The 110887-nt window shown below is 41.2% G+C and overlaps 13 protein-coding genes across 18 annotated transcripts in view; 6 read left to right on the top strand and 7 right to left on the bottom strand.

The window, feature by feature from the left end:
* Nucleotides 1-744, top strand: part of LOC102712408 (leucine-rich repeat extensin-like protein 3) — a 2376-nt gene extending 1632 nt beyond the window's left edge. Inside the window, exon 1 of the mRNA XM_040521575.1 lies at nt 1-744. This exon is cut by the window's left edge and continues 1632 nt beyond it. Coding sequence (XP_040377509.1) covers nt 1-224 — 224 coding nt within the window. The 3' untranslated portion in view covers nt 225-744.
* A 6448-nt stretch (nt 745-7192) lies between these two features.
* On the top strand, nt 7193-13963 carry LOC102712129 (probable serine incorporator). 4 transcript variants are annotated; one of them, XM_015832737.2, is made up of 12 exons: nt 7193-7605; nt 9955-10316; nt 10429-10588; nt 10676-10700; nt 11411-11500; nt 11620-11791; nt 11884-11957; nt 12067-12136; nt 12244-12315; nt 12433-12572; nt 12705-12778; nt 13444-13963. In XM_015832737.2, the coding sequence occupies exons 2-12, from the start codon at nt 9969-9971 to the stop codon at nt 13509-13511; spliced, it is 1293 nt and encodes a 430-aa protein (XP_015688223.1). In that variant the 5' UTR covers nt 7193-7605; nt 9955-9968; the 3' UTR covers nt 13512-13963. The 4 variants fall into 4 exon arrangements, with proteins under 4 accessions (XP_015688223.1, XP_015688224.1, XP_015688221.1 ...); XM_015832738.1 differs by lacking the exon at nt 7193-7605 and adding an exon at nt 8881-8895; XM_015832735.2 differs by lacking the exon at nt 7193-7605 and adding an exon at nt 9642-9847.
* A 6286-nt stretch (nt 13964-20249) lies between these two features.
* On the top strand, nt 20250-21980 carry LOC121053791 (UDP-glycosyltransferase 75C1-like). The gene has a single exon (XM_040521580.1). It carries the CDS (start codon nt 20324-20326, stop codon nt 21785-21787), a length of 1464 nt encoding a protein of 487 aa, XP_040377514.1. The 5' UTR covers nt 20250-20323; the 3' UTR covers nt 21788-21980.
* A 3488-nt stretch (nt 21981-25468) lies between these two features.
* On the bottom strand, nt 25469-33296 carry LOC102715614. 3 transcript variants are annotated; one of them, XM_015843698.2, is made up of 6 exons: nt 32946-33296; nt 32779-32842; nt 30366-32648; nt 27284-28936; nt 26465-26714; nt 25469-26372 (listed from the first exon to the last, which is right to left on the bottom strand). In XM_015843698.2, the coding sequence occupies exons 3-6, from the start codon at nt 32520-32522 to the stop codon at nt 25795-25797; spliced, it is 4638 nt and encodes a 1545-aa protein (XP_015699184.1). In that variant the 5' UTR covers nt 32523-32648; nt 32779-32842; nt 32946-33296; the 3' UTR covers nt 25469-25794. The 3 variants fall into 3 exon arrangements, with proteins under 3 accessions (XP_015699184.1, XP_006643832.1, XP_015699185.1); XM_006643769.3 differs by having other exon boundaries at nt 25469-26366; XM_015843699.2 differs by having other exon boundaries at nt 32779-32831.
* A 2393-nt stretch (nt 33297-35689) lies between these two features.
* LOC102715339 (protein SUBSTANDARD STARCH GRAIN 4, chloroplastic) lies at nt 35690-49205 on the bottom strand. Its single transcript, XM_006643768.3, has 23 exons — nt 47267-49205; nt 46736-46934; nt 46554-46613; nt 46198-46302; nt 45000-45140; nt 44841-44903; nt 43953-44180; nt 43774-43857; nt 43021-43178; nt 42401-42926; nt 41659-41829; nt 41487-41546; nt 41190-41312; nt 40127-40402; nt 39963-40028; nt 39694-39825; nt 38554-39375; nt 38043-38323; nt 37572-37804; nt 37153-37391; nt 36854-37045; nt 36335-36607; nt 35690-36231 (listed from the first exon to the last, which is right to left on the bottom strand). The coding sequence occupies exons 1-23, from the start codon at nt 49060-49062 to the stop codon at nt 36085-36087; spliced, it is 6375 nt and encodes a 2124-aa protein (XP_006643831.3). The 5' UTR covers nt 49063-49205; the 3' UTR covers nt 35690-36084.
* A 1553-nt stretch (nt 49206-50758) lies between these two features.
* On the bottom strand, nt 50759-53310 carry LOC102714774 (ABC transporter F family member 4). The gene is made up of 3 exons (XM_015840438.2): nt 52607-53310; nt 51476-51734; nt 50759-51349 (listed from the first exon to the last, which is right to left on the bottom strand). Exons 1-3 carry the CDS (start codon nt 53006-53008, stop codon nt 50991-50993), a joined length of 1020 nt encoding a protein of 339 aa, XP_015695924.2. The 5' UTR covers nt 53009-53310; the 3' UTR covers nt 50759-50990.
* Nucleotides 53311-54971: 1661 nt separating this feature from the next.
* On the bottom strand, nt 54972-58341 carry LOC102715056 (syntaxin-32). Its single transcript, XM_006643767.3, has 5 exons — nt 57964-58341; nt 56850-57100; nt 56569-56738; nt 56047-56244; nt 54972-55470 (listed from the first exon to the last, which is right to left on the bottom strand). Exons 1-5 carry the CDS (start codon nt 58214-58216, stop codon nt 55311-55313), a joined length of 1032 nt encoding a protein of 343 aa, XP_006643830.2. The 5' UTR covers nt 58217-58341; the 3' UTR covers nt 54972-55310.
* Nucleotides 58342-64203: 5862 nt separating this feature from the next.
* LOC102711849 (acyl transferase 7-like) lies at nt 64204-65808 on the top strand. Its single transcript, XM_040521591.1, has one exon. The coding sequence runs from the start codon at nt 64263-64265 to the stop codon at nt 65586-65588; it is 1326 nt and encodes a 441-aa protein (XP_040377525.1). The 5' UTR covers nt 64204-64262; the 3' UTR covers nt 65589-65808.
* Nucleotides 65809-70998: 5190 nt separating this feature from the next.
* LOC102714499 (putative disease resistance protein RGA3) lies at nt 70999-83579 on the bottom strand. Its single transcript, XM_040527711.1, has 3 exons — nt 83439-83579; nt 75195-75585; nt 70999-74590 (listed from the first exon to the last, which is right to left on the bottom strand). The coding sequence occupies exons 1-3, from the start codon at nt 83577-83579 to the stop codon at nt 71070-71072; spliced, it is 4053 nt and encodes a 1350-aa protein (XP_040383645.1). The 3' UTR covers nt 70999-71069.
* Nucleotides 83580-86575: 2996 nt separating this feature from the next.
* On the bottom strand, nt 86576-90073 carry LOC102714224 (E3 ubiquitin-protein ligase At1g12760-like). The gene is made up of 6 exons (XM_006643764.3): nt 89983-90073; nt 89732-89797; nt 88220-88951; nt 87734-87859; nt 87372-87648; nt 86576-87244 (listed from the first exon to the last, which is right to left on the bottom strand). The coding sequence occupies exons 3-6, from the start codon at nt 88801-88803 to the stop codon at nt 87020-87022; spliced, it is 1212 nt and encodes a 403-aa protein (XP_006643827.1). The 5' UTR covers nt 88804-88951; nt 89732-89797; nt 89983-90073; the 3' UTR covers nt 86576-87019.
* A 1084-nt stretch (nt 90074-91157) lies between these two features.
* On the bottom strand, nt 91158-92766 carry LOC121055342 (aspartic proteinase CDR1-like). The gene is made up of 2 exons (XM_040527696.1): nt 92738-92766; nt 91158-92649 (listed from the first exon to the last, which is right to left on the bottom strand). Exons 1-2 carry the CDS (start codon nt 92764-92766, stop codon nt 91257-91259), a joined length of 1422 nt encoding a protein of 473 aa, XP_040383630.1. The 3' UTR covers nt 91158-91256.
* Nucleotides 92767-100040: 7274 nt separating this feature from the next.
* Nucleotides 100041-102494, top strand: LOC102713944 (auxin-responsive protein IAA1). Its single transcript, XM_006643763.2, has 5 exons — nt 100041-100359; nt 100468-100676; nt 100761-100875; nt 102031-102092; nt 102201-102494. Exons 1-5 carry the CDS (start codon nt 100151-100153, stop codon nt 102218-102220), a joined length of 615 nt encoding a protein of 204 aa, XP_006643826.1. The 5' UTR covers nt 100041-100150; the 3' UTR covers nt 102221-102494.
* A 3469-nt stretch (nt 102495-105963) lies between these two features.
* LOC102713672 (serine/threonine protein phosphatase 2A 57 kDa regulatory subunit B' kappa isoform-like) lies at nt 105964-109376 on the top strand. The gene is made up of 2 exons (XM_006643762.3): nt 105964-107506; nt 108765-109376. The coding sequence occupies exons 1-2, from the start codon at nt 106418-106420 to the stop codon at nt 109149-109151; spliced, it is 1476 nt and encodes a 491-aa protein (XP_006643825.1). The 5' UTR covers nt 105964-106417; the 3' UTR covers nt 109152-109376.
* Nucleotides 109377-110887: the final 1511 nt, after the last annotated feature.

Genomic DNA, 110887 nt, shown 5'->3' with positions numbered 1-110887 from the left:
CACATCCACCATGTCCCCAGCTACCGCCGCCGCCGCCGCCACCGCCACCCTGTGGCTCAACGCCAGCATTGCCACCACCACCACCACCATATTACCCCGGCCCATGGCCACCAGTCCATGGAGTACCATATGGATCACCACCTCCTCCTCAACAACACCCTGGCTCATGGCCACCCGTCCATGGCGTACAATATGGATCACCACCACCTCCTCCGCTCCATTGATAGAATTCTCTAAAGGAAAAACGGTGAAAGGATACTTGTTCTGCTCCCGTCCTCGCCTCCGGCAATCGTCAGCAGCAGCGCAATTCGTCACAGGCATACATTCTCGTTATCATGCTTAACTACTCGTGTTCTTGGTTGACGATTGCAGGCGTGAAGAAAGTAGTAAGGTGCACAAAAATTTTGTTGATTATGATTTGTCGGTGTTCATTGATGCGAAAACAGTTTGTGCTGCTGTCGTGTTGAAAGGGATTGGAGGTGGTGTGGTGGGGGGATTTGGATGATTTGGGAACATATGATTGATGGCTAATTGGGTTGTGAATAATAATGAAAAGTTTGAGAGGGACAGGAGGATTTGGCTGAGGATTTTAGTTGCACGGATATATGTGGTTGTATAGAGGGAATCATGGGTTCAGTTCAGTTAAATTCAGTAAGACATAAGTTTAGAACAAAAGGATTCTATGTTATTTCTTCCTTCTGTATCAACAGTTTACTTCTGGCTATTCAATTCTTATATTATTTAGTATGGATTCTTGATATTGTTGTTCTTCTTTACTTGTTCTTGTCTGTTGAATTGTTAAGTAATGTTGTAACCATTTAGATTCAATTACCTTCTTTGTTTCCTGCTCTTTGCTGTTTTGTGGTGTGAATTGCTGCCAGTGGTTCTCCACTTTGTAGAGTATAAAGGTTAAAAGACAAGGAACATGGTTTTGCTTGTCATTTTATACTTTGACCTGCTTTCTACATTCCACAAACCTGAATAACTGGAGGGTCACATGCTTTGTCTCCGAAGTTCCAATGGCTTCTGATTGAATTCTGTCTCATACTGACTTTCTGTCTAGTTTAGCAGATTGTTAGTCATTTTTAAGAATGTGCTAGCCGCTCATCAGCTTTAGTACAAAGAATGATTGAGGATCAACCCTATATTGGCTCTATTTGGGGAGTTTCTAACAACTACAACTTTTTATAAATTCTCTAGAAATCACTCTCGAAAGTACTCAACTTCTAATAATATGTAGTTATAGAATACAAAAAAATGAGCTGGAAGGAAAACCAGTTTTTTTTTAAATTATGAGAAACTGACTTCTCATCGGTTGTTTCTAAGAATATGAAGCTTCTCGAATAGAACCAATCATACTGTATCATCCAATCAAATATAGTTAAGCCTTCTACTAGAATGGTAGCAGAATGGTGAAACTGCAAATGCAAAATTTCAAAACAAACTTTTGAAAACACACATAAGAGAATCTATCAAAGCCAAAAACATGTGAGGGTGGTGCAACTTTCTTTAGGGTTTCCAGCGTCCCTGTCTTGATAAGGCATAGTCGAGGTGCAGATATCCTGGCTTTCCTCCTGCCATGTGCTTATTGCTTGCTTCTGAAGAATCCAGCCGAGAAGAATATGATCTGTTCCAATAACATTTTCTGATCTTCCTGAGAGAATTGTTCTAGAAGGGTTCCTGCTGGCTATCATGATGTTTTAATACTGCAGGTCTGCAAGAGATGAACTCTACTTCACTGTGAGCCTATGAAGTTCACTAGAGACTAACAGTATTAACCAAGTACTCTGAACAATCTTTTGATTAGTTCATTTGATTGGTTAGTCACTTGGTTGGAATATCTGCCTGTATCAGAAGGAGCAGAGGTTGACAGCCTGAGATTCTCAGTCCAAATAACGTACTAGTATGTAAACTGTTTCAGCAAACCATGGTTTGCTGAAAAAAACCCTGTGATTATGACCTTTTTCTGCCTTCTGGAGTGGTGCTCTTCACGCATAGTAGTGGCTTTGGTTAAAGTTAAATTAGTTACTACCTCCGTACCAAGATAATCTCATTTTTTTTGTTTTTTCATATCCAACGTTAACCATTCGTCTTATTTGAAAGATTTGTAAAAAACTTAAAAAAATTAGTCATGTATAAAGTACTATTCATATTTTATCATCTACAACAATAAAAATATTAATAAAAAATAACACGAAAAAATAAAAAATATAATAAAAAATAAAGTTATTATAGAACGAAAGTAATCAAGGGAGCTGTGGTGATTAGTGGCACCACACACACTGGTTGGTCAGCCTTTGGTTCTTTTGAGGTGAAAAAAAGTGAGAAGATGAATCTGATCTCGCTTGCTTTGTGTCCGAGATGACCGTTATGTGCACCTTTTCACTGCTTTAGCAGCTAGTACTAGCACGCTTGTTCTTCTACTGTGATCCCCTAGTTCTCTCAATCTTTTTAAAATTATATAAATCAAATTATCTCAATTGAAAGACAAAGCTTAAAAATGAGATTTATTTTAAGGTACCCTCCAACGATCGTGTGTCGTCCGTTACTTTAAATCTAACGGATCTAATTTTCTTATACTATACCGGTAGAGATTTTATAAATATAAAATTAAAATTAAAATATATAACTTTGGGATAAATTTGTGTGCTATATATCATACCAAAATAGATGGATTAGTATAATATCTTATCAAAGTTTGAAATAAAATATTTAATATATTTATAAAAATACATATTTACATTTAAATTTTAGTATACTACTACACTTACTAGTAGAAGGTGCCGTAACAGGCCCTAAAAAGTTATATATAGGCTATGCGAAATTCATGAGTAAAAAAGTTATATATATACAACCCTAACTAATCTAAAATAAATGTTAAAAAGTAAGCCATGATAAAAAAAAACCTGGAATGAACCCCAAAATCAAAATTTAAAAATTTAAATTTTGGCGCCTCTCCCACATGTTCCCTCCAAATCTGAACACTGTCAAAAGGTTTATATATATATATTGTGGTGAAAAAAAAAAAGGAGAAGACAACTAGTGAGAGATGAACTTGGACGGTGGACATACACCATTGTACCAAAGGAGTTGGGTGGAGCCATTCAAGCTGGCCAAAGAACTGAAAAAAAGGATAAAAAGGGAACATACTGAACCAATCACTTTGGCAGTAACAGTGTGCCAATAGTGATCAATCCACTAGCCACCATTCTTGATTCTTCTTCCACTGTCCCCCCAATTTCCCCGACGAACATGCACGCCACTTGTTTGATTTTTTGATTGGGTTCTTGCATTTCGCCGGCGAGATTGTCGCCTAATCACACGCGGTTTGTTGTGTAGCTAATCAAGATTGCTAGTCTGAAAACACGTGAGATGAACTGAAGCATTAGCTCCGCCACCAGCTCCGGCTCCGGCGGCGACGACGCATCCCGCCGCCGGCGATGGCGCGGCCGGCCGGCGCCCGCGGTGAGTAGGCTTTGGTCGTTGGAGGAATCCGGCCCATTACGGCCTGATTAGGGCCCACTAGGATGATTATTACGAGGCCCATTGGGCCAGAAGCTTTTGCAGTTCGGCCCAATTGGGTAATCTTAGGGCAAATTGGTCTTCCGCCGGCGACGGCGACGGCGAAGGCGATGGCCACGGCCACCGCACCGATCCACGAGTTCGTCTCCTCTCTTAGCCAAATCCCAGCCTCGGCGCCGCCGGAGCCCGAGGCGAAGCGACCCCGCGAGTTCTTGCTCCTCCCGCCACGACCTTCCATCGGGGTGCCCCGCCGCCGCCGTATCTGCGCCGGCGAGGGCAGTGGCCAGATCGGCTTGATACCATCAGTCCATCCAACTACACTTTTTGAGGTAATTGAGACTCTGCGTTGCTATGTAAAACATCAACGCTAAGAACATCAATTGCATTTTATCGATATATCTTTAGTAAAAACAAATTGGTTCCCTACGATGGCTCCCACCGTTTCGCGGTTACAAGTACCAAAATTTAAATATAAAACTTAATTTTAGAGTTGATTTCATGGTTTGTTCATCGCAGTTTATTTTATAACATTTTTTTATCACGATGAACACGTAATAAACTTGTTTTGCTTTTTGGATGGGAGCCAATATTTAGTCCGAAACAACAAAAGTGCAAATGCAACTCCGCTACTTTCTATTGTGAAATAACTTCATCATGTTCATGAACTTTTAATCTGATGATCGTGGAAGTCATCATTTTGTCGAAAAAATCTCAGCCTGAATCTCGACTGGAGGACAAATTAAAGAGAGGAATTTGTTAAAGTTTTGTGGGTCTCTTTTTTGTCATATGGTCCAAATAAAATGACTCATGGTGTTTTGGACCTTAGGTGCGAATCTGAGCCAAATTCTTGTGTACTACTAGTCAACAATGTTGGAGTTGAACTTGGCCTCCCCTTCCTCAGTTTGTGGGAGATGACTCATGGTCTCAACTCTCATGGATGCTTCATATTCTTTTCAAGTTTCCTTTTTTCTTGTTGGCATATTTTAGACTATCAATCCTACTCTTACAAGTTACAAACAAGGTTAACTAGTTTAAGACTCCATGGCTCATGTGATCCATTTAGGTTCAAGATTTGCCCCTGCCAGTTGGTAAGAGCCACATTATAGCTAACTTCATGGTTCAACACTCAACACATGCAAACACATATGCAACAATAGTAGCCAGTAGTAGTAAAATGTGGAAAAGCACACGCCCATATATTGGTAGATTTAGGCGTGTGCAAGAGGGGCGTTCACAGGGGTGGATGATTGTTTGGCATTTTCAGAGAAAAAAAATGACATGTTTGTAAAAGAAAAAAAATAATTTGTAAAAAAACTTATATATATATATATATATATATATATATATATGTATGTATATATGTATTCTTAGCTATATAAACCAAATGTTGAAAAATAAACTATAATAAAAAACTCTAAATTTAAAGTTAAAATTTACAAGGGTATATGTGTGCACCAACTAACCGCACTCGCACATCCGATTTGTTAACCAAAGTGAGAGTCAAATCAGATAGCACCCTCTCTAACCCCCTCTTTTTCAAGGGGCAAACTAACTTGTTCTCGACTAAATCAATACATTACTGTGCAGCCGATCAAGGAGACATTCCTTTGACGTGCTAAGGAGCAGAGTCACAGGCACGCAGAGGGCAACAGAAAGCAGCAATGTGACCCAAAAGTGCAAGCAAGACAAGTTAGTTGCTGTGCCTGTTCGTGCGTGTGTGTGTGTGATGATTCTTGTTCCTTGCAAGTGATGGTTGTTGCTTGCTTGCTCATGGACCATTTTCACAGATGGCAGTGCACTAGCTAGCTGGTTTCTGTAGCTTCAGTGGTCTGGCTGGCCTCCTGATCTATCTCTTGCTCCTGATGCTTGTTCTGAATTTTCTGCTTGCTTTACTTAGGCCGTGTTTAGTTGAAGAAAATTTTTGAGTTTGGTTGTCACGTCAGATATACGGACACACTTTTGGAGTATTAAACATAGTCTAATAACAAAACAAATTATAGATTCTGATGAAACAATGCAGGACGAATTTATTAAGTTTAGTTAATCCATCATTAGCAAATGGTTACTGTAGCATCACATTATCAAATCATATCGCGAATAGGCTTAAAAGATCGTCTCGTAATTTACGCGTAATCTACGTGATTGGTTTTTTTCTACATTTAATACTTCATACATATATCAAAAATTCGATCAGAAAGCGCGGAAATTTGTGTTTTATGAACTAAACAAGGCCTTACTTGGCTGTAGCTTTCTGCAGGGGTCAGGTTGGGTCAACTTGGTTTGCAAGCCTCACCGGCTTTACCCGACAAGCATCAACGAGCAGACGGTTCGGCTCACGCCATTGGTGTCCGTCTTGTGCTGGCTAAGCTTCTACTCCAGGATAGCTAGCTAGCCAGCCATGGAAATGGCACTGGTTGGCTGCAAGAGGGGATAGCATGGTATATCGTTCTTTCATTCGTTCTGTGATGGCAATTTGTCGACAGGGATCCACTGCGAGACATGTAGGATGCTGACTGGTGATACTTCCATTTTCTCTGTATTTGTGAGTGAGAGAGAAAATTTGACTCGTATTTTTAAATTCCATTCACACAGAAAATACTTTGATACAAATAGGCCGCGTTCGTTGTCAGGCTAGTAACCTAGATTTTATCATTCGTGTGCATACTTTCCGAACTGATAAAATACTATGATACGAATACGCGTCTCTTCATGCTATGCCTAGTGCAGCTATAAAAATTTTGTGATCAAAATTTGATGAACCTCATCGGCAGATATTTTTAGGCCGAGAGAGGAGAACATCCCATCGTCACAAAATTAGTTCAGTATTCGTGTGGGGAACATGAGATTTTTGAATTTATTCCAATTTTTCTGTGAAATTTCTCAGTTCGGGAATTGAAGTGTGGTTCATCTCGTGCTGTGAAACAAAGCCACACAAACAGTAGGAAGACTGCTGAGATTTTGTAGGCATGCGTACATACGTGACATGGAAAAAATCTAATACGGTTGTGGCAGGTATAGAACTACAGGTTGGGGTTCAGTTGACCTGACACACAATACCAACCATTCTGATTTCTACCCAATCCAACACTGTCGTAAGTTGTTACGAATACCTGAAGGTTGGCAAATGCCAGGTTAGTTTTTTTTTCGTAGTATTCCAGAGGTTATCTCAATGCTTGAAAGGCATAACTTACCATCGTAATATCAATTTTTTTTCTTGAAAGGTAATAAAACTCTCGGGATATCTCGAACCTTTTAGCCTTATCTTTTCGCTTTTGCTTATGTTATAAGCCAAAATTCGATTTTTTCACCTTAAATGTGAAGTAGTTTTTCGGTATTCTTTATCGTAGTTTATTTTTAAGCTTGACTTCTACATCACTAAAATACATATATAAAATTTTTATTCATAAATTATTTTTTATCATTTGCAAATATGTTGTTCAGTTTTTTCCTTAAATAAACCAAACGCCCACCTCAGGACGGTCCAGATTAATCCAACAACAACCAAACACAATAAGAAACACGTACACTCCTCATTTCGCTAAATTCATATAATCCCATACTAGTACATGTGGTAACACAGATCTATCGAAGCATGGCCAAGAAGATATACCGATACACATAGAATTCCACATATTACATATATCTTCTTCTACCACCCAAGGACTGTAAAAAGATAATTTTCTTAAAAGAAAGATTTGATTTATGCATGGACAAGGGTCACTCACACGCCCTGCGACCACGAAGGTGCATGTGTGGAGAGGGACGGGCGGCGATGCCAAGTAGGCCACGGCCGCCAGGTAAATTCGCTTGCTTCGTTTCCGGCGCCAAAAAAAAAAAAAAACTCAAGAAAGAGAAGGCACCACCGCGCAGCCAGCCACCCCCGCCTCCACTCGCCTTCTTCCTCCCTGCACATATGCGGATGCTGCTGCCAGAATAAAACCCAACACCAATGGCGCCGCCTCCAGCCACAGCCACAGCCACCTCTGGATTCTCTTCTTAATTCGTCGTCGTCTTCTTCGTCTACCTCGCGATCCTCCTACTACATGTAGGATCGGTCGATCGATTGATCGATCAGCTGTCGAGGTAACTGAACTGAACGTCTTCTCTCTTCTGGCTGATTTCTTGTTGTTGTCGTCGTCGTCGTCTCCGTTGGTAGAGTTCGTTGTCTTGGCTTGTGGATGGAGTTCCGCTGGCTTTGGTTTGCAAGCTAGCTGTGAGACGTGTGTTTCTTGCGTGAGAGGATTTCTTGGCTGCTTTAGCTTCTCTTGCTGCCAGATTCTTCTTCTTGCAACACGGCTAGCTTCACATCGATCTGTGATTTAGTTATTCGGTTAATTCGCTGGAAACATGTAGCTGTATGAAGAACAATCAATCCTCTGTCGTCGCTTTCCCAGTTTAATTGTTTAGGTTTCCTGCAAATTAGGTTGAGCTGAAGGAGATAAATAAGTTCATTAAGCTCAAGCTGATGTATCTATCAAGTTTTCTTGATAAGATTTTGCTGTAGTGTAGAGTATGCGCAACATGCATCCGTTACGAAATGATTGTGGTACTTAGATCGTTGGCCAATTTACTTGCCTAGAGTTGATTGATGTGTTCTCAAGTTGACATGCTTATCCTCGCAAAAAAAAAAAAGTTGACATATTTATCGAGTTCTAGATAAGTTATTACTACTCTAGATCATAAGCCTTTGTGCACAAACTAAAAATATTGTTACAAAACGAAACGAACTGACAGCCACAAAACAATTCTAACCAGGATCATAAGTTCATGACGGATAGGAAAAAATAGCATGCATGCGTGCCACTACCAAATTAATAGCATCTGAAAAAAAAGTTTACTGATTCTTAGTTGACACGTCACACATATGTAGTACTATCAATCTATCATTTCTCAGGGAATTTTACCCAGCCAAATTCCTTTGCTTTCCTCCTCCAGTCCTCCTACACCATCACAATATGCTTTTGCTAGCTCTACTGCTTTACTGCTTTCTCTACAAACATCCAAAAGCATCATCAAAATTCAGATGCAGAGCCATGCTCAATGTGTCCTTCTCCTTCAGGGAGAGTCCAGTCCATGGAGCTCTCTCTTAAAGAGAAATTCTTTTTCTCTGTCTTTAATCCTAATCCTCCTTTAAAGCTAACCATGTCATCAACAATTCATTCATGTTATCCTCATGCTTTTAACCTTTTTTTTTATTTGTGTTCTTCCCTGTCCCTGTCAACTGAACACAGAGAAATTGCTCACCATAACTTTTGCAGTCCACAGGCCTTGGAAGAAAACCTTTGAGTGATGTTGATTCTTGTGCAGATTTACACACTATCCAAACTAATCATGAAAGCAAAAAGGAAGGTAGAACGGGAAGAGTAAGATTAAGTCCGTGTCATTTTCCTCCGCAAATTTTGGATTTTTCATTGACACGCTTCCCATGCTGAAAAAAAATTGTATATAATTTTTTTTGTTTGACAAAATTTTAACTTAGTACTAGTTAATTCAGTTGTTCTCTCAAATTGCTACCGTAAAAAATCAGATGATCGAAAACTCAAAATCTTGATAAGGCCTTGTTTAGTTCTCAAAACATCACATCGAATCTTTGGACACCTAAATAGAGCATTAAATATTTATGAAAATTAAAACTAATTACGCAGTTACGGGGAAAATCGTGAGACGAATCTTTTGAGACTAATTAGTGCATAATTAGCCATAAGTGGTACAGTAACCAACATATGCTAATGACGAATTAATTAGACTCAAAAGATTCGTCTCGCGATTTTCAGGCGAAATCTGAAATTTGTTTTATAATTAGACTACGTTTAATACTTCAAATATGTGATTGTAGATATCGATGTGATCTATCTCCCAAATTTTTTTTGGAACTAAACGGGGCCTAACTTTCAGACGAGAACTTAAGTGACACATAACTTTCCTGATTAAGAAACACCGGTTTCTTTTCTTGCAAACTTAGCACAACTAGCAACATAAGTTTAGTTAGTTAGTTAAATGCACATGCTGTCAATTTATAGTTAGTTAATGTTTGAGCCGTACGGATTTGCGTTTCTTGCCTGGTCAATGCGAGTCAAAGATGACGAAAGCTGCAGTGGGCTTTCCTACGAAGCAAGACACGAACAAACAAAACCAAACAAGCACTCTCTTTTGGGGAGAGAGCTGCATGCATGTCTTTGGTGCCAAGGAAGAACATCGCTTTCAGGCCACGCGGCGGCGACGCCCGTCCGGCCGGCGAGCTAGCTGAACGAACCGAGCAAGAACATGACGCGATCTCGTGGGGTCACGGATCGCGTGTGATCTCGATCGATGTTGCGAGACAGTTGTGTGTGTTCTTTTCTTGATTTGATTGCTTTCTTGGTTTGCCTGAATCAGTTGGTGGATCCTGCAGTGCATGTGTGATGGGTGATATGTGTGTGTGTGTGTGTGCAGGCGTGAGGTGGACGATGACGCTGGGAAGCGCGACACCGGAGACGGAGGAGAGGGCTGTGCGCGGCGGCGGCAATGGCGATGGCGATGGCGATGGCGGCGGCGGCGGTGAGACGGCGAGGTGCGTGGCGGTGGCGGTGGAGGAGGCGTGCTGCGGGTGCGCGCAGCTGGTGGTCGGGCCGCCGAACCCGATGATGGCGAGGTACGTGTACGCCTTCGTGTTCCTGGCGACGAACATGCTCGCCTGGACGCTCCGGGACTTCGGCCACCCGGTGCTCGCCGAGCTCCGGCGGCTCCGCGGCTGCCAGGGCGCCAGCTACTGCCTCGGCGCCGAGGGCGTCCTCCGCGTCAGCCTCGGCTGCTTCGTATCCTTTTCGCCATCGATCGCAAGAAGACTCGAGATTTCAGTTTCCATTGCTTCCATTGCTGCGATTCTTGGGTGGCTAGCTGTGTGACCTTGACGATGGCGACCACCAGCTCTTCTTCTTCGTGATGTTCGCGTCGACGGCGAGGACGAGGAAGACGCACGACCGCCGGAACTCGTGGCACTCCGAGTGGTGGCCGGCGAAGATCGTGCTGTGGATGGGCTTCACCGTCGTCCCCTTCTTCCTCCCCTCGGTGCTCATCCAGCTCTACGGTCAGTGCCCTCCATTGTCACCCCCATTCCTCCATGCGTCTCGCTTGCTCGCGGCTGCTCATGGTGTTCGTCTCAATTTCTTTTCAGGAAAGGTCGCGCATTTTGGAGCAGGGTACGCGTACGCTTATTAGCCATAGTCCCATGCATTTGCTCGGTATAACAAAAAAATATCTCGAGGTATCGGTATCTTACGGAGTTACGATACTAAATTGTTTCTGATCGTTGGATCTAACCATATACATACTATTCAGCTAGATACAATGGTGTAAAATAATTTAGTACCGTAAGGTACCGATACCGATATTTTTTGTTGGACCGGAGCAAATCTCTTATAAATAAGAGTTTTTTATTATTCTTAAAAAGTATCTTGAGGTACCAAAAATTTTAGTGCAAAATTCTGGTATCTTGAGTTACTAAATGTTTAAATTGAAAAATATGATACTTTGAAGTACCTTTTCAAAAATGTTCAAAAAAACTCTCACAAAAATTATAATTTTTAGTCCCCGTAGCAACTACTCTCTGTTTTTTTATTGAGCACCGTTGACTTTAATATTATGTTTGATCATTCGTATTATTCAATATATATAATTATTAATTATTTTGTTATTATTTGATTTATTACTATATGAACTTTAAGCGTGACTTATAATTTTCTATATTTATATAATTATTTTGAATAAGATTAATTATTAAATATAGATCCAAAAGTCAATAAAAGAAAAACGGAGGGAGTACACGACATTTTTAGGGCATTCTGTTGAATCAGGTGTTACTATCTGCGTAGTCTGATAGATGACATGAACATGATGCACAATTGGACAGGGCGTTTCTGGTGATCCAGCTCGTGAGCGTGACCCGGTTCATCGGCTGGCTCAACGACTGCTGCCGTTCAGAGGCGAACCTGAAGAGATGGTAGGGTTTGGTTCTTTTTCGCAGTTTCTGGCGGCTGATCAGACACACCTGATCAAGCCAGCCGTGTGTTCGTATGGTTGTTGAGTTCATCGATGGCATGGCGGATGGGATGGGTGCAGCCACATGCAGGTGCAGGTGGTCTCCATCGCCGCGTACGTCGGCTCCATCCTTGGCGTCGTCCTCATGTACGTCTGGTACGCGCCGCGGCCGTCCTGCAAGCTCAACATCCTCTTCATCACCGTCACCCTCTTCCTCGTCCAGCTCATGGCCGGCGTCTCGCTCATCTCCAAGGTCCATCCAGCCATCTCGATTCTCTCTGAATCTCTCTGAATCTGCATTGCTGAATGCTGATGTGTGTGTGTATGTTCTTGGTTGGAGTTCAGGTGAAGGCTGGGTACCTGGCGCCCGGGCTGATGGGGGTCTACATCGTGTTCCTCTGCTGGACAGCGATCAGGAGGTATACTGCATTTCAAAGATTCAGATACTTTCATAGTGCAAGTTTGCAAGTTTGTATCTTTGTTTGTTTCTGAATTTTGATCCTTTTTTTTGAACTGAATCATGAACAGTGAGCCTCACACGGAGATCTGCAACAAGAAAGCAGAGGTTGCAACGAGTGCAGACTGGGTTAACATCGCGGTAAGCATCCGAACGAATTCTTCAGAAATGGAAAAAAATTTCACAGACTGAACAATGCCATCGACATAATTGATAATGTAAATCTGAACAACGAAATGTGGATGCAGAGTTTCGTGATCGCGGTGATCGTCATCGTCACGGCGACCTTCGCCACAGGGATCGATTCCAAGTGCCTCCAGGTCAGTATGAACCGCAGCCAGCTCCAACTGATCACTGATCAGTGATCAGTCGACCAAAAATGTAGCATCACCATCCATGGAAAACGAAGCTGAATTTGGGTGAAAGCAAATCTGCAGTTCAAGAAGGCCGAGAGCGAGCAGCCCGAAGACGACGACGTCCCCTACGGCTTCGGCTTCTTCCACTTCGTGTTCGCCATGGGCGCCATGTACTTCGCCATGCTCTTCGTCGGCTGGAACGCTAATCAGACCATGGAGAAGTAATCATCGGAGATCAATTAGCATGATCTGTTGCAAATTAACCATGATACGATACTCTGCTGCAATTAACCATGACCTGATAGTTCGTCCATTGCAACTAATCACACGAATCAATTGATTGATTGCGCCAGGTGGACGATCGATGTTGGCTGGGCGAGCACCTGGGTCCGGGTCGTCAACGAGTGGCTAGCTGCCATCGTGTACAGTAAGTGAACAGAAATGCACTGCAATATCTAGCCACGCAATTACGCGAGAAATTTGGCTCGTAATATAGGATACGGGCTTTTTTATCATCCTTAAAAAATATCTCAAGATACCAAGAATTTTAGTACAAATTTTTGGTATCTCAAGATATCACACTTTTTACGCTATATGGTACCTTAAGGTATTTTTTCAATGATGATAAAAAAGTTCATATGATACAATTACACATATGAATTACTTCTTCCGTCTCAAAATATAAATGACTTAATAGCATTTAAAAAATGACTTGCTCTGTCTCCAAGTATGATATATGTATACATATATTATTTTTTCAACCAAATGCTCATTTCATCCCAAAGTAAACAAATCTAGCATTGGATGAGACACATTCTAGTGCTACAAATATGAATTAGAATATGTTCGGATTCATAGAATTATAGCATGTCCCATTCAGTAGCAGGTTTATTTATTTTGGGATAGAGGGAATACAAGCTTCCACCACTCGACTTCTTCAAACATTTTTCCTCCTCAACCGATCATAGCATTTTCATATTTAGTTTCACCAACTTTCTTAATTTCATCCCTAAAACTTTTTTCTATTATGGAACAAAGAGAGTAGTACTGGATGCTGTACATTTACTGACAAAGTGTTGGTTGCACTTGCAGTATGGATGGTGATTGCTCCGATTGTCTGGAAGGGGAGGCAGGTCGGCTCATCGCCAGAGTGCACATGACACAAGCAGAAGCAGCATTTGCAAGGATAAGAAATATACGGAGAAGCAGCTAGCGAGTGATCCAGTGATGGAAAAAACTTGGTCAGTTATACACGAAATTACCTGCATGAACAGGGAGATGTATATGTACAGCAGGAGGCGGCGAAGGAGAAGGAGAGAACAGTTTTGCTTTTGTCGCAGCTGCTGCAGCCAGTGCAGGTAGAGGCATACTATGTGCAATTGCATTCATGCCCACACGAGTGAGTGTAGCTAGAGCTTCGATTTCTCAGTTCCTATTCTGTTACTGGAAGGGCAATGCATTGAATCAACAGGCATAGTAGTGAAAACTTGCTGTTGAACATGCAAAAAAAAGAAGCACACTTTGAAGCATACAGTGACTTAATTCACTTTTGACACACTGCCAGGTGAGTCAGGTGACTAATTGCTGTCGCTTTGACACACCGCAAAAGATCCATTCAGCTATCTGAAAGTATGAATACACTTTACCAAACAAATCTCTCTCTCTCTATCGCATCGATGAAAAAGATTTACTCCTAGCTACTAGTGTTAGGTTAGAAAGTCATCACAAAGCTGGTGCCGGTGAGACAATTATGAGATCTCTTGCATGGATCTGAATCTGGCCAGGGATACGTTTCAGATATTAATACTCCTATCTACTACTTCCTCCTGTGTTGTAGCGGTGAGCTGGAACAATGTGGGCAGGACACACCACGAGGCATATGTTTGTTCTGCAATAGTTGTAGCGCCGTCTAAGATGGTGTTTGGATCCATAACTTTTTTAAGTCATCAAATATTTGACGTTAATTAAGAGTATTAAATATAGACGGATAATAAAACTAATTGTATAAATAAAGACTATTTCATTAGACAAATTTTTTAAGTCTAATTAAGCCACGATTAGCAAATATTTACTGTAGCATCACATTCGTTAATCATGGACTAATTAGGATCAATAGATTCGTCTTGCGAAATAATCTAGAGTATGAGATGAGTTTTATTAATAATCTATATTTAATATTTCTAATTAGTGTCTAAACATTCGAATTGACAGTGACTTAAAAAAGTCCTATAGTATTCCAACAGGGTCTAGCTGACAAGAACTACTATCTAGTTCGTCATTGCGAACGTCAGAGTTTGAGACATGCCTGACAAAAGAAGAACCGATCAAATTTGCAAATGAGGCGGTTACATATACGTCATATCGATCTAAAATTTACGGGTCAGAAAATAAACTAAGATAAAAACATCTTCAAAATTTAGAGTTAAAAATTTAAATTTTAACTTATAAATATTAGAAAAAAACAAAAGACAAGGGTGTCACTTTGACTTCTCTTGTCACTCATGGATGTATAAGTTGTAACAAGATCCAGCTAGCACAGCCGGTCACATCGATTATGTCGACCGACAGGGGAGTGCAACTGCAACTGGGATTACGATGAATATGATTAGTTTAGTTTCGATTGGGATCTACTTCTTTTATTACCCCAAAGATATCATTTTTGACATATCTTGTTTCTCATACAAAGAATTTAGTTTTTAAGTAATTATTGTATTGAGTTTAGTAAGTGAAAGAAAAATACCTGGAAATTTGAAAAATTAGTAACTAATTGATTCGCCAAAAGAACACAGTAATGATTATCTTACACCCCAATCTATTCGTTTCTGTTTATAATTATAAGCTAAAATTTAAATTTTCAATCTTAAATTTACACTTGATTTTAGGGATTTCTTTACGAAGTTTATTTTTCAGCCTTAGGATTTAGATCGTTGAGAATATGTATCTAAAAATTTTATTTATAAATTATTTTTTGTTTATAAATATATCATTTGACTTTTTCATAAAAAAACAAACAATCACCCTGCTAAATACTTTCTTAACTAGAGCAAAAAAATATGTTGAAATGATAAAATTACCCCTCTAGCCAACAATGTTTGATTGGCTTGGTTTGGTACAACCAGAACATCTCTCCCCGTCATCTCCAAAACCCTGTAGTGGTGGCCACGAGCAGGTTTTCAACTTATATTGATTTTTCTAAAAATATCAAATTACACATTATGCAACAATTAAATTTGTCATCACCGCAAGTGTATGGCTGCCATACATTATATTCTACTCACTCGATTTCATATCGTAAGTTGTTTAAATTTTTTAGTTACAATGTTTGACTATTTGTTTTATTTAAAAAATTATGAAAATATCATTTATTTTTCTTGTGACTTACTTTATTATCAAAAGAACTTTAAATATGACTTATTATTTTTTATATTTATACTAAATTTTTAAATAAAACAAATAATCAAATGTTACAACTATTATAAAAGCCAAACATCTCGTGGACTGCCTCCTTTTAGGTCAAAGCTAAAAGCTCATGGCCCAAGATGGATTCTCCGTCCGATTGGGTCAAAAATAATAAATAATTTCTGCATAGTCCTCCAGCAAACAACCATTGTTTGGAGCCATCCTTCACCCACGACATGTTTTATTTTATAATGTTTAGCAACAAATTACATGAGTTGCAGGTATTATATACTCCCTCTATATTTTTTTTATATGACACCGTTAACTTTTAGGTTCACGTTTGACCATTCGTCTTATTAAAAAAATTATATAATTATTAATTATTTTGTTATAATATGATTTATTATTGTAGAAACTTTAATTATGCATTATAATTTTGTATATTTGAATATAAATTTTAAATAAGACGAATGGTCAAACATGATTTAAAAAGTTAATGGTGTCATACATAAAAATAAAATATGAAGGACTAGTAAAATTTACCTAAAACAAAGTATCACATCATGTCAACTTGTGTATATTTAATTATCGTTTGTTGAGACAACTATACAAATGTAAGGGTTTGAAAGTGCGATCGTCAACAAATTATCGCTCCCCAACGGTTTCACTGGTTATCACGGTAACCGTGTGGTTAACAACAGTAACGGATAAATTCAAACAAAATTTGTTTTAAAAAAGTTGAATTCTAATTTTCCTTTTTTAATTTGACATTCGCTAGATTATATCTAAATGCGAGCTAGTTTGATTGTCGAAAGAGGTTTTCGGACACGAAGAAAAAAACGATTTTCACGGCTAGCCTAGAAACCGCGAGATAATCTTTTGAGACTAATTAATCTATCATTAGCACATGTATGTTACTGTAGCACTTATGACTAATAATGTATTAATTAGGCTTAAAAGATTTGTCTCAAGATTTCTTCCGTAACTCTGCAAATAACTTTTTTGTTTCATCTATGTTTAATATTCTATTTAAGTGTCCAAAGATTCGATGCGATGTTTTTAGGAGAAGATTTTTTGAACTAAACAAGGTATGGTTTTAGACAGTAATTTGAGTCTTCTGTTACAGCGATCAGCATTACTCTCTCATATTTTTTTATATGACACCATTGACTTTTGATTATACGTTTGACCGTTCGTCTTATTCAAAATTTATATCTAAATATGCAAAATTATAAAAGCATACCTAAAGTTCCTATAACAATAAATCATATTATAAAAAATAATTAATAATTATATAGTTTTGAATAAAACGAAAGGTCATACGTAGATCTAAAAGTCAACGACATCATATAAAAAATATATAGAGAGTATTAAACACATTATCTCAGGTCTATAGAAACTAGTGACGGTGTACCGACAGTGTATTTAAGGCCAGTCTCTGTGTTCTTGGTTTTATTTCACAGTTATCAAGAGTGCCACATCAGATTTTTGTCCCTAGTCTGAGAAATGAAACAATTTCTCTCAGTGCCCAGTTTCGTGTCACGTTTTTATATGCTTGATAGAACATTAAATTAGTGTATGGTGTTGTGATCAAATATGCCACAGTAAGTATGTAGCTACTTGTATTACTATACAAGTACTAGCATACAACAACAGGTATGAACAAATTAATGATTTTCATCACTAATCAAGTTTATCTGAAATTAAGCATTACAGAATGTGCCGTGCGCCGATAATTCACCATAACAGCCAAAAAAAAATGTTGTATGCTAGTACATACAAATGCACAGGCAACCAAAAATAATGCCAACCATGGGCCAGAAAAAATAATACCACCTCATTATTCACTAATCAGGTAGATAGTTTACCATGGATTTTGGGGTTGTTTCCTCGATGGGATGGGAAATCAGTGTTGATGCTGCCTTGAGAGCCTGGCCATGGACAACCGCCTTGCTGTGGCGGAGGCGGCGGCGGCGGCGACGGCACCGGCGTCCGCGAACTATTTGCTCAGGATCCATGTGTGAGAGAGAGGCGAAAGCAAGAGGGATGGATGAGGGAGCGCGGCGGCATGCGGGAGAAAACGAGCTCTCGAGGGCGTGGGGGAGAGGCGGGAGCGCGTGGACGGCGAGTGGCGGAAGAGAGAAGCCGCACGGGATCTAAAAATTTCAGCTGAAACGAATCTGAACGCCTCAGTCGCGTTTCATTCGGGTTTCTTCTCGTTGGAAACGATGCCAGAAGCGTTTCACTGGGATGAAACGGGTCCAATCTCTCTCTTAATTAATTTCTTGTCATCCGTTTTATCTGATCGGCATCTAATTAAATGCAAATGAAACCTCCCACTGAGACTGACATAAGCGTCCTTTTTATCCTCACGAATACTATAGCCATAGACTGTAGCACTTCATTTTGAACCATCCGTCAAGGATGTACAGGAACGTTCAAAAACCCACAAGTTAGGGCTGGTTACCATAGTGCATCTGCTTTTTCGTCTTCAATATAGAGGATCACATTTAGTTTCAATAAGATATTAACGGGGTCAGATATTTATGGACATGTTTAGTTCTTTAAAGTTTTTCCTAAAACATCATATCGAATCTTTGGTCAACTAAATTAAGCATTAAATATAAATAATTACACAGCTAGTAAAGAAATCGTTTCACGAATCTTTTGAATCTAATTAGTCTATGATTAACTATAAATGTTATAGTAACCCACGTGTGCTAACCATTAATTATGCTCAAAAGATTCGTTTTGCAGTTTCTATACGAGCTATATTTTTTTCATTCGTATTAAAAACTCTTTTCTATATCTAATCAAACATTCAACGTGACACTTATAAATTTTATTTGCATGAACTAAACGGGCCTGATACAGTGGCGATCCCACGTGTACTTTCCTGGAGTTCCTGCACCCACGTAAATTATCCAATTTTTATTAAATTATATCGTATATATAAATATAAAAATTAAATAATTAATATGTATTGAACTCTAATAACCTATGTTCTGCTTCACCGCGTGATATATGGTTGTTTTAAGCTCGTACTTCTATAAACGCACTTTTATGTAGGAATGGTGGTAGGGCCTACATGTCCACGACGACTTCACACAGAATGGTGGAGTGTAGTGATATGTGTCTTCTAGAAGTACTACTGTGCAACGGAAAAAATATTGAATAGCAGAGGAGCAGTAGTATGTTTTTTTATTCTATTAATTGAGGGGGTGAAAATTTTTGCATGTTATATTGGATCTTTGATTGGATGTTGGAGGGGACTTTCAGACATGATCGAAAAAAGAATTTCACGGCTGGCATGGAAACCGCGAGACGAATCTTTTGAGCCTAATTAGTCTCAAAAAATTCGTCTCATGATTTCTCACATGACTGTGTAATTAGTTTTTCGTTTTATCTATGTTTAATATTTTATTTGGATGTCTAAAGATTTAACATGATATTTTTGGACTTTTAGAAACTAAACCGGGCCTTAGCTCACGGACGGGCAGATCCGCGGATACCGCTCTCACTTTTGTTCACTTCTGCTTAGAGTTAATCCTACTACTACCTTCGTCCCCAGCAGCTTTATTTTTCGTTTTCGTATCTAACGTGATCATTCGTCTTATTTATAAAAATTATATAAAATCTTAAAAAAATTAGTTATGTATAAAGTACTATTTATATTTTTATCATTTAGTAACAACAAAAATATTAATCGCAAAAAAGTTTTAAATAAGATGAAGAGTCAAAACATTATATCAAAAAACTGAAAAATAAAGTTATTATGAGACGGAGGTAGTATAATAGTAAGACGTAAACTGGCTAAATACTAAGTGAAAGAGATAAGAGAAAAAAAGAGAAATATCGGGTTGTAAGCTTACAACCAGTTCTAACATAACAATAAAGAAGCTCCATGAAAGAGACATGTTGACCCTGTATTAATTATAAATAGCTAATTACTGTATGAGTGAGCTGAAAGAAGTTCAAAGGGATTTTATAGCCGGTTTGCTGGCTACTACCTTCGTCCTATAATAACTTTATTTTTTATTTTTTATTCAACGTTTGACTATTCGTCTTATTTGAAAAATTTGTAATAGAAACGAAAAAACTTAGTGGTGATTTTAGGGGGGTCTAGGAGGTTTTGCATAGTAGTTTATCAGCCTTGCTCTTAGCACATTATAAATTGAAAATTGTAACCTTAAATAATGGTGATTTTAGGAGGTTTTGCATCGTAGTATATTTTTATCTAAATCTTTTAAATGATAATACACGATAAAAGTTTTATTTTTAAATTATTATTTATTTTCAAATATATCATTTATCTCTTTCGCAAAAAAGAACAAACAATCACCACGCCGATGTGAGCTGGTTACCACACAAGGTGCAGCGTTATAAAAAAATAAAAAAAAAACAATGTAGGTGCAGCCAGTGTGGCCCCCATGGCTTACGTCAGCACCGTCCGCTCCTCCATTTCAAAAGCAGCAGCAGCCGCAGCAGCAAGCCACCCTCCACCACCACGCACTCGCCAACGCCAACGCCAACCCCACGTCTTGGCTCGCCGCCGGCGAAAGAAGCAGCAGCAATGCCGGCCCTGGAGGAGGAGCCGCGGCCGCAGCCGCACTTCCTCGTGGTCACGTACCCGGCGCAGGGCCACATCAACCCGGCGCGCCACCTCGCGCAGCGCCTCGCGCGCGCCACGGGGGCGCGCGTCACCTTCTCCACCGCCGTCTCCGCCTGCCGCAAGATGTTCGGCGCCGGTGCGGCGGAGGCCGGTCAGGAGTTCGTCGACGGCGCCGGCGTCTGCCACGTGCCTTACTCGGACGGCTACGACGACGGGTTCGACCAGAGGGTGCACGACAGCGCCACGTACATGGCGCGGACCAGGGTCGTCGGCGCGCGCACGCTCGCCGCCGTCGTCCGGGGGTTCCGCGCCGCCGGCCGCCCCGTCACCCGCATCGTCTACACGATGCTGCTCACGTGGGTCGCCGACGTCGCCCGCGACAACGGCGTGCCCGCCGCGCTCTACTGGATCCAGCCGGCCGCTGCGCTCGCTGCCTACTTGCACTACTTCCGCGGCACCGACGGCGTCGACAAGGCCATCGCCGCCGCCGCGGTGGCGGGCGACCCGTTGGCGTCCGTGCTCGTCCCGGGGCTCCCGCCGCTCCGGCTCCTCGACCTCCCGTCGTTCCTCACCGTCTCCTCCGACGACCCCTTCGCCTTCGTGCTCGACACGTTCCGCAGCGTCGTCGACGTGCTCAACCGCGACGACGACAGCCCCACCGTGCTGGCCAACACGTCCGACGCCATGGAGCCCGAGGCGGTGGCGTCGCTGCGGCAGCACGGCGTCGACATCGTCCCCGTCGGGCCGGTGCTCTCTTTCCTCGATGCCGCCGGCGCCGGCGTCGCCAAGAACGGCACCGCAGCGTCGTGCAACGACCTGTTCAAGCAGGACGACACGGGATACCTCGAGTGGCTCGACGCGCAGCCGGCTGGCTCGGTGGTGTACATCTCCTTCGGGAGCATGTCGACGATGAGCCGGCGGCAGATCGCCGAGGTGTCTCGCGGCATGGCGGAGTGCGGCCGGCGGTTCCTGTGGGTGTTGAGGAAGGACAGCCGCGGCGAGGACGACGACGACGACGTTGCCGCCGCCGCCGGCGAGCGCGGCGTGGTGGTGGAGTGGTGCGACCAGGTGAAGGTGCTGTCCCACCCGGCGGTGGGGTGCTTCGTCACCCACTGCGGCTGGAACTCGACGCTGGAGGCCGTGGCCTGCGGCGTGCCGGCGGTGTGCGTGCCGCAGTGGTCGGACCAGACCACCTGCGCCTGGCTCGTCGAGCAGCTCGGCGCCGGCGTCAGGGCCACCGTGAGCGGGGAGTACGACGGGGTGCCGGCGGCCGGCGAGCTGGTGAGGTGCATCGACGTCGCCACGTCGGAGGCGGTGCGCGCCAAGGCGGCGGCGTGGAAGGAGAAGGCGCGGGCGGCGGCGGCCGTGGGCGGCTCGTCGGAGAAGAGCCTAAGGGAGTTCGTCGGGAAGGCTCGGGCCAACTAGATGAAATTATTATAAATTCATAATGAATTTATTTGAAATGTTGCTCAAACTAATGTAAACTGGTATTGCATCGGTTTCACATTATACGTGAATCCAAGTATGAATTTAGGTAGTAGGATAAAACTTATGTGGGAGGAGTAGATGAATTTCCTACATGTTTATGCAAATATATGCTTATGGCATATTTGTATCACCTCCTTTCGTTTCAAATATATATATATATATATATATATATATATATAACCATTTCTAATATTTAAATTAATATTAATAATAGTTCTTATTCCATCAAGCACTTTCTATTTGTAACTCTTCCTATTTTGTTTCTATCTACTCTTTTATCGCATCGATTTCTTATTTGTCTAGGTACGTCATAATTTTTTTATTAATCATTACTAAATCATCTATAAATAGCACAATATTTTTTATGTACAAGCGTGTGTCTATTTCCTCCGTCTCATAATAAGTTTAATCTTCTGTCTTATCTAAAAATAAAATATTATGGTTAGTACTTTTATTGTTATTAGAGGATAAAACATAAATAGTACGTGACTATTTTTAAATTTTAATAATTTTTAAATAATACGATGGTCAAACATTAGATCAAAAATCCAAGACCGTACCTAGAAAGACGGTATTATATTATATAAGGGCACGTACAACGTTGTCTTTAAGTCGTCCGTATGTTATGAAATTTGCAAAAAAACACCGCCCCATCTAATAAATGACCACAACGTCTCTTCACGAAGAGACGGCAGGGCTGCGTGCTTCAGTGCCAAACCAACACCGCTAGCACGGTTGTACATCGCGTCTCGTCTATTCGCTAGCACAATTGATTACCTTGATTTATGTGTCAAAGGATAAATTAAATATTTTACAGAACAAGTCATTATACAGGCTATCTATTTAGCTGTCTGTGTGTATCAAATAGACAACAACTGATAGTTATCTATGTGTATCAAATAGACAATAACCGTTTAGTCTGTTTAATTGCCCTAAACATACATATATCTATCCATTCTAGAGGTAATGATTGTACACAGCATGTTTCTCTCTCCTCTCCTCTCTCTCTCTCTTCACCACGGAGTCACGGTCAAAACTTGTCCATGTGACAACCCACTCACTCCCCCACTCACCTGCTGCTGCAACAACGTGTCGGCGTGCTGCTCCATCAAACGGTTGGCTGGGGAAGCATTTCCATGGTGTTTCATATTTTTGTTTTTGATTCTTCAGAATTTATTATTAACGGTTCATCATTTAAAACTCGATGTTTCATGTGCCAGAGCGAATGCTTCACTATTTTAATACCTCGAAACAATTTTTATCTATATGTTCCATAATGGATTAAACAACGGTCGATTTTTTAAGAGTAATCTCCCTATTTTAGTTCATATTTATGCATGTACATCTTGTATACCACTAAAATTTCTCACATATTTTCTACTCTCAACCAATGACAACATTCTCCCATTTTATTCTACCAAATTTATTACTCCCTCCATCCCTAAATGTTTGATGCCGTTGACTTTTTCATATAGTTTGATCATTCGTCTTATTCAAAAAAATTTATAAAATATGCAAAGTTATATATATACATAAAAGTATACTTAACAATAAATAAAATGATATAAAAATAATTAATAATTATATAAATTTTTTGACTAAAATGAATGGTCAAACATGTATAAAAAAGTCTATGGCGTTAAATATTTAGAGACATGTGTAGTAATATCTATGCTTAGCTCTTGAACTTCTTTTAGTGTGGGACGGATAGAGCAGCAAACAAATGCACTACCAAAACACATTTCAATGTGGGGTTATTGGAATTAATTTGATGTTGTTGATGTTAGTGTAAATCATTTTAAATTCATGGAAGTTTAACTTAGTGTGAAATTAAGATAACTAAACTCTAAAGTGTTTGGATTATACGTCGCACAATAAAATCTAGATATTTGACAAGGCACTTGTATAGCGCTCTCATGAACATACCCTACGATCAAATCGAGTTTATTTGACATAACGGATGGAGCAATTAAACGGTACTCCCAATAATCAAACTACGAACTCTTATTGAGTTAATCATGGTGCCTCGATATCCTCGTCGTGAATGTGATTGGTTCAGGTTCACATCATTTGACATAGCATGGAGCAATTAACTCAATACTACCTCGCATAATAATTTTATTTTTTTCTGTGTCTAACATTTGATCATTCGTCTTATTTGAAAAAAAATTATAAAAAGACTTAAAAAAATTAGTTACGTATAAAATACTATCCATATTTTATTATCTAGTAATAATAAATATATTAATTATAAAACAATTTTAAATAAGATAAATGGTCAAACGTTAGACACAAAAATACGAAAAATGAGATTATTATGCAACCAGATAGTAAGAAACAGAGATCGAGGGAGCTAGCTTCTTTGAATGCGCCGACATGGACAAGAAACAGAGCAGACGATGTTGCCATGTCACCTAGAGAGTATCGTCATTCACCATTGTAGTTATGGAGTTGATTGTTTGGATTTTTTTATGTATTTATAAAAAAATATGAATAAAACTTTTATATGTGTATTCTTGACAATCTAAATCCAATGTTGAAAAATAAAGGTCGGTGAAAAATCTTAAAATTAATTTTAAATTCAAAGTTGAAAATTTAAATTTTAACTTATACGTATAAGCAGAAGAAAAAAATGAAGTGATATTTAAGTTATTTTAGTATTATACCCTAATTGAAATTCGATTAAAGTCTGAGATGTTAACTGAAGACTGTCTGGAGTAGTTTGGCAGTACGTATTAAGAGCATCTCCAAAAAATGGTTAAATTTTGACACTCTAAATCAAAATTTAGTCATTCATTTTAGTTTTGGTAACTCAAATTCATAGAGCATCTCCAGGAGACTATCCATCATCACTCTCCAAACCCTAGCAAGGAAAGGATGATAAAAGGGTCCCACCGACGTGGGACCCATGGATAGCAGTTGTGCTAGTGGGAGAATAAGTTGCTAGATTTGACTATTGAGAAGTCAAGTTTAATCATTCAAATGGCATGACAAAACAAATAGTTATTATCTTAAAGAGTATTTTTTATATAAAATTATCAAATTTAAGTATGAAAAGTGAGACTCTTCTCTTGCAACTTACCAATGCCCAATTCCCTGGAAAAAAAGTTTATGTGCAACTTACCAATGCCCAAGTAGCCACTCCCTAGATCTTTGTAAGCAGGACAAAATTAAGCTGTATTGCCGGATTAAATTATGGGCCACTCCCTAGATTGTAATGAAATGCTGCAATTTCTACTCTGCACGACCAGAATCTTCCCTGGGAGTGGGACACCAAGCAGTGGTCTTCGCCATGAACCAAACAATGGCCACAATTTTTCTATTGGCACAAACCAGACACCACCAGATGGACACAGTTTTTAGAGCTACTACCAAGCATGTGTGATGTGTATGCAGTGTGCGTGCCGCAACATCTGCATCTGCATCACGCTATGTCTACGTACAATTCAAGCAAGAAAGCAACAGACATTGGGACCCAATTGTCAGGCTCATAATAAGCTCATTATGTACCACTTCTTTCTTTTTTTGGTTTTCTTTGCGGCAGAGGAACTGTCAACTTCTTGCCTGGACCCAGCTCTCAAACATCACAACAATGACAGGACAGAGGATACATCATCGTTATGCAGAAAATGCCGGGCTGCACCAACACCTGCCTACCATTTTGGCCCATTTCCCCCAACAATACGTTAACCGAGAGGTCTAAATAGAAGAGAAGGGAAAAAAAAAAGAAAAGAAAGAAAGAAAGAAAGAAGAGAGAAGAATCAACATATGTACAAATGATGAAAGAAACAAAAAAGAAAAAAAAAAGAGAAGATGGGAGAAATGCTATCTACTGACTTGATTGGGATGGAGCAGAAGAGCTCCCTTCTATCAACAAAAAGATGATGAGCAGTGCTTGCATCGGCTCAAGCCGGAAAAAAGCTTCGTTGTTGTTGTCGTTGTCGTCAGTTGTCCCTCAAATCTCTCCTCCCATGGTCCCGGGAAGAAGAAGAGGAGTCCCTGCTGGTGCTGGAGGCCTTGATTGCGTCGGCCATCATGAGCGCAACCGTTGCCCTGTGGATGGCAAGGTCAGCCTTGTGCATCAGCAGGTGTGCCTTCTCCCTCTTCATCCTGGCCACGGCCACCGCATGCTGCGCCGCGCTAGAGGCGTCTCGCTGTTTGAGCTCCTCTATGTCGACGACGCGGGGGCTATGGGATGCACCTGGGAGCAGGTGCTTCGAGCTCGGCCAATCGTGGATGGCCGCGTTCCAGTGATCAGGCGCGCCTCGCTTCGCTCTCTGATGGCGGAAGGAAGGTGGCGGCTGGTGATCCTCAGAGAATGCAAAGCTTGCAGTCCTTTTGCCATTGTTGATTCTGAAAAACCGCGGTGTAGAACTTCTTTCCATACCATCAAATGCACGAGGGGATTCTGTTCTCACAGAGAGCCTGGGAGAGTACCCTGTTGGTGAATAAATAGAACCACCGTCATAGGATTCACATGCCCTCCCATCCCCAGCATATTCGCTGTATTTTTTCCCTGGTACTTGAAAGAAACATGAAATTGTATCAGCAAAATAATGTGAAAACATGGCACTGGACGAATGATTAGATAGACAAGATACAGAAGAAGTGAACCTGGTCGGTAAAAGCCATCTTGCTCTCTTGAAAAACTGTGACATCCTGAGGACATAAGTTTTTTATGGGAGCGCTGTTTCGGTCCCTTGTATGGTATTTGGGGCTGGAGTCCTCGAGGCTTCAAACAGAAAGCGAAGAAGGAAGGTTTTGGAGGCAATTTCTCTTGGTACCCATTTGACGAACCTTGTATTCTGAGTACTGTTGACTCCCATTCCTGTAGCTGCTTCTCGTAGATCTTCCACATAGCAGACTGAAAAAGATACGAGTGCAAGATTAGAGGCTATATGCACCGAATTTATGGTACACTGCAGTTTACCCATTTTGTTGTATTCAAACATAGCAACCGAGGGAGCATAAAACCAATCATTTTCCTAGATGTGTCAACAATTCCAACACAATTCATGCCTCCTTAAATTCCAAGGATAATACACTCATCTTAAGATGACTTCATGCCATCCAATATTATAGGGAAAAAAACAAAGTGGCAAACTACCTCCGTTCAAAGTATGATGTTTTGCTTTAATTAATTGCTGCTAAAGCTGGGAACAAAGCACAATGCTCCACCTTCCACATAGAAAGAATAAACACACATGACCATAAAATTACTAAGCAAAAAACTAACTGAAATTTAGTTTAAAGATTGACCATGGAGACAAAGCCGTTCACTAAAAAAAGTCTAGGATAGTAATTTGACTAAATTGCAAACTATGATATTTCAATAGGACCTGAAAATGAGCAAACCAACCTGTCGCCTCATGCACAATTAGTACAAAGTTATAGGCAGCAAAGGCAAACCAGAAGATGGTAATATATGTTCACCTGAAAGTGTCGAATGAGTGGCATCCCCTTTTTCTTCCTCTTCTCCTGCCAATAATCATGTATCAATTTAATGGTGTCCAGTGGAATGTTATCGCTATCAAGTTCCTTCATCTGATCAACAGTGAGTTCATTGCAGTTGTGGCTATAAGCAAGTTTCTCGAATTTGTCCATGATCCTCTCAAACAAGTTGTCTGTCAACTTGCCTGGGGTAATGTCCTCGCCTACTTTCTTACTCCATCTTGAAAACCATGCTTCATCATCACTGTCCATGTCATATATCACTCGAGATTCATCAAGTGCCATTTCAACATCTGTTCCAATATGGGCAATATAATCTTGAGAGCATACAAAGGGTGCAATGTCATGATCATCATAAGCTTCAACAAAGCAAACACCAGGAATTGGAATATTCTTAACAGATGCAGCTCTAATATTATGACTATAACATTCATAGTGCATTTGCTTGAAAATCAACCACTGACTTCTATCAGGGAACTCTAAGCACCATTCTGCCCCTCCTTTCCATATCATTGCATGTGTGTAGCGGTTTGTTGCCCCTGGCTGCAAAGCTTGACAAACTTTGTGAGCATACTTAGTTCCTTCTGCAAGCTTCACACAAATCCTCCGTTCACTCTGCCCATCAGAGTCAATCGTGATCTGAGTATCATACTCCCTCCATCCTCTATCACCAACTGTAACTAGGACATTTGCAACACAAGTCAAGGACTCAGGACTGCTATGTTCGCTTCTTGAATTATCAGGAAGTCTCTTTGCACCGTTTGTCTTTGCATTGCTATGAGACTGTATCTTGCGGAAATGTCCTTTGTGTTTTGAACCAGGTTCATCACTTCTAGGAGAAACTGAGTACGAAACCAGAGTCCGTGGCTTCTTAGAACCACCAGCAAAACCTGTCATCATAACATCTTCTTGCCACAATTTTGAACCATCTCCAAAAGCACGTGATATGGATGTAAATCGGTTTCGATGGGAGGTAGTCCTGGGGGCAGTTGGTGTAGCACGACCAATTGGATACTCATTCAGTTCCTGTACTAAGTCAGATGCAGGCAGCAGAGCCTTTTCATCTTTGTTAAGTAACTTATCATCTGGTAGATCTGATGTCTTATCTTCAGGAATTATTATAGAACACCTCCTTTGATTCTGTGGAGGGCAAGTAGAAGTAAGGTTGCCAGAACAAGGGTTGTCAGCATCCATAATTTGATCTGCAAAACTCCTGCTTGTTATGTTGGCACCACCAATACTGCTATTATTACACTCCAGACTCGCCGTTTCAGTAGTACTGAGCTTGCTGTTAGCAGGACCAGAATGATTTATGCAGCCAGCAGTACCCATATCCAAGGGACCAGCATCAGATGGACTGACATAAACAGAACATGCTTCAGAAGCAGAAGCAGCTAGATGAACCAGATCCTCTTCTAAAGTAAATGGCATGAATTCTGGAAGACCATTAGAGGTCAAGTTGCTTTCACTGCGCAATTTTAAGTGGTGAAAAAACAGTAGTGAAGGTGCAGCTGCCACATCCAGATGATTTTGAACAGATTCACTTCGCTCATCAAGACAAAAAATGACAGGGTTGACATCTGAATATTTTGATTCTGTGAAAAACAGAGAGTCCTGAGCATCGATTGATAGACCCTAGTTAACAAAAGAGTAATTATCAGTAATAAGAAAATTTTATATGAACCTACTACTTATTCGAGCACAATATGATTTGCCCCGGTGCATTCAGTGTGATAAAATTATTTACAAAGTAACTAAAGGACAACGGCTAAATGATGGAACGATCAAGGAGAGATGAACAAGTAAACAGCAGTTGAGATTGTCAGTTTATTTCAAAAGTTCAAATAGATGATTCCCAGTGCAGATAAACGAACAGAAATCAAGTGAGGCATCTGTAGAAAATCATAAGTGTGTATACGTTTCTGGGAAAGAAATTGTATGCAGAATATACTACACCAGAAATCACCAATCAAGAAATGGCATAGATCAAGAGAAGCCTTCTCATTATAAAGGATAGCAAACAAAGAAATATCTGACAACATCTGGTACTTAGTTTGCTGTAGGTAGCCCCATGGGACCAAAAAAAAAAAAGTATTCACCCAAATCTTTGTATTTTAGGATACTGTTTCAACAGTACTTATGCAACAAAAACAATGCAAAGCAGGATAGTCAAAAGGGGGAAATCTAGGTCTAGTGCTGAATAAACCAGAAGGGGTTAACTTACAATTGAACTGAGCACACAAAAAAGGGGAAGACGACTAGTAAAGTTTAGTATTTTACGATAACTCAATTAAGATTAGCATTCTACCTATGTTCTAGTAGCGCTCCCAAGAAGGAATGGTCAACTTTGTTGTGCTTTTAGAAAACAAAATAGAAGGTGCCATATGGTGGTTCCACCTAATTTGTCTAAATGCATAACCACATTGAACCCCTAATAAAGTAAAGAACTATTCAGCTTCCACAACCCCTCCCCCCTCCCCTCTCATCAAGTGACAAGCCCATAGGAACTATTCCCTTTGTTTCAAGTTTACTTGTCATTGTAGCAATTCTGACAGTAAACTAGGATGTATAAATCCTTTTAAGAAGTGCTAGTACTAGTATGGCTGAATTGATGAATGGTAAGGTACCTCTAAAAGTGCTTGGAATTTGAACATGATGCTAGAATGGCAAGTAAATTGAAATGGAGGGAGTAAAGAATTTCATAAGAATACTGTTGAAATTTCACAGGAAAGCAGTTCAATTCCCATATTAACTGCGACAATTTAATCATGCACTCAAAGGCTCCATGAGGGACCTAAATAATATTCAATCAGTAAAATGATACATCAGCAATTCAGGAATCAGGATAGATCTCTTCTGAAGACATAGTGCTCCATATTGACTAATACACAATTAGAGTTAACCCTCTAGTGTGCAGACATCTAATAGTTTTATTATTAATGAATGTATTAACCAAGAGATAAGTCACATTTTTATATGAAAAAAAGACCCACGCATAAGTACCAGAATTGAGAATCAAAACAAGAAAATTGATCAATCTGCACACGTAAGGTGGATATGGTACCTTAGATAAGTGTTCCATTGAAGTACAGACACTTTGATAAGCCCCTGTGCAATTCATGAGTTGCTTTATGTTAGCACATCTGCAATTAACTTTGGACAGCCCCCTTTTCATATGGTCATGTTGCAGCTGTCCTTCCAGATGCTTCCATTTGGGGTACTTTATCCCCACAAAGCTGAACATCACAAACACCACTTGGCTTCTACCATGCAAACCAGATATCTGAACTCTGACTGACGTGCATGGTATTTTTGACTCATTGCATGTGCTCTGCTTGGAATACGAATTGAAACTTCCAACAAGTAAACCGAAAAAGGATACAGCTGAACTTAAGCAAGTTTCAAGATGCAAGTGTTTCAATCCTAATGTATTATCGACAAGAAGTATGTCCAGACATACAGCAGGCCACAAGACAACCATTGCACCACGGTGCAGGAGAACAAGGGTATTAAGAAGCCAGACATGGCATGCTTCAGACACAATCTTATAAATAGATTTCAATGGCTGGATCAGTAACAATATGCCATGACTTCTCAAAATAGCATTTTCAGTACCAGACCCCCGGCCAGCAACTGAAGCAAACAATGCACCAGTAATTTCTTTGCCTTTAAGATCAGAATCTTGTTCTGAAATGTTGAGAAATTCATTCTTTCTCCTGCAAGATCGCTTCCTTGAATAAACAAGGCGAAACCTGCTATCCACAAGTGTAGTCCTGTCTTCAAGGATCCCCTCGCCCCCATTTGCAGGTGAACCACCAGTGGAGCACAGAATAGACTGTTTTTTGTCAAACAGAACAGGAGCAATATCTGTATGAGTGAGATTTCGATTATTTGCATTACTAGATGTAGCAGATCTTGCATAGTTTGATCTAGACAGCAATGAAACAATAGGGCCTGACTCAGAACTTCCCATGCTGTTTCCATCCATGCCTTCCCTCTCATCCACTTCATACTTTGGTTTAAATATCGACCTTGAATCATGAGGATTAGATTTCTGCCGAGCTTCACTTGGCAAAAGGAGGAGCTTAATCCTCTCATTTTGAAGATTGATCCATTCCTCATCTTTATCATCATATCTAACATGATGCAACCTTGTCATCGGATCATATTCTTTAACCAGTCCAAAGTACCAGGTCTCATCCAGAGGCCAAAACACCCGAATCCTCTCTTTTACAATGCGAAATGGATCCACATCATGAGGGCTGACTTCATAAAAATGACGGCGCGGGCGACGCTTCCGGAATGAAGCTTTGCCATCACGATTCCGTAGCAACCTTGGAGCTGCCACACCCTTGGTTTTGTTGCACGAATCCTTGAAATGGTCTGAATGCTGAATATAGCATGCGTTTGATGATCTATTCGGTGGTTTTGTACTCTCCCTCGGTGCACTATCACATCTATTATCTGATAGAGAACAGAGCATCCTAGCAGCATTTTCTTCCAAATTAACATTCTCCTCCTCTTGAGGATGCAAAGAGCTTTCCTTGATAGGAATAACATGTTCTGATGGTTCACCTGAAAGACTTGGCTGCTTTTCGACTGAGACATCATTTTCAGAACAAAAATTTGTGCTGTTGTCTTGACCACAAGTGCCATTCTCAACTTTCACGTAAGTGACAGGGTCATCACCACCAACTCTGTTCTCCTTAAGAGCCTGTGATTTCCTCTGCCTGTTCCTCCTCTGGACCTGAGTAGCTTTTGCAATGCCATTGGATCGAGGAACCTTGGAACCTCCCGTACCACTCTCGATACTGACATTCTGAGCCAGCTTCCTTAACCTCAAAACACCATGAGGCTTCCTGATCACCGCAACTTCACCTGAATTAACTGAATGCTCCAAGTGGCCATCCTTATTTCTTGAGAACGAACGTTCATGTCGACCATTGAAACTATCTTCGCTCCACGTGGAATCACCTGAGCTGGTTCCTGCTGCATCTGGCCCATTAAGTTCCACTCTATCAGAACTCGGGCTAGTTCGCTTCCTCTTACTCCCTGCAGATGAACTGCTTGAAGGCTCCTCCTTCCCACTCCCATTCTGTGTGCATAATCCTTGCCTCTTCCCAACCGACGCACTCTCAGACAAAGTCTCCTCTCCATCTAAACCCTGAACTGATTCAGTAGCATCCGTTGCACTAGGCCTGTCACTACCACTGGATTCCATTCACAAGCCCAGAAAGCCAAACTCCCCAAATTTCACCTTCCATCATACGCGAAGTCCCACGCACAGATCTTGGTGCCTCATCCCGACCACATAATCCACGGATTACAGCAAATGCAGAAAAGAAGCCTGAACAAACCAAGAAAAAAAACGCTACGGTTGCATCAAAAACGGAACCTTGCAAAACAGTAGGCACCAATCTAGATCGGAGAAATAAAAGAACAGCAAAAAAAAATAGATGGGGGGAAAGACCAGGCACCTGAGCAGGAAGCGTCGATCCGACCACCGAAATCGAGCCCAAAATCGCCGCGGCTGCAGCGAAACTCCGAATCAGACAAACCATCTCAGTCCTCCTATCTCAGCTCCGCAGATTCCACACAAAAACACACACCTTTAAGATGAAAAAAAATAAAAAGAGCAGCTCACCTCGGTCGTATCAATCGTGCGGGCGGATGCGACCCACCCGCGGATCGGCGCCAAATTGGGGGGCGGAATCGAACCCTCGCCTGGAAAAAGAACCGATCTGCAGCAAAAGCCCCTTCCCAAGCCCGATCTAGCGGGGGCAATCAGCGCTCCCCTCCCCCCCCCCCTGCCGCCACGGGAAGCTAGGGTTTCCTTTTTTTTTCCTCTTTTTTTTTCTCCGAGACGTTTTAATTTTCTTTCGCGAATTGGGGGGGAGGGAGTGGTGGTGGGGCACAGCTAAGTGGCGGTGGATGGCGAGACGGTGGAAGGGGCTGCGGCATCCGGGGCCGTCCGATCGCGATCGGACGGTCGTGCTGCTTCCGAGGTTTGGGCGGGCTTCGAGGCACAGCGAAGTGAAGCGGGTGCCTTTTTGGCAAGGAGATTTGGGGTGGCTTATTTTGCTGGGTTTTTTTATTTTTTTATTTTTCTTTGTGGAAAAAATAGAGAATGGAAAGACACTGAAGGTTCTTTTCATGTTTCTTCCTGCTTTTGGGTTGGGAGGAAGGTTCCAGTAAGTTGGGCTGCAGCTAGTACAGGTGCTTTAATGTAGTTTTTTTTTCCTTTCTTTCTTTTTATTTAGTTATAGGAAGGCCTAAATTAAACCAATGGGAGTCTCTTTTTTAGGCCTTGTTTAGTTTGTAAATTTTTTTTGAAAAAACATCACATCAAAACTTTAAACGCATATTTAAAGTATTAAACATAGTCTAATTACAAAACAAATTTTAGATTCCGCCTGGAAACCGCGAGACAGAATCTTCTGAGTCTAATTAATCCGTCATTAGCATATGTTGGTTACTGTAGCACTTATGGCTAATTACGTTCTAATTAGACTCAAAAGATTCGTCTCACTATTTCCTCCATAACTGTGTAATTAGTTTTAATATTTATATATATTTAATGCTTCATTTAGATGCCCAAAAATTCGATGTGATGTTTTTGGAAACTAAACACCCCCTTAAAAGAATAAACAACAACAATAGGTCAACTTCTCCCTCGAATCATATATATTAGGTGTCTAGAACAATATTTGATCGAACTTTTAAAACCTTTGATTATTGATGGTATATCAAATGGTAGTACAAAGTTATCGAATAGTTTTAAGGTTTTAACTAAATCTTCTAGATATCAAATATTTACCCCAGAAGTAGTAATCAAAGTATCTATATGGCACAACAACTATGATGTTTCTTTTCAATTTTTCCTAACGTTATAGGGAAATCGTATTCTGAAGTAAATCTAACATCCAAAATCACAACTAAGAATACATGGATCTTGCAAAAGAATAAGGGGCACATAGAACACCATATACAAAAATTTTAGGAAGAAAAGAAAAGTGTAAATCAAAGAGACAAAGAAGGAACCTGGTACCTGTAGATCTGGACGTTGGGAGATCAAGGAAGATGGCACCATGTTGGTGGAGGGAGCTCAACCCATCCCAGCAAGATCGACCTCTTGCTGGATAGATCTTAATCACCAACAAAGGGATCTCAACAACTAGCAAAGGGACCTCGACAAGGGAAGACAAACCGTGTTGCCTGCTCTTGATCGTCGTGGTTTTAAGAGCAGCCAAGCACATCGCATCAAAGAACAAATTAGGGATTTTATCTGGCAATAGTAGATCTCAACCACCAACAAAAAGATCTCGCCAACTAGCAAAGGGATCTCGACAAGGGAGACAAGCAGTGTCGTCCGCTCTTGATCGTCGTGGTTTTAAGAGCAGCCAAGCACATCGCATCAAAGAACAAATTAGGGATTCTATCTGGCAATAGTAGATCTCAACCACCAACAAAAAGATCTCGCCAACTAGCAAAGGGACCTCGACAAGGGAGACAAGCCGTGTCGTCCGCTCTTGATCGTCGTGGTTTTAAGAGCAGCCAAACACATCGCATCAAAGAACAAATTGGGGATTCTGTTTGACAATAGTGCTTAATGGCGGCGCTGTTTAGGAGCAAGGGGAGAAACCAAGGAGAGTAGGAAGGCGAAAAGAGGCAAGCCGTTAGGTCATATTTAATTCCTATTTTACAGTAACAATTTAGGCCTCTATAGCCCAACCCCTCTTTGTAGCTTGATAACCATGCATTACCATTTTAAATGGGCCAAGTTTCCTGAAATAATATAATCTAATTGTAGCCCGGCCCAATATCTAAGATACAAATAGCACCTAATTAAAAAAATACCAAAAAATTGGTATGATGGTTTTGGCGCAATGATTCTATTAGAGTAGATCCTAGGCTGGTCGAGTGGTTGCTTAGGGTCCCCACTAACTGGATCATCGTTTTGCTTATTGTAAGCATAAGAGAAAGTGCACATCTCTTGGCTTATTCAGACAATAAACAAAACAACATATTTATAAATAAAAAATACTTTATAAATAAAATTTTTATATATGTATTCTTAGCGATCCAAAAGTCAAGATTAGAAAATAAACTACAATAAAAACATCCCTAAAATCAACTTGAAATTTAAGATTGAAAATTTAAATTTTACTTATAAGCATAAAAATAAGCGAAATATGAGGATACATATCAACGATTAAAAAATAATTTTCAAATAGAATTTTCATATACATGTTTTTAGCAATCTAAGCCAATGCTGAAAAATAAAACACGATAAAAAAAATCTAATGGATAATACTACCTTTTGAATACAGATTAAAACAGTCAGTTAGTCAAATACTCAAATGCTGAAATAAAAACAGTTGTACCAACCATAGTTATAACAATTTTATTGCCATACCAAACGGGCCCATAGCTATGTCTACCATTGGGGACGCTCTCACCACACGGACATTACCGGAGTCAATTCCACACATCGATGGACTCAAAAAAAGTTAGAAAATTCTACTACGTATATAATTTATGCAGGTTCTTTACAGCTCACGTTAACTAGCTAAGGAGATAAAACTTGCTACCTATGTACAACCCCAGAAACTTTGTTTCCGAGAAAAAGAATGTAGATACACCAAAGATCAAAAACACAAACACAGAAAGTTTACATGTACAACTGCTTGCCAAAACTTTCACTATCTACAAGAACAATTGATCTTTGTACAGAGCAGATGCCATTCCCGAGCTCCAGCTTTGCGGCAGTGCCAAAAAATGAATCAATCTTGGGACGTCGCAGAGTACTCAAAGAGGAGTCGATTGGACGGCGTAGATTGGAAGAGAACACGGAGCCTACTGGTTAGCTGATATATGAGTGACCACTGCATCGCCATTTCTGAATCTTTCATCTGCCTGACAACAGAGGCCTGCAGAACGATGGAAGCGATTCAGGTCAGATGCTATTCATGCAGAACATTGTGCCAGTAAGCTTAAAACGCTTAGCTTTTCATAACTTTTGAAAGGTTATACCTGAAGGCGCCTTCCAAGTTGCACTTCGACCTCTGTAGCAAAAGAGATATTGTTTGCCAGTGATTTAAGCGGATCAACTGTTGGGTCTACAGATAGTAAACTTGGAATCTGCGGGGCATAAACCAGTCGCCACCGTGCTTGACCAAATTCACCCTTGCCTTCAATCCTTGGCATCAAAGTTTCCAGTGTTGCAGTTGCGAGCTTCTTGAACGCGAGCTGTCCATCGCCTTCTAATAGTGACTCCGCAAGCTGTGACTCAAAAACCTTTGCAGCCTATAAAAAGAAATGAACAAAAGAATTGTGAAGAATTAGGCATGATAGGAGGAGCACACAAATTTAATTGTTTTATGTCGCTATGTCAGTCATGGATAGACCGCTGGCAATCAACCAATAAACGGTTCACTAAGCAGTTGCACCTTATTGTATGATAATAAAATCCTAAAGTATAGTTGGAAATGAACCAAGGAATTATCAGACCTAAAGTAAAGCTAGCTAAAGTTCATGGTAGAAGTGCCTTACCTCACTGGGTGAAAGAACATCCTGGTCGACAGAGCGTGTGGAGGTTACAACAAGATTGTCTTGCCACATGCTCGCTCGACTTTGGATTTTAAATTGCCACTCAGATCCAACAAGAACAAGATCCAAAATAGGATCCAAACCAAGATCCGGCTCAAATTTTGCTACATTCAAATGATCATTTTTAAGTCTTACCTGCGTATGTATAAAAACATATAACCACAGTCACCATAAGAATGTATAATTAATATAAAATGGAATAGAAGATATGTATCACAGGGCTTAAGAGTTATTACGCTTACCTGAGTAGCAACCAAGTTGACCTCACCATTTTCAAATGTTAAGACACCCTTAGGTCTTATGTACTTTGGATGAACCATGCCATTAAGCTCGAGGTCACCACTCACGGCAAAATTCAAAATTAAGGGATAAACAATCCTTAATTCAGGTCCAAATGTGAGTTTCAGATCATTGAGTCGAGCATCAATGTTTGGCTTAAAACTTCCATGCTCATGCGTCCTTTCAGTTTCTGATTGTTGACCTAACACATTAAATTGAATGGATAAAAGAATGGGGGAGAGGATTAGAGAAAAAAGAAACGCTGCTGTCCACTATATCGTGTACAAACAAGAGTTAGGAACTGAATAAGCTAAGCACAATGTATTGGTAAAAGGGACTTGCTAAAATGTTAGTGGAGAACAAAAATAAATGGACTACTTACTGTCTGTCCTAGTTGATAATGATCCTAAGAAGTGCGAGACATCCCGTGAGACTGTTCTTTGGTCAAAACCAGAAGGAAGTGAGCTGGATTTATTTGAAGCCAGCCGAGTGGCGACAGCACCATTGCCTTTATCATGAGGCAAATATGCTTCACCATGGCTTAACCGAATCATTCCAGAGACATCTGGCCGCAAGATTGAGCCTGTGACCTGCAGCTGGCTATCTACTTGGCCACTGCATAAATCAACACAAAAGCATCTTACACAATAAGAAGTTATAATAAGAGGTCCTACACATTGTGCAGTCAATATTAATTTATGACGTGTCAGATCAGCACATTTCTGTTAAGGAATGTGATAAAAATTTTAGAAGACAACCAATCAGATCACTGCCAACACCCACAAGGCACTGGTCAGCAAATCTGTCGCACATAAAGTTTCAAGATATAAAAGGATGAAGTACTGGTAATGACCTCAAAATATTTTTTGCTCGTATGTCCAGAACTTCACATTTCAATTCAATCTTGTCATTGGCTGATGGCTCACTATTGTGGAGAGGTAGAGTCCCTTTCATTGACAATCTCCCTTTCCTCCCGACTCTGCTTTCCATGGAATTGATACATAGTCTGTTGGATATAACATGAACATTACCAGCGAAATTTGTCAATGGTGTCCGAAGGAAAGGAGAAGCCACAGTTGCTCGATGAAATGAAGCAGATCCATCAACAACGGGCTGATCAACGGTGCCTTTAACCTTTCATCCAAACGGCAAAGACAAGGAGAAAAAGTCATCTCGAGTGAATGCACAGGTGTAACAAAAGAATAACTATTTAAACTGAAATTGATGCTTAATAGATTGATTTCATCTTACAGTTTTCGTCAATTCAAATTAATGCCATATAAAAAAGAAAAAATGAGTAAACCTATACTATTTAGTCATGTGTTCCCTTAATGGAATTATGGGGATTAAGCAAGAATGGGCACCTGGAGAAGAACTTCAGCATAGCCTTGGAGCCAGTTTGAGTAAGGACTCAGTGCAGTTATCAACGTCATACCCCCATCCTTTATATCTGCATTTATTCTCACTTCACCCGGTTCTAGCATATTCCAGCTTAAACCCTTCAGGCTTTCAGCTAATTGAAACTCCCAACCCTCATCAGGCTTGTCTCTCATGATTCTTGTTTCGCTGATGTCATTTGGCAATCCTCTGTCTTTTGCCCAAACAGGGATTCTTATTATACCTTGTTTACCATCACCTCCTTCCAGTTCTTCTTCTATGGAGTTGCTGTCTACATAAGTAACAGGAATGCTACCTTGAATGTTAACATGCCCACTCTGTATGGTTGGTTCGAAGTTTGCATCGAAAACAAAACGGCTTGTTGGGGTTACAGAAGCTAATACTTCAGCTCTTCCAAGATCAATGCCTCCAATAGTGCCATCAAGAAGTCTTATTTGAACATCACATTCAGGTTTTGCTAGAGTGCCTCTCAAATCCCCCTCCATATGTAAAATACCTTTGATTGGTGTCAACCATTGCCTCAGAAAATGAATTGAGTCTGTGGTTGATGATTCTATAGCCTGAACTAATGCTGGTATAAGACCAACTGGAAAATTAAGAACAGCAAAGTGAAGATTTGTTAGTGGGCCAAGAATTGATCCATCAGCGTGAAGGGTGGCATTATCCTTCTGAATAAATAACTTATCAAGACGCAGGCCATCATTATTGCTGTATGAACCAGATGCCAGAACACGCTGTGTATTGTAAGTGCCCCACTCCCAGTCTTCACCACTGAAATCGAACTCGGCCTGTAGTACATAAGAGTATTACATTTGAGTTTAAATATATAGGCAAAATGGCTATTATATAAAGAAGATTGGTCTTCGAGGAAAAAAAATGTAAAGAAGATTGTCCTGCTGATAGTTTGATTGGAATTTCAAGCTTCTGTAGAGTTGCCCTCCAAGAGACAACAAAGAATGTAAGAGAAACTAATAGCTATCTTAAACACTGCAGGGAGACCAATGTAGCTAAAAAAATTTATGTTCAATCCACTTCACAACTGTTCTAAAAGTCTTAACAAAAACACTGTAAGTTAGTTACCAATAATTACTTCCTGAAATGCCCACCTTAGTATCACCGTTCCCTCCACCACTGGCATCAAGAGAGCCACGCCAATAACCTCTCAGTTCAGCTAAGCCAGGAAGAGTTATATCCTCAATTGTATCATCATCCAACCAATCAGGGTACATTTCTGATGCCTGGTGCAAGCAATGGGGTATAGTTTGACACAAAGTAGCAAATGATGGTAATAGTAACAAGAACAATAATAAACGCAATCATATAACATTATAATAACGTAATATAAGATGCCAGATTCTTTGCCTTAGTACAGTACCTTTAGTTGGTCATGAAGACTCTCAGCATTGAATCCAACAGAATTCAAAGATTGCATAAAAAGTTCCTGAAAAGAAAAGGAGGATCAAATGGCTCTGTCATCCAAATCTCTGACAAAATATTGTCCCTCCAAAGAGAATGAAAATTGTATAACCAAAAGTACACCTTTGATCTGGAACGGATAGCTGGATCTGTACTTCGAGATAGAAGTCTTGCCAAGGGAAGCATTTCAGCTACTTCTGCACCTGGGACTTCTAATCTCATCCTCCACCTGCCCATTGAAGACATGATGCTACCAAGATGCCCTCCCATTGCTTTCTCTATGAAACCATTACTCTGGTTTTCCATATGAAATCTATCACGTGTTCCAGGAAAAACATACTCCCCTTGAAGTTCATACTTGCTATTAGCTTGCTCTAGGACTGATTTTTCCATAGTAATCTGGGTGTTGAAAAGAAAATACAAGAGAATGGCTCAAGTGAGCACTAAGGTGGTTTCTGACTTATGATAAAACGAAGATAACAACCTTACTCGGAAAATCAGAAAATATAAATAATGCCAGGAAAAGCAACCCATGGACATGAAGACACATGGATTAATTTCTAATTTTCTGCTGGGAAACACAAACATTGGAGATGCTAGAAAGGATAAATTTGCTCCATGCCATTGAGATCGCCGCCAAAGTAGCAAAATAATGTCACAAAGATCAATAGGAAAATGCCATATTAAAGAACAAAAATAGATAACAAACCATTTTTTTTTGTCCAGAGTGTCAACGGAGAATTCTAACCTCAATCTGTATTTTCTTTCCCTTCATTATTTTTTCCTTCCCTATTCTCCAGTCCATAAATCCACATAATGCCCCAGAGTAGCCAAGAAGTGAATGGAAATCTAATTTCTTTCTAATTGATGGGTCCACAGACCAACTGACATCTTAACAGCAATGGTATTTACTGGAGTTATTTTTTCCTTTTTGTGTTTGCTATGGCAATTCTAAGCCCAACATCTTCATGGCAGCCCTTTCCAACATAAGGTCAATTTGATGGCACGGAGCAAAGTTAGTCTGCTCTGCTCGATACCATAAATGAGTTATAAACTTATAATTGTAACAGTGAGTGCAGTATCCTCACAACTACACTCTTATATTCTACCAAGTGCCAGACATGGGATATGAGTATGACTGTGTCTTCAGCAAACACAAAAGCAATATATGAAAAGAAAAACTCACAACATCACCACTCCATCGAGCAGCTATATCAAGCGATTCACCAAGCATGCCACTAAATTTGGGGCGGATAACTGATAACAAACCATGACCTCTTCTTTTCTGGAAATTAAGCTGGAGTTCTGCCTGTAACAAAGAAAAGGTCCATGTGTAAACTTTTTATATAAGCATCAGGAGTAATTACAACCTAAAAACACATGGGACATAGTAAAATCAACCAAAGAGAGCTATATACAGTTATAAAAGAAGACTGGTAAATTTAAAATCAAAATAAATCCTATTCATCTAGGACAATGTTACCTTCTGAACAAACCCACGTAAAGAAGCAAACTCCAGCTCATCAAGTGGCAAATTTCGAACCTTACAACAAGGAAACAAGGATCAAGAAAATTAGACATTCCTCTCCGAAATTCACAATGCTCTAGAAGGATCTGTTGGCAAGTAGTAACATATAAGCATGCCAGTTGAGTACCTCCAAACTAGTCAAATTTCCAGGGTGATAGCAGATATTAGATCTCAGCTGCCCCTTTTGGAGGAATATTGACAGAAGCCTTCCATCTTGAATGGCGTCATGCGTGCCAAAAAATAATGGCCCATTCACTTCTATGGAAAAATTTTCATCAGGTCTGCCTGTAGCATTTAACTGCTTGGCCATGGAGCAGAAGAAAAAAATGAAAAGAGGGCAAAAGTGGCGTCCATACATGTAGGATACTAAAATGCAACTTTAAAATGCATATGTGTTCTCGATTTTATTATAGTTTGTTAAGAGTATGTTATCATTGAAATGAAGTCTGTTGAAGCAGTATAAACACAATTGGAAACATAAGTGAATGAAATTGGAAAGAAAAATATACCTTTGTGTATACATAATCATCAAACCTTAGTTAAAAGGCAGATGGTGGATATAGAGTATGTAGAACTTCCATTTTTACCATTATGTTCATTAATTGGTTTTGACTCTGTTTTGAGGTGATGGAAATATGTGTTTAGTGTTTTAAAAGGTTAAATGTTGAGAGTGTTTTAATTTTAAATAAAAATCCTCTATATAGACTAAGGTCTGCCTGCAGAATAATCATTTTGACAGTTGTTCTGGGTGCATAATGCACTACAACAAAGAAATTTACAAACAAGAACATAATGAAGCTAAAAAAATAACATTTAAGTTTAGAAATTAAATATAGATGGGTCGGAAGAAGCATTTCATCACAAATTACCATTACAGAATCTGGTGATATGGAAAGAAAACCAGTAGATTGTGGTGCCAGCATAAGTTGGTTAAGTTTTATTCCTGACATAGAAATCTCACCAACAAGCCTTGATACATCACTCTCAAGCTTACTTTGGTCAATGATACCTAGTAAAGCACCATAATTCTTCTCATCAATTAACTGGCTATATTTCACCACTTTTCCTTGAAATTTGAACCTTCCAGATGCCTTCAAATGTAAAGGTCGTGGCGAATCAAAAGGTATCGAAGAAGCTATATGAGCAAACTCAAAGCCTCGCATTCGTAAATCCAAATCCACACCCTCCACAATCAGTGGCATAATTTTTTTCATTTGATACATCTCCTTGTGCAGCAAATAATCATTGATATATGATGTTTGAATACGAGTATTTAAATCAAAAGAAACTGACGATGAGTTGACCATAATATAATCATGTGCAATAACGATATTGCCACGTGCATCTGAAAAAGAATCTTCTGCATTTGGTGCAGCCCATTTGATATCAAATTTCCTGTCAGATATTATCCACAGTTAGATCAGGAATAAGAAAAAGAGCTGGCCCAGTAGGACAGTAGGACTGCAGATGGCACATCTAAGATACTCACGGCCTAATAAGTGAACCAGAAAGTCTAGTCTCTCCATTGAGCTCTCCAATTTTGAGTGGAATCAGCTGGATGCCTCCAGGAATGTAGCGATGCAAAACCTTGTCAAGTAAAATGCTCCCAGACAAATTAATGTCCATAGCAGAATCATCACTTTCACCCTGCAGAGATCTAAATACATATTATACTTGCATACTTTCATAACTAAGTGTAGTAGTAGTGTATGGGGCCATATTCCTTCAACAGAATAGAAACTAGTAGGTTGAGAATGGCAAATTATCCATTGGATTGGCATTGAATGTATAATAAAATTACACATAGGTACTTTGGTACAATATTGCATTCATTAGGAACTTCAATGGCACATAAGAATAAGAAGTGGTTGACTATTTGCAGAGCCCTCAACAATAGTCATTGTTGTAAGCCCAGAAAAGCTCCACTAGGATTCAGCCACATTTACAGCATAACAGAACACTGTGAATAATGCATGAAGGATGTGGACGAAATGATTTGCATCGTTTAATTCCTATACTAATTTTCATTTTGCAAGAGTACTGACTATATCATCTAATCCTTACTCATCACAATCCAAAAACTTCCAGTTTATTCTCAACACAGAGTGAGCAATCAGGAAAGCATGGGCTATTTAAAATAAAATGAATACACTCCAGAAAAAGTAGAAATAAGTTAGATGCTTAAATTTAATACAGATGTGAAAGCATGTGTGACTGGGTCTGCAATCAACAGCAACAGTACCTCTGGGCAAATCCAAGCATTACCAGCTCCTCGAATTTCTCCACCATCCAAAAGGCATGCTCGAATACCATATAAATCAGCAACCTTAGCCAGTGAAAATACAAAATAGTAAGAGAAAATCATTGCCAACATTCATAAACTTCAATACTGGAAATAATGGTGGCTATAGTTGTGCTCACGCAATTATCAAGGTTGAAAGTAAAATTTGCTGAAACGTGATTGAAGGGAATATGATCAAAAGCTGCCACTGCACCAGACTCTTTGTTTTGCATCACGGCTTCAGAAGCTGCTGATGGAAGCATGCCAGATACTGAAAGAGACTTTCTTGAAACAATCCCACTTCCAACAAAAACAGGAGCATCAAGAGGTCCTTGACAGTTAAATACGGCAGTAACAGAACCAGCCAACTGAACGAATTAAGTAATATATTAATACCAAATCTTAAAGGATGAATATGAAGATATGAGCCATAAAGGTGTTTTAGCAAACATTTATATCATCATTAGGCCATTATTATAAAATATTAAAAAATGAGGTTGACACACATAGCCTATCCAAAAACTGATTGTATAATTGTATGCACAACAAAGAAGCTATTTTTGAGATGAACCAATAACGCAAAGAAATGAAATGGATATCAAATGATGCACCTATATAGGTTAGCCACTTAATTAGGTGTTACCATACAGACTTTGGCCATACAAAAACACATCCTATATAAGAATCAAAATTATCTTTCATTGTGCTACATATTTGGGCTAAATGTAGCTAAAAATACATTTTGACTTCAGAACTTCAGATGGAAAATATTTAAACTGAACCAGGCAGTACAACACTATGTGCAATACACTGTTCTTTTTCACTAAACAGCAATCTCTTCAACATTTTTTAATTAGCACAGATACAAAACTTATTTCTAATAAAGTATAGTTAAATCATATGTGACGTGTCCACATATGGTCCAGCCTTTATGCAATTATGTGGAAACAAACCAACTCAAAATGTATGAAGGAATCCAGGATCTCCATAGGAGTTCAGAAAAACTATGAGAGGAACAGTATTTGTACCGGAAACATTAGGGGTCTCATTTTCATTGTTTTCATAAGTGCATTAACTTCAACTGATGGAACCTGGAAAGAGGATCAAAATTATCGAGATTAATCACTGTTACATGACAGAATACTTGAATGATATATCAAATATGCACTTAGAAAGTTTAAAGATACCTGGCACATTAGATGAAATTCTCCATCCTCAGGATTTAGACCAAAATCACCAGAAGCTTCTACCGGAGCATCACCAAACCAACCACTTGCATTATGCAGAAATACTCTTTGACCACGAAAAGAAAGAGTTGCCACTATATCCTGAATGCATTCAGGATCTAGTTAAAAAATACTAATCACTTACACTTCAAAAAAGTACCACATATGGCAGCATAGCTATACTCCACAGCAAGATGTTAGTCCCCATAAAAGGTTAGTACCTCTGTCCCAAAATATAGCAACTTTTGGCTATGTGTCCAGTTCTTGGGACATAACTATTCCTCTAACCTCATTATTAAGCCTAGTATTTCCATAATTATGATTGTTACCTTGAAATGCTAATGACCAATTCATTCTTGGGTCACTAAGGAGTGGTAAGAGCTCACCCTGATGACACTAGTCTATACACATTTAAAGAAGGCAGTGGTGATAGTAGGGAATCTGCCACGCCACCTATTCCCATTGTAAATTTTACAAATTACCCCTTGAGCTTCTTAATAGTAAGAAACAATCAAATCTAGATGGATAGCCACATATAAAATCAAATTAACGTGAATATTCCCTAGCAAAAGATGGGTAAATATATTTTTGTTTATTTTAGACAATATTATAATATTTTCTTTTATCCGTGGCAAAGCATAGGAATTCAACTAGTGAACATTAATATGCAGATCATGTTCCTTCCTCTTTCAACTCATTCTGGTCCAACATATGCAAGAAATTTACTACATCCAAAGTCAATGAAAACTTAAGACACTGTAAACCTATGACTGCAGTATGTTGCTTACAATCAAGTACACCCAATTGTTTCTCAGATCTTGAAATTCAAATTCCAGGTTAGCCTTTATGCATACAAAGCAGAAAGTCCTAGATGCTCCAGAAATGTAATTCCATTGCTTTTTCTTCTTTATTTTCTCCCAGTCAAAAGTGATGGTCATTTTTCACCCCACAACACGAGTATCAGTGTTTATTGATTGAACGTCAATGACAAAAGAGAACTATGGTCCACTGGTGGTCAGGTTACAGCAAATTACCAAAAAAAAGCTTCATATCATTCTAATATGTCTTGTGACTTGAAAGAAACAAGGAAAAAATATGACCCACTGGTGATATATGCAGAATAGGAGAAAACAGATTATTGGGTTAAGGACGAACATACTGAAAATGATGATGGGGCATCTAATATCTGAAAAGCTAGGCCTTTCACATCAAGTTGGCCATGAATGGTTGGGAAATAATCACCCTTCGACATGCAGAGATGCACCTGGAGGAACAAGAAGATGAAATGTCTGCTGAAGAAATTTATATGTTCAAGGCTTCAATAAAGACCCCACAAAAAAAAAAGTTTCGGTGAGACCTGGATGACTTGATAAAGATTGCAATAAAGCCCCAAATAAGTTTAGTTATTAAGTACATATGGAAGTCACGTCTCAGGAATTATTTTCAGAAACATGCATGTGTGACCATACAAGTAGTGGGGAAATAACATGTAAGAGATCAAGTTTAGAAGATCACCTCGCCGGTAGCTCTTCCTTTATGCCAAACAACAGGTATTTCGAGGATCCTCTCAAAAAGCTGCACATGAAAAAAACACTCTTTGAAGACAAAGACCAAGGATACTAGCATTCAGCACTCTTATTTGAGTCAGAGAGAAGTCTAAGAAAAACAAACCAGCGGCAGAAAAATAGCCACATTACCGGAGCAAAAGCATTGACTACATTCAGATTAGCATGCCATGTTTGCTCAGCTATGTCAACAAAAACATCCGTAGAAAGATACCCCCCTCCTTGAGATGTCCGGTCTTGTCTCCACTCCATGCAGTTCCCAGTGACATGCACATGTACACGATTGTAACAGTTTTTGAACTTGATGTGTCCATTAGCATGTTTCATTTCCCTACAGTTGGAAGGCAATAAGTCTAATTGAAGTAGTGGGATCGTTTAAATGTACAGGCGGCCATTATTGAAATTGTGGCAACTGTAAGCTGGGGAAATAAGATCAAATAATATGAACCAGAAAACAAAATAGAATAGAATATTTTATACTTTGTACACTGAACTACTGAAGGTTGATTGCTACTGGATGCAATAAATTAATGGGAACAGGCAAATGGTCAAAAGAAAATCACAACATGTTTTTTTGCGGCCGGTATGGTAAACACATTAAAGCATGGCAAAAAGCAAGTAGTCCAGTATTTGTAATGAAATCGGATAGTTACAAGATCAAACCTTGGTTCTTGGTCACCATAACCTAGAAGCATCAGGTTCCCTCCATTGAAATATACAGAATCCAGGGTTATGGGAAGAGTTTGTTGAACACCACCAGGATGGATCTGGCCAACACCTTGTGGAAGTTCAGCAGACACGTCTCCTGGACCAATAGCAAAAAGCGACCTCAACTTCTGCATTTGAACATTCAGAGAAGCTGATGGTGCATTGAACCTGACAGGGAACCCCTTCACTTGGAAGGGCCAAAATGATGCCCAGTTATGAGCATGTGTGCATGAGCCAAAAGCCCCAAAATCAAATCCTTGCTCATGAACAAGATTATCTTCAGATACATTTTCATGCTTTTTCAACACAGGGGCTTCAGATAATCTGACATTTTTATCGCAGGTATGTGAACTAATCTGACTAGGTTGTTGGTTATGAGAACTTTCATTCAAAGCAGCATCTGTATTGCAGATCAGCATTGCACTTGCGAAATTGCCTTTCTCTGGCGGTAATTCACCATAATCTGTAGATGTTATCTCAGAGGATTCAAGTGGCCCATCATTTGAACTAACTTCCTCACCGCCAGCATTCATATGACCTCCACCAGATGAGCTTTTACCAGGACCAGGTGATGAGTCATCAGGATTACCACTACACTTGTTTTGAAAATATGCAACAGCAGCATACGCGCTACGCCTAAGGATCCTTTGCTGAGAAGAATTGTCAATGTCCGATATCAACTTGCTGTGAGCCTTCCTCCTGTACCTGCGCCTGCTAGGGTTTGGAATCATCCTAGACCAGAAGCTGATCCCTGGAATACGAGCTTTCACGCCGAAGGATTTCTCCAAATCGGCGTGTTTCGAGCCAGAGTCGATGCCTGCATCTATGTGATGGTCCTTCCTGTGCATTTCATCAGCACATAGGGGTGGGCTGGATTTCCCAGTATCAATAGGTCCATCGTCTTCCATCATCTCATCGGTGGAAGGAGAAATTGATTGGGTACTAGGAACAATATATCCCATTTCGGCAGCTTCCCTCGCAGCCTTATCCCTCTCCTCGTACCACTGCTCCGCGGCCTTCTCCCTCGCAAGCCTCCTGGTCTTGGTGCGGGAGTCAATGCCCTCCTCCCCTGAATGGCGCTTGGGTGAGGCCTCGGACGGCGTGGGGATCCCCAGCCAGGAGAAATCCTTCGTCTGCGCCACGAGAACGGAGGGTTCGGACAGCACGGCGTCGACGACGACCTTCCCCCTCCTGAGGCTAGCGAAGGGCCGGAGCCTGATCTTCATGACGGGCACCTCGGCGCAGGAGAACTCCTCCCGGTGCGGGCCGACGGAGCAGGTGTGGAGGGTGATCCCGAGGGGGGAGACGCTGCGCACGCGGCCGAGGTGGACCTCCCGCTGGAGGTAGTCGCCGAGCGCGGCGCACGCGGCGGGGAGGAGCCGCGACTCGACGAAGGAGCGGGCCCGGAGCTGCGCGTACCAGGAGAGCGCGGCGGCGACGGAGAGCGCGGCGGCGAAGACGGAGCAGCGCACGAGGAAGAGGCCCTCCCTCCATAGCGGCGCGAGGGAGGCGAGCAGCGGCCGCGGGAGCAGCGGCTGGTGCGCCTGCGGGTGCTGCGGCGCGGGGCAGTCGCTGGAGTCGGAGACCTTGAGGCGGAGCAGCGGCGGCGGGTCGAAGCGGGCCCGCGCCACGAGCGGCGTGTGGCCGCAGCCCCCCTGGCGGCGCCGCGGGCGGCGGCCGCGTCGGGACGGGTGGAGGAGGAGGAGGGGAGGCGGCGACAGGAAGGGCGAGGCCCGGAGGCAGTGCGACATTGCGCGGTGGCGACCGGCGGCGAGCGGCCTAACCGGTGACCATTTGATTTGGCCGCGTCGTTGCGTGCGTGCGGCGAGCGAGACGAGAGATGCTTGCCTCCTCTCCTCTTTCTCTCTCTTTTCTTTTTGCCTCTTGCTTTGCTTTATTTTATTTTATTTTATTTTTGGGTTTCAAGGAGACCTTTTCTGCTCTTGTATTGTTTTCTGACGATTTTCGTTTAATATGTTATTGTTGTAGGCTCAAGTGTGAATATGAGTGTAGAAGAAATAATTTATAAGTAAAGTCATATCTATGTTATTATTGTTTTCCATGCTGAAAATTAGATTAAGTTGGAAAAAAATAAAATCAACTCTAAAATTAAGCTTTAAAATTTTAAATTTTGGTTTTAACATATAAGGCAAGCAATAGATGATGAGAGGTGGAGTGTATTCAATTTGTCGTAGTATATACTCTCTCCGTTTTATAATGTAAGATATTTGATTTTTTTTGTTTGCGATGTTTGATTTTTTTTGTTTGCAATGTTTGATCATTTATCTTATTCAAAAAATTATAAAAATATCATTTATTTTACTTATGACTTATTTTATTATCCAAAGAACTTTAAACATGACTTGTCATTTTTATATTTATATTAAATTTTTAAATAAGATAAATGGTTAAACGTTGTGATATAAAAGTCAAATATCTTGTATTATGAAATGAGGAGAGGTAGGTAGTAACTATTAAAAGATCGTGATCGTCTAATCGACAAAACGCTCAAAAGGGTTGGCGTGTCTGCTTCCCTACGGCGGAAGAAGAACAACGAAAAGACAGAACACACAAAGAAGAGCAATCACAGGAGATTAACACAAAACGACTATATTTGTTATCAAAATTAAAACATTAAGGGGAAATCAGTTAGACCCCAAGTTTAGATTTGTACCATCCAAAGTTTACCGTACAAGTTTCTAGTGTACTTTAATACCATCCAAAGGTTACAAGGTTTAGATTTTTATCACCAAACATTTAAAGGCCAGTAGTGCCAAACGGCGGTATGTTACACGTTTCAGAAATTTGCCTGTGTGACATGTGTATTCGAAATTTGATGGCCATAATTTGCAGTTTTTTTAAATTTGAAATAGAAAAGGTAAATCTCGGGCGTAACACAGTGTATAATTTTAAACTCATTTTAAATCTATATGCCTCAAGGTTACGACAATATATGCACGATTCATATTACGAATTTACGATGAGATGCGCGTAACCTGAACCTTGAGCCACCCGAAAACAAGTTTACACACGAAATGATGTCCACTCGCAAGCACACTAGATAAAAACAGGGCCAGAAACCACAGCCAGCTACATCCATGATAAGCTATTCTACTCCAGGAACACTAACACCATAATGACGAGACTGGATAAGTGTGACACCAACAACATCAAATTCCAGAATGATAATTACCAACATCAAACTTTACAATTGCTGAAACAGCATTTGAACCATTTCCCAGATTACTCATTCAATCCCCACATGACCACATAGATCCATCCACAGCTCGCAACAGTTGATTGACACTGTGATCTCAAATTCTCAATGCCAAAAACTATCTATGCACGCAGACAACTGTAGGATGGCATTGTTTCATTGAGCTACAGGAAGAAAAGATATGACAACATTCGAGCAATCACTGCAGCAAGAGAGAAAGAGAACGACAGTACCCAATTAGCCCTCTCACTGGCCATGCCGTCCATTAAGTTCCACTGGGTCAAAGATTCAAAACACAATTACATGACCGTTTTGAGACCAGGAAGGCCTTTAAGAATTCGAAATGAATCTCAGAAAGGCGCTCCAAGGTCATAAATACAACTCAAAAAAGTTTATTGTGAGTCCAAAACGAACAAGGGGATTTTTCAAACTCAGAACATTTTTCAAAACTTTGGCGGCCATTTACCGCACAGGTTGCTGGTTGTAATGGTTCTTCTCTTTCTTCTTGGCTGCCGCAAGCCTAGCACTCCTAGCTGCAGCCTCGGCAGCTGCAATTTTTGCAGCCGTGTCCGTGTCTTTGCCTGATTTCTTTTTCTTCATTGAAGCCATCTTCTTTAGGCGCTCCTTCACATCAATAGAGGTTGTGTCTTCATCAGGTTCTGCACTGGCAGTCTCCTCTGTCCCATCAGCTGGTTCCTGTGTTTCTTTGGCCTCCTTTGCTTTCTTGTTTTTCTTCTTCTTGGAACTCTTGCTCTCTGAAGGTACTGCTGCATCTTCCTTTCTCTCTCCATCACCAGTTTGGTTTGAACCTTTCTTCTCAGCTGCAAGGGAACATAGTGTGAAAAACATTCAGACCACCCAACCATTGAGACAGACATACATAGGAACACACAAACACTCATCAAGTATAATTTCAGCACCATAAAAGGATATACTGTAGCGCTTACCATTGTTTTCATCCTGTGCAGCATTGCTTGAAGCACCAGAAATTCCCAACTCAGCCAACACAGCATCAAGTTCAGCTAATTCCTTCTTTTTCAACTCCTTTTTGGATAGTTGCCTCTCTGTATCTTTAGGTGGTGCAACTGGAACTGAAGCTTTCTTACCAGCTGATTCAGCAGGGGCATCATCCTCTTCGTGCTCAGGTTCATCCACAGCACCATCATCAACCTCATCATCGAGGTCCTCATCTTCACTCTCTATTTCCTGCAGTGTGTAGAGGCAAACACATATAAGAATGCTACCAATCAGGCATAAAGTGGCAATACTCAAAATGCAACACCCAGATTTTCTCTTAAATTCATTAGTGTATTCAACATAAGTCAATTATTTTCTCACATTTTGCATCAATCATTTACCTCTCTAAAATCTAATAATAAAGAAGAATTTTGAGGGAAAAAGAAATCATTTATGAAGAAATATAATATATCATGTTCATGTTCAGCCAAATATTGTGGGCTCTTATTTGCGGCATGGATTCGCCATGTGAAGTTATCAGCTAAGCATACACTGTATGACAAGAAACAAAAGAAACAATCCTACAGGTATAAACAGGCCTACCATATATTTTCTTATATCAAGTAGGGCTACACTTCCAGTGTTAGATTATTTAACAAGTACCAAAAGGATTTTCACTGTCTTGATCCACCACTTACGTATCCAAATACCATTTTGTAAAATTATCATACATAAATAAATGCAGATGAGATATCTCATAGTCCTCACTTACCGTTTAGTATGAACGCATACATAGCTTGTAAAACTAATTATGCAAAAGCATAAGTAAACCTAGCGCATTCTAACCTCAGGCTACAGCTTCAATACCCACATATAAATCCCTGCGTCTGCCAACCATCACAGTTGCCAAAATTAATCCTGCAGGCATCACCACTACCACTACAGCTAACAGAATATACCCTACCTCGATCCAACAAGTACTCGCATATGTGTACAGCATCTATTTGTCATCTATAATCAAACATTACGCAACACAACGGCGGATTTAATCAAGCGGAAAAAATTCATGCGCAGCAGACAGCACAAACAAGACAGACAGGTATTCATATGGAGAAATAAACCTCCTGCAGGGCCGCGTGCACTGCATCGTCCTCCTCATCCTCATCCTCCTCCTCCTCCTTGGCCCCGTCATCACCCTGGCCGGTGCCCCAGACGGGGCGAGGGGGCGCGGTGGTGGCGAAGTAGTCGTCGTCGTCGTCGTCCTCGACGTCGGCCCAGGACTTGGTGGTGAGGGGCGCGGGCGCCCAGAAGACCTCCTTCTGCTGCTGCTCCTGCTGCTGCTGCTGCGACGAGGGCTGCGCCTTGCGGCCGTCCCTGCCCCTCCCCGAGGAGGAGCCCCCCTTGGCCTTGTCCCCGCCCTTCTTCTTCTTCTTGAGAGTCTCGAGCGCCGCGAACACGTTGCCGGTGTTGAGCTTCACCTCGTCCCCCGCCGCCGCCGCCCCCCTCCTCCCTCCTCCCACCATACTCCCTCCCTCCCTCTCCTGCCCTCCCCAACAACAAATCCGCGCACCGGAATCTGAATCTGGGGTGTGGGGTGGGGGGAGCGCCGACCCGCCGATCTAGGGGCTGACGCGTCGGCGGCTGCTGATCGGGGCGGGTGGGAGGCGGCGCGGCGCGGCGCGGGAGGGGCTAGGGTTTTGGTCGAGATGGGGGAGACGCCGCCGTCGCGTGGGTTTGTTTAGTGCGTGCGTGTTAGGTCGCGGGCCGATGAGGAGGAGGAGCTCTGTGCGTCTCTCTCTCTTGTGCGTCTTGCCCTTCCCTTGCCGAGTTATCTGTATGGAAAACCTATCCGCGTGGGATGGGGGGTGGGGGTGGAGAATGGTGTCACGCTCCTGCGAGCGTGCGCCGCTCTCGGCTCTCCCATCTCGCCTCGGGCAAGGCCCTTGCAGCGGCGGCAAGGGGATGGAGGAAACCTGATCCGTGCAACCAAATCGTGAATTCAGAATTGAGTTTATGACGAGGAGGTTTGTATATCTTATTTGTTATAAAAATATGAGATGATATGGGACGTTTTCGTCGTTATAAATAATATAACCAAATGTTTTTTACTCGACAACCGAGTCAAGTAAAGTAAAGGCTCTGTAGCACGATGGATAAGCTGCAACATAAAAACGCTAGTGTATGAAATCATAAAAACGCTAGTGTATGAAATCTTAAATACCATGTTTGAAACCCAGCAAAGCGGAATTTAACTTCCTTTTAAGCTTGTCAATGCATTTCACTTTTTTCCTTACATTTTGATGTCTTTTATATTAAAAAGTTTTTTACATGTGCGGTTTTTATATATTTCTTTTTTGGGAGCTCAATTTAACTTGCTGTTAGCCTTTTACATGTCTGCCAGTGTATTTAATTTATTTTTTCCTTATATTTCGATTTATTTCTTTTCTTGGGAGCTCAATTTAACTTCTTTTTAGCCTTTGACCTGTCTGCCCGTGCATTTGATTATTTGTTCTTTGTATTTTGATTTATTTCTTTTTGCCTTTTATATTAAAAGGCATTTTACCTGCCGATGTAGTTTTGATTTATTCTTATTTTGCCTTTTATATCTTGATTTATTTATTTTTTTCCTTTTCATATCCAATACAAATCTAAATCAATGCGTTAGGGACGCAAATTTCCTTTGATTTTTTTAAATAATCCAAGTAGGAATACAATTAAAATCTAGCAAAAGGATTTCGTTTATATTTTGTATTAAAAAAACAAACAGATGGTTTGATATAATAGGGCATTAAATTCACATCCAATTTAGATTTTAGTCTCCACGCAACATCACCGCTCACCATCGTTCATTGTAATAAAAAAATTAGATAGATTGAAAACTAACAGGTTATAAATAGCCGTTCTTATGCACTGTTTAAAATTGAATATTGCAATCACATAGAGGAGACAGAACTTGAGCCGAGCTTTTATAAGCCGAGCCGGGCGAGGTTCCACCCCTAGTGCTGATCTAGAAGAAACACAATAGAAGAAAGACAAGGAAAGAGAGAGGAGAGAGATAGGGAGATTAGGTGGCATGTGACATGTGGATCAACCGTTTTATATTTCTTTATGGATGAGTAGAGTATCATGTTAGCACCACGTAAGCAAAAAAACCATCTAGGCTGGGACCGAAGGGATGGATTCGAACCGTACTGCTAGTTGGAGGATGTCCAAATACCCAGTTTTTGGAGTTTATGGGCGTATTTTAGACAGAGGGAAGGGTTCAAGGGTGAAAAATACATATCCCTATTATAAAACCATGTCAATGTTCAGAGGGACAATCTATATCCGACTTATCTGCATGTGCCATATTGTTGTTTTATGATATCTAATTGCTTCGATATACCGATGGTATAGGACAATACTCCTTATGTCATACCTATAAAAGAAACAGGCAACAAAAGACGTGCAAGAGAAAGCAATAATGCATGCACATACGAATTTGGCTTTGAACATCAAATCGCCGGGCCATCACACGTCTACAAATCACAACACCACAACCCTTTCAGCGTTTCACAAGCTTGCAGTGACAGAACTTTTTTCCCCCCTTCGACATAGTTTACCACCGCGTGTCATGAAATGGTACATCAAACATGTTGTAAAAATATAACAGAACAGTTCTGGAGCTTCTCCCAATTTACATGACCACAAAGGGCTAGACGGCTGCTTATCATCATCCGAGTGAAAATTGTGTACATGGTGTAGTTTGGTAAAAATGAAAAGAATATACTACGCATAGCAGGCAACCATGCAAAACATTCGAGGTGACATTGTCAAGGGGAGAAATCATGCAACGAAGAATATGAAGATCATGAGGAAAACCATCAGCACAAAGAATATCTTCATCATCAGCCACCTGTTTGATGAAATGCTGTTGAGATACTTCAGCAGCTGGCCCTGCGCTCCCTCGACATTGGCTAGTGTGTCATCCATGTTCTCATCAATTCTGTCACGGGTAGTGCAAATTTTAAACCCAACGTAATCTCACAAAAATACTATGTACAAATCAACCGCAAAGCTAATCTGTCAGGAGATAAACAATCTCAAGAGCTCCATGAATATAGCTACTCCAAACTCAGCCCTATGCATGAATCCACATCGAGTAGGCAACTAAATGTAGTGTGCATGCAATACATAAGCATTTGTGTGCCAAAACATGTCCAATACTAAATGTAGCGAACAAAAGACAGCAACAAAAATTATAAGAACCAAGACATGTCCAATTGCCCATGGCACAAACACATGCATAATCTATTTCTGGCGTTTGGGGCATCAAAGGTATTTCAAGTTTTGGCATTATTAGAGGAAAATTTGAGACCAGACACCATGCACAATAATCCATGTTTATCCCTGTATTTCGAGAAAATGTTCATCTCTTTAGCACACAATGGAAATATATCTGCTATGGGATTAGAGCATATCTTGAAGCTTATAAGTATTTAGAATAATGATATGAACTTGACCATAGGCGCAAGACAGTCAACTCATGAATTAAATCAAACTTTTGTAGAAGAGCGTTCACCTGATCGCTAGTTCTCCCTGTTGAGAAACCATAGTTGCCAACTGTGTAAATATGTTGCTCAGCTCATGGATGGTTGATTCAACATTTTGAAGAGCCTCTGCTCTACTCTGCATGTAACTGTCCTGCTGTACTAACTGCTGCTGCATGAATGGCTGAGAAGAAGATGATGATGCCCCATGGTCTCCATTAGTCTTCTTCCTGGTGAACAGAAGCACAAAAGGGATATTAACATGCCAAAAGGTTCACTGTTAACTGAAGTCGGCGAATTATCATTGCGTTGTTCTTAGTGGGCAGCACTGAGACGTGCAACAAGCTGTTTGAGGTAAATAACTGGTAAACAAGAAATTTATTACTGTGTCTCCATGCAACTGCTAAACTGCTTTTACATGACCAGATTGGTTATCAAAAGCTGGTTGACAAGACAGTAGGCTATAGAATGGCTACCGTGGCTTTCTATCAAGTAGCACATTACCCCAAGCAGAGCTTTAATGGCTTAACTTTGTGCATGAGCAAGTTTTATACCTCTGAAACAATGGCGTAGAGGCAGAATCACTGGCCCATGGTGCTGGGGGCACTGAGGATTCAGGCCCATCCCTGGCGACAAGTGGGCGTTGACGAATAAATGGATTTGATGCATCCTTCGCAGCCGATGAGGAGAACATTTGTCTTCTATTTTCATGAACCTTCAAATTCTGTACATTAGAGGAAAGACTGTAAGTAGTCTATTTTTACTGAAGATGATGCCAAAAAAACAGGGCAGCATGTATTTAAATCATGCAGGCATCTAGAAATTTATATCTTACCTCTGTCCGCATGGTAAGAACTTCCTTAAATTCTTTTGTTGCACTCATCAGGCGATTTTTGAGATTGTCCACGACTGTAGTGGAATGACTTGTTGTATCCTTGGAAAGATTCCCGCTCTCATTTTGTGAGTTGCAGTGAACCTGTAGGTCTACAACAGCAGAATTCAAAGCAGTGATATCTTTCTTGATAACTGCAGTCAGCTCTTGTATCTCTACTGTAGGGTCATCAAAGACAGATGTCCTCTTTGCAACTGCAAATAATACAAATCACAAAATCAGCAACGCCCACAGTGTTAAAAAGAAGTTTATTAGCAAAGCATTGAAATAATATTCGTATGTTCAAGTATTTAGGCACAACTTAGCAGATAAACATGGGGCAAACAGATAGTGCATATCATAGATTCATATTTCACAGTGGTAGGTCAGGGAGCTAAAACATCTTCTGAGGATAGTACGCTTCAACGAGATACATCTAATTTCTAAATCCAACAGGACCTAGCAACTTCACTCTAAAAACATCAGCCACTATTACAACAGCTCTAACCACCAACCTCCACAGCATAAATTTCAGCAGATATGATGAGTTTGCATTGAACACAGTTACTTGTACCACCATTCCGCGTGCACAATACCAGCACATCATCCGGTTTCAATTAGAAGAGATAATGCTCATGTTAGATTCTTGAGAACAGGTAATGAATCAAAGCAACATCCTACTTCCGATCTAGTAGAACCCCCAAATTCTGCACAACATGTCATGACACGAATGCAGAACAACACATCCTGCCTATGCCGAAATAACATCAACGAAAGCACGAGGACCCTAATGCGTGGGCTGACTGGGCACTACAAGATCAATCAGCGTAGCAGATAGATGTAATCGAAATATCACAAATTCACAAACGTGCATTTATAGTTATAACATCTAACACAGCTAGCAATCATCGGCAACCAAAGTGGAGTACTAACTAATATCCCTATGCTACTGGGTTCGATCGAGGACGAGATCTAGCGCGCGCCTCGAGATCCCACCCGCCCCATGGTTCGCGGGGGAACCAGCAGCTGAGACCGACCAACGGAAAGGGGAAGGAGGGGGGCGGCGAAGGAACCATACGCTTGGCGAGGCGGGCGAGCTTCTGCGAGGTCTGGTGGATCCCGAGCCCGATCTTGGAGGCGCGGCGGTTGAACTCCGACTGCACCGACGCGGCCCCGCGCGACACGTCGAGCGGGCCGACGCCGACGCTGCTGGTGGGCGGCGCCCCGGCGGAGCCGGACGAGGAGGCGTACCGCGCCGCGCTCTCGACGGCGGCGCGGAACTCGCCGGTGCGGTCCCGGAACGACGCCGGCGCGGGCCGCGTCGAGCTCATGGCGCGCGCGGGAGGAGGAGGAGGATCTGGATCTGGACCGGATCGGCGGGTGGGTGGCGGGTCGCTGCGGGAGGGAGGCGGAGGGGATCGGAGCGTGATTTGGTGGGAAGGGAAGGGGGATGGGGAAATGAGTTCTTGCTGTTTTTCCTTCGCCACAGGGGGTTGGGAGTTGGGGGCCTTGGTCCCGAAGCACAAGTTTAATTTTGTTTGGTTTTGAATAAGTTTATTATTTTCAGGGTATAAATAAATATATTTGAAGTGGATAATATAGAGGGTAATTGCATTGATTGGTAAGTAAATGGAATACGTAATTCTAGTCCTTTTACTTTTGTGTTGGAACATGTGATATGGGTGAAAATTAAAATTATTTTAGGATGGAGTATTTAGTATTATATAATTTATAGGACACTTCTAATTTTAGAATTGTAGTGTATATATTTTGGGAACCAAATTATATTACGAAGTAGTCAATACGTTTCAAATTCTAAGTATTTATATAATTTAAATTTTATCCCAAAATATAAACGATTGTTCATTTTGTTAAAAAACAAAATATAACAAGCTTAGAACAACTTAGAAATATTTGTATTTTGGAACATAGAGGTATATAATGTTCATGTTTTTCAGAATATAACAAGCTTGTTATACATCATATGAATGATATTGTCCTATTTATCATAGACCTACCCTGGTCATTGGATTAAGCCCCAAAGGTTAAGGAAATATTTTCCACCTCCCCATCGCAAATAGAGAGACACTAAGAGAGTGGGAGTAAAGGGGAGTAAAGGGGAGTAAAGGCGGTAGCATGGATAGAATAAACTCAACGGCAATAACTTTTTCAATGACGATGCAACGACAATGACTCGAACTCCGATAATAATGACATATGAGACAGATGTAAGGGGGTTGGCGGGAGGGGGCAGCTTTAGAGTTAGACCACAAAGAGCAAAAGCTTCGTAGTGGATGGTGGTCAACAAGGAGGATGCGCGATGAAACTACCTCGATTGCAGGAGAGGTGGAGAGTGGTATGATGGTGTCCGAGACAAGGGTGACTCATCAGAGCGATTAGGAGATGGGGATAACAGTGGCTAATCCACCAAAGGTGGCGCTGGAGATGAGGAGGAAGAAGTAGGTTTAGGGAAATTTGTGAAAGAATTTAGGAATGCAATGCTCGCAACGGTGGAGATGGAGAAGAACGAATGAGATAGGGAGGGTGTGGCTGACGGGCCATGTCAGCATTACACCTGCGACAATCATTCTATAAGACATCCGCTATAGTACAATTCAAAATCTATATGTTCAATTATTTGATTAGGAGTAAAACAAAAATAAGGCATGTAGACCGGAGAGTACCACCATTCAGTGGTAGAACCCATGAGATCTAATTTGTACACGTCGAAATGTTTGGGTGATGGATATGATTTTTGCGTTCCTTTATTCGAATTTTTATTTTCAGGGGGAAAAAGCTTTTCGATTATTATTTTCTTGCGAAATTTATTGGGCCTGCACCGCAGAACACACAGTGCTTTTACAACTTGAGCTGTTGAGCCTGACAATAATCGGACATTTGAGCCCTATTTGTGACCAAAAGCCCAAAGGAAGTCTGGAGGTGTATTCATGGCCCAGTCTTGAGTGCCACAGATTGCGGCCCATCATTAATTCAGCACTCCAATTCTTCTCTTTATTATTTGCCAGACCTTGCTTCTATCCATTATCCTATTATAAATTCTGTAAAATACTTCTTAAAATTAAACGATAAATCTACTGGTTTTCTTATGTTTATGCTTATAACACAAAAGTTGAACTTACAGCTTAATTTTGTGGTTTTTTCATCATAATTTATTTTACAACATTTGCTTTTGAATTACTCAGGACATATAAAATGTTATGATGATCTTTCATCCTTAGCAAAGTACGATCATTCAGCTAGTTTGTTTTGTTTTTTGGTAAAACCTTGCAATGTCAATGTGACACTCAAACTTAGGCACCAATGCTTGAAACACATATGATCTTTTAATTACTCTACATGATAAGGCTGAAACTTTTGACTGAACAAACACTACAATTACACTGCACATCTACATGCATTCACACTGTTAATTAAGTTCAGTCTTAGACTGCAGAGAGATAGAGTGCTTGTGAAAGAGGCAGGCTTGTTAATTTAGCCTTTACAAAGAACGGCTGCTTTGATTGTGCACAGTGAATAGTTAGTTGGGTAGGCAGCAATCCATCCAAATATAAACACATCTATATTTGTATGCATGACAGATACATCACAGTAGGCAGAAAAGCATAAAGTGATCTCATGATCATCAGGAGCCAGCAGCCATCTGGATTCCAGGCACATTATTAATGTTATCACCATCCATCTCCAGATTAGCTAGCCTTCTCTGCATCAAAGGAGCCAAATTGGGTATTCAGAGCAATGAACACATGCATGCATGAATCACAAGCAGCTTCAGTGCCTCACATCACATATTCACATGGCAGTTTTCAGAAGATATGCATGCACTAATTGAATACACTGAATTTGAGCCTGAACATATGTGCTCTGAATGTCAAACAATGTTACTCCACTTGGGCATGCACTCCTATGTTTGTGCTGACTCCATTAGCATCCTCTCTCTGTCCTATGCATGCATTCATGTGTCAAATTGTAAAGTGATCAATAGCTTATACTAGCTTGAGATTAATTGGTTAGTGGGGTGGATATGATAAAAGTGAACGGCTAAGATTAGCTAGCTAATTACCTTTTTGTAGTGGGAGATTGATAGATAGATCTTTTCTTGGCAACTGCTACTACTTGTCTGCAGATATCTGCTCATAATGGTCGATAGCTCGTCTAAATCACATTTCTCTCGAGCTGCAGATTTCAGCGTTAACTATGAAAAGGTGTTCTGAAAGTATGAAATGAAGGATCACGCAGAGGATTTGTTTAATCAGCTGACCAGATAGCAGCCACTAACACACCTACACTTAGTGATGAAAATAAAACTAAAGCAGCATCTTAATTTATACAGAAATCTGCAAAAGCGTAAGCTAAACATAAACCTGGCATCTTAATTAATCACGAAGCGATCGATGATTAGATTATCATCCTTTTTTCACACAAATTGTATGATTAGATTACCGTTCATTCGTTCAGACGCGCCATCATTTCATGGCTAGCTGCAGCTGCATCGCTGGCCCTCACCAACCATTTTCCTAATGTTTTGGCTCGCGTGTTAAATATGAACAAAATATGATTCTCATCTTGACCCTTAGCTTGTAATTAATAGCAGCCGCCACTGATCATTGGGGAGTTGTCATCTGCTTGTTTGCGTCCTCGTCGTCTGTCATCACTTGTCAGAGCCATCAAGAATTTGGTCTCTGCCAATGCATTATCATCAAGATTACAGTCCAAAACATAGTTAAATTAAAGCCAGCTAATCAGTGGCAGTTCACAAGTATGATAAATAGGAGTATATTGTCTGCATATAGATTACTTTCTGAGTGATCAACCTGTATCATTATCATGCATTCAGAATGACTAACTGACAATGCAGGCGACAGTAGCCATGAGACAAGCGCTACAAGATCGATCAGCTCAACCTGAATGCTGAAAAACATTCCTGGATATGACAAAAAGGAGTTAGGACTGAAAAGTCTTCGTCCTCATTTGCTTTAATCTTTCTGGTCCACACGCTGTCTGCAATTGTTTCAATAGCTGGTTTGTTCAGAGCTGACAATTCCTGGATGCATGCATATATATATCTGAAAATGAGAAGCGTGTGTGATTAATATTCATCCAACCACTTTCAGGGAAAGCTGACAAGTGAAAAGGGGTTTCTTGATGCAAAGAAGCTTCCGATGGTGATGGCCCTCCCATCCTACCGAACTGCATGTTCAACATTCCCTTTGCAGTTTCGTTGGGAGCACTACTACTTGCTCACATGCAGATATCCATCCATCTCCTGTGGATTAATGCTTAATTTCCATGTTAATTTATCTCATGATACAATAGTTATATATATGTTTAGCTGCACCTATATGTGTTTATAAATGTTGCTACAAAATCGGTCAGCTATATGTAGGACATACCAGACATTTAACATGATTAGTGGCTAATTGGACCAGAGGAATTATATCGGTAATAGTATCTGATTTGGTGGAGTAGGTGGACTTTGCGCGTGGTATATATATCTCGTTAAGACAAAATAATTAAGAAAAAGTTTTATGAAACTACGTATACTTTTTTTTTATCACTGATTTAAGAGTACCAAATTATCGTAAAAACTACATATGATTTTTTTTCTGTAGCTGTTTTTTTCTTAAGTTACAAAATGTAAAGTTTCGTAAAATTCTAGTCCTAAATTTATAATTTTGTGATACCCAATAATTAAAGACACTTAGACACTTGAAATACAAACAATCCCGAGTACGTACTACTAATTTAGATGAAACGAAAATCTAAAAGATACGCTCAATCGAGACAGGGGTTTAACCAGAACAAACATCAATGAAGATATCAAATTAACAACAACACTCCGTACCTCTGTCGCCTGTCGGTCAGTCGAGCTAGCCGAACTTGCACTAGAGCATCACATCGAATTTTTGAACATCTAAATAAAGCATTAAACATAGGTGAATCGAAAAACTAATTGCACAGTTATGTAAGAAATCTTGTAACGAATCTTTTGAGCCTAATTAGTCCATGATTAACCATAAGTGCTACAGTAACCAACATGTGCTAATGAGGATTAATTAGGCTCAAAAGATTCATCTAGCGGTTTCTAGGCTAGCCGTGAAATTCGTTTTTTCATTCGTGTCAAAAACTCCTTCCAACATCCATCAAACATTTAACGTGACACTTATTCCAAAATTTTTCGCAATCTAAACACCACCTAAGCAAGCATGCATGCAGGCTGAAGCATATCTGTACCAAACCAGACCACTAGTCAGTTGGCCAAAAGTTGGCTAGCTCTCTCTGGGTTCTTGATTTAGGAGTAACTAATTCACACCACCTGCTAATTATGTCAGAAGAGCTGCCTGCCTAATCAGCCAGCCGGTCAGTGGTGCTCATCGCGAGATAGCCTTTTTCCAGTGAGATTAATCAAGCGTTGGCTGATTAGCTTTCATTTGATTTGATTTGGACCAGGTCCATGGACCTTGTGTAGCTCTCTCGTCCCTCATTTGGAGGGAGTATGACGTACTTATTAATCGCCTAGGAAAGAGTCGCTTGTTTGTTCTGAGTCTGAATCATTATTAGCTGATTGAGATATTTCATTGGAGTTCGCAGTCATATATGATGGTGAAAGAAATGCATATTTACCCATTATTTGCAATATTAATCATTAGCCATATATAGATATTCGTAGAGTGTTATATCGCAAGTCACATTGTTTCGTCTTACTAAATGTGTATTTCAAATTATTTGTTAGGTGTCATGCGTGGAAAGAGAATATATTCGCTGATAATAAATATTCCAACGGATACGAATAAGTAGACATATGTGCTCCTTTTTATACACGTAGAGCGTAAGACTATCATGCTCTCTGAATTAATCTGAAACCGTTGCTTCTTACGAAAAGAAAAACAGAAGACAAACTTTATCCAGACAAATGTGAGCCAAAATAGGTTCAAACTTTGCAGCACAATTGCTAAATATAATAGAAAATTTTGAGCTTTTTTTTAAAAAAAGGCTAAGAATTGATTTGGAGATACGGTCCAGGGTCTATGGAGCATAGAGCGTGCTCACGAGGAGCTAACTTGGAAAGCACATCTTCCCCTACCTTTGACCACGACGCAGCAACTTCACACGAGGTCAAATCTCCCACTGACAGGTGGGCCCCACCGGTGCGACAGACAGGTGGGCCCCACCCCGACTCCTTCCACCCATTCCAACTCCCATCCTCGTCACCACCTCCATTTTCCCAACCCAAACGCCACCTATAAATACCACTCCTTCCCCGCTCAAACTCCCAAGTCAATCCGACCAATTCAAGGAGGGAGAGCATCAACCTACCCGGTCGCCTCCGTTTCTCTCGGCTACACCACTTTGTTCTCTATGGCGGGTGTTAACTGCAAGTCCATCGAACGGCTTGGCCATCATCGGGTGGTGCCGGCCGAGCCGACGCCGGGTGGATCTCTCCGTCTGTCGTGGCTCGACCGGTATCCTACCCAGATGGCACTGATCGAGTCGCTCCACGTGTTTCGGGCGGTCAGCGGGAAGGGGGTCGGCGACGGCGGTGATGACGGTGGTGTCGACGTGGCGGTTGGACCGGCCCGCTCGATCGAGCGGGCCTTGGCGAGGGCCTTGGTGCATTACTACCCACTTGCGGGGAGGTTGGGCTTCGCCGACTCCGGCGAGGTGCGGGTGGAGTGCGGCAACGCCGGCGTGTGGTTCACGGAGGCGGAGGCGGGCTTCAGCCTCGAGGACGTGGATTACTTGGAGTATCCGATGATGGTGTCGAAGGACGAGCTGCTGCCGCCGACGCCGGCGGGGGAGGACGAGCGCGAGCTCGTGCTGCTCGTCCAGGTCACCACCTTCGCGTGCGGCGGGTTCGTCGTGGGGTTCCGGTTCAGCCACGCGGTGGCGGACGGCCCCGGCGCGGCGCAGTTCATGGCCGCCGTCGGCGAGTTCGCGCGCGGCGCCGAGAGCCTCGCCGTCGAGCCGGTGTGGGGGCGCGAGGCGATCCCGGACCCGGCCACGGCCGTCATCGGCAGCCTCCCCGACCCCGCCGGCGCCAGGCGGCTCGAGTACCTCGCCGTCGACATCTCCGCCGACTACATCGACCACTTCAAGAACCAGTACAACGCCGCGCACGTCGGCGGCGCCCGGTGCTCGGCGTTCGAGGTGCTGATCGCCAAGGCGTGGCAGAGCCGCACCCGCGCGGCCGGCTTCGAGCCGGACTCCACCGTCCACCTCTGCTTCGCCATGAACGCCCGCCCGCTCCTCCACGCCTCCCTCCCGCGCGGCGGCGCCGGGTTCTACGGCAACTGCTACTACATCATGCGCGTCTCCGCCCCCGCCGGGAAGGTCTCCGGCTCGTCGGTGAACGACGTCGTCAGGATCATCAAGGACGGGAAGCGCCGCATGCCGTCGGAGTTCGCGCGGTGGGCGGCCGGCGAGACCGTCGCCGGCGACCCGTACCAGATCACCGCCGACTACCGCACGCTGCTCGTGTCCGACTGGACGCGCCTCGGCTTCGCTGAGGTGGACTACGGGTGGGGCCCGCCAGCCCACGTGGTGCCACTCACCAACCTGGACTACATCGCCACGTGTATCCTCGTCCGGCCCTGGGCCCACAAGCCCGGGGCCCGCCTCATCACCCAGTGCGTCACCCCCGACCGCGTCGCCGCCTTCCACCACGGCCTCCTCGACATGAACTGACCCCCTCCTCGCCTCGCCGGAGAAGAGGATTAATTTACGGTGGCGTGAATGCGTGATTAGATGAGCGGTCGTTGCGCGAGTAGTGCGGGCTGGTTAACTGTATTGGATTTGATTAATTGGAGTGATACGGATGCTCTGCTCGTGGGTGGAGTGTGATGTAATGTGAGCCTGAAAATAAGCAGCCCAGCTCCTGAAAATCGGGGGAGTTTTGGTTCATCAATTCAATTGAATTTGGGTTGCAATTTGGTAGATTTTTTGTTCATGTTTTTATGCACAAGCATTTTCTGAACTTCTCCATTCCGTGCAGCAGAAATAGCTCTTGTCAGTCAGATTCAGAGAGATCCAGACATTCAGAGAGTTTCCTGGATCTTCAGACTTTCAGTTTGCAGCATGCTTCCTGTAATGCCTCAGATCAGCTGGCATGCAGATGAGAAAAAAAAAAGGGGGGGGGGGGGGGGGGGGGGGGAAACTAAGATCTGCATGCATGTAACCGGATGGTGATTGCCTCTTGCATTTGACTCCAGGTTTAGCGGGCAAAGAAACCAATCTGACTGAATCCATTTCTTCTTCTGATGATGATGATGAACTGTCAGTGCGTCAAGGTGATCCTCTCTCACCACTTCTGTTTGTGATCGCAATGGATACCCTACACGGCCTGATGTGCGCAGCCGAGTCTGGGGGTCTGTTCGGTCCTGTATGCTCTGACATTGCACTTCCAGTCAGTGATGCCATTGCCAAAGTGGGCGATCATTCTGATCGAGCGCAAATGTAGAGGATTCTTGTGGAAAGGACAGGAGAGCGTTACAGGAGGACAATGCTTGGTGGCGTGGAAGGAGGTTTGCATTCCAAAGAGCAAAGGGTGGTCTAGGAATCAGGAATCTCCGCCATCTCATTCTGAAAATTCCAAAGAGCAATCGACCTTGGGCCAGGGTGCAAGGCAATCGACATACGAGCTGAGGTGATCATATGGAAGGAGGCTGGTATTTTCAGAGATGGCGAGGGTTAGTAGGGCGGGCTAGTCCGCACCCTCTTTTTCTTTGTTTTTCGATCTGGTCCCGGCTTGTGGGATCGGTCATCTCGGCAGCTTCCTGTCGATCTTGTAACTTCATGTATTCTCTTCCCTTCTTCTTAATATAGTTTGGTTGGCCTTCTTGCCGACCCGGCAAAAAAAAAAAAAAAACTGTCAGTGCAGTTCCACTGGTCGACCTCCTTTCATATATTGTTCTTCCCAAGTGGGCTTAATATTAATTATCAAACGCTTCATGAAGAGATATACATTTTTGTATATCTGGTGCAAATTATTAAGCTGACGAGCAGCATCAGGGGGCTCTGACTGACACACTGTCTCACATGATTCAGCAGACGAGTCCTATACAAGCGATGATTCTGTCAGCTAAAATGTTTTCAGGGAAAGAATTGCTGTCTAATGAACACTCTCTCTCAGCTTGCTGGCTGCATTCTTTAATTTGGCAGGTGATTTGCCATCTAATGCCACGGAATGAATTGCTTCTTGTCAAGAACAGAGAGAATGTCCGGTACACTGAAATGTTGTGTTCAGTTGTACTCGAAATTCCTGAAAGGGGCCAAATTCTTCAGAAACTTAACAACACCTTAACTACCTGCAGTGAAACATAACTATTGGCCACATAAAACAAGACCGGAATACCAGATAGCATCCATCACTATGTTAAAAAAAAGATTATAATCCATGATTAAAAAACTCAGGCTGAATCGATTGTTCTAGCATAAAGAGTATAGTACTAGCTCCACTGGTAAAAAGAATTGATCAAGCATATAAAAGATGTTATCTTTCATGTGTTACCCAGCATTAACGGTTGCCTCTGCATGGTTAATCCATTTGTCAGATAGTGTCCAGCCTCTGGGTTGGTGATCCTTCTGACTACTTGCCCTTCTCCAGGATAAGCAGATGCCTAATTTGCCTATTGGTGTAGCATTTGACCGCCACAAGAAACGGATCAAGATTCCAAGAACCAACGTAAATAATAAGGACTTGTTTGGAGAGTTTATCTCCGTAACAACTTTTCCCAAAAGCTGTTTCTGCCAGAAGATGCTCAAACGGTCCACGACTTTTATTATAGATTCTGAAAAATGAACTAAGAAGCCAGAAGTTGGAGAAACTGGGTTATAGAGCTTTTCTAGATTTTTAAAAGCTAACTATCAAACAACTGCTTCTCAAAATTTAAAGCTCCCCTTGATACACATGGAACAAAATATCGCCAGTGTGATTTGCTTCTTTATTTCTTTCTGACCTATATAGAAAACATCAAGTAGCAGCTAACGCCAGATTTTGGTTAATACTTTCAGTCAATTACACTGTCTGAAGAAGTTCATAACTGCAGGTCATTGCGTGCCTCCGTTCCAGCCATCAATCCTACTGCAACCGAAAATTCAGCCGCGAGCGCCCTTCTCTCCGTCAGCGTCGACACCATCGGAGCTGGCGACGACAATGAGAGCAGCGCGTTGGAAAGTCTCATCCAAAAAGAGAGGCTCGGAACGATTCAGCGTAGTTTCTGATGTGAAAATAAGTTTTACCCTTCCACCTCACTGGCCTATGACCAGTACCATAAAACGAATTGAGGGTACCTAGTGGTACCATTCAATTCCAGCAGCCCGATCATGCTCTTTCAACGGCCCAGATTTGGCACCAGGCAAGACTACTGCACGGTAAAAATGTATATCAAAAATAGTTAGGTAGCATAAAATGGATAGACGGCGTTTTTTTTTATCACACTAAGGAGGAACCTACACATGTTATATAATTTTTGTATTCATCTTTTGATTAAATGGACTAGGCCCAATTAAGTTTAATTAAAATCTCATTAACCCACAATAAATGGTAGAGACAATAACATCACATTGAAGAATCTCAACTTAAGGTTAGTGGAGACTCTTTGTTGACTGGTTGAGACGGAGAGACGCGTCTGCGCCGAGCCGGTCCGGTCCGGCCCACTCGCCTCAATCTTCGTGATCGGCGATAATCACGTAATGGTAACGGAATCGAGGGGCGCAGGATTCGGTTTCCATATTCTCCTTCTTCTTCCCGAGGCCAGAAGCGAACTCCGGGATTCTCCTTCTTCTTCCCGAGGCCAGAAGTGAACTCTCCTCTATTCCTTTGCTCTTTTTGGGGAGTGCATTCGCATGACTGCTCGCATCCTTTCGTGATGTCAACTGGCGGCAGCAATGGTGGCGCGCACAGCGATGGTGACGACATCGGCACGAAAGGCAATGGCAACGACAACAACGAAGGTGCTCACGGCAACAACGGGAACAACACCAACGGATGCAGTACTGCTTCAAATACCAACGGATGGCCATTCTCTGGGTGTATCCCTTCTCTGTTCTTTCTGTTCATCAATTTATACTGCCTGTTAGCAATGATTTCATTGCTATCTCATGATCCAATGAATGTTTATGCTTATCATATATTAAGCATGTTGTTAGATATTCTGTTCTTAATTTTTAGATTATTTCCTATGAATGTCATGCATGTTGTCTTATTATTTGGATTAAAATATGTCGAAATATGACCATATTTCTAACATCATCCACAGAGAGAATCACAGAAAAGACCTCGGCCGCGTTTGGGTAAAGGGGATAAGTTAACTTACCCGGCGAAAAACGTAGTAATAGATTAGTATATGATTAATTAGTTATTAATTATTAAAAATATAAAATAGATTAATATGGTTTTTTAAAACAACTTTCCTATAATTTTTTTGCTAAAAGTACACTGTTTAGCAGTGCGGAAAGCGTGCGCGTAAAAAACGAGAGAACTAAGTTAACTTATATCCTAATTATTTAATTATCTCCTATTAATTAAGAATTTTAATTATTTATTTCCTTATCTTCATTAATCTTTCTGAATTCGGACTTATTTGACTTATTTGTTTTCTTAAAGATGTATTCATCTTCATTAATCTTCCTTATCTCCTACCAATTTGACTTATTTGTTTTCTTATCTCTGTCAATATTACCGAATTCGGACTCCTTTCCAAATTCAATACATCTTTTCTTATTTCAAAATAGAATTTAACATACCAAATTAAATTCCATATGCAACATGACTCATATTAGTCGTACATACTCACACCAATGCCTTAAATATTTTTAAACCTAATCTCATTAATAAATATTTTGTAAATCAATTGTCCATCACAAAATACTAATCATGACTATTTTACTGGGGCAACTCCAGCTCCTCAGCAGAGGAGCATGGAGACGCACCTCCCGAGGATGTACAGCCTCGTCTTGTGCTCCTTCAGCACCGCGTTGCACCGCCCGACGACGGCGAAGAAGAGGTGTCGATCGACGCGCGGGCGGGGTGGACGGGACGGGTGAGAGCTCGATCGGTCGCAGGGGTAGCTAGCTAGCGTTTCTTCGTCGTCGTCTTCCTCGGCTCCGGCGACACACCACGTTGCCCTGGCTGTGCACGCGCGCATGCATGCATCTCGTGCGCGCCCACTGCCGCGTGCTAGTAGCTCTAGGGCCATAGCTGGCTACTACCTCCGATTTGTTATATTAAAAGATTTTTTTAGTCTTATCTAAATTCATTAATTGATTAATGTAGGTAATATATATAGATTCATTAGCATTCATATAAACCATAAGACTAGAAAGTTTATACCGTGAAAACGGAGAGAGTAGCTAGCTACTCCGGCTAACAGCTCGCGTTTGTCTAACGTTAATTAGGGGATCGGTTGCGGGAGATAATTCAGTTATATTTAATATACAACTTTAAAATTTATTTTCTAAAGATTGATACCAATGTATGTACAGGTATATATACACTTTGATACTCTAAAGTAATTATACAACTTGCTATGATGCTATCCATTACTTACTCCAACTTATAATAATTTAGTTTATAGTAATTTAGCTCAATAATCTAGATTATAATAATTCTAAGTAGAAGAAAAAGGGTCTAGATACTAAAAGTATCACAACATAAAAGAAACTAATAAGTAGTAAATATAAGGGCAAAATACAAAATTACAGAGTTGCTCATGATACCGGTCACGGAATGCAAACATATCCTATCAGAGTTTTTTTTACTATTCTTATAAAATATTGATAGCTCAAGGTACTAATTGGTACCTTAAGGTACTTAAGGTACTTTTTTTAAAGAAGATAAAAAACCTCATCCAACCAGTAGTCACTGCTCCCTCTGTTTCTTAGTCACTGCTCCCTCTGTTTCTTTTTATTATTTTATTTGATACAGTTGATTTTTGAGTTCACGTTTACCATTTGTTTATTAAAAAATACATAATTTTTAACTATTTTGTTATAATTTGATTTATTACTTAAAAGCAAATTAAACATGACTTATAATGATACATATTTTTATACAGATTTTTAAAATAAGATAAACGGTTAAACGTGGATCCAAAAATCAATCACGTAAATAAAAAATATGGAGGTAGTACATTATTTGTAACCTTAAGATCATCGGAGAATTCGCTGCTATAAAATTATTTCCGTGACATGTGCGATTTTGTGTTGGTCAGTCCCACCTTCTACGCACTTCTCTCTCAGCAGGTCACATCCAACGATGAACAATCTTTCCAGTGATCCTGGCAGTCCCAGGTGCGGCAGGGAGTCGATGCTCTCACACGACGATAAATGCAGGCTCTTCAGGAAGGGAATCTGATGCAGCCTTGCAGGCAATGAGCGGAGGCATGAGCATTCACTGAACACAAGTGATTTCAATGAAGTCAGTGTACCAAATGCTTGCTCCTGCTCTGAGGTTAGGCATATGGTTTGCTGATCTGTGTCAATCATCAAGTATTGAAGATAAACAAGTGTCCTACAAATTGGCATGGTAAGGAATGATAAGTCGTCAATATGCAGTCTTGTCAGTGAGGCAGTAATTCCCAGATGTGATCTCTCTGCCTCTTCGACGAGATTTTTCCACCCCTCGATGAATTTAGGACTTCTTAGCACAGTCAGTTCGCTTACATGGATGAGAGTTTTCATACATTTCAGTGCTGTGAGCGCTCGGCAGTCTTCTATAATCAGATAATCCAGTCTTACCATTGGGTTCAGCTCAAGAGAAGTAACCTGGGGGCAGTCCTTTATCGACAAGCAGTCAAGAATCCCAGTATTTGATAAAATTTCATGTAGTACATCCTCAGATATCCCAGAACCACATATTTTGAGCTCACCAATGTTTGACAGTGAGCATCCAGCATCATGCATTGTCGTTGATACCTCAGAAATACCATGCTTTCCCTGGACTTTCAATGGCTGTACAATGAAATTATCACAACTTGTTATGCTGAAACTCTTGAGGCCCCTCAAGTTATGAAATGGCAGAAAGAATCGTCTTTCCAGCATCAAATCAGAGATGCCAGAAATTACGAGTTCTTCATCGTTCAATTCCATGAGAGAGATTATCCCTGCATTTTTCAAACTTATCCTTGACAATGTTGAAACATGTGGAAGTGGAGGCAATTGATCAATGTTAGGACAGTTTTGCATATTAAGCATAGCAAGGCAAGGGAACCATTTGTAGTTGACTTGGTCAGACCATTGCTGAACAGGTAGAACCTGCAAGTTGGGGCAGCCTTTGATGGTCAGTGTCAGCAATTTAGGAAAAAAACATGCTTTCTCAACCCCACACCATGATCGCCACTCTAGCATGTTTTCAAAATGCAACTCTTCTAAACAAGGGAAACCCATCAAAGAGTTACTTCCATAGAGTTCAGGACCAATACATAGGATGGCACCCATACCAGTGAAATGAAGTCTCTTTAGATAAGGAAGCTGCCCAAGAGGAGGAAGAACCTCCCATCCTAAGCAATCGTGTAGGTAAAGGGACTCCAAGTATTTGGTATGCAGATCATTAGCTAGCCATGTTGGTGATGCAGAGCCTCTATAATTCGTTATCCTGAGATGTCTGAGATTTTGATGTGGTTGAAGACCCTCAAGAATACTTATTTCTGCATCACTGGTTCCATTTTTCAAGTTGTTATTCCAAAGTAAGTTCAGCTCAACAAGGCGGTATTTTTCTCTCAGCCCTGAATTACTAGCTTCTTCCCTGCTTCCAACATTCTCAAGATACCCAATGGAAAGTGATTGCCCCATATCCCTTAACTCTTTTAGCTGCGCAATGTTAAACCCACTGCCTTTTCTAACATTAAAATGATCCAACTCCTGCAGGCTGGTCAGCTTTCCAATGTAAGAAATACCAGCATAACCAGCAAGCGACTTGCTTGAAGCATCAACTAACAGATGCCGAATGCTAATGAGATTGTTAATACCTGTTGGCAATTTAAGAAGGTTCTTGCAACATCTTACATCCAGTACTTGCAAATGGTAAAGCTTGCGTACTGATTCTGGCAACTCAGCAATGTCTGAGAACCTGAGATCCAAGTACCGCAAATGAATCAAGTCCCCAATTGTTACTGGAAGGGCTTCACAGTTTATATGATTTAAGCATAGCATGCGGAGATTAATGATTCTTTTGTAGTTGATAGACATTTTCCAAAATCCATCATCACATGCATCAGACAATGAAATTGTTGAATCCCTAAACCATATGGTCCTTAGATTATTCAACTCCAGAGAGTGACCAGGTGATCTCCCAGGTATACTTTCATTGCTCGGTGACCCATGTTCGATCAGCGAGAATTTACGGAAAAAAAATTTAGCATGGTCTGGGGAAAGGAAATACAAATGGCGAACGACATCTATGATACCTTCAGGAAAACTGTCACTGGAAGTGAAACACTCATCTTTAGCTAAGGAACTTGCAAGGTCATGCAATAACCCATGCATTCTGTAAAGGTTGTCAGTTGTTGAAAATTGGAAGAATGAAGCAGATGCCAATTCGTATAGGTATTCTCGTGCTGTATCCTCCAAAGTTTTGTCTTTCCTCATGCACTGAATATAGCCATGTGCCATCCAGGAAAATATCAGCTCCTCCTCACAGAAAGAGTAATCCTTGGGGAATGCTGAGCAGAATACAAAGCAACGTTGGATGTTTGCAGGCAGGTGTTGGTAGCTCAAGAGAAGGACTGGCATGATATCTTCAGGTCCTTGTCTCAGCTCCCATAAGTTGCTGTCTAATATACTCATCCAGTGCTCTGTAGTAAGTTCCTTGTGCAACAACTTTCCAATAGTCTTTGCAGCCAAAGGTATACCATTCAGCTTGTTTGCTATTTTCCTGCCGATCAAATTTAGATTATGATCAACCATACTTGCATCGCCAAATGCATTCTGTCTGAAGAAAGACCAGAAAGGACTGTCTTGTAACCCTCTAAGAGTGACTGAAGAAATTGTGCCGACACTGTTAGCTATACTGTGATGCCGAGTTGTAATTATGATTTTGCTCCCTGGTATCCCAGATGATAAGGGGGCACACATCAGTTCCCAGTTACTACAGGACCACACATCGTCAAGAACAATTAGGAACTTCCTCCCCTCGAGCTTCTTAACCAGCATGGTCTGAATGTTGTTTAGACTGAGTGAGCTGATAAACGGGTGATGACCCTCTTCATCTATTGATTGAAGTATGTCTATGGTAACCTGTTTGACATCAAGAAAGCCAGACACACATGCCCATGCCCTTACCTTAAAACAAGTGATGATAGCTGGATCATTATACACATACTGCACAAGAGTTGTCTTGCCCACACCACCAATACCTACAACTGGGAGCACCAAGAAGCTCTTGTACCTATTTTGAATATTTGAAAACTCTGTTTCCATGAGCATCTTTACAATGGTGCTCTTCTCCTCGTCTCTGCCATACACCTCTGGTTCAGTCAAGAGTGAACTGGTTTGTCTTGAGTTTGTAAACTTTGGTTGCTGCATATCATCAGTCACCAACTTTTTGAAATGAGCAACTCGCTCAATATGGGCAGTAGCTCTTTGTAGGCGATCAGAAACGGATTTCATCTTGCAAGAGACTGAATACCAGTCACATGACACAGGGTCAAAGGTCGGTCTGGCTTTTTTGAATGGAGGGAGCAGGGATGCACCTGACATGTTTAATAATACATGTTGGACATTGCATCTGAGAAATGAAAAGGTGCTAAAATAATGAGCTACCCTAGGTTATTCTAGGTTCAAATGGAAGGAATGCAGTAAAATCATGAGCGGCTCAAAGATACCCAGTCCCATCCAGTCAATAAATTGTGTGGTATAAATATTTCCACCATATGCTACAAAAGTTACCGAATGATTGGACTGTATTATTTCAAGACGGCGATAATTTCAAGAAACATATTGAAAATCTACAATTCAAGGCCCTGCTCTTTTCTGATTGTAGATTGTGGATTTTCGTTTGCGCACTTCCCAAATTCCCTTTTCTTATGGTGCTTCTAGGTGCTTTTCATGCAAAAAATTTTCTCAGAATATTTTTATAAAACAACTTTAAACTTTGTAGTAGTTAATTGATTCGTTTATACCCTCAAATAGCTATAAAAAAACAGATAATCCACGATCCATCGATCTTATCTCAAACAGGGCCCAAATTGAATCACGCCAAAGAAATAGTTGAACATAGATGCCCAACTCTAAAGAAGTATCTCACATCACATCGAACATTAGCAGAGTAAAAAGTTGTGTTATGAAGATGAGTACCTGAGAGATGAAAAGCTTTCCGAAGAGCTGAAGGAGATGATAAGGCCATGCTGGCAGAAAACTTGTCTTCACTTCTGCCGTCCACAATTTCAATAAGGCGAAAGTAGTCTAACTCATCAAGCACGTCCTCTGCATCATAAGCCGAAGATTTCAAATCTCGAACAAGCTGCCAGATGCCCTCCTCCATGACAGGGCTGCCTTTCAGGCTAGCAAGTATGGCCTTTGCCATGTCAAGCTGATGGTAGAGGTTCTGAAATTCACCTCCTAAGTTTGCACGACCTGCCCACTGCTCTAACTTGGAGCTTAGGTACTTGTCGAAAATTACTTGCATGAATATCCCAATGGTGCTCACAACAATCCCTGAATCCATGGCAGGCTGAAGCGAAGAGGGCTAGAAGATGATTCCTTTTCTCTATGTATGGAGTTTGAGTTTACAAGATAATCATTGCTCGCAACTATGTTTAGCAGTAGCGAGTCAACTGGCAGGTCAACAAGACATACGTAGTACTAAATTATTAGAAATATCCAAGTGCAGCTGGGTGGCTGACATGGCCTTATGCTGAGATAATCCAGTCTGGTTTTTCTACAAGTGCATGACAGTAACCATCAACTAATAGAAGCTTCTGCCGTATTCAAACTTTTGCAAGGAAATAATATGTTTTTCTTTAATAATACTTCATAGTCAAACCATCACTTACATTTCTTCCTCGGTATACTCCTATCTTTTCTCTTACACTTATGCTTATATGCTAAAATTTAAATTTCCATCCTTAAATTTAGAGTTGATTTTGAGGTTTTTTCATCAAAATTTATTTTACAGAATTGGCTTTTTACATAACTAGGAATACGTGTATAAAAGTTTTATTTATAAAATATTTTTCGTTGGTGACCCCTAACCTGTAGACCCGTGGAAATAATTCGAACTCAAGAACAGGGTGGGAAAAAAAAAGAAAAATGAAATGCAATTTAGAATGTCTCCCTTATAGTACTACAAAGCGTGACAGGGTAATTAACTATCAATGTCGTCTAGTACAGTACGCCAGGACTAGGAAATGCTCCATGGATGAAACTGAGGCAGATCGCTGTTAAGCTCAAGAGCGCTTAGAAAAAAACAATTTGTATCAAATTCAATTCAGTCACGTGCAATTTTCCTGAAAATTATTACTGTTCTTGATTGGACTCGACTGGATAGATGGATAGATTGATTGCTGCAGATTTGATGCATGTGGTCTCGAAGCTGCCACGTGATCTCAACTTCATCGATCACAAAAGCGACATGAATTGTTAACTGAAGAACAGTGCTATCCATCGTTCTCGATTCGTCCTTAGCTAACCCTTGTTTAGTTCCTAAAATTTTTTCTCAAAAACATTACCTCGAATCTTTACACATCTAAATGAAACATTCAACATAGATTAAAAAAAATAATTACACAATTATACTAAAAGCAGAGGATAGAATATAAAAATTAAGCTCCACCGAAACATTTATCTTATTCTCGAAATCATCCATATTAGGAAAGAGAAACTTCATATTATTTATAGATATTCTCTTTCCATCCTCTAAGAAGATTTAGAGTATGTCATATATAAATGTTATGCTAAGTACGAAGAGATATAGATGCTAAAGTACGAAGAGATTTAGAGTATGTTATTGCTGCAACGCGAAATTCCTTTTTTCCCTCCCAATCCAAATTACCATGTGCGGATTTCTCAATGTACTGAGAGGTACCCACTAATCAGAGCCCTCTTATCAAACGCAATCAACGACTATGATTTGATACCTCTTGGTACTTGGTACTGTCTCAAGGACCGTAAAATTACTTATTTAGATGAGCTGCTGAGGATGCTCTTAGAGTAATCGTAATAACGGACGGTGGTCATGATTATAATTTTCCCCACACCTATACCCCGGGAGAATGAGATGTACTATAACCGCACAATAAGTACTGCATAAAATCTAGACCATTTACACTTTGATTCAAATCAAATGGTTCATATTTGTTGCTATAAGATATACAAAATAATATTTTTCTCTATTGCAAACGGATACTACAGTAATGTATTGATCTGGACCGTTTATTTCTTTGTACAGTGCTAGTGTAACTACTTACGTGGCCCACGCTCGATTATCACTGATCGTACCAGATAGGTGCGAGTGTGCGACGGTGGTGGCTGGCAGCAGATTGGACAACGGCGGCATTAGGGAAGCTGCAACTTTGTTGTCAAGGAAGTGCATTGAGGAAAGAGAAACTAGAGAAAGTTATACGTTGGAGTATAGATACTAAGTTAGAAATTCTAAGCATCCGTTGTTTATTGGAGCAACTAGTGCTAAGATTAAAAAAATAATTTTAGTTGAGCATTTGGTTGGCTCATATTGAAAAAAAATTGAGGAAGATACCATTTTTCTAATATAGTGGGACCAATCTTAATATGAGTTATATAGGTCTAAATATTAAATATTAAAGTATATTTATATAACTTAGAATGTGTCCAGACTTATATATTACTTAAAAAATATACATTGGTAGTGCTGACTGGGCGAGTGAGCGACCACAGCTGAATCTAGTGCTAGTGGAGCGACGACGACTAGCTATAATTTATATTTATTTAATTTTGATGGATATTTATTAGGGAGTAGATGTTGATACTATATAATTGTACCCAGACCTTACAACATCATTGTTTCGTTTAGTTTATGGTTATCATTATAAACCAAAATTTAAATTTTCAGTCTTAAATTTAGAGTTGATTTTGTAGTTTTTTCATTATAGTTTATTTTTCAGTCTTTACTTTTATATCACTAAAAACACGTGTATAAATGTTTTATTCATGTATGTTTTGTTTGTAAATATATCATTTGTCTTTTTCAGGGAATAAGCAAATGATAATCACTTCACTCTTTAGTAAATCACTTTAAAATGATTATATATTAAAACGTAAGTAGTATCAAACGCTTCACGAAGAGAGATACATTTTGTATATCTGGTGCAAATTCTTAAGCTAATGAGCAGCATCAGAGGGCTCTGACTGACACACTGTCTCGTCTCGCATGCTTCAGCATATGAGTGCTATTGGAAAGAAGTAAGCGAGGTATGTACATCTGTTGCTTGTATGTCATCTAAATAGTTATAAAAAATTATGAAAAAAATTGATAAGATAGTTTAACATGAGTTATATCACTCCACCAACCTACAAGTTTAAATTAAACTTTTATAAGTTGTAGCAAAAATAACAAAAACAATTATGAATATGTGTATACTTAGTTTCGGTTTTATTTATTTTTTACTACAACTTGTAGAAGTTGAATTTAAACTTGCATGTTTGTGGAGTGATATAAATCATATTAAACTATCTTGTCAATTTATTTTATATTTTTAATAACTATTTAGATGACATGCAAGCACATGTGTGTACCTATACCCGTGTGCTAAAAACTATTTCCCTACGAATGATTAAGAATTGCTGTCTAATGCACATTCACTGTCAGTTTACTGTCTGCATTCTTTAATTTGGCAGGTGATTTACCATCTAATGCCACGAAATTAACTGCTTTGTTTTTTTTCAAGGAACCGTAGAGTGTCCGGTATACTCAAATGGTGTGTTCAGTTCTACTCAAAATTTCAGGAAGGAACCGCATTTTCTTCAGAAACTTTAGCAACATCTAAGCTACCTGCAGTCTGCAGAGACTGAAACAGAACTATTGGCCGCATAAAACAAAACCAGATAGCATTCATCACTTTGTTACAAGAAAAAGATGATCATTCATAATTAGAAAACCCAGGTTGAATTCGATTGTTCTAGCGTAGATAGTATATCACTAGCTCCTCTGGCAAAAATTATTGACCAAGCGTACAAAAGATGTTATCTTTCGTGTAGAGGTGGGTAGAAAAAAACTAAATCAAATTAATCGGAGCTGAAACTGAACTTTTTGGTCACTAGTTCGGTCACCAATTTGGACTAACCGAAATAATTTTGGTTAATTCAGTTATAGTTATTGGTTGACCAAAATAATCGAAATAATATAAACAACAGTACATCAAAGTCCAGTAACCCACGAAGCCCATTAAATTATGTAACTATGATGCTATAGTTGAAGATATATTTATAATTTGGTGTCATATTCGGTTACTGAACTATCAAAAAAGACATAAAAGAGAAGATGTGTTATCAATTTTTTTCCAACTCCTATCATGTTTTGCTGTAACCTTAATCTGTCAAATTTCAGCTATGACGAAACTGAATTAGCTTTCAAGACTTTTTCTTAACTAACTTCGATATTGACTTTGTGTTAACCGAATTTTCCCTGTAACCAAACTAACCGAATGTTCACCTTGCTTTCATGTGTTAACCAGCATTAACAGTAACATCTGGATGGCTAATCCATTTGTCAGATAGTGTCCAGTCTCTGTGTTGGTTGATCCTTCTGACAACCCTGCACTTCTTAGGGATAAGCAGATGCCCAATTGCCTATTGGTGTAGCATTTGACCGCCACAAGAAGCGGATCAAGATTCCAAGAACCAGCGGAAAACATCACCACTGGGATTTGTTTCTTTCTAACCTATATGGAAAGGGCAACGCTGGCAGCTAACAACAGTCCCAGTTGGAAAATCTATCAGCTGCAGAAACTAATTAAGTTCACTTGATGATTCTGATCTGATGCGCCAAGTGCTAATCTAGTAGTAGTCAATTACACTATCTGACACCTGAAGAAGTTCATAACTGCAATACATTGCTTGACTTCGCGGCAGCCAGCAATCTCTCTGCACCTGAAAGTTCAGAGGATACCCGTCGTATCAAATAATCAGTTAGCATGAAATGGAACGGACGGCATATCTTGAATTCTTGATCACTAAAGAAATGACTAATTCTCCAAAGTTATCTGGTCAGAGGGAACCTTTCCCACAGAAGATGATTGACTAATGCTATTTCTGCTTAATTCATCCTTTTCGATAGATGGTAATTTTCATTCTTCTGAACAAAATTTTTGCAGGGAAGACCCAGGAGTGGTCACCCAATTTCATTAAGAAAGGAATATACAGGTCTTCTGAACAAAATGAAGCACACACTTTTTATTTTTTTTCAACGACAGAATGGAATATAACCTCTACTTCCAAGATGTACCCGGCCAAGAACGAATTGAAGTATACTCTGTTTCCTTAATGGAAATAGGGGGAGGGGGCTCCCTCTCTTTCAGAAAAAAAAAAGAAGAAGAACATACTGTACTGCAGAACTTGACATAAAATTCTTTCAGAAGTTGTTAACTATGTTCTCCATGACAGCTCCTGCAATGATGCAGAGATAAAGAGGCATTTGACATCACATCAAATCTACAGTTCCTTGATTAGCAGCTACAGCAGCAGACCGGGGGCAAAGATGAAATGATCCTAAAATAACCAAAATGATATTTTTCTTTCTCGCGACAGAACGCATAACTGAACTGTTCGTCGTCGGTACCCCACCACAAGCTAGGTGACCCCTGCACCGTTGGCTGGGCATCACAGCACACTGAAATGACAGCTCATGAAAACTTGTCTCCTGTATGATACTAGTACTATGCACATCAACAGTAACAGAAAAGCCACAGGAAACAAAATGGCAGATCAATCCAATGTCATAATGCACATAGACCAATTGCAGTGCATCTGCATATATCTGCAAGTTTAAGATCGATAAAATCGAAGAAGAATTCAGAGGAAAAGTAGTGTATATTTGCAGTATTCAGTTCATGTACACTTGTGTTGAGTTTCACACGATCTCATCTCCTAAAAAAAAGTAAAAAGAGATCAATAAATTAAACACCAATACACCGTTGATGATCACATCATCGCCTCACTAATTTGTGTTTCTGTATGTACTCTTGATGAAACGAGGCCAAGAACAGCAGCAGCAGGTGGGGGATGGATCTCGATCGATCGATCAGTCGGAGTCATGGTGGTGCCAGCAGAGGAGCATGGAGACGCACCTCCCGAGGATGTACAGCCTCGTCTTGTGCTCCTTCAGCACCGCGTTGCACCGCCCGGCGAGCTTCCCTCGCCGCCGCCGCCGTGGCATCGCCGACGCCGGCGGCGCCGGCGCCGACAGGTGGCGGTACGCCGAGCAGACGGACGAGAGCTCCATGCTAGCTGCAGCAGGTAGGCGCTAGCTGCAAATGCAGGCAAGAGGTAGGAGGTGTTCGATCGATCGCTTCCCGGCGGGCGGAGAAGAAAGTGGTAGGTCGCATGGGCTTTAAATAGGCCGAGGCGAGAATGAGGAGACGGGGACGACGACGACGTACGGCGACATGGCCACTCTGCCCCTCGTGGACGCGAGGGGCAGGACGGTAAAAGCCACCGGCCGGCCGTCGTCGACGACGGTCAAAGCAAGCAAGCATGCAGCGCCCACGCGCACCGTCGTCAGATCGACGGCGCGGTGCTGAGCTAGCGCGCACGCACGACGACGTCGGGTCCCCATCGCGCGTGGCCGGATGCGTGAGCTAGCTGTCTATAGGTATAGCTACGGCGGCCCACAGGCGACGGCCGGTCGGGGGGAGAAGAAGATCGAGGTGTGGATCGACGCGCGGGCGGGGTGGGGGGGACGGGACGGGTGAGAGCTCGATCGGTCGCAGGGGTAGCTAGCGTTTCGTCGTCGTCTTCCTCGGCCCCGGCGACACACCACGTTGCCCTGGCTGTGCACGCGCGCATGCATGCATCTCGCGCGCGCCCACTGCCGCGTACTGCAGGCTACGTACACGTACTAGTAGCTCTAGGTCTAGGGCCATAGCTAGGCTAACAGCTCGCGTTTGTCTAACGTTAATTAGGGGATCGGTTGCGGCCGGGAGATAATTCAGGTATAGTTATATTTAATATACAGCTTTAAAATTTATTTTCTAAAGATTGATACCAATGTATGTACGGGTATATTTGAATGTTGTATACAAAATGTATTCTATTTTTATATATTTGGATTTCATACGAATCGTAGATCGGTTTGGATTCATATATAACCCTCGGTTTATATTTCTATAGTTTTAATTAGATCAATTTTTATATGCAACTATATATCAATCTATATGTATCATTATGATATAGACCCACTATGTTTTATCTGTTAAGATTTTTTTCTTTTAAAAAATAATACGGTAATTTCTAACCTTCAAAGCAAATGTAGTGGCTATTTTTAAATTTGTTTTTATAATATAATAGATAGATAGATTCTATTATATATTTATAGGTACGGCCGTCTAATTCCTAGGTGTTTGAAAATAAAAAAAAATCATTAAATTTTAGATGGTTCACTGTACCCTCTCACCTTATCTCTTATCTTCTCCTCTCATCGCTACTTGCGCACTGTCTAGGCTACCACCTACTCCACCCTAGCGCACAACACCCTAGCCTCATCGGCATAGCAAGAACCACTCAAGAAACCTCCACTCTCCCCTTCTCTCTAATTCTCTTCTTCTCCAAATCTAACGATGCGAAACCCCTATATTGTCAGTCCTTCCTTGTCTATGGCATCCACCAAATCCGCCTCCAAAACCCTTGCCTCATGACCACTCTCCTTGGTATCGACCCCGTCGCCAACTACCCTATAGGCCTATACCAATCACTAGCCTCCAACCCCACAACTCCAATGGCCATCACCGTTGTTCCACAGTCTACTCTTATTTGCCACCCATTGATATTTTGCGCACCGGCTGTCAACTGCGTACCACCATCCCTCTATGCTTGGAAACCACTAGTGGCGGAGTTATGGCCTAGCGACCATGTGCAGGTGTGCAGGCTCCGTCGACCGTCGTAAGCATATATACAAAACGTCATAGTTTCTTAATTACAAATTAAGCATTAGTCCAATATTAGTTAAGAATGACCATTATCTATGGTTCAGACCGCCACTAGAAACCCCACCCAACCTCGCTCTTCCCTCTCATACCCCTATCCTAATCCGTATGTCCTCTGCCGAAGTTAGGATGCCACTGTCACCAAAAAAAGGAGGAGCTCGTGTTGCTGCAAGAAGATGACCGCTGATATCATCGCTGATAAGCTACCCCTCCTCCCTCCCTTCCCCTCCATGCCAATCGATAAACTCGGATTGCTTGATTGAAAGTGACTGGAATTCATTCGAAACCGCAATCCCCTTTAGGGTAAGCTTTAATTTTTGGGGAATGCTATCCTACGGTATACCGTTTAATGGTACAACTGATTTACATACTGTATTTTGGCCCAAGCTAGCTAGCTACTCCCGCCCTCCTTGTTGTCAAGCCAGACGTGGACAACGAGCATGGCATTCCATGAGGCGACGTTGTGGCGTGGGGTGCATGCGAAGTAGACGGAGGCAGCGCTGAGGTTGTCGTGCACGAGGCAGCTGGCGACGATGGAGTTCCACGAGATGACGTTGCGGAAGGGCATATGTCGTTGAAGAGGCGGCGCGAGGCGGGCAGGTCGTGGCCAGGCGCCAAAGCGCGGTGAGGAGCGCGTTCCAGGAGACGGCGTCACGATAGGGCATGGCGCTCAACACCCGACGTCATCTACAGCTGCGGCGTTGGCGACAACCGCGACGGCGATGACTACGGCAACAATGGCGGTGACGGTGGCCGAGAGCGGCTAGCGGCGGTTGATGGCAGCTGCAGCGGCTGTAACGGCGGCGGCGATGGCCACGATGACGACGACGACGAGGATTCGCTACCGATGGTAACAGATATGCCTTTTCAGGTATCATACATGGTACATGTGAGATACCATGTTACTTGAAAGTTACCATGTTACTTGAACATATTACCTTGAAGTATCATACACGATACATATGAGATATTATGTTACCTGAACATAGTATCATGCTTGATATATTTGATGTACCATGTTACCTGAGAAGTATCATGTTACTTAGACAAGTTAACATGTACCAAGGTAGCAGCTCCCTTAATTTTTATCATTTCTAGACCGATCGAAAGCAAGGCATGATGTCGTCTGATGAGAATCTCCTAGGGGTGTGTTTGTTTCCCTGCATTTGAGAGGAGCCAGATTGACAAGATACCAGATTGTTTTGTTTGGTTAGCTGCATGCGGAATGAAGCCCGGCTCATCACATGCACCAGACATGCCTCAGCCAGGCTCATAGGAAACGAGAGCAACATCCGTTTGTACCGAGCCTGGCTGGACTACAGCTAGATTAGCACTATCATTAAGGAGCCATTAGTGTAGATTATGGGATATTAGTGTATATAAATTTATATTAAGAATGTATATGACACATACTATCTATTAAACTATGTTTCTAGCAATTAAAAAAAATTGTTGATATTTTTTTCTCACCAATACTACTCATGCAAGATCTTCAACCCAACAAACCAAACAACATCCTAGTAAATACATGCACCATACACCCAAGCAACCAAACAAACCTCAGTTGCATTCCACTATCATGGCTTAGCTTATCCAGCCTATTTTGTTTGAGCCTGGCTGCGAACGTCTTAACAACCAAACACACCCCTACTGATTAATATCTCTGGTGCTTACCTCACTGCTCACGCTGTCACGCACGCACTGATTAATTATTTTTATGATTTAATTTATTAGTAAATACTCTTTAAATATAACTTATATTCTTATATATTTAAAAAAAACTTTGAGTAATACGAGTGATCAATAGATAAAAAAAGTAAACGACGTTAAGAAAACGGAGAAAGTATATATTTGCATTTCGCAGGAGAGATTGATTTGGACGTATCTATCGGTGAGGGAGGCCCAGTGGCACGTTGCATTGGGCCCATCACGCACTCAGACATGCATGCATGCATGCACACACATGTCTCTCTAGGCTCCTCTTCTTCTTTTACTTCTTTGACCAGATTCAGACAACGCCCTCTTTGGCACCTACCTTATGTACGTATTTGTACGTACTAACCTTTCATCACTTGCCATTCACATTTGCATATATTCTTGTTTGGCCGATTTTGAAGGTTCTGGAGAGATTATAATACTGTACTGGTTTCCAAACAAAAATGCTCGGTTTCCAAACTTATGGCTTGATTTTTTACTGGTAATATAACTGTGCATTACAAAATATATATATATATATATATATATATATATATATATATATATATATATATGTTCATGACAGACTGCATGAGTCCATAGAGAAAAACGGTCCATATAGCTGATGATGATTGTATAGCCACATGGAGAAAAAAGGATATATGAACCCTAATAACCTATAACAGCCTGCCCCCCGAACCACGTAGCTCAGCCCAACTGACGGACGGACGTAATTACACATACTAGGGGCGAACCTATGTGTACTTATCCGGGGTCCTCGGACCTCGGGTAAATTATCCGATCCTTACTAAATTATATCATATTAATTAGTATGTAAATATAAAAATTAGATAATTACTATGTATTGGACCTCCGGTATTTTCTGTTCTGGGTTCACCACTGACACATATTACCACACTTACACGTTCGTTCTCACATGGGGCCACTCTGGCTAAACTAGCATGATAGTATTAAACATACACACAGCTCGTATGGACCACACATGTCATATTGGGCTAGGATGTCACATACCCATGGAAGAAAGAAATTGTTTTCTTAAAGAAAACACTTGAATTTTTTCATGGTTTTTTCAAAACGATGGTTTTTGCATAAAATAAGATGAGAAGGAGAACGAACGGTTTCTAAGTAGTAGAGATATACTCGATTTGCAAAAAAAAGTAATAGATATACTCATACTGTAGTTATTGAGAATAGAGAACTGGAGTCGGTTATTAGTACCTTCGTACCGTTTCCACCTAGCATCCTAATTGTTTATAATATCCTAATCTTACTAATTATTTTCATACAATCCTACCAGATATTTGGAAGTGCCCTGATACTACTATTCAGGTCTCTGTACCAAGATGTGTAACTCTTCTTTCTGATCTTAGATTTCATTGGAAGATCAACAAGACAATAGGGACATAATAGAGTGGTTGCCAATCGTCATTAGCTGTACTACTACTGCCAGTGCCTGCCTGCCAAGTATCAGAGCAAACAAGAGAGTTCCAATAATTGGAGATCATCTCTCTCTCTCTCTCTCTCTCTCTCTCTCTCTGTGGGCAATGAACAGACAAACAGCCATGCATTAATCCATCTCTGCTTTAATAATTCAGTCAATGAATAAAGCTCCTCCCAGCTAGCCCAGACAGAAGTTGTTGGATCTGCATGCCTGCAAGCGTGCTAAACATAAACGTGGGAGTTTACTGTTCTGTTCTTCTCCCACTCTCATCTAATGATTATGGGGGGCTCAAATGATTATTTTGGAATGTTAATAACATCTATAAATGTTGCATTACTGTAGAATAAACTCAACTGCTAATGTGTACTTGTTCAAGCATTTCATGAGTGCTGGGAGATCTCTGCCTAGATACCTGAATTTACAAAATGTAGGCAGAATTGATCTTATATACAATGGAGATGGTCATTTTCTATACAGGGAAGCAGATACAGAGTTTCCTAAACAAGGAGATAATTACATTGAACCTTCCCAGAAGGAGGTTATCCTCAGTAACCTAATATGCTCAGTTCAGGTGATGAACATAAGAGCATCCCAACACCATCTGTAATATGTTACAGCCTAGCTTGCAGGCAACTTCAGTTCAGAACAATGCCGGCAGCAACTTAGCCATAGCCTCAGCCTAATAGGAGCTTCTGAGTTAACACCACAGAGTAGTCAGTAGTGTAGGCATTCAAGTCCATCTGGGAAAAAAAAAAGAGGACTTTGTGAAGTTGCATGCCGATTTGTGGATTGTCATAGGGTGTGTGTGTGTTCCATCCCCCATGCTCATGGGAGAGAGAGCAGGAGAGCAGCTACTGCTGTGACTCGACGTCGTTTCCGGCTCTGTTGCTGTCATTGCCACCCCTGGAGCTGGAGTCTGAAGCATTCGTTGAGCCGCCTAAGTCAGCCTTGCAAAGAGGGCACAGCGCGTTTATCTTGAGCCATTTGTCGACGCATTCCAAGTGGAAAACATGATTGCAGGGAAGTTCTCGTAGATCTTCGTCGTTTGAGAACTTTGACAAGCAGATGCAGCATACCTGCAGAGCATAGAGATCCATAGGTGTCAACAACATGCTGTGATGCAAAACATGCTACAGACGTGTAGACAGAAACATGGTATCCCGGGTTTGGTAAGTCCAAACAGGAAAGCAGGAGGACACTCACAGCATCTTCTGCAGAAATAGTTCGCTCTTTGTCAGTTCCAGCAGCCAAGACTCCACCATGATCTTCTCCCACATCCCCATCATGAATCTTTTTTGACTGGAACTTGTATGCCACCAAGGCATCGATTGCTTCTGCGGTAGCACCTCTGTTAAAATCCAAATCCTCCTGGATTCCCATCATGGAGATTATGCAGGGTAGGCAGCAGCATATCATTGTACAGAGAATGAAAGGCAGTGCATAGCCAATGAAGCCGAACGCAAGGAATACTATGCATAGCCTGAAAGATGATCACCAACAAATTAGCAAGCATCTAAGGCAAGAAGGAAGGCATTGTTTATGACTGGCTGCTTAGCATCACAGACCTGTACAAGTTAGGAGCATCGTGGAGAGAAGTACGGCCACCAAATATCCACACATTCCCAACAACAAACCAGACGGCAAAGAAACAATCCAGAGCCAATTTGAAGCAAGCAACTAATGCGTAGACTCTATAAAACATAAAATGCATTATTAATAATGGACCCAAATATTAGATAGAAGAAATAACTCAAATGGTTTCATGTTTTAATGTTGCATCTTCAAGTATCCAGAGAACTGATCCAAAGAATTACAAATATTGAAGGCCCTACTGTTTTCACTAACTATTGGGCAGACAGAAGCTGCGAAGCTATCATAGTTAAATAAATTGCTAATGATCATATGAATTCTCGATAGCACAGAATAAATTTGCTCAAACGTAGGTGGCTGATCTGTGATAACATACAGGTTCTGGTTCAACTAAATAATGAGCCTTAGAGGTAGTGCAAGCAAATACACTAAAGTTAAATTCCCAAGAAAGAAAATGCTACCTTGTACTTGCAATCCTTGGTACTCCAGTACTATTAGCACTGTCCACGACTTCTGATCCATGAGCAGATGAAACTACTACATAAGAATTAGGTTCATATATACCCCTTTCAGATGGAACCTGACTTGTTGATTCCTGCTCTATGTTCTGGCGATTGCGATGGAGATACCGCCAATAAAGATGAGGAAGAGTAGCGATACAACCTATTGTATAACCAATAAGCCACTGAGCCAATGGAGCATGTGGATGCTCGCTCCTTGATACTGACAGGACAGAAATAGCTGCTATAATCTGGCTTAAACTTACAATAAGCTCAATTGAGATCCAAAAACCAGAATTCAAAGGATTTGGCTGACGGTGACCTTGATCTCTTCTTGAAAAAGAAGCGTTTCGGGAGATAGATGCAGCAACTACACCAGAAGAACTTTCTGGGACACGAGGAACATCATTTATAGGACCTCTATTTTGGCGCAACTCACCCAGGTCATTATGGTTAGCTTGATGAGATGTTGATGGGAAAGTTACATCATTCCTCAATATGTCGATCGTGTGATCACGATGAGCGGAATTTCCAGAGTCCCCCATCAGTAAAGGCGATATCTTCCTGACGTTCACGAGGTTGTGGATCAGCAATGAACTAGAAATTTACCCAGGACATTAGCTTGATAGCCTTCCTTGATATGTAGATGTTTTCAATTGAAGTTGCCTTTTAGCAGACTTGCTTTTAGTGTACCTTAAGGAAAGAAAAGTTAATATTAGGTGTCAATAACTGCCTACCTAAACAGAGAAAGCCTTTGTGCAAGGTAAGACATCGTCTAATGTTGGACAGGATTGGATTACAAGGAAAGATCATAGCCTGATTTTACAAAATAATCCCTGTATTATTTTTACTTGTATATATAGGACATTGTCACAATCTTCAATGACAGGTTTGATCCTTGCCTTTTCTAAAAATATATCTATAAAAATTATATAGCTAAATGAAGTACTGCCATGACAAATATAACTTCGTCATTTTCACATATTAAATCTTTTTTAAAAAATATATTAGTTCTATATTTCAAGATTTGACGGCATGCATTCTAAAATGTAATATCAGAGCCATTTGCCATGGCTAGACTAATCTTTCCATTCCCGGTTTCTATTTTATCTTACAATTTATTCATAGAGTACTCTTATTTACACTATAGAATCAATTTTTCATCAACATACTCCAGCAATATTAGATCCTGACTCCAAATCAATGGTTAAAGAGCAATCAACATGTTAAAATATCTACAACGATAATTTCACCAGTATGGATTCGATTGCCCCCAATAACAAAGTGCCTAGCTGAAACTGGATTATTAGACCAATGCGATGCAACAGAATAACAAATCATCCATTATTCGCAGCCTAGAAACCAAACCGAGCATCAGCTAACACGCCAACCCTAGCGGCAAGGGAATGAAGCACCCCAGTATCAGCTCATCAAATCTTCTTCGCTAACGCGGAGAAGGAAGCAGCTCCATACCTCAAGAAAATGCGCAAACCAGCAAGCTCTCCGGACTCACCAAATCTCACCGATTCTGCTAGCCACCTGAACAATCCAACAATACAATGTAAACCAACAGCACCGGGAAGGAAGCAAGCAACCAAGCAAGAACACGCCGCCAGCAGCTCGCGGGCGATCGAGCTACCAACCAAGAAACGCAAAAAGAAGAAAAAAGGCCGGTAGATTCTAGCAGCAAGCAAACTAGCAGCAAGCAATCAATCGATCAATACCCATTGATCCGGCGGAGCGAGAGGAAGATCGAAGCTTCGATTCGCACGCAAATCCCTCTCCCTCTCTCTCTCTCTCTCTCCTCTCGATTTCTTCTCCTCTCGATTTCTCTCGCGCATTTGGGCGCTCTTCGCTTAAGTAGGAAATCCCCCACCCACCAGCGGAGGAGGACGACGAACAGGTCGCCGCGAGGTCAGCGAGGGCACGTGGCGCGCATCGGAGCCGTCCGATTCGCCCGCGCGGCGGGATCGGACGGTCGGGAGTGGGGGTAAGTTTTTCTCGGCGCATGCGCGCAGAATTAGAAGGTTTCTTTTTAGGAATTTTTATTACAGGCAATTATTATTGTTATTATTTTTCTGAAACGTGGAGGATTAGATGGAGCAGTGGAGGTCGTAATTACAATTTACAAAGGGTAAATATTTTCTTTTCTAATGTTAGGTGAAACTTTTTTCGCTGGTGGGAAACACATTTTCTACGTGAGGAACGATTAAAAATGCGCGTGTTCGTAAATTCTCCTTTCCCCAAATAGGGGAATTCTATTATTTGTCAAATTCGATTGTAATATTCTTCCTCCCGTCATAAATTTGACATTTACGGTAGGAGTTCATCAAATCTTTTTCTTTCAAGCGAATTTCATATAGCTACAATAGTTTTGTGAAAACTATTAAGTTACGTAACTTTAGTTAGACGTTCGTATTTTAGCAATAGTGTTTGATTTTAACAGAAAGCCTCAACTTTATTTGATGGATAAATTCAGGTACTTGTGTCATTATATTATGTGGTGTAAATTGCTCGCACATATCATATACACACGTAGCAATAAACTATAGTTTTTCAGTAAAATCATTTGTCAATGTTATAGTTCTGTGAAATACTAGTTAGAGTTGTATCAACGTGATGGTTTCGATCAAATAATTGATGTTTTGTGAATTTTACTTTTATTTTAATAAAAGTTAATGCTACAAGCAAATTTTTACCAATCGAATCGGCAGCTCTGATGGCAGCGACAGGACGCACAAATTCTGTAATGGTTTTGTTATTGGTCTCTGTATATTTGGTTACGGGCCGGAATTCATAGATGATAAATAAGCCCACCCCAAATGTATTTCAAATATTTTTTATAATTCCGCGCAAAATTTATGTGAAATTTGTCTATATTTCATCAAACCATCAGTGCACCAAGGCATCACCGGGCAAGCTGCAGATTATTAGGAATGGTGATGAGGTAATTACACGAGCATGAGCCATGGTCTCATGGAGAGGCGGCGTACGTGCGCTAGGAGGAAGAAGGGGAGGAGCGGGCGCAGTCGGCGGCGGCGAAGGTGACCGTGCCGGCGTCGAGGTCGTAGCCGACGTGGAGGTCCTGCTGCGCGAGGTTCCCGAGGATGGACACCGGCTGCTGCTCCGTCGTCGCCACCATGGCCAGGCACAGCGTCCCCTCCTGCACCATCACGAACGCGTTTTCCGGCTTCAGCGCCACCGCCGCGCCGCCGCCGAACTCCAGCTCCACGTCCGGGATGGCCTCCCCGGCGGCCTCCTCGCGGCCGGTCACGTCGTAGCACAGCTGCAGGAGCTCGTCGGGCGACTGCGCGCGCGGCAGGCGGACGCGGCGGGACAGCTCGTCGACCAGCGGCGCCATCAGCGCCCGGTCGAGGAACGTGAGCGTCGTGCCGGAGTCCACGATGACGCGGGAGCCTCGCGCGGAGGCCACCGTCTTGCCGCCGACCTTGACGGAGTCGAGGACGACGGTGTAGTACGTGTCCACGGCAGCGGCGACGAGCGGCGTGGACGCGGCGCCCGGCTCCGACACGTTGGCGAGGGCGCCGAAGTTGAGCGCCGACGAGGAGTTGATGGAGAGGGGGACGAGGCAGTACGAGAACCTCCGGCCGAGCGACGTCGCGTCGCCGAGCTGCGTCACGAGGGATAGTGCCCCGCCGCCGAGGCCGACCAGCCCGTCGGCGGGGAACGAGCCGGCTGTGGAGGTGGAGCAGCCGAACTTGACACTGCCCACGCGCACCTGACGACGGCTCCCCTCGCCGGCGTCGAAGGTGAAGGTCTCGGTGGAGAGGAACCCGGTGGTGTTGGAGCCGTCGCCGTAGGCGTAGAGGTAGAGGCAGTTCGCGTTGTCGTCGCAGGAGGCGTGGCCGAGCGCCTCGCAGGCGTCAGACTGGCATCCCACGCGGCCGTACGTCGACGACCGGGACGGGTCGAACTGCACCGCCGCCGCGGACGACGCCGGCGCCGACGTGTCGTTGCTCCGCTTCTTGCACTTCACCCACACGAGGTCGCTGCCCGTGTCGGCGATGGCGAGCATCGACCGCGGCGGCGACCCGACGTTGACCGCCATCAGGTACTCGAACGACCGCGACACGACCTTCGACACGACGTCGTCCGCCGCGCCGCCGCCGGCCGAGGAGGACCCCGCGAGCGCGACGGCGCGCGCCACGGACCGCCGCGCGGCGGCGAGCACGCGGCCGTGGGCAGTGAGCGCCGGGTCACGGAACGGCGACCCGGGCGAGTCCCGGTGGACGAACTCCACGCTAAACCCACCGCCGGCGGACAGCCGCCCGGCAACAAGCAGGGCGCCGAACAGCACGAGCACAGAAGGCGCCATGGCCGCCGCCGCAGCCGTCGAACACCCGCTGCTTCGCTTCGCTTTGATCGCCTCGCTAGTGGCGAATCACCGCGTATTCATAGCGAGATTGCTCGTAACGTAAATGGCAATCACGAGTGATTAAGGGGGGTGATTAGTGTGACGGCAGTGCATCCATGATCCATGCAGCCATGCAGATGACGATTCATACAGCGAGCTCTGATAGTGGGGATACGTTTTTAATTTTTTGCGTGTGAAACTGATCACCCGCAATCGGTCTGGAGGAGCTACAATTTTAAACATACTATATGAATATTCCGGGCATTGTTGCAGAAGAGCTGTGTGATAATATAGTAGGTATAATTTTTTTTAAAAAATCTTATCTACCATACAATTTTTTTCACGTGTTTATATTTTTTTTTGTCTTAATCAATTATCTATAGGTTATAAATGGTTGGGTTATGTGGTGTTCTTTTTGGAAGAGATGTAAATTACACTCTTGATGAATCATCCTAGAGCTAAAAATAATTGAGGTGGTGTGAAGAGATGTAATTTACGCTCTTAATGTATCATTCTAAGACTAAAAATAATTAAGATGATGTGACTTAATTTACACACTTGATGTATCATTGTAAGGCTAAAAATAATTGAGGTGACATGGCTTCGTGAGAGAAGAGAATGTCATTGATTTTATAGAAAGTAGGGATTTTGGATTGAAACATTAAAACATTCTTTTTTTGAATGTGTGGGATTTTAATGTGTGTGTAATTTTGGTGATTAATTAATATCCAGCCGTTTCCCCAGAGTAATCAATTAATCATAGCTTATCTTAGTATTTTGCTTTGCATCCCTTTGCGTTGCTTACAGGTCGTTTTTTTTTCCAAATAGAATTTGCGCGTTTCCACGAAATCTGGGATGGAATAATTTCCAGATCCTTGTTTCATTAGGCACTCGTCGTCTGGCTTTTTCCCTGAGAAAGCTAAACATCATATTTATAAATAAAAAATAATTTATGAATGAAACTTTTATATATATATATATATATATATATATATATATATTCTCGTTAGATAAAGGATAGTAAATAAATTATGATGAGAAAAATCTTAAAATCAGCTCAAAATTTAATGTTAAAAATTTAAAATTTGTTATAAACCTAGCAGAAGAAAAAAAAAGATGGGGTTGTTAGTGCATTATGGCAGTCTAGACGAAAGTACCCATATCACTATACTTGGCATATTATTTGCAAGAACTCTACTTACAAATATGTAATCATGATTTTTTTTTTTGCATTAACTCAACCTACGAGTGAACTAATGCAATGAATATGTTATTTCACGCAAATGCAATGCTTTTTTTAATGTTGTTTAACCTCCTTTGAAAAATTTTCATAAGTAATTGTACAAAATTTGCACATATTCATGACTAGTTCTAATAATTAGTTATAGTTACATTAATCTATATAAGAAAATATTTTTAAAAATCAAATATCTTCTCATGTTAGGGCAGTATACACAATTTATCTGGAAGACCCATCGGAATTAAGATTAATGTTCTAGCCAAACGTCTAATCTAATTAACTGATTCCGATTCTCTTCCAAACCTGATTCATGAAAAATCGGAATTATAAAATCACATAATCAGGAGTTGTATCACACAGACTGTTTATCGGTTTTCGAAATATAGCCGAGGATAGAGTGGAGTAAAGCCCAATAACCTGAGCCAAGTTCAGTGGGCCGGAGGCCCATAGGCAGGATCCTAAGAGGAGTGGAGTAAATTCATGTTAATTCTCTTGAGGGATGGTAAATTAACTTACCTGGCAAAAAAAACACAGTAATAAATTAGTATATAATTAATTAATTATTAATTATTAAAAAATATAAAATAGACTAATATGATTTTTAAAAACAACTTTCCTATAATTTTTTTAAAAAAATATATACTGTTTAACAGTTTAGGAAACGTGCGTGCGAAAAACGAGTGAGATTGGTTAACTTACCAAGGCAGCCGAACGCGGCCTAGAATGGCAGAATGATTTTTTCCACAATAATATAGAAGACCAGTTCGACATAATTCTCTACTTATTTGGGCTGGGCATCCTTTTTGTACTCCCTCCCGCCCAAATTTGACACTCCGGCACTGTTCGATTCAATTTTGATTGTTAAAAAATGCAAATACTACAAAAGCTTATATATTATTGATGAAGTGAGTGTGTTGTGTTTGAAGGATGAAAACAAAAGATTATCAGAATTTTTGATAGCTCTTTAGTAGTACAAATGATGAAATTAATTAGTATAAAATTAAAAATCTACTCTGGATAATATGAAACAAATGATGAAATTAATTAGTATAAAATTAAAAATCTACTCTGGATAATATGATGAAGTTCTGCATAGAAACTTTTAAAAAATATATCGTTAAGCAGTTCGGGAAGTGTGCATGCAAAAAATAAGGAATAATTTAGAGCAAAAGAACGCAGCCAGGGTGTCTTGAGTAAAGGGGGTGATTGTTTGGTTTTTATAGAAAAAAGGCAGACTGCGTATTTTCAAATAAAAAATAATTCATGAATAAAAATTTTATATAGGTATTCTTAACGATCTAGAAACCAATGATAAAAATAAACTTCGGTGAAAACCCCCCTAATCAACTCTAAATTTAAAACTAAAAATTCAAATTTTGAGCATAAAGCAAGAGGATGGTGTGAAGTATGAAGCTCTCATTCGCTGTAGTCTAATCACTTAGGAAAGTCACATATTTTTGCTTCTGCTATGCTTATAAACCAAAATTTAAACTTTTAATCTTAAATTTGAAGTTGATTGTAGGGATTTTTTTCATTTTAGCTTATTTTGAGCCTTTGCTTTTAGATCAAACACATATATAAAACTTTTATTTACAAATTAATTTTCTTTTACAACTACGTAGTTTGACTCGTTCAAAAAAAAAACCAAAAGATGACCCTGAGAGAAATTAGTAGTCAAAACTGAAACAATGAAAGTGACGTGTAATCAAAAATGGAGGGAGTAACATATACTAGTTAGTAGGAATAACTGTCAAATTTCTCGCATGGGTGATTGTTTGATTTTTCAAGAAAAAAAGGCAAATAACATATTTACAAACGACAAATAATTTATGGATATAAAATTTATATACATGTTCATAGCGATCTAAAAATCAAGGCTGGAGAATATAATATAATGAAACAATCTCAAAATTAACTCTAAATTTAAAGTTAAAAATTTAAATTTTAGCTTATAACTAAAAGAAAAAAAAGATAAGTGTGACAAGCAATTTCCTGGATGGTTCCCTGCGGAAGGTCTAGGCTTGAGACATCAGGCACAGTGCCAATAGACAAGCTTTAGACATCAAGCGAGATTTCAGAGGCAACACCAAGGAACAACCCTACTGCAACCATACAATCTCTCTGCTACAACCCTTGCTTAATTATGTAAAGTAGCATCTGATGCCCCTCACTTGGCAGACAAAGTGTAGGTTGACTGACCACACAAAACCCTGATTTACCTCGTCTTCAAAGACAAGTCATTGACAAATGAAAAAAAGGCTCCATCTTTTCACACGAATTCAGAAAAAGGAAAAGGGGAGTAGTACTAGTACTGTACTAATCAAAACAATTTGACTATTAGGGCGTGATTAATTTATTAATTAGCCCTAGTGTGGACACAGGCACCAAAAGCAGCCACCGGTTGAAAGCAAGTAATCCCTTCTGTTTGATAATTATTGTCGTCTGGACAACTGACATGATTTTCTAAATCTATATTTAAATGTAATGTATAATTAAAATATATAATAAAGTAAACAGCTATTTACTTTTATGGAAGTACATTTATGATTGATCTATACATATTGTTCTAGTGTTTTGAAACTTAATATTTTAAAATTATTGTCAAAGTAAAGTTTGACTATATTATGGAGCTTAAGGTAGCAGTACAATAATTTGTTGTGTGTTGTGCAAATGGTCCAATTAAGTAGGCACAGCTTAGGTGAGTTACTGAGTATGCTGCTTGTTGCAGGCTGTAACCACAAAAGGGAGATGTGATCATGAGTAGAGATGATTCTTATCAGATAAAACTGGAAGTACTATACTGTCATGGTGTAGCACAAACTCCTGTGTCTACAAATGATGGGACTACTAATTCCATGAGATCAGAGGGTGATGAGTGTTACTAATTCCCTGTCTCGAGCAACTGTATCAACAGTGTCCAGACTTCAGAGACAGTTTGCGTGCTCTCTTCTCCTGAATACTTGTAACGAACGTGCAGTAGCACAGAGACATCGAAGATTCAGGATCAAACTGGATACTGCAGATCGGACAGTGCACGTTTCTAAAAGGTAGAATCGTGAGGGATTCGATTCTGAGTAGAATATGATCAGTAATTTGTTTCCGAGGACTGTTTTTAGTCCTGTTACATCGAATATTTGGATACTAATTAGAAGTATTAAATAAATTCTATTAATAAAACTCATCATATATTCTGGAATATTTCGCGAGACGAATCTATTGAGCTTAATTAGTCCATGATCAGCGATGCGATGCTACAGTAAATACTTACTAATTGTGGATTAATTAGGCTTAAAAATTTGTCTAATAAAATAGCTTTTATTTATGTAATTAGTTTTATTATCGGTCTATATTTAATACTCCTAATTAACCTAAAAACATCTGATGTTACGAGAACCTAAAAAAATCTCTGTACCCAAACACCTTAGCAATTGGATTAAAAATTACTACTACTAGCTAGTAATTTGTGGAGATTTTGTCTAAGTCAGGCGACGATAGCATAATATCTCTAAGCATTTTAAAAGACAACTTCTTCAACGGTCTAGCTTTTAGCAAATAGGTCATAATACAAATGACCCTATAATTTATTCTTATTTGACATTGAAATATGTGCAAGAGAGTATCTCTTGATTAAGAGATAGTTTTTAGCTCTCTTCTATTAGAAAAATTATAGTATATCTTATATATAGCTTATAGATACCTATTGGAGGTGTCCTCAAGAGCAAGGGTAATAATATAGTCAACAAGCTGGCTATAAGATTTTTTATAGTCTTCTTTTAGCTCACCTATATACTAATTAGCTCTTCATCATTAATGTATGACCCACATATTACTTTTTCAGAGTTTCTTGGTTTCTATGCTTAAGCTGTTTGTCTATAAACTTACAGCCTGCTTATACTCTCTCTCATTCTCTTTTCTCCGGATAAGCATGTAATCAGCTTATAGCCTGCTATTATACTCTAAGCTGCATGCAACATGTCTGATTTGATACTCTGATCCCTGAAGATCTCTGGCGTTGGTCGGTCTGCTGGAGCAGAGCATATTGGATACGCAACTGCAGGTCGTCGATCGGTCACCCGCCCTCTGAATGATCCTGTCGAGAGATCCCAAACAGGACACAGACAAACTTAACCCATCCATCAATCCATCCAAAACGAATTTCACCCAAAAAAAATCGCTGTAAAAACACTACAGCTAGTAAAACTTAGTTTTGAAATGGCCAGAGCAGGTCAGTTTAGAAATACGAATTTTCTCATGAATTTTTGCACAAAGAAGAGAAGAGAATTCGGGCAGCAATTTTGAGTTGTTGTTATTATTATTATTTTTTCAGCTGAGAGGTGAGAAGGGGGACAAGGAGCCGACAGGGGGGGCACATTCACATGTCCCCGCTTTATGCTACTTGTTCCTGATTGGCTCTTCACCGATGCTGCCTCCGTGCCCACCCAACCATCTCGCTTTCACCCTTTCAAATTCCAATTCAATTCAATTCTGGGGGCTATTTCTCCTCCTACCCGTGTGACTCACTCCAGCTACTCGCTTTTGCTGATCAAGCGATTGTTTGGTTTATAATTAACAATTGCATAATGTTAAACACGTTATGATCAAAATATAATCTCGTTTGGTTCATGGCCACACTTATGATAAAAAAAAAAACTATGGCACAATTTTCTTTTATTAGGTGAAGAGTGTTTCTCTCTTTTTTTTTCGTCGGTCGCACTTAGACAAAACTTAAAACAACGACACCTGTTTTCAAATGAAGGGAGTAGGTTAGTCAGAATTTAGAATTCAAAACTTAATTTTGAATCAAATTCTGGTGTTTACTTTATTATACTCTATTTTTACATCAAATTTTTAAAGCATTAATAAAACAAATAGGAAAAAAAACTTTCTTACAACTTGTTTTTGGTAGTTTTCATTATTTTTATGCGCTTTAGCGGCAGTGGTTTAAACGATGAAATCTCCCTGAGTTTTTCTTTCCCGTGTCTAAAATTAGACGATTTTTTTATGCCAACTTAAAAACATACTATTACGATACAATTACACGATTTTTTTAATTCAAACACACATGTATGGAGTACTTTAAATATTATGACACGTAATCATGTTGTCTGAAGCAAAAGATATTACAATATCTAATCAACTTATTTTAAATTTCTCACAATTTTTTCTCATAAACTCTTTTTGCACGAGTGGATGCGTTTGGTTATCTGCCGGAAGAATTCTCCTTTTTCCCTCCTCCACCGCGCCGAAAAAGAAATAAAAAAGGACTGAGAAGGCACGGCAGCCGTTGGATCTTGATCGTGCGGCGGCGAGGGGGGTCAGCGGGTGGCGTAGCGTGGAGCCGGTCGCTGCAGGGCGCCCAACCGGCAGGCCGGGCCCACCTCCGGGGGGCGACCCGCGCGAAATGCTCGGCCACTATTTCCTTGTTTATTCCGTTTTGGGAAAATACCCCCCGACACCACGAAATTATTTTTCTGCTTCTTTTACGTCCTGCCCCTCTCCTTCCTCTATTTTTTCGATTCCCACCACGTCTTCTCAGGGGTGATACATATCTGTGAACAAAAAATAATTTGTAAATTCCGTATATGTATTATTAGCGATCTAAAAGCTAAAGTTAAAAAATAAACTTTGCTGAAAAGACCATAAATTTAATGTTAAAAATCTAATTTTTTGCTCATAAACATAAGCGGTAGCAAAAAGATGAGGGTATCTTAGACATGTCTGAGAATCTCTGAGATGGACTCCCTTCTTCTACTTTTGATTAGTGTACTTTGTTACGTCAAGTTTTCACTGAAAAATGTGAAGGAATCATACATGCACCAAATTTCATTGAATCTGCATTGGTTGAGCCGCTGCTTTGCTTCGGTTATTCATGTTCTTTGTTTGAATCCGTACATGCAGGCCACCGTTAGCATAGTCTAAACTCATATAAATGCTAATCAATCTAGATACATATATAATAATATACATTAATCAAATAATAAATCTAGTTACGGTCAAAAATACCATGCAAAATAGAACATAGGGAGCACCAAATTAGGATTAAGTCGAGGTGCTAGTGTGTAAAATGACAGTGGCGAGCCACTGACCGTTTGACCACCGGTGACCCGACCGCGCCCAGCTATAACCAACCAACCATCTCTCCTCCTCTTCTCTCTTCTCCTCTCGAGTTGGCCTCGCGTCCCTCTCTCTACCTCTCTCTCTCCACCTCGCCGTCGCCGCGAGACCCAGCACAACGCCGGGAAGCGGGAAGCCTGAGACGGCCGCACAGGCGCCAGCGATGTCGGTGGAGACGGAGCGGAGCTCCACGGAGTCGTCCGCGGCGTCGGGGCTCGACTTCGAGGACACCGCCCTCACCCTCCGCCTCCCCGGCTCCGCCGCCCCCGAGCCCGACCGCAAGCGCGCCTCCTCCGACGCCGACGCCGCCGGGGAATCCCCCCTCGCCGCCTCCGCCTCCGCCGCCTCCTCCGATGCTCCCCCGGCTCCCAAGTATTGCCTTTTCTTTTTTTGCAACAAAAAAAAAAATGCCTTCTTGCGGGAGGTTTTCGATGGTTCTTGGATTGATTGGTGTGTGTGTGTGTCTGTTTGGGTTGTCAGGGCGCGGGTGGTGGGGTGGCCGCCGGTGAGGTCGTTCAGGAAGAACGCGCTCGCCGACGTCGCCGGGGCCGGCGGCAAGGCGGCCAAGTTCGTCAAGGTGGCCGTCGACGGCGCGCCGTACCTGCGCAAGGTGGACCTGGAGGCGTACGCCGGCTACGACCAGCTCCTCCGCGCGCTCCAGGACAAGTTCTTCTCCCACTTCACCATCCGTGAGTTCTCCCCACCGTTGCATCCGCCGGCTCACTCGGTTGTCGATTGCTCGAGCAAGCTGACGGAGAAGGCTGTTCATGCAGGGAAGTTCGCCGACGACGAGAGGAAGCTGGTGGACGCCATGAACGGGACGGAGTACGTGCCCACGTACGAGGACAAGGACGGCGACTGGATGCTCGTCGGCGACGTCCCCTGGAAGTGAGCTTCTTGCCCTCCTCCTCCTCCTCCTCCTCCTCCTCCCCTTTGATTCATCGTCGGTTGTGAAATTCGTATTCCAGTGCGATTCAGGATGATTTTCGTAGTGGATAATTGTTGATTGGGTTCTTGAAATGACCAGGTTAGAATGTCTTGGCTGTGATTCGAGAATTGATAGTATATTAGTATTACAGTTGTTGATTTAGAGCTCGACATAGCCGTAGAGGATTTGCTGCTGTTAGGAGTAGTTTTGGGGTTAATGGAGATCTGAAACGAACATGGTTGAAACTGTTGCTTTACGTTTTGGATAGGAAGCAATAAGGTTGCTTTGCTTGGGGTTTTGGACTAAAAATGATTTTTTTTTTTAAAAAAAATATGTTTGTGTGATCTCATGGGTATGTTCCTTGGTTCTTGGCTTGTTCCCGTAAATCCAATGCAAGCCGATGAATGCATTTGAAAGATTAGTTGGTTCTGTGGCTGAGGATCTGTATTGATCTGAGGAAAGGCTAGTTAGGGGTCACAACTCACAACAAATAGTTTATTGCTGGCAAATCATACCCAGTATGAAGATTTGAAAAGATTGACTTCTATTGTGTAGGTAAAGTATCTCTTCTATTGGAACATACATAGTGAAATCTCTTCCCTCCCTCTCTCTCCCTCTTCAGTCATGAGGTCATGACCGTTAGGTAACATCAGAAATGGGGATTCAACTGGTCAATTATAAGAAAATATGTTTGGTTATTGTCGCACTTCATATCGCATTGCTGTTGCTTCCTTAGCAAATTAAACAACTTTGATGTATCACTTCCAAATAAATAAATTGATGTGTAATCTCTCCCCCCCACAGAGCAGCTAGGATACGAGGCCTGTGCACACAAAAAAAAAGAACCCACTTTGTTAAGATAGGCTACTTTGGATAAGGTTGCTTTCTAGTTTTGTTCTCCACTACTCTGGAACACACTGTTCACTGACCCATGGGTTATGTTATGAGGCACAATTGCTTCTTGATCCTTCTAGCTCAATTTTGTTTGATATACTGCTTATGATGTTTCTTCATTTGTATTTTTGGTTGAACTGCTACAGTTTTCATGAAATTGCAATGGCACAAATGCCCTCATTTACCTTCAAAAAGTTTCTGACCTCGTAACGGTTGCGCAGGATGTTTGTGGAAACCTGCCAGCGCCTTCGTCTCATGAAAAGCTCAGAGGCCGTTAACTTAGGTACATGTTCATTTCAACTTTGGTTGCCGATGCAAGTGTTGTTCGCTCTTTTGTTACCTGCTTTGTTCGCCGTCGTGTTTACGCTTATTTTAATCTGCTCCTTGACAGCACCAAGATCTGCTCAATGAGGCATAACCAATGCTCTTGTTAGCATGGACGGCTTGAAAGGAAGCGGGAACTTTGCTCGGCGGATGTTCACCATGTGAGATATGAACATGTACAGTTGTCTCCTACTGCTTTTGGTTCCTTGATGGTACTGAGTTGAGATAAAGGTTGTAGTTTGGTTACTTGTCTGTAGTCCCTACATATAGATCATGAAAGCACTGAAGCTTGAAAATATACATCTACCGTTTGTCTCTTTGATGAATAAGACCATATACGCAGAACCCGTTGTTCTTTGCTGTGGCTTGCGTGTTGTCGGGCTATATGCGTTTTTTTTTTCGGTCACGCCATAGGTGATGGACACCTCTGGCTTTACTGTCTTTAAGTTGAAACATCTAAATCGATCTTACCCTGTTCATGGTTCTGCGTTCTATGATGTGCTATCAGCCTGTTCGTATACTCTACTGCAGCTGCATTCTGCTTATTGTAATTGACGATATGTTTTTTTTTTGGGTGAGTCTGAAATTTGTACTGTCACCGCTTTTCTCTGATACATATCAATAAGTTTGTATATATTGCTGATGCATTTTGGTTTTTGTAACTGACGAAAAGGGCAAAGGCTGTCAGTGTTTCTCTGAATCATGTGATCGTATCAGAGTGTGTTCTCTGCAGAAGAGCGTATTAACACCTAATAATTGCTGCTCAGTTTGAAGGGTCATGGTGGATGGGGCACCCCGGCCATGTTCTTCCATTGACGCTTTGGACAGGAAAGAGAACAGATAAAGATCAAATCATAAAACGACAGGTCGTTGTCGTCGTCGTACCTTCCGTTCCCTCCCCACTGGAAACAATCTAAATAGAGCATTAAATATAGATAAAATAAAAACTAATTGTATAGTTATGTGAGAAATCATGAGACGAATTTTTAAAGTCTAATTAGTCTATGATTAACCACAAGTGCTACAGTATTTCATATGCGCTAATGACGAATTAATTAGGCTAAAAAGATTTATCTCGCAGTTTCTAGATAAGCCATGAAATTTATTTCTCTATTCTTGTCTAAAACCCTAACCAACATATGATCAAATGTCTAATATGACATCTAAAAGATTTTTATTTCCCAACTAAACACCCCTCAGCTGGAGGACGGCGAGATAGCTGTCAAAGTCGCGTGCTTTATTCCTCAGACGGGCAATGGCGTGACCTCACCGGCCGGAGACGGGCGGTTCGCGCTCCCATCTCTCACGATCGGTTAGGTGCCGCCGCCGGCGGCGGCGACGCTGAGGCTGCGCCGGCGAATTTTGGGGCTCCTTTTCTTTTCGCCTGCCTAAAGGCGTCAACTTTGGAGGAGGAACTGGCTCACGTCGCCGGCGGCACGGCGGCGACGGATAGACTCCGGTGGGTTCCTTTTTCTTTGCCTTTTTTGTCGATGGCGGGAGAAGAAAACGACCTCTCTGATCTATGTCGGCCTGTACAGCTATACTGCGGCTGCCACCGTCGTTTCTTCACTTGTTTTGCTGCTGCGAGAAAGCGATGGATGCTTCATGCCATGGTCACATATCCACGTGGACTCTGTGGTGGTCGAAATTATACGCTTCTAAATATTTACTACGAATATTACCTATATTTTCATATTATAAGACGTTGAATCTCTCTTGATTTGTATGAATACTAATTAATCTAACCACACATATAAAACATATTTATGAATTCATGAATAAATATAGATAGGGCCAAAACATTATGTAGCATGGAACGAGGGTGTGGCTTGTAGGATCGTTTTAGAACATCAAAAATATTTACTGTTTAGAACTTTTAAAATTTCAATCATCAACAAGTTTTAAATTGGTTAGTTAAAAACAGAAGTATGATATGCATAAATTTCTATGGAAAAACATTATCATAATATTTATAAACTTATTATATTTCATATTTTAATAATAATTGATTATCATATTTTTTAAGAGTTTGACCGAATATTATCTTAAATGTCAAATATTTATGATGAGATAGAGACGGTGTTTGAAATTTCAGACCCCTGGTATGAAAATATTTTGCCCCAGAGTTTCAAGTTTTCCAGATTCGAGTAAATTTGGTCAAAATTTGTGTAAATTTTAAATCTTCTCACGCAAAAATATCTAGGATTTGGGTAACTTGGTCTCTAGGTAAAAATGTGCTAAACTGAATAGTAAACCCTGGACGGAGCAACTAATGTTGGAATACTCTATGATTTTGAAAGGAATGAATCTTTTCACCTTGGGGCAAAGAAAAGTCTGGAGGACTTCATGCTTACTCAATCTACAGTATATTAGAGGATAATGATTAGGGTTTTGGGGTGTCAATTGTCAAACACACCCATCATTTGGTTTTGCACTAAAAAAACAATGAACAGGCCATCATTTCTCACCAAGTGCCCATTTTGATCCAACTATTTTGAATGAAGTATCATCCAAACGTCCATTTCAAGAATCTTCTCGTATTCCAGCAGGAATCACCGAAACCCGGTACATGGTCTGTACTTAAATTGGTAATAGATCAATACCTATGAATACTTTCATAGATCTACTTTAACCCTTATAGATTATATATTTTTAGTTTAAAAATCTATAAAATTTTAGTCATCCTTTTAAGTCTAACTATTAGGTCAAAAACATAAACATGTTTAGGGATAACAGAAAATCTCGAGGTTGACTTGTCTTAGGCTTGGTTTGATCTCGGCTTGAGTTCCAAACGAGTCGAGTTCGAGGCAATCACCAAGCCTGTGAGCTTTGTTGACCCGATCTTAAGCTTCTAATGAGTCTGTCTGTGTATAATTTGTATCGTTTATTGATAAATTAATAGATAAATAAGCACGAGCATGTCTATAGAACAAATTATCATGTGCTTGTAATATATATTTATCTGAATTCATTGTCTACTACTTTATTTATATAATTAACTAAAAATAATTATATTTATCAAGAAATTATAATTAACATATATATATACACACACATATACACTATCCTACTATCAGGTGTAGCTACTCACTTCACGTTTAAGGTGTAGATACACCTATACATATTTCTTCTCTCTTCGAACGGTGTAGATACACCTCTATACATATTTCTTCTCTCTTCGAACAAAAAGTACAAACTCTATACATGTATTTATATCATTCACAGTGTTTATACTTTCTGTTGAGTGAAAGCAGAAACAGATATGAAAATATTTTTTCTCATGGATGTGTAGGGAGTAGCTGCAGCTAAAATATATTAGGGTGATTACCTGCTCGGCTACCGAGCTCTAGCTTGCTTAGAAGCTCGAACGTGAAATAGACTTGACCCAAGCTCAATCAGCCCATACACGTTACCACCCCTGCCTGCATATTACGTGAACTAATTGTTTCTCAATTTGGATACAACAGCAAAACTACCGAGTTACCTGAGACACACAAATAATACCCGTCAATTCAAAACGCCAAATTTAAACCCATATTTCGCAGCTCTTTTTAAAAATAGAAAGGAAGGAATATTTCTCGACCGTTACACCCGAATTCCCATTATCCAATCACCACCGTACCCTCCCAAAGCCGGAAACCAAAATAAATAAATAAAAATAATAACCAGCAACAAAAAAAAGCCCAGCTAGACGATCCGACGGCTGTGGATCCCCGGTCCCCATGATCGGACGGCCGAGATGATCCGCCGCGCAACGCTGCCGGCCTCTGAGGTGTCCAGTGACCACCACCACCTCCTCCTCCTCCTCCTCCTCCTCTCCTCTCCTCTCCTCTCCAAAACGCCAAAATTTCCCCACTGCTCCACTGCTTTCCCCTCCTCCTCCTCCTCCTCCCCGCGAGATCCCATCCATGGCCGCCTCCTCCCGCCCCCGGATCTGGCCCTGACGAGGCCGCCATTGCCGGGTGCTTCCCCTCCTTTTGCCATTTTTTGAGGTGGTGCCCTTTCTTGCTTTTCTTTTCTTTTCTTTTCTTTGCCTGGGGTGCTTTCTTTGGGGGTGGGAGGTGTTCTTGATCCCGCCGCATTCGCGCCCGCGGGGGTGGTTCGGGGAAGGAGGGGGCGATCCGCTGTCGAGGTATCGTTGCAAGAGCGGATTTTGGATTTTTTTTAATTTAATTTGGGCGGCCCGGGATTTGCGCTGCCGTGGTGTTGATTTCTGGGCGCTTGAGGAGAGCAATGGTGGTTTGATTTGTGGATGTGGTGTTGGTGCCGACGAAGCTCGCCGCCATGTGGAAGCAATTCATCGGAAAGCTGTCGTGGAAGTCGCTGAAATCCAACTCCGGCGGCGGCGGAGGGTACTCGCCGCCGGCGGGGAAGCCGTCGCCTTTGTCACCCCGGACGAACGGGAACGCCGTGGCGAAGCCGAACGCGTCGCCCCCGCCGGCCGCCGGAGCCGAGGGGAGGCCCAGGGAGGAGGCGTTCGTCCAGAAGGTGAACATTTGCTGCGTGGTGTTCGACTTCTCGGACCGGGGGAAGGACTCCACGGAGAAGGAGAGGAAGCGGCAGGTGCTCATGTCGCTCGTCGACTGCGTCGGCGCGGCAGAGGAGCCCCTCACGGAGGGGATGACCGCGGCGTGCGTGCGCATGTTTGCGGCTAACCTCTTCAGGGTCTTCCCGCCCAAGGTCAGGTCGGGCACGACGGCGTCGGAGACGGAGGAGGACGAGCCGTTCTTCGACCCCTCATGGTACCACCTGCAAGTGGTGTATGAATTGCTTCTTCGGTTCGTGACGTCGCCGATGGTGGATGCCAAAGCAGCTAGGAAGTATGTGGACAGTTCATTCATATCGAGGTTGCTAGATCTGTTTGATTCCGATGACCCCCGAGAGAGGGACTGCTTGAAGACAATATTGCATAGGATATATGGCAAGTTCATGGGAAATCGACCATTCATCCGTAAGGCTGTGAGTAATATCTTCTATAGGTTCGTGTTCGAGACAGACCATCACAATGGGATAGCAGAGCTGTTGGAGGTATTTGGCAGTGTGATAAGCGGGTTTGCGAAGCCATTGAAGGAAGAGCACAAGTTGTTCCTATTGAAAGCGTTGATTCCGCTTCACAAGCCAAAGACGGTGGGTGTGTATCTTCCGCAGCTGACGTACTGCATTACACAGTTCATTGAGAAGGAAACCAAGCTTGCAGGGACTGTAATCAGAGGCCTGCTGAAGTACTGGCCAGTAACAAATAGTCAGAAGGAGATGATGTTCTTGGGGGAGTTGGAGGAGGTGTTGGAGTTGACCGACATGGCTGAGTTTCAGAAGTGCATGGTACCGCTGTTCCGCAGGATTGCAAATTGCCTGAATAGCTCTCACTTTCAAGTAAGTTTGTTTCTAAATTCAGAACTCTAATTTGAATTAGGCCTTGATTTATATTTATTTGTGGATTGTTTTTCCTCAGTGTGTCATGCTCTGCATTTATGTTTGCAACCATCTAGTCCTAAAATGCCTGTAGTAAATCATTTAAAAAATTAACATGGGTTTTTTCTAGATGAGGGGATGCCATCAGAATTGTTTCATGAAGTAGTTGAAAAGCTGTTTATCAGTTGAATATTGTGCTTATTTTAGTCCAAGAATCTCTTTGATCTCTTACCTTTTCCCTGTGCTTTTCTAGTATATTAGTGTTACCTACATGGTCCCCTTCACCCTTTATGACATAGTCATTACTGATAATATATTTCATCAGTGGGTAAACTTTCTTTGTGTTGGCTAAAGTGAGACCATACACTCTTCTTGTTCACTCAAGCGGAATTGGTGGTCTCTAGAACTTCCCTTTGGAAGGCTTCAGACCATTTTTAATTGAGTATACAACTGGAACTGAAAGTGCTTTAAAATTGTATAGTTCTGCTATGCCATCTTGGTTGCAGTGTATGCTAGGTCTCAAAAGATTAAATATCAATGCAAATGCAGGTAATAGGAAATCAGGGGGTCAATGTGTTGAAATCACGTTTATTAGTGTATAAGAATTTGGACCATAAAAGTCTCTGACTAGATTATATAGTGTCATGTTATCAGCTATGACAACGCAACCAAAAGAATAGTCATATGCAATCTTGGTTCTTGGACCATGAAAAATCAATTTTAATGACAATCATGCTCACCATTATGGGTTCTATTTTCCTTTATTCACTGATATTCTACTTCTCTAGCATGATGTTCAAGCTGATAAAAAATATTTACTGGTTAAGTAGAACTTTTTATATTTCTTGAATAAGAGAGTCCTTAGGACTGAATCATGACCATAGCTGTGGTAGTTCAATACTTAGAAGGAAATGATTAATTACAGGGCTAGGAAAACTGTTACTTTCTTTCTTCTTGTATTAAAATATACCAGTTCCTAGTCGTCATCTTCCTGTTATATGTAAATTTATAATACAAAAGGTGGCAATGAAACTGGAACAATTTTTTTTTCGTTTGAGAAGTACGTAGGTGTAAAATTACAAACTGCTTGACAGTACTGTCTTCTATAACAGTTACTGCAGTCAACAATCTTTGCAATTGTAGGCCAAGTTAAAATTTCTCTTCCCAAAAAGAAGTTGCCTTGGAAACTAAAGAGCTAATTTATTGATTTTATTGTCAGGTTGCTGAGAGAGCTTTATTCTTGTGGAACAACGAGCATTTGTTTGATATGATCTCCCAAAATCGTCAAGTGATTCTACCAATTATATATCCAGCTCTAGAGAGGAACACCCGTTGGCACTGGAATCAGTCAGTCCTCAATGTGACCCTGAATGTCAGGAAAATGTTCTTGGACATGGATGAGAGATTGCTCCTGGCTTGTCAGAACAACTTCCAAGCGGACGAAGAGAAGCGAGCAGCGACCGAGGAGCGGCGAAGGCTTATGTGGGAGCAGCTGGAGCGGAACGCCGCCGCTGCCACATTCCATCATCATCCAGTGATCACAAATGACACAAGCTTTCCTGCACCCCCTTCATCAGCTCCTCTGGTAGCTCCCACTGTGACATGACCATGTGTTCCAAATATACTCCATTCCACTTATTTGTTAGCTAGCTAGATGATGAAGTTGCTTGCTTCTCCTGGGGCTACAGAAGGCATTTTGTTACCTTCGTAAGGCCCTTGTCAAAGTCTGTAATTAATAGTTGATGGTTTGAGGACAAATGACACTTGATTTTTTTTGTGGCGTATTCTCGAGTAATGGGCATTGCTTTCTTGGCAAAATCTTGATTGGTTCTACCCGAGGGCTCTGTTAAAAGTGTGGACAATAATAACTGTGAGAGAATGGCAAGTTTGCAGCCGTTCTTTGTGGCTAAAAACTACTGTCTATTTTTAACTGACACATTTTTAGCTACAATGTAATAATATCAGTTGCACCTGTATAGAAACAAAACGGCTTCTCCAACAGCTTAACCAAATTGCTTCGTTGTTTCTGTTTAATGGACTATATCTGGATTGATTCGATGGAGGTGAAGAAGGCAGGTGTAGCTGAGATTTCAGAAAAAAACATCTCTGTCAACGTTTGATTTTAGGTTATCTGCTTGGTCTTTTCTAGTGCTTTTTCTTCTGCCAAGTAACTAACTGAAACTTTGACAAAAGGTTTGTTGCTCAAACCAAACCTAAAACAAATTATAGAAGTACCAAAATTATGGTAGAACAAGCAACCTCCCTGATGTTAACCTAACATTTTACCTAATCTTCTGTTAAATCATCTAGACCGTCTCTGATGAGCCTGGACCTAGAACACTGTACATTATTGGCCTCACGGATTGATACATCTGGTTACAAATGTGCACTACAAACTGTATTATTCAAAGCAAGAATTCAGTCGTCGTGTCTCCTGCAGTATGGATACCACGCTGCTGGAGAGACTTATTGACAAGTGTATACCAGAGACTGTTAAGCAAAGATTTATCGTCAGTAATTAAGCTGAGGTGGATAATCTGCTAGATTATCTAGCAATATTAATCCGTAATGGTTACTGTCCGTTTCATATTATAAGTTACTTTGAGTTTATCATAAATCAAATATCTTAAAGTTTGATTAAGTTATAGAGAAATAGTAACATTGTCAACCCAAAATAAATATACAATAAAAATATATTCAATGATAAAGTTAAAGGAACTAATTTAGTGTTGTCTATGTGGTACATTTTTTAAAATAAATTTAGTCAAATTTAAGGAGAGTTGAATTGGGACAGATCTAAAGTGATTAATAATATAAAACAAGTGAGATTTAATTCTTTGACACCTATAAGATGTTCAATTATTTGATATCCTGGCTTACTATCGTGGACTCCGATAGTCTAGATGTCGTACTCACAAGTGTTAACATAAATAATTTGGCAACAAAGAAAATGTCAAACCATCAAAGTTATCATAAAACAAAGGGAGTACTTCATGACCAATTTGACAACTCAAGTTTCAGAAAAAAAAAGGTCTAGGTTTTCCAGCGTTCCAAACAGATTTCCAGTATCGTCCAGTGTTCATGTCTACCGGGAAAGGTTGCAGTTTGACGTGTTTGCAAGTGATATGCTGCAGTTCAGACTTCAGAGCAGAGACAGCTGAGCTGAGCTGAAACCCCTTATAAAAAGGAAGCCTCAAGCTGGACATCATGCGATCCATGCTCGAGAGCTACTGGTGGTAGTAGTACCTTCCATCTCCTTTGCTAGTCTCTTCCTCGTCGTCGTCGTCGTCTTCGTCTCCGGCGACCGCAGTGCGGCAAGATGTATAATCCTCCGGCGATGCA

The sequence above is a fragment of the Oryza brachyantha genome, chromosome 1 (assembly GCF_000231095.2).
Source record: "Oryza brachyantha chromosome 1, ObraRS2, whole genome shotgun sequence".
Classification (NCBI taxonomy): domain Eukaryota; kingdom Viridiplantae; phylum Streptophyta; class Magnoliopsida; order Poales; family Poaceae; genus Oryza; species Oryza brachyantha.
Note: the sequence above shows the minus strand (reverse complement) of the source record. Positions and strands in the feature narration are given on the sequence as shown.

What these genes read in the sequence shown, in the direction of transcription:
- LOC102712129 (XM_006645499.3), top strand. Translation starts at nt 9,924, where the DNA reads ATGGGTGATATGTGTGTGTGTGTGTGTGCAGGCGTGAGGTGGACGATG. An exon ending in CAGACTGGGTTAACATCGCG is followed by an intron (nt 12,137 to 12,243) that starts GTAAGCATCCGA and finishes ATGTGGATGCAG; the next exon opens with AGTTTCGTGATCGCGGTGAT. An exon ending in TCGATTCCAAGTGCCTCCAG is followed by an intron (nt 12,316 to 12,432) that starts GTCAGTATGAAC and finishes GCAAATCTGCAG; the next exon opens with TTCAAGAAGGCCGAGAGCGA.
- LOC121053791 (XM_040521580.1), top strand. Translation starts at nt 20,324, where the DNA reads ATGCCGGCCCTGGAGGAGGAGCCGCGGCCGCAGCCGCACTTCCTCGTG.
- LOC102715614 (XM_015843698.2), bottom strand. Translation starts at nt 32,522, where the DNA reads ATGGAATCCAGTGGTAGTGACAGGCCTAGTGCAACGGATGCTACTGAA. An exon ending in CAATGGAACACTTATCTAAG is followed by an intron (nt 28,937 to 30,365) that starts GTACCATATCCA and finishes TTTGTTAACTAG; the next exon opens with GGTCTATCAATCGATGCTCA. An exon ending in CACTCATTCGACACTTTCAG is followed by an intron (nt 26,715 to 27,283) that starts GTGAACATATAT and finishes TATCTTTTTCAG; the next exon opens with TCTGCTATGTGGAAGATCTA.
- LOC102715339 (XM_006643768.3), bottom strand. Translation starts at nt 49,062, where the DNA reads ATGTCGCACTGCCTCCGGGCCTCGCCCTTCCTGTCGCCGCCTCCCCTC. An exon ending in TAGTCAATGCTTTTGCTCCG is followed by an intron (nt 46,614 to 46,735) that starts GTAATGTGGCTA and finishes TTTCATGTGCAG; the next exon opens with CTTTTTGAGAGGATCCTCGA. An exon ending in GAAATTTGACTAGTTTGGAG is followed by an intron (nt 41,547 to 41,658) that starts GTACTCAACTGG and finishes CCTTGTTGTAAG; the next exon opens with GTTCGAAATTTGCCACTTGA.
- LOC102714774 (XM_015840438.2), bottom strand. Translation starts at nt 53,008, where the DNA reads ATGGTGGGAGGAGGGAGGAGGGGGGCGGCGGCGGCGGGGGACGAGGTG. An exon ending in TGCACGCGGCCCTGCAGGAG is followed by an intron (nt 51,735 to 52,606) that starts GTTTATTTCTCC and finishes TACACACTGCAG; the next exon opens with GAAATAGAGAGTGAAGATGA. An exon ending in TGCACAGGATGAAAACAATG is followed by an intron (nt 51,350 to 51,475) that starts GTAAGCGCTACA and finishes GTTCCCTTGCAG; the next exon opens with CTGAGAAGAAAGGTTCAAAC.
- LOC102715056 (XM_006643767.3), bottom strand. Translation starts at nt 58,216, where the DNA reads ATGAGCTCGACGCGGCCCGCGCCGGCGTCGTTCCGGGACCGCACCGGC. An exon ending in TCTACGCCATTGTTTCAGAG is followed by an intron (nt 56,245 to 56,568) that starts GTATAAAACTTG and finishes TCTGTTCACCAG; the next exon opens with GAAGAAGACTAATGGAGACC. An exon ending in CAGGGAGAACTAGCGATCAG is followed by an intron (nt 55,471 to 56,046) that starts GTGAACGCTCTT and finishes TACCCGTGACAG; the next exon opens with AATTGATGAGAACATGGATG.
- LOC102711849 (XM_040521591.1), top strand. Translation starts at nt 64,263, where the DNA reads ATGGCGGGTGTTAACTGCAAGTCCATCGAACGGCTTGGCCATCATCGG.
- LOC102714499 (XM_040527711.1), bottom strand. Translation starts at nt 83,579, where the DNA reads ATGCCCTTCCGCAACGTCATCTCGTGGAACTCCATCGTCGCCAGCTGC. An exon ending in ATGCCATGCTCGTTGTCCAC is followed by an intron (nt 75,586 to 83,438) that starts GTCTGGCTTGAC and finishes ATCATCTTCTAG; the next exon opens with CCCTCTTCGCTTCAGCCTGC. An exon ending in GAAAGCTTTTCATCTCTCAG is followed by an intron (nt 74,591 to 75,194) that starts GTACTCATCTTC and finishes TAAACATGTCAG; the next exon opens with GTGCATCCCTGCTCCCTCCA.
- LOC102714224 (XM_006643764.3), bottom strand. Translation starts at nt 88,803, where the DNA reads ATGGGGGACTCTGGAAATTCCGCTCATCGTGATCACACGATCGACATA. An exon ending in CCAAGGATTGCAAGTACAAG is followed by an intron (nt 87,860 to 88,219) that starts GTAGCATTTTCT and finishes TATGTTTTATAG; the next exon opens with AGTCTACGCATTAGTTGCTT. An exon ending in GATGCTCCTAACTTGTACAG is followed by an intron (nt 87,649 to 87,733) that starts GTCTGTGATGCT and finishes ATCATCTTTCAG; the next exon opens with GCTATGCATAGTATTCCTTG.
- LOC121055342 (XM_040527696.1), bottom strand. Translation starts at nt 92,766, where the DNA reads ATGGCTGCATGGATCATGGATGCACTGCC. An exon ending in TGGATCATGGATGCACTGCC is followed by an intron (nt 92,650 to 92,737) that starts GTCACACTAATC and finishes ATTCGCCACTAG; the next exon opens with CGAGGCGATCAAAGCGAAGC.
- LOC102713944 (XM_006643763.2), top strand. Translation starts at nt 100,151, where the DNA reads ATGTCGGTGGAGACGGAGCGGAGCTCCACGGAGTCGTCCGCGGCGTCG. An exon ending in GATGCTCCCCCGGCTCCCAA is followed by an intron (nt 100,360 to 100,467) that starts GTATTGCCTTTT and finishes TTGGGTTGTCAG; the next exon opens with GGCGCGGGTGGTGGGGTGGC. An exon ending in CTCAGAGGCCGTTAACTTAG is followed by an intron (nt 102,093 to 102,200) that starts GTACATGTTCAT and finishes GCTCCTTGACAG; the next exon opens with CACCAAGATCTGCTCAATGA.
- LOC102713672 (XM_006643762.3), top strand. Translation starts at nt 106,418, where the DNA reads ATGTGGAAGCAATTCATCGGAAAGCTGTCGTGGAAGTCGCTGAAATCC. An exon ending in TGAATAGCTCTCACTTTCAA is followed by an intron (nt 107,507 to 108,764) that starts GTAAGTTTGTTT and finishes TTTTATTGTCAG; the next exon opens with GTTGCTGAGAGAGCTTTATT.